At 41.1% G+C, this 144,179-nt stretch overlaps 2 protein-coding genes across 5 annotated transcripts; one reads left to right on the forward strand and one right to left on the reverse strand.

The window, feature by feature from the left end:
* Positions 1 to 55,231: 55,231 nt before the first annotated feature.
* LOC147902529 (Calcineurin-like metallo-phosphoesterase superfamily protein) lies at positions 55,232 to 98,209 on the forward strand. 4 transcript variants are annotated; one of them, XR_015540863.1, is made up of 10 exons: positions 55,232 to 55,503; positions 55,594 to 55,821; positions 55,990 to 56,111; positions 56,320 to 56,380; positions 82,451 to 82,591; positions 96,552 to 96,659; positions 96,757 to 96,985; positions 97,115 to 97,360; positions 97,476 to 97,617; positions 97,814 to 98,209. XR_015540863.1 is itself a non-coding variant. In XM_087373299.1 (9 exons), exons 1-9 carry the CDS (start codon positions 55,351 to 55,353, stop codon positions 97,553 to 97,555), a joined length of 1,368 nt encoding a protein of 455 aa, XP_087229425.1. In that variant the 5' UTR covers positions 55,232 to 55,350; the 3' UTR covers positions 97,556 to 98,209. The 4 variants fall into 4 exon arrangements, 3 of the variants coding, with proteins under 3 accessions (XP_087229425.1, XP_087229426.1, XP_087229427.1); XM_087373299.1 differs by having other exon boundaries at positions 97,476 to 98,209; XM_087373300.1 differs by lacking the exon at positions 82,451 to 82,591 and having other exon boundaries at positions 97,476 to 98,209.
* Positions 98,210 to 107,352: 9,143 nt separating this feature from the next.
* LOC147902530 (protein RTF1 homolog) lies at positions 107,353 to 109,320 on the reverse strand. The gene is made up of 2 exons (XM_087373887.1): positions 109,054 to 109,320; positions 107,353 to 109,002 (listed from the first exon to the last, which is right to left on the reverse strand). The coding sequence occupies exons 1-2, from the start codon at positions 109,318 to 109,320 to the stop codon at positions 107,353 to 107,355; spliced, it is 1,917 nt and encodes a 638-aa protein (XP_087230013.1).
* Positions 109,321 to 144,179: the final 34,859 nt, after the last annotated feature.

Raw genomic sequence — 144,179 nt, forward strand, 5'->3', positions numbered from 1 at the left:
GAAGGGAGAGGGGGAAGAGGAGCATGTACATGATGGGAGGTGGAATGTAGAGATGGAGAGATCAAGGGAAGCAAAAATGAGCGAATTACATCAAGGAATAGCCCCCTCCTTTTATAGCCAAGAGAGGGGGTCTCTCCCAATAAATGCATCCTCCCACATGCATGGTGTGTGTGGAGGAATCTCCCATGTGGGCTAGGTGGGTATGCACTCTCAATTGTGTGCGACAACCCTTTGCCTCATTTTTCCACATAAATCAAACCCGATATCCCAAGTCTAAGATACTCCCTTGGTCTCTTCTCAATTTTATAATATGTTTAAACATCTAGGAGGACAAGTGGACGGTTGGCACAAGGAATCTTGCCACCTCATCCTACTTTCCCCATTATTTAACTTGCATTCTTGTACTATCTACACCCCCCCCCACATGGGCCTATCCTACATGGAGGGAATAATCCAATATAATATCCATCTCCACCTATTTTATATTACTTCTCCCATGATCCTTGGCCCATGTCTCACTAAATGTAGGCATGGGACTGCCTAGGTAGAGGGGTGGCACATGGAGGAACCATGCCACCTTAACATATTTATGCCACCCATGGAGGGGTGGCACATGGAGGAACCTAGGTGGAGGGGTGCATCATCTCACATGACAAATCATCAGGAATGGTTCACAGAAATGAAGCCATTAGAAGGTCAGAAGAATGTCATCTACACAGCAGACAATACACTGAATCCAATTCAAGGGATAGATGTTATCCCTATGAACAATTTCACTAGTACGAAAGGATTAGTGAAAGATGTGCTCTATGTTCTGGAAGCTCAGCAAGAACCTCTTGTCAATAGGTCAAATGACAGAACACAATTATTGAGTGATCTTCAACGGTGATGAATGCACTATCAGAGATAAAATCCAAAAGATGTCAACTAGTAGCAAAAGGTGTCAAGGAAGGACGCTTATACAGAATGCTAGCTACAATACCAGATAAGCATGCCATGTCATCTCAACCACAACAGATGCCACTATATGCAAAATGGCACAAGAGATATGGTCATGTCAACTTCAAGTACTTGTTAGATCTCAGGAATCAAAATATGGCAATTGGGATTCCAAAGCTACAATTTCTTGGAAAAGTTTGCGAAGCATGCTGCTTCGGTAAACAAAATGAACCAACTTTGGTAGAAGTACCTCTTGTGCACGAGGTATTCTTGATTTGATACATATAGATGTATGGGGTTATGCCCAGACCCACAGCATCAATGGTTCACTTTACTACTTGACTTTCATCGATGACTACAGCAGATATTGTTGGGTCTACTTTCTGAAAGAGAAATCTGAAGTGTTTTCTAGATTTCAAGAATTCAAAGCCATGGTAGAAAACCAGGCAGGCAGAAAGATCAAGGTCATGATATCAGATAGAGGAGGTGAATACATGTCCTCAGCATTCATGAACTTTTGCAAAAATCACAGCATTCGAAGACAATTCACATGTGCAGATACTCCTCAGCAGAATGCAAGAGCTGAAAAGACAGTGCTAGAGCAATGCTTAGTGAAAAGCATCTTCCAAATCAGTATTGGACAGAAGCAATAGTTAATTGGCTTCCTACTGAACCAATATAGGATATGACTCCTTATGAAGCATTCACTGGACACAAGCCACACATTGGGCATCTACACATATTTGGTTACATAGCATGTGCCCACATACATGATGATCATCGTCGCAGGAAATTGGATGCGAAGTCACGCAAATGCATCATGGTTGGCTATAGTGAAGAAAGCAAAGCATATAAATTGTATGATCCCATCAACCGCAAAGTCATTATCTCCAGAGATGTAATATTTGATGAGGTATCAGAATGGAAAACCTCACCTACACAGGAGATGGAAGCATTGACTTCACAATCATCTATAGAACAGGTTGATGAAGAAGAGCAAGAATTGCCAACGACACCCCAAGCAGAGCCACAGCAGCTCAAATGGTCTACTAGGGAAAGCAGACCACCAGCGAGATTGACATATGCTCAGAAAGGCAAAGCAATTCAGGTGGAAACCACCAACTATGCTCTTATGACTACCATCATGGCTACAGAATAGCCAGTGTACTTCAAAGATGCAATAGACAAGCCAGAATGGCAAACTGCTATGAAAGAAGAAATGGATGCTTTGTATAAGAATAATACTTGGAAATTATGCAGCCTTCCACCAAGAAAGAAGGCCATAGCAAACAAATGGGTATACAAAGTGAAGTACAATCTAGATGGAAGTATTCAGAGATAGAAAGCTAGATTAGTTGCAAAAGGATTTGCACAACAATATGGTCAAGACTATGATGAGACTTATGCTCCAGTAGCAAAGATGGATTCCATATGGTTCTTGATATCACTAGCGACACTCAGTAGATGGAATGTGTATCAGCTTGATGTCAAGAATGCATTTCTCAATGGTTATCTAGACGAGGAAGTCTACATGCAACAACCAGTAGGTTATGTTGAACTAGGAAAGGAGAATAAGGATTACCATCTCAAGAAAAGCCTCTAAGGCTTAAAGCAAGCACCCAAAAGTTGGTACAGTAGAATCGATAAGTATTTTGCTAATCTAGGATACATGAAATCCAATGCAGATCATACTCTCTACTACAAAGTTCAAGGGGAAGACATTACTATTGCACTTTTGTACATAGATGATCTGATTGTGAAAGGAAGCAAGTATAGCTTCATCAGAAAACTAAAAGAAGACTTATCTGCAAAGTTCAACATGAAAGATCTTGGACTTATGCACTATTGTCTTGGAATTGAGTTCTGGAGAGATTCAAATAGCACCTTCATGAGTCAGCTCAAGTATGTTGATAGTCTTCTAAAGAAGTTTCATATGGCAGATTGCAAGATTGCAGCCACTCCCATGGAACAGAGTTTGAAACTTACTAAAGATTTAGAAAAGCCTACAGTCAATGACAGATACTACAGGCAACTCATTGGATCTCTTATATATCTGACAATCACATGGCCACATATTTATTATGCAGTAAGCTCACTAGCACAATTTATGGCAAATCCAAAACAGTCTCACTGGAATGCAGCCAAAATAGTCTTGAGATACATCAGAGGTACGAGATAGTTTGGGATAGAATACAGAGGAAGTCATCCACAGTTGCATGGATATTGTGACAGTGACTATGCCGAAGATCATGAGACCAGGAGATCGACACACGGATATGCATTTTTCCTTGGTCAAGGTGCTATGTCATGGTTGTCAGATAAACAGCCAACTGTTTCTTTGTCTTTAATTGAAGAAAAATATAGACCACTCACTACAGGTGCATGTGAGGCTATATGGCTCAGAAGATTATTGTCAGAAATAGATTACTTTGATGAGTCAAAGCCAACAATAATATACTGTGATAATCAATCGGCTCAAGCATTGGCCAAGAATCCAGTATATCACTCTAGGACAAAGCACATTGATGTCAAAGAGCACTTCATCAGAGAAAGAGTGTTACTTGGTGACATCACACTGCAGCATTGTGATAGCAAAGAAAATGTTGCAAACATCTTTACCAAACCACTCGATAAAGAGCTATTCGAGAAACACCGACTAGCTCTTAGTTTGATGCAGATGAAGGACATTCCCATTGAAGGGGTCTGATGGAATGTAATGCTCAGTCCTTTTTTGATTCCCCAGAATCATCATCTTGAGGGAAGGCCTACTTCATGATGTTGATCTTGAGGGAAGGTGTTGAGAGTTCATGCTCTACATCATGTGATCACGTGTGCATAGCACCATCATTTGATCATATGTGCATAGCACTAACCTTATAGAGTGCTATAAAGGAAATGGTTAGATCCCCTAACCCTATATCTAAATGGGTTTGTATGTATTCTATTTTTTCAACTAAATCTAGTGTACAATTAGTCATTTGTGGTGTGCTCTCTAGCTGTTCCCTCTCTCCTCATCTCCACTCTTCTCCTCTCCCTTCTTCATATTTTGTCATGGTATTCCATGCTGGGAGAGCTAGTTTCTTCAACACACCATGTGTGTTGGCTTCATCCAATAGTTGGTAAAAATGATCAAAGAAAAATACTCCTGAGACTAAGCTAACTGTGTTGCTAATCTACCTTGATATTGCAACTCTCCTATGGACCCATGTTACACATCCATGAATCCTAAAATGGATTTGGTATGCTCATAAGATGAAGGATATATATCTGAAAATAAAAATAAAGACATTGAGGTTCAAGAAATTCTCTGATTATGAAATATAAATTCTCAATGAAGTCACTTACAATTTGGTCTATGTTGTGGAAGATAAGTTGGATAATTCTCTCACAACACAATCTCTCTATGCATGTATACATGTTGAACCAATATTTCCTTTATTGATTTCATCTCCTCCTTGGTTCTAAAATATTTCACCCTGCCCTTCCAAGATGCCAAAAAGAGATTACTTGAATGTGGCTTCTTCCTTCTGTTTGGTTGCATGACACCACCCTTCCTTTTGATACAGTCGGTCTTTTCTAGGAGCCATCCACAGTAACCTTGTTGGAAACATTGATGGAAGATATAGAGGAAAGTGGTGGACGAGTGAGGGATCTCATGTCTATAGCTTCGTCCTCAACAATCTAATCAACACGACGTTTGGCACAAGACGGTTCTGATTATCGGTGCATGCCATTGAGACTAGTATCTAAACTTATACTCGAGCACCTGAAAACTCAATGGACATATCAAAGAGCACACATTATACTCTAGTCTTGCATAAGCACGATCTTCTTATTTAAAACTTTAAGAATATTATCAAAGAGAGAGATTGACAAAGCAATGACATCATTCTCATACCTTGTGCTTTAATACTGTGATCAACAAAGCTTTTCAATATTATTCTCAAAGAGCGAGGTCCGTCAATGGTTTGCCGTACCCATGAAAAACTTGCAAAAGTTATATTTTAGTCTGCAACATTCTGATAAACACATCGTTTTGCACAAGCATAGATTATATTTAAAGAGAGAGAGATTGACAAAAAAAGGAGTTTGCTATTGTACCTTGCTCCTAGAGGTACTTTGAGTTACTGATTTTCCATCGCTACCCAAAACTCGCGGAAGGCAACCCAATCTACAAGTTGAAGGAACGCACACGAGGAAGCAACCGAGAGAGAGAGAGAGAGAGAGAGAGAGAGAGAGAGAGAGAGAGAGAGAGAGAGAGAGAGAGAGAGAGAGAGAGAGAGAGTCATTTGGGAGGGGAGAGTAGTTTGGGAGGGAAAGCACATTTCACTTGGTGATGTATTTTGAATGAGACATTGTCAGATAGTAGAATCTTGTTAGTAGCTCGACCAAATTTTTTATGGTTATTGATAGTTGTACATGAATAAAATATTATTTATTGCCCTGACAATCCAGATACAATTCAAATTTCTTAAAATTTCCCCACGTTACGTTGGCTCTATGGCCATTGGTTGAGAGCTATTTTTCATTTTGGCCAAAAGGCCCCAAAATGAGCTCCCTTTTTTTCTAATGCAGGGACTGCTGAGGAGGAACCTATGCCTATGGATGACAATGATGTCCCTCCAGCACCCCCCTCACCCCCGCCTGAAGATGTCGAATGGCGGCCCAATCTGCAGTCCTTCCAAGACTAGCCCGACAACGCCCTCATTCATCAGTGGAAGGCTCAACTCGAAGGCTCTCACCTCCATCCCTACAAAATTATGGAAGTTCTCCCCCTCACTTAGTTCATTACCCACTCCTTCAATGATTGGCGGTGAATCCATCCTAACTACACACGTGGTGGGTACCACCTAGCCCTCGACCCACCCGTTCCCTCATCGACTCGAACGCCATCCTTCAATCCCGTTGGCACATCCCTTTTTTGAAGAAGGATCAATTTTTCTGCTACTATCGCAGTGCACATGTCAACCGGTAGATCCACCCCCTTTACATGCCCATGGAATGATGATGGACTTGGGCCCACCCAGGCCCACTTCCAAGAGCTCTAACAACAGGACCCAAATATTCTTTACAACTTCCCGAAGTATAATTTTTTCAAGGAAATGACTTAGGAGGGATTTTTCTTCTACCTCCAATCAGTCAAGGACACCTATGGCTCTATTCTCGACCCCATGGTGGTTGCAACGGTCCACTATAACTGTCTCATCCTCTTGCTCCTCCGTGATCTCCCGTCCCTCTTAGTTCCAGGACCTCCCCCTCCACATTCGAGTCCACAACATCCATGGCCATCACATTCGCACCTTTGAGGACACGCATGCCACCCACTTTTGAAAGTTTCGCTTGTAGTTCACGTGGATTGACCCCCACCAATTGGACCACTATGCAATCCTCTAGGCATTCCTCTCCACCCACCTACTCCAGTACAGTTGATCAGAGGGTGGCTCAGTAACAAAAAGGGGTGCTTGTTAACAGGAACAACCATGGATCACGATGACAGATCCGGCCATATGGGTTTTGAGCTTAGGGGGGTCACTCATCTTATGTAACCCTATCATGTGAGTTCAACAAAAGGATATTTTTAATTTCAAAAATATACATAATTTAACTTACATAAGGCGGGAGTATTTAAAATGATTTAAGAAGAAAATTACATATTTGTATAGAAAAAGGGTACATTTTATTAATGAAAATCTATGAATAAGGGATTTTACAAATAATCCTTGAATGCACATGATATAGAGAGTTTATACATAGTGACCCCCCTGAGGTTCTGAGCCGCAAGTGGCTCAACACCAAGCTAGGCCAATGGGGTTTGAGCCGCAAATGGCTCAACATCAACCTAATCTTGTGGGTTTTGAGCCTCAAATGGCTTAATACAGAGGTAGGCATCGAGATCATCCAAATTGGCAAGGATAACACAATAGCCATTTGGATCCCGTATATGGATAACACAAGAGCCATTCGAAGATGGCACCATATGGGCCCAAGTGGTTGTAACAAAAGAGATATGAGAGAGAGTGGTATAAGGAAAAGTGCTAGCCCTCCCTTCAAAAGGTGACTTGTATAAAAGGCCAAATTGTTGACTCTGGTCTTCATTGTTGTATGCACAAGTTTGGAATACAAGCTCCCTCTTGTAACAAGTAGAGACTTATTCCAGGAATCCACCTATTAGATTATAGGAACTCAAATATGACAAACAAATTTTCCTCATTTGGAACTTTGGAACTGGAACATAATCTCAGAAACTCAGAAATGCAAATAGAGGAATCATTCCCATTCTCGATACATGCAATACATGATTGAATCTCTCAAGAGAGAAGACTAAGGGAAGTTATGGGAAGTTGGAACCTCAAGGGGCAATTCACACCCCTTCACATCCCCCCATGTGACTATTCCCTACTAGCCTTGCTCTAGGTGTCTAGTTATCCCCTCACACTGGCACACCTGGTGGTTGGAATTTGAAAAATTACAAGACTCAAACCCACCAATTTATTTCTAAGTTCAATCTAATGTAAGTTAGTAGACCCCCTTCACGATGTAAACATCACATCAATCCAAGTCCATGCTGTTAGTAGAGTGAAGAGATTGTGCAGTACCAAGGTTCAAACCACTCCCATATATAGCTGTCCACTAATCTCCAAAAGAAAGAGATTATTATGCAGTAAAGTAAAACTAAGCTATACCAACGTTGGTGCAGTACCAAGGTTGAAACCACTCCCATATTTTGTTGTCCACCACTAATCTACAAAAGAAAGAGATTATCATGCAGTAAACTAAAGCTAAGCTATAGTGCATATCATGATTATGTGAATGTAAATATAGTGCTTTGTGGTAACATGCCAGGGCTAGGAACCCATAAGAGTCATACAAAATAAATAAATAGAACCATGCATAAATGAGTATGTTCACATTCCACTGGCACGGAATAGATATATCACTCCGATCGAGAAAATGGGAATATTCGATTAAATAATGGGAATTATGAATTTTGAATTTGGTTAATTTCCATGACTGGATTTTGACTTCGGACTAGCATCCACCACATCCAGACTTTGTGATTTTATGTCTAAATTATTCAGACTGTTTGAACAACATATGTTGAATTAAAGAACACAAAAATTACTATTTTTCTATCATTTACATTTTTTGTAGGTGCTCTTACTGAGACCAAACTGAAAAAACACCTTTCGAACTACATTCGGCTTTCGAACCACATCAACCTTCGGACTGCATCCTAAATACTTGTTGAATTTCTCATTTTTGTTTGTCATTCTTCCAAACTTTAACTTGTTGTATATTCTGACCTTGATCACTTTCCAAGTGTCTACATATTTGTGGTGTGAAGTCGAGGTGATTTTGGAACTCCTCTAGTCTCTTTTGGCTCCTTTTTGGGCTCTTTTGGATCCAGTTTGGTCTCTTTTGGATCCGGTTTGGGCTTTTCCACTTACCCTCATCTTTCACCTTTTGCATTTCTTCATCATCAACATTAACATCAGCATTCTCATTATTTGTATTTTGTATTTGATTTTTTTGATCGTGCTTTTGCTCTTGCATCTTGCTGGAACTACACCAAAACATTGAGCAAAAGCCTTGAATTAGAAAGCAGCATCAGCCCCATCTAGACAACAATGAGAGAGATTCAGCTTTGAAGCCTCTAAAAAACCTTTCTTGTTCTTGTATGGACTACATAGACAGAGATGGGAGGAAAATAAAGACAGCGTAGGATTCTCACTTTAGGTGTGGTCAACTTTAGTAGTGTACATCATTCTTCAGTGAACAAAATGCAAGAGCAAGTTAATGGGTGGATCCTCCTCGTGCATAGAGAAAGTTGAGTCAGAAATGTGTATTCTAATGGCAACTCCTTATATAAAAGATGACTCAAGGAAGAGGACCGTAGAGGATTAAGGAGCTCTGATACCATGAGAAAATATGAGATGATAGTGCCTAGGTGGATGCAACCTCACAAGGAGCTCCATGAAAGAGATAAGGAAACTCAATTCAGTCTACTGCAATGTACTTCAACAATACAAGAAGGCTTCTTATATGGAGAGATCCTTTAGAATAGTCAACACTTCTGGTATCCTCTGGTCCACATATCATCTAGTGGTAGCCCTTGCTCCACATCTCTTCTCATGTAGTCCATATCCTTGGGTGGCTATTTTAATTCATCTAATGCCATACTTTAGCTGATACCTTTGCCTCTAATTATGTGCTCATGGCACCATCTCTCAACAAGATGCCTTGTGGGTATTGTTGGAGCTTGCCACATGGGTTGATCTGAGAAAGCAAGGTTGCCACATGGATAGCACATGGGCTACTATGTGGATTACAAGCACACATAGAAAACAAGGTGGAACTAAACCTAGTTTCTTGGAGAGGTTAGGATTAAGTTTTGGAGCCACATCAACACATGAAGATCTACTCAAAACTACTACGAGAACACATCGATGGTCTAGCGGGATCACAACATAAGTAGAGCATAAATACAAACTGGAATATGGGCTGGAAAAGACCCATGTTGGAGTTGGGACCCTATGTGAAGTCATGGAGAAGGTGAAGCTTGAAAGAACATCATAGAGAAATCCCAAAAAAGGCAAAATGGCTAACACACATCTACGAATAGGAAGCACCTGTGTCTGGATCAGTATGACTGCTTGGAGTAGAGTTGAAGCATGTGCTAAATGGTTGCAATAGTTCCAATAGAAAGGTGGAGCAAAAGTATCTTTGGGAAACTCCAAGAGTGGTATAAGAGAAGACCCAAGATGAGGAAAGCAGCACCTGGGCCAATGCTAGGCTACTGCATGGGTAGGCAGTTCATTAACAAGATGACTAAGTTGAGTTTTATAGACTTGGAGGTTGGTAGGTTGGTTGGCTAGATCAGTTCTTAGCGATGATGAACAATTAACTATTTTAGGGTCCCCTTGGGCCATAAGAGGAATCCCTTCCATGGCTCATATCATCCAATTGAAGAGTATATTTTGGGATCATTTAGCATGGTTCAAGCTGCCATATAGGAGGATACAAAGGTAGCAAGTAAACTAGTTGATTGCAGTATACATAAATCTCACAAGTTCACGATTGGCTGCCCTCTTAGTGGCAAGGAGAAAGACGGGATCATGAAGGGAACTCATGCCTCATCATTGGTTGCATTTAAAGTAGCAAAGGAGGTCAAGCAACCATATTGCGGGGCACACATATGAGCTCTAGGAGAGCACCATCGGCCAAATGTTTTGGAGGTGCCGAGGTAAGAGGCATTAGGGAAAAAGGGAACTGTTTTTGGGGCCCTGTAAGAATTTCACTATTTTTTGATTTATTTCTCTCCTAAAAGACCTCAAAAATAGTAAAATACGGAAACGTGGCTCAGAATTGTCAGTAACGACTACAGAACTGTCAATTCAAAAAGGAATAAGATAATCTTTTGTCTGACTAACACGATTTTGTATTAAATATCCTCTTAGATTTTTTTTTGTTTACCAAAGATTCTGCATCTCTTTGGCTGACGTGTGCAGGCCTTTCATAAAGAGTCCATCACTGAACTTAGTGATTGCAAGTTTTCAAAATATTCACATGGATACCGCCACACTTCCACGATTCATGTTACAAAACGACTATGAGATTGAAAAACAAACTTCGCAACCTGAGAAGCACAAAAAATGGCCGATACTAGTGAGTCACTATCTGAGAAGAAGCGATTACACCATCTTCACATCGACTTAGAAGAACAATATGCTCCAGCACAAAAAAGACGAAAGGATACGGTGCTGAATGCTCAACAGCGGGAAAATATGAGAAGAGAAGGGCTTCAACATATTGACTTATGGTGCGATGGAAGCATATATCCAAAATGTCAAGTAAAAAACTCTACACCTCCATTTGTCAATCCCACCACATTACTGAGGTTTGCCGGCGATGGACAAAATGGACTTCTTGGTTATATTTCAGCGCAGTCTGCATTTGCGGAAACGTATAAAATGATGTACCTATAAGAAAAGGGGGCCAAGATGGAGGAGATAGCCATTCGTGCAAAATTGGAGCAGCAGTTGCAGAATGAAATTGAGGAGCATTCAAAGAGTAAAAAAGAGTTGACAACAGCAAGAAAGAAGAGAACCGTGCTTGGAGACAGACTACATAGCAGGAAGATTAAAAACATTGCAAATTTGAAGGCTGGGACTCGTGGATGCAAGCGACGAATTCAGGAAGCAAGGTTAGATTGAAATTTATCATTTTGTATACGCAAAAAGGCTCTCTTCCAGACTATATCTATTTCGTTGATTGTCGCAAAATAAGAATGGAGGTGCTGAATAATATAGTCATATTGTGTTGTTACTACAGGAAATTATTGGAGCCTGCAAAAGAAAATATGGACCCGAACCTTCTTCCTGTTAAACAAATGAAAGGATTGCTTTCTTGCGGTGTAGCAAAAGGTTTGATTGAGGAAAAAAAATACAAAACAGTCAAACGCAATGTTGTAGAGGACTTTGTATCCAATAATCAAGTTCATGGCACTATAATCCAAGAGGCTCTTGATGTTAGTGGAGTTAGCAGGAAGGGATATAGTTCGATGTTCCATGCGATATCCTCAACTTTGAAAGATCAAAGGATTAAACGAGTTTTACTGCCAAATCCAGCAACCGTGTGGAGGATAAGAGGTCATTTGAATGAAAGTATAGATGAATTTATTGGGCAATATATCCATATTGAAGAAATATTTCATGGTGTTAAAGGAACCACTGTGTATGATCCTTGGAACAATATATTTTTAGATCTGCAACAACTTCAAAAAAGAATGGTCGAGTTTTATGGAATAACATTTGAGGAGTGCAAAGGCATTTTGAAATTTGTTATCAAACTGGATGAGTGTGAGGTTGTAAAGGAAAAGAAAATGGAAAGAGTTACTATTACATTGATGAATGGAGCAATTGATACATCATTGACTGAAGCGAGTTCGAAGTATTTTAGTGTGCAGTCAGAGAAACACATATGGTGGTTAGGCTCATTCCAGGTATGATCATGGGTTGTTTTATACTTGATTTTGGTCATTGTTTTCAAATCTGATATAGTAATACTTTTGTTTTCTATAATCTCGCAGGTGAAGACCGAAGACCATGAAACACTAGATTGGGTGTTTCACCACACGGAAATACCAAGAATAATCAAAAGACAAGTGCAAGGCGAGAATCTCCATGTTGCAGGAAAAGGTGATTTTCAAGTAGAGTGGCACATGGCCGGGGATCTTAAAACACTTAAGTGCATGTATAACATTAGTAAAGGAGGCAACTCAAAGTCTCCTTGTCTTTACTGCAAAGAATCAGCTCAAGTAATGGATTCAAAATGGTGGAAGAGAGCACCTAATAGAGATAAAGTTGACCCTGACTTCAAGGCCATTCTGGACATTCCACTATGTAATGTTCACATCTGCACATTGCATGGTCTATGTCGAATTATTGAGAAATTGGTATTTTTATATATTGGATTTGCTTGGAAACTCCGTCCCGAAAAAAATAGAAAGGATGCTCTTCAAGCATTGGAAAAAGTGTTATCTGATATAGGTCTGCATGGAGGAGATGTTCAAATCACAAAGGATTTTAAAAAGTCTACCAATGGCAAGGAGGTACCAATCAAGCCCTCTATTGGTGGTGTTAAGGCAAGAAGATTCTTGTCTCGACCCAAACACAGTAAGCAAGTAAGGCAAGGTAGAGCAGTTTCAAAGATTAAATATGGATTGTGGAAGCAAGTCCATAATGCTGTGAAAGATCATGAGGCAAATGGGAAGCACGAAATAGGAAGGCAGAGGTGTGGAGGTCTCTTGATCAACTCTTCATGTTCTGTGACAAAGTAACATGGACAAAGAGTGATTACAAGAACTTTGAGGAGGCAATTAAACATTTTGGAAAGTCAATGAAAGACGCGTGGACAGCCTGCAATATAACTCACTACATGGTAAGGTTATGTCTTTTTCTTTTACTTAAGTGTGATCCTCTTTTTTTAAATTACTTACTATGCATTCTTATGTCTTACAGCATATCATATACAACCACCTTCCCTATTTTGTCAAAAAGTATGGATGCCCAACTATTTGGTCTACCCAAGGCATGGAGAAGTCTCACTACATGGCATGTAATGCATTTTTTAGACACACACAACACTATGGAGGGAGTCAGAAGGCGAATAGTCTAAAGGAAGTCTTCCAATGGTTTTACCGAGGCATACTACAGAGGCTGCATGCTAAAAGAAAAGTTGCTAGCTCCAAAATCAAGCTTGCTTTTCTTCTAGCCCAAAAGCAAAGACGAAGAGAAGCTGTAGACAATTCAATTGCAGCAGAGAGACATAGACAATGGAGGGAATCGAAGATATTTAGAAACCATAAATGGACAAGTAAACATGAATAGGACTCATTTGTAACTTATTGGTGTTATGTCCACATGTTTTCAAACTCATTCAATAGAAATTTTTTTAGTGGAACAAGTGACTCTTGGTGTTATGCATGAAAAGTATTTCAATGTGAAACATATGATCTGAACTTAATACAATTTGTTTACAATTTCAATATATTGTTCATTTAATATTTAACGACACCACTCTATGTAAATGTACAAATCATTTCATCATCAACTTATTGTTCATTTATACAAGATCATACCAGATATCAAAGACTTTGTACAAATCAGTTCAACTTTAATATAATGTTTGTGCTATATTCGATGACTAAATCCTATTTCTCCCAGGGCCTGCCGATCGGGACTCTCTTTTTGATCTTGATTGGAGTCTTTTTCTTCTTTATTGGCTTGATGTCGACTATCTCTTTATCCTTTTCTTCAACTCTCTCCACCTGTTCCTCTTCTTGGACTGTGTGGCCTGATGCAATCATGGGTGGCTCTCGAAACCTTATGAGCTGGTGTTTTCCATAGCCCTCCAGATATTTGGGCTCCTTAACACCACATGCTAATGCATAAGAAGTGTAAGACAAAAAGTAAGCGGCCCTAGAGGCCTGCTTATTCACATAATCTCCAAATATATCTATAGCAGACAACCTCTCTATCAAAATGATCTTTTTCTTTTGCCATGAAAGAACATGTCCACCTAAAGCCCTGGACAAACATTTTAGGAAGTAAACAATGGCTTCTCCATTGTTGCTCAACTGCCTATGGTAAATCAAGATCTTGGCACTGCCTAGATCATGAATATAATGAGCTAGGCCTGACATTTTGCGAAACCCAACCTGCCTGCTTCCACTTGATCTCTGGAGGAATGTGTCATCCTCAATTTGTAGCTGCAACATATCAAAGGATTGGAGTGAGACAATACACAACCTACAAAAACAAAGTTAAGCAGAAGTCAAAGCATATGATTTGAAGTACCTTCTCATTTTCATCAGCAACAAGCAGTTCATCTTTCCAAAGATTTATCCCTCTCCCTTCTTGTCCAGCCTCTTCTTTAGGCTTTTCTGTGTATAGTGCTGAGAGATTCATAGCTTCCTGTGTGAGCTGGAAGGCAGCTTCATCTGGCTCTTGGAACTTTTCAGCCTCTTTGAAACAAAATGAAAGGGCCTCTACAGGATCAAACATTGTTTCCAAAGCCAGTAGTGAATGGTCATCCTCTATGCCAACCTCCTTGTCAAGCCTTGAAGCCTGGGCAATAAGGGAAATGGCATAGTCCTCCCTCAAATCAAACATACACTCTATATCATGGAGGAAAACATAATCCTTTCCACCAATCAACACACCTGGAAGCATGGGCACTGCATGGTTGCTGCTCTGAACATCAAAATCTACTTTCACAAGTGCCAAATTTCAAACTCCAAGAGATCTGGGTCCCATCCACACGTGTGAAAAACGACTACATTCCACACGTGTGGGATTTAGTGATTCTTTAATTCTATTTGCACTTATTTGTGGTATCCTGTTTTAGACCTCTTGCCCTCCAGTCTCTGCTCTCTTGCCTCCCTACCTCCATACTCTGCAGCATCAGCATCTTGTCCAGTAGCACAGGTTCATCCTCAGCACAGATTACTCCTCAGCAGCACAGCACATCCACAGATAGATTCCAGGTCAGTAACAATGGGTTCTCCCCTTAGTCTCTGCAATCTTCTTGCCTAAAATAGAAAAAATACATCCTGCATGGAAATGCATAGACTCAAACCAAGACAAAGAAATCACTGTAGGAATGCAGATCTTCAAGTGTGATATTTGCATGTGATCTTCTTGCATAAACTCCATTCATACTGTATTTGGTTGGAGAAACATAGAAATCACTGTAGGAGTGCACCAGCATGTCATTTCAAAAATTTGCAGCAAAATGCAATGTGGACCTGTTTGAAATTCTAAACTGCTCATATCGCATTTTATTGCAAATTTCTCTATTTGGCTTCTTCCACCCCTGTGATTGCCTTTTCTTTGTTAGAACATGTTCTGGTTTTGTGACTTCCATAGCTGTAATCTTCTTGCATAAACTCCATTCATACTGTATTTGGTTGGAGAGACATAGAAATCACTGTAGGAGTGCACCAGCATGTCATTTCAAAAATTTGTAGCAAAATGCGATGTGGACCTGTTTGAAATTCCAAACTGCTCATATCGCATTTTATTGCAAATTTCTCTATTTGGCTTCTTCCACCCAAATGATTGCCTTTTCTTTGTTAGAACATGTTCTGGTTTTGTGACTTCCATAGCTGTAATCTTCTTGCATAAACTCCATTCATACTGTATTTGGTTGGAGAGACATAGAAATCACTGTAGGAGTGCACCAGCATGTCATTTCAAAAATTTGCAGCAAAATGCGATGTGGACCTGTTTGAAATTCCAAACTGCTTATATCGCATTTTATTGCAAATTTCTCTATTTGGCTTCTTCCACCCCTGTGATTGCCTTTTCTTTGTTAGAACATGTTCTCCATGTCTGTGATCTCTTTCCAATCCTTTGTATGTAGTTTTTCAGAGTGATGGCAAGAACCAAGTCAACTGCAAGGAAAGTTGGCAAAGGACCAAGTCTTGCAGCAACAGCAGCTGGGGCAGGTACCAAGAAGTTTAGTGTGCCTCCAAAGGGAAGAGCTGCACATGGCAGGAAGGGTAAGCCAATGAGCTTGCTCAAGCAAAAGGCCAAAAGATTGAATAAGGGTGCAGGTGTGCTAAGGGAGATAAGGAGGCAACAGAAAGCTATAGGCTTTGCAATACCCAAAGCACCCTTTCAAAGACTGGTGAGAGAAATTTGTGACAATTGGAACCTTGGGTTCAGGTGGAATAGAACTGCCATTCTTTCCTTACAGGAAATGGCAGAGGATTACCTGGAGAAATATTTTGAGGATGCAATGCTTGTAGTAGCCCATGCTCACAGGGTGACTTTGATGGCCAAAGACTTCAACACTTTGTCCAGAGTGAGATGGAGGTATGACAAGCTGGTTCATCCTGTGGAATGGCAGGGCATCAAAATGAGAGATATATTGCTAATTCCACCTACAAGGAAGTTGAAGGTTGATGAGGTAAAGGTTGTTGAGGTAACACACTCAAAGAACACCAGAGGGAAGGCTGCTCATGAGGACTCACTGAAGCAGCAAATAAAAGAAACAAAATCTGTTATAGATGTGGAGACTGGAAAGAAGGAGCTACAGATACATAGAAGGTTGAAGGAGCTGGGCCCTGATGTAGTTGTACATATTGAGGATGAAGTTTCAGTCAATGATTTTGATTTGACAAAACAATGCTTAGCAGCATTGGCTAATAAGAATGAGTATTGCTCAGATACTATCATTCTTGCAATGCTCTAGTAAGTGTCTATAAATTTTACATTTTTTGCAAATCAATCCTCCTTGTAACTCCTTTATAACCTACCCTAATTATTTTCTGATCCTATGCAGCATGATGAGAAGCTGGCTTCACCCCTCTGTATAGCATACAGTCCATATTGTTGATCCAGCCATTTCTTCTAAATTAAGAGATGCAAAGGAGACTCCCATGAGTATTTCCAGCTGGTCCAAACACTGCAATTTTGAAGTAATTGATGTTTTGCTACTTCCATACCATAGCAAGTATGTGGGTGACTACTTCTTTTAAGATTCTTCTTTAATATTGGGAACTCTTGTAGCCTTTCATTTTCTTATGCTTTTTTCCTTATGCAGTGACCACTGGAGTTTTGTGTCTATTGACATCCAGCAGAAGCAATGCTTTCTATTCAACTCTCTAAAAAACACACACAGAGAGCTGAAATTGTAAGTGCTGTGTGTGCTTTTTGAACTTAAAACTTCATTATTTTGATACCATACTAACTAAATTATACATATTGCAGTTGTATTAGAAGGCTATTAGATGCATTGGATCACTGTCCTCCAAATGTCTTTCTTTTGGATTCAATAGAGCCAATAAGTCTAGAGGTAAAAAGTCTATTAAATGCTAAGTCTTTGAACTTATTGAATAATTTTGTTTTGTGCTGATGCTCACAGTTTCTAACATTTTTTTCTAACTGTACAGACACCACAACAAAAGAATTCAAGTAGCTCTGGATGGAGGGTGCTGATCAATGCAAAATATATACTTTCAAGCTACTTTGAGAAGGAACAGCCAGACCTGGTAAGGAAAAATACTTTTCATTTAGCTTGAAGATAATTCATAATGATACAAAGTGTTCTAAATTATCCTCTGCCATTGCAGATGAAAGAGGATAGCTTCAGCCCCAACTATGTACATAATTTTAGAGCTCATACAATTTGGAGGTTTTTGAGCTATGCCTCCCCCAAACCTATTGTACCAGCTACTGTGGAGCTGGGTGAAAGCTCTAAAGTACAAGAAGGTGTCATACACCTTGATCCCACAAATGAAGCACCTAATGCTGAGGACCAGAAGCCACAGGAGCAATCACAGAGTGCTGAGGAGGAGCAGACACAGGAGCAAAGACCTGCTGCTGATGTTGAGGAGAAGGTGGAGAAGCAGCAAAGAGAGGCTTCTGGGGCAGTGGAGGAGACAGGATGGAGCACGGACAGGATGGAGCAGCAGAGAGAAGATCCTCTAGAAAATGCAGAGCAGCCTCTGGATGAAACTGTAGAGCAGCCTCTAGAAAATGCAGAGCAGCCTCTGGATGAAACTGTACATAAATAGAAAATGGATGTCAGAAATATGTTCTATAGATTCAGCTAAACAGTTCTGTACAAAATCTTACTTGATTGAATACAAAACCTTTCTTTATGGAGTCTGTGTTATCTCAATTTTAAAATTTTCTATGTCTTTGCATTTTATTGAGCTCTCTCTTCTTCTGAGTAACTGCAAAAAAGATATATGAATTAGAGTGGTAAATTAAACTAATAGCAATGCTTAATGAGACTAGGATAAATCAGATGGTGTACCTTTCTGTTGTTGTAGATAAATAAAAAGTCGTTTGAGATAGAACCTTCAGTCTCAAACAGAATGTCACTGCGCAATTGAGCTAGGGAGCAACATTCTCTTAATGAGATATTGACTAGCACATCACCATTCTCAACAACATCAATATCAATAAGTTTATTTTCTGCACCAAAAGACTCTTCATCTTGATCCATTGGGACAAGCTTTGTGCCTAGCATTCGACTACGCTTGTAATAAAAAGAGAAAATAAAATTTTGTGATGCAACCATGTACTTCAGTTGCATAGAAGGTTGGACCACCTCACAAAACACTGAACTACATGTCTTCTTATCCCAACCTTTATCCAAAAATTGTGGCATGCATGCCGAATTTGTTGCTTTAACTGTGAACATTGTTTTTGAAACCTTCACTGGAAAGGTATTAAACAAGTCTACAAAAACTGTGAGAGGCATGCACAAAGAAATTTTTACTATCCTAGTGGCAATATTGGGCCTCAGAGCTTTCTGTACTTCTGTAAAAAGCTTCGCCCTATATGCCTCTGTAACACTAGAATGTGGGTGAGGCCAATTCACCGAATTCCACGCCGGAAGGTCTTGTTTTATTAATACACCATGTGTGTTAGCTTTGTCCAGCAACTGATAAAAATGATCAGTAAAAAATATACCCAATTGAGCTAGCTCTGTTGCACATCGACCTTGGTATTGTTGTTCTCCTATCGATCCATGCAGAACATCTATAAATCCCAGAATACAATCGATGTTTTGCCATGTCTCATACGATGAAGGATATAAATCTAAAATAAAACAACACAAGAATGTCAATAAGCTAAGAGAGAAAGCCTCATCTTAAAAATCCATACACCTCATGAAGAAAAAAACCACAATAGAAAAATATACAATTAGGCCTGTGTTGCGGAAGATTTTTTGGATAGTCTCGCAAGACAAGTTCTTTATGCATGTACATGTGCTGAATCAAAACTTCTTTCACGGATATCTTCCCTTTGGTGATTTTAAAATCTCGTACTCTTCCCTTCCACGATGCCAAGAAAATGTTTTTTGTCTGGAGTCTTTTTCTTTTGCTAGGTTGCATGAGCACCCATGCTCCTTTCGAAACACTAAACCTTTCCCAAGTTCCTTCCGTTTTGACTGTACTTGAATTCTCTACCGACGAAATAGAAGAAGCAGGTCGACGGGGTAAGGATGTTTGGTATAATTCTGCCTTCGTAGCATTATCATCCACAGAGCGTCTTCCACAAGAACGGCCGTGGTTTTGGTTCACCATGGAGATTTTCTGAATCTGTAACAATAGCAAAGTAATGTAACTAAGATAACAATTTGAAGTTTCAAGAAAGAGAAAGTGGGCAAACAGACAGTTGATGAGAAACATCTTACTCTACGCCAAACAGGACACGCCAAACAGGATCAAGGGAGTAGTTTTGGAAAAGAAAGGCTATTGCACAATGAGGCAATGGTGTAGAATGGTAGACCTTTCGCACGAAAGGCGGCACAACATTTGAAAATTCAAAGGAAGGTGGAAGCGGGAAGGATCTTGTCAGATAAAATGTCAGTTTAGATTCTATCTTCTTGTCCAAAGATCTTCTGAGAATAAAAAACCAATCTCCTCATTAATGTAGCACGCTTGTACTTACATAAAGTATTGTTTCTTTTTTCTATTTTCTCTTATTTTCGTGAATTTTCAACGTTACGTTGGCCTTCTATTGATTGGTTGAGAGCTTATTTTTCCAAACCGTAAAAGGCCCCAAAATGAGCTCCCTTTTTTCCTAATGATAGCTTTGTGTAGGAAAGGACCTTGGGAAAGGATGACCTAGATTCAAGCTTGTGGAAATCAGCTCCTATGTCTAAAGGGCATGTGCCCTTGCAACAAGAAGGAGGGTGATCACATTCAAGCCTTGAGCATTTACTCATCAATTCCTTCCCGCCAAACTTAATGTCCTCAATAAGGTGAAATTCCTCCCTAAATCCTACGTTTGTTTGCCAAACACCCCTTCCAAAATTACCAAGCTTGAAAACCCTAGGATGCAAATAAGAAAGACCTAGGAGGCTCCATGACCTACATTTAATTCTAATAGCCCTCTTATCTAGTTTTCTTTATTTGTATCTTCTCCCCATACAAGCGGGGAAAATGGCATGCCCACATCTTGTCCTCCTAGTTCACACATGTTCTTCCAGCTACATTCACTCCTCAAGCCCCCACGCTTGCTCTCTATGTCTACTTCATTTTACGTTCTTTCTCTTCTTCATAGACCTCTCCATCTTTTTTATCTGACCATTTTTGTTTGCCTTAAATATACTTCTTCCACTTATCAATGCCAGATTAAAATCAAAAGATAGATTATTAGGCACGTAGCATTGTGGTCTAGCTTGTGGCTGAGCCATGTGTCTACTTTATAAGCCTTGGATTGGATTTACGCTTATCCAAGGGTTATAGAATTTGGTAACTACTTCCGAGTGAGTTCCCATCTAGTATTGTTGCCATCTTTGCTTTGCATCACCGATTGCTTTACAGTCATCTCCTCTTCCCTCTGCTCCCCCCTCTCTCGCCATTCCCGATGTCATTAGATAGCATGCAAGGTTTCCAATCAAGGAAAATCAAGGCAAGGTTGTGGGATGAAACCAAAATTTCTCAACAGACCTCTTCCCCATTGCTTTTGCTCCCATCATCCCATTCTTGATTCATGTACTTCTGCCCTCATGTTTCCATATCCCCTCTTTGCGAACTCCTGAGGTTTCATGCCAGTTTGCATGCCTGAACTTTTCTTGCATAGCAGAGTCTTTGGGCAGATATGACCTGCCACAAAACGATCGTCTTCTCCCCCTTATCTTAAATCTATTGGGCTAATCCTCATGATCGCAGGGGGAGTTTGTGACCAGAAGGATGACAAGAAATGTCCTCAGGCAATAGCTGGACGCCAGCATTTGGTGTTGTAAAGGCTTTCCCATGGCCATAACTGGGACACCATCACCCTCGGCTCAGCGGAGATCATCACGGAGTTCTTCTACAAGTGCTTCATGCATGGGAAGAATTTTGTCTCCGTTGCATGTTGTGGTGAATTGACAGGAAAAGAGACCCGATTAAATAGAAGTGACGGGGATTCTTGAGAATCGAGATGAAAATAATGAAGTCGGGCCTAATGTCTTCCCTTGATAGGTTATGCTGTGAACAAGTACGCTTACTGAAATAGTGTTGATAGTCGATTAACTTTTATACTGTAGCGCAAATTTCAAGTGATGCTCAATCGTTCGAGTACGCAAAAGTATGAAATTGGCTAATGCGGAGCAAATTGCGTTGGTAGATTACCAAACAGTCTAGGTTATTTTGTGATGCGAAACAAGAATTGTTTCCATTTTGTATTCCATGTATCGGACTTTGAGTTGTCGAGCTTTGCTGAAGTCTCAAGGTGGATGCTCCTTATGGTTGGTAGAGACGTCAGAGTCATGAAGCTCTCCTTTATGGTGAAAAGTTGATCAGCTTGCATTAACGTCATAACCTCAACCATTTTCTTATGAAATATGCGATGGTACTCACGAAATTAGTCCTCGGGCCGTCGGCGGGAATGGCATCGCAAAACTTTAGTACAGAAATTGATTGTCTTGACAGCCAGAGGCACGATGGAATAATTCATAGAATAAAATGAATAACTTGGCTTACACAGTTCAATGGATCGCAAGATAGAAAACGCATCATCTAGATCAGATTGTGGATGATGGCTGGGGAGAAGTTCGAGTGCAATTGCTTCTTCTCCCACTGCCTACTCGAGACATCTCCCTTTTTTTGGAGTAGGAGGCTCTGTAACACGACCACAGAAACTAGGAGATTCCACAGAAATGAAATTTCAAAGGCAATGCATATCTACTAATATCCCTCCAAAAAATCGAAGTTATCTACATATATATTAAAGCAACCTCTAGACGGGATCAAGAAAATTGTGACTCAATACAGTTTGAGGACATTTTCCAGTCATTTATGTTCTCCACTCCACTACAGATTTTGATCCCTAGATTTTTTCACATGCTTAATGGCAAAATATCGCATTATCATCTATCCTTTTCAAGGTCTTTAATGGGCCTTTTGTGCCATTTCTTCCTCTACAGATGCTGTTGGGAGCCAACGACCCGCTGATACTTTGCAAAATTTGTGGCTTACCACAACCAAGAGGTTCCATGAACGTGCAGAGCTGCTCACTCACTATGTAGTTGAGAAGGTATATTTTCATTTTCAAACAAGGGAAATATCCCTTTAACCACAGAAAGCAATCGACTTTTACAGTTGACTATTTAGAAACAAGCACCATGGTTGTCCACATTGCCTGATTCGCAGCTTCAATAACTTGTAAGGTTAGTGCGAAGGAGAGTAAGACATATCGCAATGGGGCAAATCTAAAATATTGATTCTAGGAAGTTCTCAAAACAGTGCACTTAGACAGATTTTGTCTCATCTTTTCAAAGACGTACGGTCGTGAGATGGAGTAGGAATAAGCTATTTATACGTGACTCTGTGAACCTACTTCTTGGTCTTAGTTGCCAAGATCCTATTCAGGTTGCAACGGTCGAGTTTGTGAGAGTTGAGATCACACAACATTTGAGCAAGCTTGAGAAAACTTATGAAAGGGGAAATGGGTTACGCATACCATGAAGCATAAAAATTTTGTGTTTTTATATGATATCCTAGACCCAAGGCTAAAGATCAAGTTTTAGAATGCCCCAACCCTCTTTATAAAGATCTGCGGCCAACAGAACATGGAATTTTTTTTTATCATAACTATTTGTCTAGTGAACTCTCTTTAGAAGTACTTACCCCCACTCATCCAAAAGAACCCTCCACTTGGTCCTCACATATTATGAAAAATATGTATAAATATTAAAATCTTGCATATTTTCAAGGTATATACTGTATATTTTGAGGGAGGGGGAACATGAGATTTTCATATTTTTCCCTTGCATATTTGAAAATTTTGAAGGAAATCCATGCATATTCTATATGGAACTTGTCCCCCCATACCCTAGATTTTGGACGAGGGTAGTAACATAATCCATCTTGAGTTGGCACCCCAAGATATATAAATGCTATGTGCTAAATACAAATCGATATGAACTCAAGGAAGGGTAGGCTCCTGACAAAATATGAAGAGGGGAGAGGAGAAGAGTGGAGATGAGGAGAGAGGGCACAGCTAGAGAGCACACCACAAATGACTAACTGTACACTAGATTTACTTGAAAAAATAGAATATATACAAACCCTTTTAGGGTTAGGGTTACGGGATCTAACCCTTTCCTTTATAGCACTCTATAAGGTTAGTGCTATGCACATATGATCACGTGATGGTGCTATGCACACATGATCACATGATTTTGAGCATGAACTCTCAACACCTTCCCTCAAGATCAACATCATGAAGTAGGCCTTCCCTCAAGATGATGATTCTAGGGAATTAAAGAAGGACTCAGGATTACATTCCCTCACACCCCTTTAATGGGAATGTCCTTCCTCTGCGTGAAACCAAGAGCTAGTCGGTGTTTCTCGAATAGCTCTTTATCGAGTGGTTTGGTAAAGAGATGTCTGCAACATTTTCTTTGCTATCACAATTCTGCAGTGTGATGTCACCAAGTAACACTCTTTCTCTGATAAAGTGCTCTCTGACATCAATGTACTTTGTCCTGGAGTGATATACTGGATTTTTGGCCAATGCTTGAGCCGATTGATTATCACAGTATATTATTGTTGGCTTTGACTTATCAAAGGAATCTGTTTCTGACAATAGTCTTCTGAGCCATATAGCAGCCTCACATGCACCTGTAGTGAGTGCTCTATATTCTGCTTCAATCGAAGACAAAGAAACAGTTGGCTGTTTGTTTGACAACCATGATATCGCACCTTGACCAAGGAAAAATGCATATCCCTGTGTCAATCTCCTAGTCTCATGATCTCCGGCATAGTCACTATCATAGTATCCATGCAACCGTGGATAACTTCCTCTGTATTCTATCCCAAACTATCTTGTACCTCTGATGTATCTTAAGACTCTTTTGGCTGCATTCCAGTGAGACTGTTTTGGATTTGCCATAAACTGTGCTAGTGAGCTTACTGCATAACAAATATCTAGCCGTGTGATTGTCAGATATATAAGAGATCCGATGAGCTACTTGTAGTATCTGTCATGGATGCGTCAATTTTACGAGCAAAAAGCTATGAGCAGGTTTATCCGAGCGTGTTTTTCAAGAGATTTAAAAAATAGTATTTCTTTAGGAAATATGATATTTTCACTTTTATTTTATACAGACTAGTCACTCATTCATTTTTACATAACATAAATCTTCTTATTCATAGACATTCATTTGTACCCTTGTTATTACCTTAAAAAAGTGTTGAAAAATAATACCTTTAAGAAACATTCCTCATAATCACTCTCAATGTAATAATATTATACATAAATAATTACTTATTAAATACATTTATATCATATGGCAATATCTTTCTATTGTTTTTATAGTATTAATAACAAGATATTTATGGACATGTTTTTAAAGAAGTTTAAATTACTATAAACAAGTGTTAACTTGGGCTTAAATATCACTTTCATAAAATGCATGTAATATTTGATACTATATATGCAAGATTTTCCAAAATATAACCCCATAGATGTGCTCAAATGGGGTTTTCCGATCAATTTGAGTGACTGAATGACTATATTTGGACATTGGATGTGAAAGTTATGTCACTTTTAAAAGTGTTGTCCAAGGTAGTTTCGCCAGTTGGAAGACTACTTCAAAGGGGTTTCGCTGGCGAAACTACCTTGATGGCTTGCTTCAATGAGTTTTCTTTGGAGAAGCCCTTTGATGAAGATTGGTTGAGAGAGATTTTTCAATGTCACCCCCTATTAAGTAAAAGTCGTAAGAAGGATCATAAGGGAACTTTCATGGAGAAGTCTACTCTACATGTGGGTTTCTTCAAAAGCCATCCCATTCTGTTCTCACCATTCCCAAAGATTCACGTAAAGATTCGTGTATAAAATAGGTATTGCTATAATACTTTGCATATTTCTAAGTGAAACTATGTTTACTTCTGATCCATTTTTGCCATATTTTTGCATAGTTGGAAGCTTTTTTTTTCCTTCGCTCGGACGCTCGGAAGATTTTGCTCAGAAAATGCTCGTCCCCTATTGACTGTAGGCTTTTTTGAATATTTATTAAGTTTCAAACTATGTTCCATGGGAGTGGCTGCAATCTTGCAATCTGCCATATGAAACTTCTTCAAGAGACTGTCAACATACTTGAGCTGACTCATGAATGTGCTATCTAAATCTCTCCAGAACTCAATTCCAAGACAATAGTGCATAAGTCCAAGATCTTTCATGTCGAACTCTGTAGATAAGTCTTGTTTCAATTTTTTGATGAAGCTATCCTTGCTTCCTATCACAATCAGATCATCTATGTACAAAAGTGCAATAGTAATGTCTTCCCCTTGAACTTTGTAGTAGAGAGTATGATCTGCATTGGATTTCATGTATCTCAGATCAGCAAAGTACTTGTCAATTCTACTGTACCAACTTCTAGGTGCTTGCTTTAAGCCATAGAGACTTTTCTTGAGATGGCAAACCTTATTCTCCTTTCTTGGTTCAACATAACCTGCTGGTTATTGCATGTAGAATTCCTCGTCTAGATAACCATTGAGAAATGCATTCTTGACATCGAGCTGATACACATTCCATTTGTTGAGTGTTGCTAGTGATATCAAAAACCGTATGGAATCCATCTTTGCTACTGGAGCATAAGTCTCATCACAGTCCAGACCATATTGTTGTGCAAATCCTTTTGCAACTAATCTGGCTTTATATCTCTAAATACTTCCATCTAGATTATACTTCACTTTGTATACCCATTTGTTGGCTATGGCCTTCTTTCCTGGTGGAAGGTCGCATAATTCCCAAGTGTTATTTTTATACAAAGCATCCATTTCTTCATTCATACATTAGGGAAAAAGGGAACTCATTTTGGGGCCCTATAAGAAATTCACTATTTTTTGATTTATTTCTCTCCTAAAAGACCTCAAAAATAGTAAAATAGAGAAATGTGACTCGAAACTGTCAGTAAGGACTACAGAACTGTCAATTCAAAAAGGAATAAGATAATCTTTTGTCTGACTAACATGATTTTGCATTAAATATCTCCTTAGATTTTTTTTTGTTTACCAAAGATTCCGCATCTCTTTTGCCGACGTGTGCAGGCCTTTCATAAAGAATCCATCACTGAACTTGGTGATTGCAAGTTTTTAAAATATTCACATGGATACTGCCACACTTCCATGATTCATGTTACAAAATGACTATGAGATTGAAAAACAAACTTCGCAACCTCAGAAGCACAAAAAATGGCCGACACTAGTGAGTCACTATCTCAGAAGAAGCGATTACACCATCTTCACATCGACTTAGAAGAACAATATGCTCCAGCATAAAAAAGATGAAAGGATACGGTGCTGAATGCTCAATAGCGGGAAAATATGAGAAGAGAAGGGCTTCAACATATTGACTTATGGTGCGATGAAGCATATATCCAAAATGTCAAGTAAAAAACTCTACACCTCCATTTGTCAATCCCACCACATTACTGACGTTTGCCGGCGATGGACAAAATGGACTTCTTGGTTATATTTTAGTGCAGTCTGCATTTGCGGAAACGTATAAAATGATGTACCTACAAGAAAAGGGGGCCAAGATGCAGGAGATAGCCATTCGTGCAAAATTGGAGCAGCAGTTACAAAATGAAATTGAGGAGCATTCAAAGAGTAAAAAAGAGTTGACAAGAGCAAGAAAGAAGAGAACCATGCTTGGAGACAGACTAAGCAACAGGAAGATTAAAAACATTGCAAATTTGAAGGCTAGGACTGGTGGATGCAAGCGACGAATTCAGGAAGCAAGGTTAGATTGAAATTTATCATTTTGTATACTCAAAAAGGCTCTCAAATGACTATATCTATTTCGTCGATTATCGCAAAACAAGAATGGAGGTGCTGAATGATATAGGCATATTGTGTTGTTAGTACAGGAAATTATTGGAGCCTGCAAAAGAAAATATAGACCTGAATCTTCTTCCTGTTAAACAAATGAAAGGATTGCTTTCTTGCAGTGTAGCAAAAGGTTTGATTGAGGAAAAAAAATACAAAACAGTCAATCGCAATGGGGACGAGCATTTTCTGAGCGAAATCTTCCGAGCGTCCGAGCGAAGGAAAAAAAATGCTTCCAACTATGCATAAATATGGCAAAAATCGATCAGAAGAAAACATAGTTTCACTTAGAAATATGCAAAGTATTATAGCAATGCCTATTTTATACAAAAATCTTTAGGTGAATCTCTAGGAATGGTGAGAGCATAATGGGATGGTTTTTGAAAAAACCCACATGTAGAGTAGACTTCTCTATGAAAATTCCCTTATGATCCTTCTTACAACTTTTACTTAATAGGGGGTGACATTGAAAACCCTCTCTCAACCTATCTTCATGAAAGAGTTTCTTCAAAGAAAACTCATTGAAGCAAGCCATCCAGGTAGTTTCGCCAACGAAACCCCTTTGAAGCAAGTCTCCCAAGGTAGTTTCGCTAGCGAAACTACCTTGGACAACACTTTTAAAAGTGACATAACTTTCATATCCAATGTCCAATTATAGTCATTTAGCCACTCAAATTGATCGGAACACCCCATTTGAGCACATCTATGAAGTTATATTTTGGAAAATCTTCCATATATAGTATTAAATATTACATGTATTGTATGAGAGTGATATATAAGCCCAAGTTAATACTTATTTATAGTAATTTAAACTTCTTTAGAAACATGTCCATAAATATGCTATAAAAACACTAAAAAGATATTGCCATATGATATAAATGTGTTAATAAGTAATTATATATGCATAGTATTATTACATTGAGAGTGATTATGAGGAATGTTTCTTAAAGGAATCAACACTTTTTTAAGGTAATAACAGGGGTAGAAAGGGATGTCTCTAGATAAGAAAATTATGTTGTGTAAAAATGAATGAGTGACTAGTCTGTATATTTTTATGATAAAGGGATCTAGTTCTAGTGAAAATAAACGTGTAAAAACCATGTTTCGTAAAGAAAAACATTTTTAAAAATCTCTTGAAAAACACGCTCGGATAAACTTGCTCATAGGTTTTTGCTCGTAAAATTGACGCATCCAATCGCAATGTTGTAGAGGACTTTGTATCCAATAATCAAGTTGATGGCACTATAATCCAAGAGGCTCTTGATGTTAGTGGAGTCAAAGGAAACTCCCATCAGTATTTCCAGCTGGTTCAAACACTGCAATTTTGAAGTAATTGATGTTTTGCTACTTCCATACCATAACAGGTATGTGGGTGACTACTTCTTTTAAGATTCTTCTTTAAGATTAAGAACTCTTGTAGCCTTTGATTTCCTAATGCTTTTTTCCTTATGCAGTGACCACTAGAGTTTTATTTCTATTGACATCCAACAGAAGCAATGCTTTATATTCAACTCTCTTAAAAACACACACAGAAAGCTGAAATTGTAAGTGTTGTGTGTGCTTTTTGAACTTAAAACTTCATTATTTTGATATCATACTAACTAAATTATATATATTGCAGTTGTATTAGAAGGCTTTTAGATGCATTGGATCACTGTCCTCTCAATGTCTCTCTTTTGGATTCAATAGAGCCAATAAATCTAGAGGTAAAAAGTCGTTCCCTCTACTGATGTCTATTTCATGCTATGTCTTTGAACTTATTGAATAATTTTGTTTTGTTCAGATGTTAACAGTTTCTAACATATCTTTCCAACTGTATAGACACCACAACACGATGATTCAAGTAGCTGTGGATGGAGAGTGCTGATCAATGCCAAATATCTACTTTCAAGCTATTTTGAGAAAGAACAGCCAGACCTTGTAAGAAAAAATAATTTTCATTTAGCTTGAAGATAATTCATAATGATACAAAGTGTTCTAAATTATCATATGCGCAGATGAAAGAAGATAGCTTCAGCTCAAACTATGTATATAATTTTAGAGCTCATACAATTTGGAGGTTTTTGAGCTATGCCTCCCCCAAACTTATTGTACCAGCTACTGTGGAGTTGGGTGAGAGCTCTAAAGTACAAGAAGGTGCCATACACCTTGATGCCACAGATGAAGCACCTAATGCTGAGGAGGAGAAGCCACAGGAGCAAGCACCTAGTGTTGAGGAGGAGAAGCCACAGGAGCAAGGACCTGCTACTGATGTTGTTGAGGAGAAGATGGAGCAGCAGCAAACAGATGCTCCTGGGGCAGTGGAGGAGACAATGGAGCAGCACCAACATACTATACAAGACAGGATAGAGCAGCAGAAAAAAGATTCTCCAAAAAATGATGATAGGGAGATCTTGGACCATGTAGAGCAGCCTCTGGATCAAGCTGTACATAAATAGAAAATGGATGTCAGAAATATGTTCTACATGTTTAACTAAACACTTCTGTACAAAATCTTACTTGATTGAATACAAAACCTTTGTTTATGGAGTCTGTGTTATCTCAATTTTTAAATTTTCAATGTCTTTGATTTTTATTGAGCTCTCTCTTCTTTTGAGCAACTGCAAAAAAGCAATATGAATCAGAGCGGTAAAGTAAACTAATAGCAATGCTTAATGAGACTAGGATAAATCAGATGGTGTACCTTTTTGTTGTTGTAGATAAATAAAAAGTCGTTTGAAATAGAACCTTCTGTCTCAAACAGAATGTCATTGCGTAATTGAGCTAGGGAGCAACATTCTCTTAATGAGATATTGACTAGCACATCACCATTCTCAACAACATCAATATCAAGAAGTTTATTTTCTACACCAAAAGAATCTTCATCTTGATCCATTGGGACTAGTTTTGTGCCTAGCATTCGACTGCGCTTGTAATAAAAAGAGAAAATGAAATTTTGTGATGCAACCATGTACTTCAGTTGCATAGAAGGTTGGACAACTCACAAAACACTGAACTACATGTCTTCTTCTCCCAACCTTTATCCAAAAATTGTGGCATGCATGCCGAACTTGTTGCTTTAACTGTGAACATTGTTTTTGAAATCTTCACTGGAAATGTATTAAACAAGTCCACAAAAACTGTGAGAGGCATGCATAAAGAAATTTTTATTATCCTTGTGGCAATATTGGGCCTCAGAGCTTTCTGTACTTCTTTGAAAAGCTTGGCCCTATATGCCTCTGTAACACTAGAATGTGGGTGAGGCCAATCCATTGAATTCCATGCCGGAAGGTCTTGTTTTATTAACACACCATGTGTGTTAGCATTGTCCAGCAACTGATAAAAATGATCAGTAAAAAATATACCCGATTGAGCTAGCTTTGTTGCACATCGACCTTGGTATTGTTGTTCTCCTATCGATCCATGCAGAACATCTATAAATCCCAGAATACAATCGATGTTTTAACATGTCTCATACGATGAAGGATATAAATCTGAAATAAACCAACACAAGAATGTCAATAAGCAAAGAGAGAAAGCTTCATCTTAAAAATCCATACACCTCGTAAAGAAACAAACCACAATAGAAAAATATACAATTAGGCCTGTGTTGCGGAAGATCTTTTGGATAGTCTCACAAGACAAGTTCTTTATGCATGTACACATGCTGAATCAGAACTTCTTTCACGGATATCTTCCCTCTGGTGATTTTAAAATCTCGTACTCTTCCCTTCCATGATGCCAAGAAAATGTTTTTTGTCTAGTGTCTTTTTCTTTTGCTAGGTTGCATGAGCACCCATGCTCCTTTTGAAAAACACTAAACCTTTCCCAAGTTCCTTCCATTTTGACTGTACTTGAATTCTCTACCGACGAAATAGAAGAAGCAAGTCGACGGGGTAGGGATGTGTGGTATAATTCTGCCTTCATAGCATTATCATCCACAGAGCATCTATATAAGATAACAAATTGAAGTTTCAAGAAAGAGAAAGTGGGCAGACAGACGGTTGAAAAGAAACATCTTACTCTACGCCAAACAGGATCAAGGGAGCAGTTTGGGAAAAGAAGAGGCTGTTGCACAATGAGGCAGTGGTGTAGAATGGTAGGCCTTTCGAAGGAACGGCGGCACAACATTTCAAAGTTCAAAGGAAGGTGGAAGCGGGAAGGCCCTTGTCAGATAAAATGTCAGTTTAGATTCTATCTTCTTGTCCAAAGACCTTGTGAGAATTAAAAACCAATCTCCACATTAATGTAGCACGCTTGTACCTACATAAAGTATTGTTTCTTTTTTCTATTTTCTCTTATTTTTGTGAATTTCCAACGTTACATTGGCCCTCTATTGATTGGTTGAGAGCTTATTTTTCCAAACCGTAAAAGGCCCCAAAATGAGCTCCCTTTTTTCCTAATGGCAGTTTGCCATTTTGGCTTGTCTATTGTCGAAGTACACTGGCTCTTCTGTAGCCATGATGGTAGTCATAAGAGCATAGTTGGTGGTTTCCACCTGATTTGCTTTGCCTTTCTAAGCATATGTCAATCTGGCTGGTGGTCTACTTTCCCTAGTAGACCATCTGAGCTGCTGTGGCTCTGCTTGGGGTGTTGCTAGCAATTCTTGCTCTTCTTCATCAACCTGTTCTATAGATGACTGTGAAGTCAATGCTTCTATCTTCTATGTAGGTGAGGTTTTCCATTCTGATTCCTCATCAAAGATTGCATCTCTAGAGATAATGACTTTGCGATTGATGGGATCATACAATTTGCATGCTTTGCTTTCTCCACTGTAGCCAACCATGATGCATTTGCATGACTTCGCATCCAATTTCCTGCGATGATCATCATGTATGTGGGCATATGCTATGCAACCAAATATGCGGAGATGCCTAATGTGTGGCTTGTGTCCAGTGAATGCTTCATAAGGAGTCACTGTTTGCTAAAGTCCCATTCTTCCTTTTAGCTCTTGCATTTTGCTGAGGAGTATCTGCACATGTGAATTGTCTTCGAATGCCGTGACTTCTACGAAAGTTCATGAATGCTGAAGACATGTATTCACCTCCTCTGTCTGATCTCATGACCTTGATCTTTCTGCCTATCTGGTTTTCTACCATGGCTTTGAATTCTTGAAATCTAGAAAACACTTCAGATTTCTCTTTCATAAAGTAGACCCAACAATATCTATTGTAGTCATCGATGAAAGTCAAGTAATAAAGTGAATCATTGATGCTGTGGGTCTAGGAATAACCCCATACATCTGTATGTATCAAATGAAGAATACCTCATGCACGAGAGGTACTTTTAACAAAGTTGGTTCGCTTTTGTTTACCGAAGCAGCATGCTTCGCAAACTTTTTTAAGAAACTGTAGCTTCGGAATCCCAATTGCCATATTCTAATTCTTGAGATCTAACAAGTACTTGAAGTTGACATGACCATATCTCTTGTGCCATTTTGCAGATAGTGGCATCTGTTGCGGTTGAGCTGACATGGCATGCTTATCTGGTACTGTAGCTAGCATTCTGTATAAGCATCCTTCCTTGACACCTTTTGCTACTAGCTGACATCTTTTGGATTTGTCTCTGATAGTGCCTTCATCACTATCGAAGATGACTTTGTAATTGTATTCCGTCATTTGACCTACTTTCCATGTTCATTTGCAAAATGAATGTGACTAGAATGTCCACCATGATGATTTCCTCTGCCTCGGGAATTCCCTCGATTACTATTGGATTGACCACCTTGGTCGTATTGCTTCTTGCGGCACTCTGTTTCATAGTGTCCAAACTTGTGACAGTAGTTGCACTGAATGTTTGACACATTGGTGGATGCATTTCCTCGTCCTTGGAATCTTCCTCAGTTGGAATGATTTCCTCTTTGCTGATTCTGATGTTGCCGAGGATGTTGCTGATCATGATGCTGATGTTGATGCTAACTTTGATTTTGTTGCTGATGATGATGACCACTTTTCTGGTATGATCTACCTCTGCCTTTGCCTCTGCCTCTGCTTCTTTCTGAAGTTGTGAATGCTTGATCATTAGAATGACCTTGACGTGCTTGAATGGCCTGAGTCTTGAGTTCTTCACCAAGTAGGACTGACTGAAGTTCTTCTAGTGTCGATATTTGCCGTTGGATGGCAATACTCTGGACTAGATTCTTGTATCCCTCTCCTAGTTCATTCAGGATTACTTGAACCATTTTTGCGGGGTTCATTGTCTCCCCTGCTGCTGCAAGTTGATTGTTGTAGTCTTTTATGTGGAGTACATAAGCATGACCGATTTCACTGCTGTTGCGGAAACTCTGGTTGATCTGGTTTCTCAGGGTGAGAATCCTGGATGTGTTCTTGGACTCGTAGAGAGCTGCGAACATATCCCATGCTTCTTTTGATGTCTTGACTGTGTTGAGTTGTCCTAGCATGACATCTTGCACATTCTGCTTGATCAGGTGATAGGCATACTTGTCTTTCTTATCCCATTCCGCTTGAGCTCGGGCAATGGCAGGATCCGCTACTAGTGTGGAAACTGTTTGTGTAGATTTAGATCCCGTTGGTGCTGTGACAACAGATGGAGTAGAGCTACTGGTAGCTGGATCGTCCAATGGTCTAGGTGTAGACCCATTGACATACTCCCGGTTGTCCTGAAGAACAAGAATGGTCTCCATTTGGTATTTCCATGTACCGTAATTGGAGTTGTCTAACTTAGCAGATGCCTCCAGATTGAGGTTGCTAGTCGACATGGTGCAAGAAATGTACTCAAAAGTGTCGTGAAGATCTCTGTATGAGTCAACTGCAAATACACTGTCTATGCCAAGTGAAATCTCTGAACCGTCGGTGAAGGTAGAATTGCAGTATATAAAATATGATCTGTATCACAAGGCTTGTGGCAATGATGCCGAGAATAGCCAAGAGGCTTTACAGGGCTGAAATGATGTACACGATGCCGTGAGATAGCCGAATAGGCTTTACAATGGTGGCATGTGTGTGTGAAATCAAATGCTATCTGCCCACTGAATCAATCTGCAATGCCTCTAAACTTTGAAGTCTGCTCACTGAACTGATGAACGTAAGGTTTCGGGTAATGTAATGATGTGAAATGACTAACTCCGAGTAGGTACTAGTCGAGAATTTCAGGCATGGCTTAGATTGGCAACTTGGGGAAATTCAAAGCCTCCCCTCTATGGCGATCTAGTCTACTCTGATCTAGATCTAAACCAACCATCGATTGATGAAAAAACAGCAAATAATTCCTTTTCTTTTGTTCTTTTTAAGTGCTGGGTCAGATGCGTCGATGTAGAGGCAAATGTGCGTGAAGGAAGTGGTTTTGTCGGGGAGGCTAAAATGTGAGTGTAACTTACACCGAAATGTGCACATGATGTGACGAGCGCATAGAGCACAAAAAAACGAGCGACTTTCCTTTTTGGAGCACCCTCAAATTCTTCCTGGATCAAGAGATATGACTTGATCTAGGTGGAGGGGCAAAAGGAGTGCAAATGTGCTCAATGATGATGTGTCACTGTGAGTCACATGCAGTGATGATGTGGCACTGTGCTGTCACTTTACAACTGATGACATGGCAGTTGTGGCTAAGGCTATCTGCCACGTGTCTCTATGTCACTTCACAGAATCTTTTGAAGATTTTGACGAAATCTATGAAGATTTCGTCGAGACCGCCGTTGGAGATCGTGCGTTGCTATGCATGGGCACTTTGAGGAGCCGCGCGCCTTGTTTTTGCAACTGCTGGGTGATGGTGGAGTAGCCCGTGGGTTGTTGGAGCCTTGCACAACGCTGGAGAGTCGAGGAGCTCGTTGATGGCGTGTGCTACTTGTTGGAGGCACAAGAGCTCAAAGCTACCTGAGCCAGCTGGTCGTAGGCGAGGCTTTTGGAGCAGAGAGTCGTTGTTGGGGAGTAGGTCGATGGAGCACAGGTCAGCGGTGGAGCCTTAGCTTCGATCATCAGAGTTGCTCGTTGAAGAGGCGGCTGAGGGTTGCTCGTATGGAGGCTTGTGGCTGGATGCACTTGTGGACAGGAGCCTTCGCGGAGCCTGGTCAAGATTTGAACGCTGCTATAGCAAGAGACTATGGAGAAGCACAGTCGTTGAATGATTTCGTTGGAGAGCAGCCCTTTACTTGTGGCGGCTACTAGATAGAGGAGGCGATGCGCTGGAAGACTTGTTGGAGGAGGCAATGCGCTGGAGGGAGCCCGTGGCTGTGTGCAGATGGAGGCACAGACCTGAAGTGTGGGCTTGCTGCAGAGATCGTGGGAGTCGGCCGAGTTTGCAGAGAAGAGGCTTGGCGATCAAAAGCAAACTCTTCTATTAAACCTACTCTTGCGACGTAGCTTTGTCATCAGTAGAGGCAGTTGGATCCGAGAGCCGCTTTGGCATGTGGAGACTGAAGTCGACTGAGGCCACGGGTGACTTGGCTGCTGCTGAGTCGTTGGAGATGGCGCAAGGAGCTGCAGGAGCCTCAGGTTTGCTGGCTGCTATAGCAGAGAATCGCAGAAGTCATTCATGGGAGGAGACGCCTTGTTGTAGTCATTGGATTAGATGCATACGAAGCATGCTGAATAGACCTCTACTAAGATGGCTCGATTGAGGCTCGTTGAAGGAGACGGATGAGCCATGAACCAGAAGGCTCTCCCTCAAAAGCTCAAATAACAATAAAATCTCTCTCTCTCTCTCTCTCTCTCTCAATGGAGAAGAACCTCTTTCACCGTAGATCTCTCAAAATGAATTGAAATCTCTCTCTCTCAACTAGAAAACTCTCTTAAGAATAAAATCTCTCAAGAACTCAAAGAAAGAATAATGGATGAAAATTTCCTCTCAATGACAGAAATTCCTCTCAACGGAAGTGAAAGGAAGGATCTCACAATCACTCAAGAGAACTCTCAATCTCACAATCTCTCTCACACTCTCAAGACTCGCAATGCCTCAGCAGAAGGCAAGGGAGCTCTGATACCATGACAAAATATGAAGAGGGGAGAGGAGAAGAGTGGAGATGAGGAGAGAGGGCACAGCTAGAGAGCACACCACAAATGACTAACTGTACACTAGATTTAGTTGAAAAAATAGAATATATACAAACCCTTTTAGGGTTAAGGTTAGGGTTAGGGGATCTAACCCTTTCCTTTATAGCACTCTATAAGATTAGTGCTATGCACATATGATCACGTGATAATGCTATGCACACATGATCACATGATGTTGAGCATGAACTCTCAATAGCTCCTTCATCTTATAATTTTTTAAGAGGAATTATCCCTACTCTCCTCCCACACAAATATGTAGTTATGTGCTAAATGCAAAGTACTATAAACAAAATGCAAAGTTGTGTGTGCCAAATTCAAATTACTATGAAAAAAAATCAAATTTCTTTATTTTCTAAAAACATCATGTGTGGTTATAACAAAATTCAAATAAAACATATTCTCTATCAATATAGCTATTTGCTTGGATCTAGTTATATCTTGGGCAATCCATTTTGCTTCGTTACATTTTGTATAACTCCTTAGGTTAGAGGATACAAACTGATTGATGAGCTTGACACGTACCGTGCGAAAAGTGTTCAGCAACATGGAGGCCGTGTAAAGAGAAGCACATGCTAATCTACACATTAAACTTGGGCATCAATGTTATGTGTCAAACTATAAACTACCCTTAAGTTTGTCGTTGTGATGTTTGTCTTTTGTTACATTGTACACTTATAGCTTTATACACTTATAGCTTTTTTAATAGCTCATCTGTAGAATTCTTGCTCTTTTCTACACGAATCAAGCAACCATGTCCTCAAATTTGATGTCCGACGAGACCCAAATGTGCGTCAAATATGGAGGCACCAGCACCCATCAAGACGAAGAGACTTCAATAGATGACGTTCATGCAAAAGAGGTTTACCGAAAGAGTCATAGGTACTGTGTACTGTCTTTTTATCTCACGTGCTAATCTACATCGTTGTTATGTGCTATAGTTAATTGCGTCGCTTATTTGGATACTAGAGCCTGGCTCCACGAATGCATCATAGAGCAAGCACAAAAAGAGAGGCAAACTCAAGTGGAACAAATTGAAAGAAAAGGATATGCAATCAACCCTCAAATTTGAAGGATGCCTTAGCCTTTCATTTTGAAGGATAGAAGTTATGTCTAGCACTTCTTGGAAGGGTGAAAATTTATTTTTCCCTTCATTTGAAATGTAAATTTATTTTCATACTTCTTCATTGAAGAACAAAAAGAGAACCATTTTCCTTTGCATGGTAAAATGTTTATCACCCTTCACAACATTAAACTAAAAAGTGCACAAAATCAACATGTGAAAATAAATCCAACAGTAAACTAATAAATTCCAACATTAAACTAATAAGTTCAAAAAATCACCATCATGTGAAAATATATACATCATATATATATAAAGTTTGATTGACAAGAGTCTGATGTACAAAAATTATTACAAAAGTTCATATCAAGAAGATATTTAAGTGCTCTACTAGGTTGCAATAAAGACATTTCTTTCTTCATGGTGCCTCCTTGCTTTCATATCTTTCCAAACATCAAAGATTAAGTTTCAATCCACTTCTTCTACATGCTGCGCTGAGGAGCTGAAAGTGAAACAAATATTAACATATCCAAAGTCTTCAATGATAAACAAGAACAATCATTACTTTTAATTTTGTTTTGCTTAGAGAAACCTATCTCACAACAGCTAGCAAAGCTTGCCGGTAATACCACCATAATCCGCCATAACTTTCTGAGTGCAGAAAACATTTGTAACCACTCAATTTTTGAGCTACATTTCTCCCATTCATCCAACAAACCTTTTGAAGGATATGCCTCAGCAATACTAAGAACGAGTCGCTGCAACTCACCTTCACAATGCTTGGATTGGATAAGTGGTGTACTCCCATTTCCAAAACTAATACAAAGCTGATCAAGGTATTGCTTAGCAATGTGTCCCCTAATCTCAAGATCTTTGGGATCTTTGGGATAGTTCTTTGGGGAAAAGAGTTTGGTTGCATTTAACAAATGATGATTTCATAATGATGATCATGAAATCGTTCATCAAAGTTAGAGACAAGTCTGCGAATGAAAGCTTGGCAAACCAAATATTTTCCTCCAGAGTAACTGGCCTGGTATTATCAAGCAAAGATGTATGCTGTGACACATGATGCTGCATTACTCCATCCTTGTTCTTATAAGATAAAATGCCATTTTGGGCTGCTTTTTGAAATCCACTTAAATGCTTGGAACCTTGAGCAAAATGAGCCATGCAAATATGGATTCTTCAAGATAGTTAACAGCACATCAATATCTCTCTCGATCATGGATATATCAAACATTGTCTCCTTGGAATTTTATATTCAGTAGATCTACTTTTAACACATCAGCTAAGAAGTGAATAATAAATAGATTCTAGTGCTTTCTTGTATATTGCTGGGTATTTTTGCTTCCAACATTCAAGTAGAACGGGCATTACCTTAACCAACCTAATTCACAAAAACCAAAATACTTATTTCAGTAAGTGAGCAGTAAGCTAACTATACCCATTTGCTCCAATAAATGTTGGCATTTATCTTTCTTGGCCCTTCCCATCTCCCTAACAATTCATGCATCCCCAATTACTATTGCATCATACAAGATACTTAAAATATGTATTATCATAGCCTTATAGAAGAGAAGAGAACAATAGATTATAGTGTAATTAGAAGGAGACCTCACCTGCTAAGAACAGCAAGAAAGACAAAAACTACAGCTTAATAATGCTATTCTTGGAGTCTCACATCAGTACTTGGGTAGTGTCTTACCTTGACAGTAGTCCGTCTAAGCGAGGCAAACCATACTGGCTTTGACATCAGCCTATTATGCGCTTGCATCCTTTAGAACTTAGAAGTGCAAACAATTTTGTTTCCACCACCGCATCTTTCACAAGGGATGGGATCTCCTGCATGAAAAATGGCACGAAGAGCATGAGACGTTTGACGCAGAACAAATACAAATATGTTAAAATGAAAGAGATTTCGAGTCATCCCTGTGTCTTGACTCTTCACCATGCTTCACCAAAACCTTCTCGAGACTCTCCACGACCAGTGGATTTACTATCCCCCCCACTTGCGCCAGGGCCAGAGTCTTGCTAATTCCTTTGACGCCTTCAATGGCCCTGCATTTTTGTAGTTTGGATTCTGGGTGCAAGGATGCTTCCCCTCCATCACCTCCAGCTCTCGAGTGCCACTGCCCTTACTGCCAGGCAGCATCCTACTCAAATCTTCCCCCTTGCTTCCCAAGGTCACAATGTGTGTGCATGCAGTCAAGGCACAGACGGTCGGGGACTACATTAGTCACTCTGGCTTCTTTGTCAATAGACTCTGCAGCCTAGAGACACCCTGCAAGTCGGTGAGCATGCGTATGCTCAAAACTACCATGCAGTAGGGGCTATACGTTTGGGAGTGAGCTTGGGAGCTCATAGAATTGGGTAGTGCACACAGACACAATCGTGTCTTTAGCATGCTCCAAGACCTCACCGTCGCCACCCTACTATGCCCAAAAGGTGGAACATTGTGAACGAACGATAGTAGTGATTTGTGAAGTTGACGATTCCATGAACAACGAGGACTCAGGAGCTTTGATCGTAGGCTAGCGCTTCTCCTCCTCCAATGTGGTGAGATAGGCTTTTATATTCCCTTTTTTGTCTGTTGTCCCTCTATTGTTTGGTGGCTTTCTCAGGTTCACAAAATTGGGGCACTGGGCGTAGTCTAATTGGGCGATGGAATCCTGCTCTCTCTCTCAGGTCCCTCAAAGACGAGGTCTCAGTCGACGGGTTCTGCAGTCGCACCATGCGGCCAAGGTTCCTCCTTGGCCCATTGGCTTACCTCCTTTTTCCCCGTTGTGATGCAGCAAGGCCGCCCTCCCCAAATTCCTTGTGCGTTTTGCTATCTTTGTCACTGCTTTTGTGACCCCGCTTTCGTTCTCCAGTAGCTGCTTATCCGATGCTTCCCCAGAGCTTTTCCAATTGCAGGAATGAGGCCTGAGATCGTGAGAACAAAGGAAACAGAGAGAGGGAGAGAGAAAGGAAGAAAACACTTGGATTGTAGTTCAGAAATGAGACGGGCAATAGCTACTGCTACGAAGAGAGCTCCATCAAAAGGAAACAACATGTTAGCCTCTCTTGGCTTTAGTGCTAAAATCTCTGATACTTGCGACTTTGTAGTTCACAGCCCAAATTACGGGCAGCTCTTGGCGGTTGTCAGAAGCTTGTTGAGCTTGCAACGAGAGGAACTCCATTGCTCAGGCAACAGACATTTGTTGTCATTTGTCCTTACCTTTGCAGAATATGCATTGAAAACAAAAGGTTACAACATCACTTTCTCGAAGAGCATTCGTAGGGGCTTGCAGTGCGTTCATGCCCCTTATGCCGAGCATCATCTCGGTTGTCCATCTATGGGAAAGCGCCGATCATTATGCCTCATCGATTCATCCATTCTTGGTCTGCTTCCCCTCTCCAACAAGCGAAGATCACCAGCGAAATGTCCCCCAAAGCATTGCAAGTTGCTTGAAAAACCTAAGATTCCCCCCTCTCTGATCGAGCAGATGCTAGACCGTGTAAACAATCTCTCAAATCATTCGTTGTTGAGAATAAGCCGAAGTTGGGCATATCTTGCTATAGACATGGGCACCGTTATATTCCACTTTCACCTGATGATCCCGATCGGTGATTCCCACGTCCTGCACAAAGCAAGAAGAGAAATATGTCTCATGGAAGTCGGCAAGGGTAGATCCAATGCCAATCACTTCATACCCAGGAAAGAAATTCCGAGCATAGTTGGTGAGAAGAAAAACAAACCGTGTGCACTCTGTAGCCCTGAAGCCGATTGTATCGCAGCTAGCGGGGCATTTAAATCATAAGGGACCAGGGAGTCTCGAGACTGTGTTGATGAAGCAAATAGGGAAGAAGAGAGCTGATGAGGAAAACTTGGAAAAGGATAGCAACATAGACGACTCCACAGCCTCACTCCTTCAAAGTTCAAAGTTCATCAGAGAAAGATACTCAGAGAGAAGGTCTACTGCCTAGGAAACGTTGGAACACACCGGCCAAGGCTATTAACTACCCACTTCTTACCATCATCAACTTGACACATGTGTGACACATGTCTCCTTCTAAAAAACAATTTGAAGGTCAGTTGGCCCTTCTTTTGAAGGTCTATAATGCCCTTCTTTTGAAACATAAAGAAAATATTTCCCTTCCATTATGAAGGATAACATAAACATGATAATTTCGTTTGAATGTTAAGAAAAATTCTCTCCTTCTATGTTGAAGGATAATTTCCTAAATCATTTGAGGGTAAACGAGCTCACCAAAAAAAACGTGTAAACAAGCTCACAAAAAAAAAAGCAGTCATGCAACCATCACTCAGCTCTATCAATTGGAAAAGCATACTTCAATCCAAATATTTCATATCGCTGCTCAAGGCAACATACTAGTACGCAAAGTTGATTTGCCTCTAGGGGCACCTGACCAATTATTGAGGAGCTTCAAACGTATGTACATCTCATGCTAGCCATGCTCACATGATGATGATGATCCAATCGTCAAATTTGAAGGGAGCCATAGCCTTTCATTTTGAAGGGTAAAAACTGTCTAGCACTTCTTGGAAGAAGGGTGAGAATTTATTTTTCCCTTCATTTGAAATGCAAATTTCTTTTCATACTTCTTCATTGAAGGGCAAAAAGAGAACCACTTTTCTTTTGCATGGTAAAATTTTTATCAACCTTCACAACATTAAACTAAAAAGTGCACAAAATCAACATCATGTCCAATAGTAAACTAATAAATTCCAACATTAAACTAATAAGTTAAAAAAATCACCACCCAAACCATCCTCCCCCCCGTTAATCCATTCTTGACCACCCTTGGACATGTGCACCCACCCCAGATCAGACCTAAATCTCATTAAAGTCTTTGTGGACCCTTGTGGGAGAATTTATCTTCTCCTTGGTTGTATTATTGCAGGTCTGCCCCCTCTTTCTCTTCCCCTCTACTCTGGTCCAACTGCATTGTGGGATCTTTTGGACAAATTTCTATTGTCCTCTAGCCTACTGCAGGCCTGCTCCCTCTCTCTTCTCCTCTACTCTAGTCCAACTATTTTGTCTCTCCATTTTTTAAAATTTTGGTTGCAGCACCTCCTAGAGATGGTCTTCTCTCTCCTGCTCTACCTTCGCCTTCTCTTTCCTCTCTTGATCTTCCCTCTCTGGCACTATGGCCTCTTGCTCAGCCCTTATCTACTGTAGGTGCTCTTTTCCTTCTACATGCACTTTTCATTTTGCTACAACAGCTCTTTGCCCTCCTATAGGTGCTTTTTCCCTTTTGCTTTTCCCTCTCATATAGTATACAACTGCTCTTTCCCCTCCTATAGCTATTGTTTTCCCAACATACATGATTTGGAACAAAGTGATACAAGATGGCAATGTTGTGAGCTCTAGTGTGTTCAAGAGGCATGGTCAAGAAGAAAGTGACACAAGCTAGCAATATTGTGAGCTCTAGTTTTGTTGTAGAGGCATGGTCAGGAACAAAGTGACCAAGGCTGGAAATAATTGTGAGCTCTAGTGTGTTCTGGAGGCATGGTCAGGAAGAATTAACCAAAGCGACCAAAACTGGCAATATTGTGAGTTCTACTGTATTCTAGAGGTATGGTCAAGAAGAAAGTGATAGAAATTGACAATATTGTGAGATCTAGTGTGTTCTAGAACCCAAAAAATGCATTGGATGACTTGAACTTACAGTTTGACTAACTAGATAGTCATGGAAGGTTTTGCTAAGGGTCCACATAAGCTTCCCGAGAGGAAGGATGTCTTGCCACATCTTGAACTTCAAGGAGAGGAAGGATCTCCTGCCAAGTTGCAACAAGTGTACAAGGGAAAGGACACATGCCTTGCTTCTAGGATACCATCACATTGTAAGTCATGCTTTCTATGTACCTTCCTTGCCTATCTTCTTTACAAGTGTGGGTATCAAGAGACTATTTTAACATAGGAGTGGAAAGTAGTGGAATATTTGATATTACTAACAATGTACTATCTCTAAGTTATGTGTAGGACTGCCCTTTAGTCATGGATAATGAAATGTACATTCCTTCAACTTTACTTGAAATGGTCAAAAGGTAGGCAAGCATCTAGAGAAATGCATGAAAAATTTATATTTTATCCCTCATGCAACATCAAACAATGAGTTTGACTAGTACAAGCTATCCATAAATTGTAGGTTGGACATTTGGCATTTGCATAGTTTTCTTCGTGACTTGGCAGACATTAAAAACATTGATGCATTTTATTTTGATGATTTTATTGTGTGGTTTCATGTCCAAAGTTTTTAAGTAATATGTCTAAAGTTTTCATGCCTAAAGTTTATAGTTGATACCTATTTGCCTTGCTTGCATCATGCAAAGGTCGATGAACTATGGAAGAGAGGAAAAGTTTTAGAGAATAATCATAATTAAAGGAGACAATGCTATGATGGTAAGCATCCTATGTATTGATTTATATTTCATGGTCTTTTAATGTAATGTGCTATGTTAGGTCTGCTAATGTAATGTTTGTTGAATTGATGCAAGAGGCATTTGAGATTAAGGAGTTATCTCCTCGACATGCCAACTTTCATAGCACATTTGGTTGAAATCACTCATTGGTGCACCATATTAGTCGAGCAGGAGGATATGTTGTGGTCTTCCACATCCAATTTTTGAAATGGCCTACTTAACTACTGAAGTGCATCAAATTATTGACAACTTGATCATTGTGATCCATCACATGGCTTCCCCTATTGCACTGTATCCAATTGGCAATGGTGTAATAAACTTTGTACTTGGCTACCCTAAGAGGAGAGCCTTAATGGTATTTGTATTAGGATCTTACTTGGGGATTTCAAAAGCCTCTTTTTCCTATGTATTAGAGGTAGCAAAGAGGAGGTACAGGCTATGAAGAGTCTTTGTATTTGAATGGTTAGATTATAATACAAATATGTACATTTTATCACATTCTCTTCCTCGCAAGATACCATGTCATAAGCAATAATTTTGATTCAATCATGGTTAAATTTTAAATGTGTTGTTAATGCAATATAAGGTAATGTTTCTTTAGATTGTAGAGTATTGAATATACCACCTCCAAGTTTGTTGTGTAGAGAGGTGAACCTTTTATATGTCCCCTTTCCTTCATTTGTAGCCAAAGTAATTACAAATTTATAACCCCCATAACTTGTGACTGATTTTTAAAGGTCTTCTACATTGAATTTCAACATTCGGGGAAAAATAGAGTCGTATACCTTTATTTCGAGTCAAATATCATAGAGCTACGCATGCTCTTCATTTTGAACAAAAAATATTTGCAATCGAAGTCATAGTGCAAAACTTATAGCTATTTTACTATTCTCTTCACATTCCATGCAATTAAGTTCTATTACTTATATATATATATATATATAATAAAATTAATTTAAGAAAATATTATGAATACTCCAAGTCAAAAAAATACTCCTCACCAAGTTTGGTCAATTTGGTGACCATTTTTGGCAAATGTAGGAGGAATTTGACCACGGCCTAGAAGGCAATTTGGTCAGGACATCATGGGGCTTCCAAAAATGCCAAAACCCACCATGGTGTGAATTTGTCCATTTGGAGGTGTCCAAATGGCCAAATTTGCGCCATGGAGGGTTTTGGCGTTTTTGGATGCCCCGTGATGTCCTGACCAACATTGCCTTCTGCACCGCACTCAAATTCCTCCCACATTTGTCAAAAATGGACATTGAAATAATTGAAGTTGTCAAATTGCTTCATCTACCCCTTCAAAGTCTATATTTCTTCATAGAAAATCATGAAATGCATCAATTCTTTACAGGGTATATAGTATCCAACCTAAAAATTAAAATAAAAGATACATGGACATAGCCAACCTCCATGGCCAAGAAAACATAGAAAATGAAATTTTTAGGTTCCTCTTCAAAATATATATTTCAAGGTGATTTAGTGAGATTAAATCAAAATTACATTGACATAGCCAACCTAAAAGGTGGCTCCAAATGCAAGATAAGCAAAGAAAATTAAAATTGAGAACGTGATGTAGTGGAAGATCAAAGTCTTTTGGATTAAATAAAAAATTGTATCGACATAGCCAACCTACAAGGTTCCTCCAAGGGCAAGAAATTATATAGAAATTATAGTGCCTAAGGGTCTTGCCAGAGCTACTCTACAAGGCACATAAGTTGTCATATTGACCAACCGTTATTTTCTAAGTTACTTTGTAAATATTTTCTTTTCTATGTTTATTTATGTTTAAGTTCATGCACCCCATGACTTTCTATAAAGAAACATGGATTTCAAACAAGGAGATGAAGGAATTTGACAATTTGGGCCATTTCAATGTCCATTTTTCGCAAAGGTAGAAGGAATTTGATCGTGGCACAGAAGACAAAGTTGGTTCAGACATCATGGGGTGTCAAAAAATGCCAAAACCTGCCACCTCCAAATGGCCAAATTCGTGCCATGGCGGGTTTTGGCATTTTTGGACACCCCAAGATGTCCCGACCAACATTGCCTTCTATGTTGTGGTCAAATTCCTCCTACATTTGCCAAAAATGGACGGTGTCAAATTCCTTCATCTACCCCTTCAAAATCTATATTTCTTCATAGAAAATCATAAAATTCATCAATCCTTTACAAAAACTCAAAATTTGGTTTTTTAACACTCCATCTAATCAATTTGGTTGCATGGTTAAATCCCTTTTACATATGTATTGGAATGGCCAAACTTGGCAAACAACATTTTATTGACTTGTAAGTTACATCAAATTGTGATATAACTTTTGTGTGGAATGTGATATTAAAAAAGATGCAATATCAAAAAAGACAAATAATTAAAATAGCCATAATAAAAGATTCACCATTTGGTCGTAGATACATTAGAAATTTTAGCTTTACATAGAAGAACATTATGAAAATAGGTGTTTGTATTTCAAACTGTATTACAAAGAGGCTTCATAGCCTATTTTTGTTCTTCTTCAGCTCTAATACACCAATAATAGGGTCTTAGAATCTTCAACTAACTCCTTACAAACATCTTCAACTAATTCTCCATGCCGTCTTATTCCAAATGGATAGGTTATCCATTCCTACTTACTACTGCACACATGAAAAAACATCATTTTAGAAACTTAAATTTAAATAGATGTAATGCATCATGTGAATTCTTCTTCTTCAATCAACTTTTGAGTTGGTTTAAAAAGAGAAACGTGTTGCACTTCATGACTTACATTAGCAACATCACGAGCTCCAGGCTTCATCTTTGCATCACCATTCCCTTCAAGTCCTGCATCACCTCCAAAACAACTTGCTCATGCATGGTTGTGTGCCTTTTGATACGAAGACTCCATATCATCCATGCCCACCATTCTCCTCTCATCCTCCATGAAGTTCCTGAAAGAACATCAAAGGGAGCCTTAGCAAAAACAATGCACGAGTGTGAATAATCCAAAGTAAGAAATTTCATTGAAACACTATAGAATTAACCTTTTAGCTCATATTCTCCCCTTTAGAGCGCCTCTAGTGGTTCAAGATGCTTCTTCTCTTGAAAACAAAGACCATGTATGTTCACATGGTAACATGAGAGATCTCCTCTAATGGTGCCTTCAATAGTCGCAGAATTTATAGAGACTGTGATAGGCCATGATAGAAGGTAGGTCATGTTTGAGGAAGGATGAGAAGGACCATGAATGATTACGAGGGAGGAGAAGCAAGTGGAGGACTAGGTGTGAGGATGAGGGAAAATAAATAGGCGTGAGTAGGAGGGAGGAGAGGCAATAGGAGCAGGCGTGAGTATGAGAAGCATGCATGAATAGGAGGAAGAAGGAGAAAAAGTAAGAGCAAGAGGAGAGGCAATAGGAGCAGGCATGAGCATGAGGAGCATGAATGAATAGGAGGAAGAAGGAGAAAAAGGAGGAGCATGCATGAGCATGAGGGCTGAGGATAATGTATGAGCATGAGAAAGGAGGAGGAGCAGGAAAAATCACAGGGGGGGACAAGGAGGAGGATGCATGTGGGAGGAGGGAGGATGCGGACGAGCACGAGGACAAGGAGGCATGTGGACAAAGGGAGGGGGGGGGGGGGAGGGAGGGGGGAGGGAGGAGGGAGGAGGGGGAGGGGAGGGGGGAGGGGGGAGGGAGGAAAAGGGGGTGGGGGGTGGGGAGGAGGAATGGAACATGTGGAAGAGAAGGAGGAGGGACAAGGGACGAGGATGGGGGGAGGAGGAGGGAGAGAGCCGGAATTCAAATTCAGCTTCAAATTTCAAAATTTTGACTTTGGAGGATGGGGGGAGGAGGGAGAGAGAGGGAATTCAAATTCAAATTTCAAAATTTTGACATTAGGAGAAGTGCCCCCTCCTTAGTGTAAGAGGTGGCCCCTCCTAGGTGTAAGAGGTGGGCTCAACTAGGCTTAACCACCTAGGTAGGGGGGGTTAGGACTCCCTTGGACCCCACAATAGGGCTTTAGGCCTAATCCATTTCTTATGAGGCCCTTTTAAGACCCCAATTCTCCCCTAATGGAACCTATCTCATAGCAAGCAAAGCTTGATGGTAATACCACCACAATCTGCCATAACTTTTTGAGTGCAAGAAACATTTGTAACCACTCAATTTCTGAGCTACGCTGCTCCCATGCATCCAAGAAACCCTTTGAAGGATATGCCTCAGCAATACTAAGAACAAGTCGCTGCAACTCACCTTCACAATGCTTGGATTAGATAAGTGGTGTACTCCCAATTCCAAACGTGATACAAAGTTGATCAAGGTATTGCTTGGAAATGTGACCCCTAATCTTAAGATCTTTGGGATAGATATTTGGTGAAAAGAGTTTGGCTGCATTGAACAAATGATGATCATGAAATCGTTCATCAAAGCTATATACAAGTATTCTAAATGAAAGCTTGAGCAAACCAAATATTTTCCTCAATAGTAACTGTCTTGGTAACATCAAGCAAAGATGTACGTTGTAACACATATGCTAAAACACATATTCAACATAGAAGGAGAGAATGTTTTAACATTCAAATGAAATTATCATGTTTAAGTTATCCTTCATAATGGAAGGGTAATATTTTTTTTATGTTTCAAAAGAAGGGCATGCTTATTATTATAGACTTTCAAAAGAAGGGCCAACTTATTATTGACCTTCAAAAAAAATTTTACAAGGACACATGTGTCAAGTTAATGATTGTAAGAAGTTGTTGGTAGTTAATAGCCCTAGCCAGTGTGTCCAAACTTTTCCTAGGCACTAGGTAATAGACCCTCTTGGAGTCTCTTTCTCTACTATGTGTGAACTTTGAACTTTAAAGGAGTGGGCCTGTGAGGTTGTGGAGTCTGGACAGTGTGGAGTCGTCTATGTTGCCATCCTTTTCCAAGTTTTCCTCATCAGCTAGCCTTTCGTTTTGAAGGATAAAAACTGTTTAGCACTTCTTGGAAAAGAGTGAGAATTTATTTTTCCCTTCATTTTAAATGCAATTTTATTTTCATAATTCTTCATTGAAGGACAAAAAGAGAACCACTTTTCTTTTGCATGGTAAAATTTTAATCAACCTTCATAACATTAAACTAAAAAGTGAACAAAATCAACATCATGTGAAAATAAGTCCAATAGTAAACTAATAAATACCAACATTAAACTAATATGTTCAAAAAATCATCATCATTTGAAAATATATACATCATATATATATATAAATTTTGATGTACAAAGAGTCCGATGTACAAAAATGATTACAAAAGTTCATATCAAGATGATATTAAAGTGCTCTACGAGGTTGCAGTAAATACATTTCTTTTTTCATGGTGCCTCAACTAGAACTTGGGGATGCCTTGCCTTCATATCTTTCCAAACATCAAAGATGAAGTTCCAATCCTCTTCTTCTACCTAATGAGGAGCTGAAACTGAAACAAACATAAACATATCCAAAGTCTTCAATTATAAACAAGACTGATCATTACTTTAATTTTGTTTTGCTTAGAGAAACCTCTCAGCGAGCAGAGCTTGCTGGTAATACCACCACAATCTGCCATAACTTTTTGAGTGCAGGAAACATTTATAACCACTCAATTTCTGAGCTACATTTCTCCCATGCATCCAACAAACCCTTTGAAGGATTGCCTTAGCAATACTAAGAATAAATCGTTGCAACTCACCTTCACAATGCTTGGATTGGATAAGTGGTGTACTCCCATTTCCAAACCTGATACAAAGTTGATCAAGGTATTTCTTGGCAATGTGTCCCCTAATCTCAAGATGTTTGGGATAGTTCTTTGGTGAAAAGAATTTGGCTACATTAAACAAATGATGGTCATGAAATCGTTCATGAAAGTTAGAGACAAGTCTTCGAATGAAAGCTTGAGCAAACCAAATATTTTTCTTCACAGTAACTGGCCTGATATTATCATAATGTTGTTAAGAGTACTTTGAAGGTGAATCATATATCTAAGGATCGTGTATTGTAGAATATGGACAAGATACATTATAGAGTGTGGAGAAGGACAAAGAGCAAAGGAGTTACAAGAAGGACTACACCAAGAACCTCTCCAATGACAATGTACCTCCCACTGGTAGCTTGGAAGAGGAGGAAAAGGACAAGACATGCCATCAAAGGGGGGAATTTCCCCACATCTTCAAATTAGGAATATTTATGTGTGTGTAGTCAATAAGGGTTCTTTGCCTTGGGATGTCCCCCTCAAATGATTGTTAGTCTTATGTTTTACCTTGCTGGATCTAAAGGTATTCCCATGCATAGTCATTGTCTCTCTCCCAATTATAAACCAAAAGACCAAAGTCAAAGTGAGATCATGTTGGGATGAGGATGCCCAAATGAGTCTACTGCTGATGCAACTAGAGTGAGTACCAGGTTGTGGATCATGTGTGTTGCCACTAGACGTGGGCAAGCCATGAGGTTTCCCATGGACTGCTGCTAGGGTTGAGGTCATTAGTTTGTGGGGGGGAATGAAGGACAAATTGAGGTAGTGGGATCATACCTAGGGTCCTAAGGTCTATGGTTGTGAGTGTGTGAACACATGGTGTGCCTGGTTAGGTGCTAATAGGTGTGATTGAGTGAATCTAAGTGTGTGGTGTGTGATTAGGAGAATCGTGGAACTGATTGAGAGATTTGTGGATCTAGATGCTCTACTGAGCTCACATATTATGTCACTACTGGATGTAGCTTGTGCCTATATATTGGGCATGTCTCTCATGAATAAACTCTCCCTTTTTCCTTCTCGCTACTCCAACATGAAGTACCCATAACTTCATTAAATTCATAGCTATCCAAGCACTTAGATTGTTCCCATCCACATTAGATCATGGGCTGAAGGCTGAAGTGGCTAATGAGGAGCACTCCATCAACAAACAATGTTGCCAAGCCACTCAAACTATTTTCAACAAAATCCATTCCACTAATCCTCTCAATCCCTTACAATACCTTAGAAAATGAAAATAAGTGATAGCTACTAGGCTACCACTTGATTCTCACACTCTTATCAAACATATATAAATGGGATATCAATACCAAATAAAAGATATCAAATTTTTGCATCACACTAGTCCCATGGAATCAATGCTTGCTACTCACACAGCTTGCTTTAATGTCCATGGAAAATACTTTTTCTACTTCCAAACATTTAGTCTTACATTCTTTCATGGCTGTGCTTATTGCCAATAGTATTTAGACTCCTTCCCTTAAATCTCAAAATTTTTTTAAAAAATTTCCCAAATTGTTGACCACTTTTATGCCCTTCTTATTTAACTTGAGGCATTGTTGGGCTTCTTGTGAGATGATGGTAACTCTAGAGCCTCCATCAATGAAGACCCACTTGATCATGTGATTTTTTAACCTAACATCAATCTTTGGCTTCTCTTCATTCCAGATCTGTTTTGGTCACTTCTCTTCATTCCAAATCTATTTTGGTCACTTTTATTCCAATGCTCAAAGCCTCTACCCCAATAGTTGCTTGCTTAATGGGTGATCCTAAGAGTAGTATGAGAACAATTCCCAATAGTTGCCTTTTGAAAAACCAATATCAAAACATGTACTCAATAGAACTCTAATAAGCTGAGCAATTGCAACTATTGGAACCCCTTAAAAATGCAATCCTCCTCCTCCTTATATACTCCTCATCCTTGATGATTGGCATGCACTCCAATCTGAGCATTTTGCATCTGATGTTCCTCTTCCACCATTGGTAGATCCTCTCAAGACTCGGGTTAAACGTCCATCAAGATGTGTGCCATGATTTCTTCAAGTGTATTCCAATCGGTGTGGTGCCTTCCTCTTATTCATCACCCTCATTCTAGATCATTCCAGATTACTCATATATTGGCAAATGTGTCACCTCATTTTGCATTCACTTCATTTAATTCTTCACTTTGGTGGACCCCTTCAGTAGAGGGGCTCAACAATTGCGAGAAAGGAAATTCTAACACAAGAGGGAACTTTATCATATAAAATGCTATAAGCATTGACTACATGACTTATTAGAGTTATTAATGGTGACTTTGGCTGAATTGCAAACTATGTGCAATAAAACTTTGAGACATGGGTGGAAGTTGAGGCAATGAACTAAGTAAGTACTCTCTCATACACAATAACTATGGATCCCCTATGGGTTGAGAGCATCAAATTTCTAGAAGATCCAGACATAGAACATAAAATCTATCACATATATAACAGTTGTTGAGGGTTGTAGATGTAGAGAAATATGAAGTGCAAGGAGAAAGTGGTGGAAGCTCAGAAACAAAGAGAGGTCTCTCAATGGAATGTGTGTGTGAGAGAGAGAGAACAAGATAGAACATGATCTTATCCAACTTCAAATATTGGACTTCATTCCACAACACACACTTCAACTTATGTGTGTAATTATACAAACAATTAGGATTGTGGGTCCTAGCTGTGACACACTCACATCTCATTGGCTCCTCACATGCTTAGCCAAAATACCACTCACCCATGCACGTTCTCTTACTTCAATTGCATGGAGATATTGTAGCATCCCTTCTCAATGACAACATGTGGCATACATGATGAGCATTGCATACACATCTTCACTCATTACAAGATTACAAGGCATATAGAAAGCACATGTGTTCCAAAATTCCAATGTTATTCTTCCCTTTCCATTTAGAGAAGTCCATTCTCTTGTCAAGTTCTTTAAATATATATATAAACATTTAAAATACATAAGGGATATCATTATCCCCTCTTTTTGACATGGCTATTACTCTTCTAATTAGAGGATTCAAGCTTCTCTCTTTCCTTGAGCTTGCACCATCTGAATCGGTCTTTTCTTGTGAATGTATGGCAATACAATTTTTTGCATTTTGAAAGACTACTTGCCAATGCTCAATGCTTGATCCATGAAATCCCAAGAGCAAAAGAAAAAAATTTGCCAATAAAAGGCTCTCAAAAGTAAAGGTAAAGTCAACTCAATTTTTGACAAGAAGGAAAGACCTTAGAGGTAGAGAGAGAGAGAGAGAGAGAGAGAGAGAGAGAGAGAGCTTATCCAACTATAACTATTGGACTGCATTGCGCACTAGACTCTTCAACTTGTGTATGTACTTATACAAAAAATAGATTAGGTCCTTATCCTCAAATCCACATGACTAAAAAGGCACATGTTCAACTACAGAAGGAAATGGATAAGCAAGCAAGCAAAATGAAAGATGGAAGTATGCAATATAAGCAATGGAAGCCTATAATATAAGCCCAACTTCGAGATTGGTCACATACATGTGGCACACCTCCTCCACACCTCTTCCACCATCAACTTATGTAGCTACCCAAAAAAATTATAAGAAAAGCAACCAATGGAAGTCCTATAAATCAACAAATGGAAACCAATATGGAAAGCAACAAAAGGACATCCTGGAAAGTAATCAATGGGGTTGTGCCTAAGTGGCTTCATCCTAGATAAGAAAGAGAAAATTAGGGACTCCTCGAGCTTGTATGGGAGTGAAAACCCTCAAGTTCCCTTAGGGTTATATAAATGCTCTTTTTATGTTCATAATACGCTAGTGTATAGTTAGTTCTTCTCTCTCTCTCTCTCTCTCTCTCTCTCTCTCTCTCTTTCTTTCTTTCTTTGTTGCATGTGTATGTGATGTGTGTGGTTTATACAAAGCTCCCCTACTCCTTCTAATTTGTCATTTCTTTCACAAATCATGAGGGCAACAACAGTGGGGCTGTGCCAAGTGGCTTCATGAGGAAAATTTGGGACAAGGTTGCCTACTAGAGCTTGCATGGGATTGAAGAGAACTAAAGTCCCTTTTCAGGGTTATATGAATGCTTTTTTTTTGTTATGTATAATTAGCTATACTTGTGTGACTCGCACTCTATCTTGTGTGTGAGTTTGTGGTTTATACACACTCCTCCAATCCAACTATGTCATTTCTTTCACAAAATTATGAGGGACAAAAATGATTATATTCCCATTCTTGTTATGGCGATATAATGATTATCCCCATTGTTGTGAGAATCTCTTTTGAACAAGGATATTTTTCATGAGATAAGGCATTCTTTTTAAAAAGGAAAAAATTTGTAGTTCATGTGTAAAGCACATTATGAAAGTTGTTCTATGGGATGTTATAAAGGGATGAGCACTATGTATGGGCCATATGGCATCGTGCTTGGTGTTATTTATGTTTTTCATTCCCGTACACCAAGGTGGGAGGGTGTGGGTTTTTTCTTTTGGAAAGTAATTATTAAGATGTAGTTTGTTGGAAAGAGACCATCTTACAAAAGGAAAGCACACAATCCCCACAATCATCTCATTAAGATAGTCTCATTAAGAGCTTATGGTTAACTTGGCACGCCAAAATCTTTTACATGAGCAATTTCATTAACAGTGCCTCCTTAAAGGTAGTGCTATTATAGTGGAGATTCTCCTTAAAGGTAGTGCTATTATAGTGGGCATTATTAGTAGTGCCTCCTTAAAGGTAGTTCTATTATAGTGGAGTGCCTCCTTAAAGGTAGTACTATTATAGTGGAGATTTGGATTCCCCTTGTGAATTTCCACGGGTAATTTTGTAAAAGAGTTGTTGCTTTTTATGGAGTCATTCTACGAAGCTTTAAACTTCAAGCTTTTAATAGCGTATCCACTAAAAGAATAGTTAGCATCACTTATCACTATTAGGATTAACATCCACTAAAAGAATAGTTAGCATCGCTTATCATTATATAAGGAGGCACTACCTGAGTACTCACTTTTGTTTTTAAAAAACAATAACAAGTGGAATTCGCATCCAACTCTCTACTCAATATTCACAGAAAACATTTCCTCAACAAATCTCAAAACTTGAGTTTTTCAAAATTTCGAAGGCTTTTATTGAGAATTTGCAGATTTCTTGGCTAGAATATAACTAAATTGCCTAAAATTTTGCAAGTTTTAAGAGAGAGAAAGGAGGCAGCCCGTGAGATAGTGAGGGAGAGAGATTGCAGGGATAGAGAGAGAGAGAGAGAGAGAGAGAGAGAGGGAGAGAGAGAGAGAAGGCAGCATTGAGCGCTAAGGGGAGAGAGAAAGGAGACCGAGGAGAGGGCGTTTGAGCAGAGGAAGAGATGGGGAGGGAGCTGAACGGAGAGAGAGGGAGAGAGAGAGAGAGAGAGAGAGAGAGAGAGAGAGAGAGAGAGAGAGAGGATTCGAACAGAGGAAAGGGGGGCATGCTGAGCGGAGGAGGGAGGGAGAGGTCGTATTATAGAAGACGCTCGTGAAGGCTCCAGTCGTCGCCTTAATTTGTTTGAATCAACCTTGTTAATCATTCGTGGTGGCATCGCAGCAAGCTGACGACTCACCAATCCTAGTAAGAATTCTTGAACATGGTGGGGACCGATAGGAGTCCTCAGAGGAGGCACAATAATAATTGGTGAAAAGGAACAAAACTTGGGGGCCTCGAAAAAAAAAGAAAAAAGGAAGGAATATATTTTCCAACTCTGACGTGGCGAGAGTTGAGTTTAGACACGTGGCGGTACGAGGATTCGCTGCTTGGCATCACAAACAAAGGCGCTACACTCGCTAGTCGCTAGCTTGGACGCTTCGGCGGATCAGAAAAATCATCCATGGGGAATTGCTTGATTTGGAGGTTCGGATTTCTCTTGGCTTGGAGCTTACTCCTTTCTTCCGAAGCGATTTCTCATGGAATCACTCTTCACACTGATTCTCCATTAACGAGGATTGCTTTTGGTTCTTGCGCTAACGAGAGTGCTCCTCAGGTCATTCCCTACCTTGCTCCTTTCATTTGCAGCCTTCTTGCTGAGAGCAATAGCGATACATCTAACGCAATTTTGGGTTTTCCTGAGCAGCCCATTTGGAACGGAGTGCTTAATTATGATCCACAACTTTTCATCTGGCTTGGAGATAATATCTACGCCGACAAGAAACGCCCCATTCGGTTTACAGGAAAAGAGAGAACATATGGACCTTGGAAGAATGCTCCTCGTTTCCTGCAGGCTTCAGCTGAGGACATCGAACGAAAATACGGTGAAGCCAAGAACAAGCCTGGCTACAAGGAGCTACGTACAAAGGCACAAGTAGGATTGTATTTGGGATGTTGTCTTTTGGATGTTTGAAACAGCTTATCGTAACCGTAGCGCCTTTTGATAAGCGTTTAGCTTTTCGTTCATATCTGTTAAACAGTCTGGAAAACGTATCATTGTACCTGGGATAACGTAAACAACATGATTCTATGAATTTTTCAGGTCATAGGTACCTGGGACGATCATGATTATGGATTAGATGATTCAGGGAAGGAATTAGCTGGGAAAAACGTTAGTCAAAAGCTCCTGCTGGACTTTTTGGATGAACCTGTTAGTAGTCCAAGGCAAGATTTTTATTATGTCACAATTTATACTTGCAGCTTCTTTTTTAGTTAGCAGGAGTACAGAGGTAATGGAAACACTTTCAACTCAATCTTCTGGACCCCCATAGCGTTATTCCGTTGATTAATCATATTTTCCTACCGGGTCGTGTTGAATAGGCCATAAAATTTCTATAATTATTGTTCTTTGCTATCTGTCTGGATGTGTCAGGCGAACACAGGAAGGTGTATACGTTTCTTATACATTTGGACCAGCGGGTAAGGAAATCAAGGTCTGTCAGCTCTCTTTTATCTATTCTGTTGTTGTGCAATAAAGACAGGCAAGTCAAGGATTTTGGTTACTTTTTCTCCATTATTAACTAAGGTTTAGCTGGGAACCTTTTGTGGAATCAGTTTCTGCTTGTGTTTATTGATATAGGGCCTTTACGAGTGCTCTTGCAGCTTCTTAGCATGGCTAGTTGGACGTTTCTTAGTGTGATACTTACAATTTTTAGAATAGCTTTTAAAACCATTTCTCTCTCTCTCTCTCTCTCTCTCTCTCTCCTCTCCTCTCCTCTCTCTCTCTCTCTCTCTATATATATATATATATATATATACATATATATATATTTATATAGTCTTCCACCAAACAACAAAGCAAGCTAATTGAGCCTTGGTTCCTTGGCTGGGAATACCAGCTCCAAGTGATTGAGAATACATTTTATACAATGGTCAGATGAAATTATATTTGACTCACGATTAGACTTTGTGTCCACAATCCTGCAAGCAGACTTCAAGTAAGGCCAGTTCAGATTTTAGACATTCTTGGCATGCTAATTATCTCCAATATGCTTGGGTCTTAAAGCAAAAATGCCTTAGATACTCTTCCAACCAACGGTTAACCCTCTCTGTTTGCCCATCAGTTTGAGGGTGATCTGCTGTACTTGGGGTAAGAAGTGTTCCCATAGAACTGAAAAGCTCTTGCCAAAAATGCCCCATGAACTTAGCATCACGATCACTCACAATCTCCTGAGGAAGTCCATATAATTTAAATACATTCTCCATGAATTGCTTAGCCACCTTGGAAGCTGTAAATCGGGTCTTAGTAGGAATGAAGTGGGCAGCTTTAGTAAGTCTATCAACAACCACAAAGATGCTGTTCCAACCCTTAGAGGTCACTGGTAGACCTGTAATAAAGTCCATGCTGATATGTGTCCATTTACCTTGAGGTATAGGTAGAGGTTGTAGTAGACCAGTTGGCCTCAAATTCAACTCCTTGTTTTGTTGACAGGGCTTACAGCTTTGAACATAAGCAAGAATATCCTTCCATAGCCCCTTCCAGTAAAAACTCTGTTCTACCTTATCATACGTCTTGTTGAGGCCTATATGCCCAACCATAGGAGATGAGTGAAATTCCTGCAAGATTAGCAGCTTATGGGAGGAATTTTCAGTAAGAAATATTCTATCATTATACCACAAGAGCCCATTGTGCAACTTGAAATTGGCATATTGCTGACAGTCAAGATCTTGCAAGTCTTGGAATATAGCAGCTGCTTGAGGATCATTGAGATACTCTTCTTGAATGCCATGGATCCAATCCCTATAAACCTCAGTAATAGATGATAAAGTACAAGCCCATATCCTGGAAAGAGAATCTGCCACAATATTTTCTTTGCCCATCTTGTAATCTATGTCAAAGTCGTAGTTTTGCACAATGGATAGCCATCTCCTTTGCTTGGGTGATAGAGAAGCCTGAGATAGAAAATATCTGAGAGTCTTATGATCAGTCTTGACCTTGTAATGGTTGCCATAAATGTAGTGGTGCCACTTTTTGATTGCATGAAGTATTGCCAACATCTCTTGGTCATAAATGTGGAAACTTGACTCCTTGTCATCCAATTTTCGACTTTCAAAGGCAATAACTCCATGACTCTGCTTCAGGACAGCTCCAATGCCCCTTCCACTAGCATCAGCCTCAATTATAAAAGGTTGAGAGAAATCAGGACATACCAAGATAGGTGCTGAAGTTAATGCCTCCTTTAATACTTAAAAGCTCTTATTGGCACTGTCAGACCATTGGGAAGCATTCTTTTTTAGAAGATCAGTGAGAGGAGCTGCCAATTTGGCAAAATGCCTTATAAACCTTCTATAAAAGATCCCATGATCCAAAGTGGATGGGCATAACCTCACTGTTTGAAGTGTCTTTGCATTAATGAAGTTATGAGTGCTCCCACTGTCAACCAAAATGTGGACTGGTTTGTTATTGATTGTTCCTTTTAACCTAAGGGTTTGAGAGCCCTTGCAGCCCATAAAAACATCAGGAGATATGCTGTACACAACCGATTGTGTATCCCAATACACTTCATCATCATAAACAGCATCATTTCCATCAGAATTTTTGATCTCATCTTCATAACCTTCAACAACTTCAATGTTCCATTGTCTAGATCTATTTGAGCACCTTGGCAAACTATCATCCATAAGCATGGTGTCAAACATGGATAACCCACCTGGATCAAAGGGAAAGGTGGTCCCCTTTTTGGAACTATGATCCTCATTCACACAGTCCTGATATTCATGAAATTCAGATTTTGCTGCAGAAGTATTAGGAGATAAATCCTCATGAATCTCTAGAATCAAGCTCAACTTTGCTCCTGTTTTTGCTTTGCACACATTCCTATGTTCAGGGGTCCACTTCTCACCACAAAGGTAGCACAAATTCTTCTTCTTCTTGTCATCAATAATTGCTTGAGATAACTGCTTAACCAACTTGTTTCTTTTATCACCCAGATCATCATTTGGAGTGGGTTTCAAGGATGACTTTACACCTGTAGCCTTGTAAGCCGTAGGTTGTCCCATGCCACTGCCATATATTGTGTTGAACCTAGAAATAGAAGAAGTTGTAGCAAGTGCAGAAAGTTTGTTTTCATCATTGGAAACCCCTTTGACTATAGGCTTAGTTTCAAAGTGACCAATACCCAAAGTCTTCTCCTTTCCATTGTATTTGGGTTCATAAAGCTCTGCCAACTGCATGGCCTCTTTAAGAGAATTGGGCTTTTGAGCTGCAACATCTGAAGCAATACTAGGGTGCAGACCATGGATGAACTTGAGCATTCTAACTCTTTCATCAATACCATGAACAAACAAAGCCAATTTCCAAAACTGTTTGATATAATTTTTCACTGATCCTTGCTGAGTAAGATCATACCACTTACAAATATATTGATCTCTAGTAAAAGGAGATATAAAAGTTTTAAGCATTTCAGCCTTGAATTCATTCCAAGTATTAAAAGTTAACCCTTCTTGTTGTAGATGCCTCCACCAAAAGTGGGCATAATCTTCCAGATGAAGAGCAGCAAATCTGATTTTACCTTGATCACCCTTTGGATATAGAAGGAAGTAGTCATCCATCTTGCTGAGCCATTCCTCCAATTCCTCAGGAGAGGTAGAATCACCTTTGAACTTAGGAAGTATAATCTTGTCTTTCATATCTTTGTCTTGATGAACAGGTCCTTTTGGTTCAATAGATTTAACTGCTTGTATATATTGCTGGAATGTCATTGCTACCCTAAGGTCTGCTGGTAGCAACTTATATTCATGGAATTTTTTACACAACTCTTCAGCTGCTGAACTGTTATTATTAGGAGTCTTACCATGTGCTGAATCCTTATCCATATGAGTTGTAACTACACTAGAGTGGTAGGTCCTTCGGACAGAAGCCATAAAACCAACCGGTTCAGTTAAATGTATGTGATCATCATTATCATCATCTGAACCTGAGTCTCCATCAATTTGGGGATCCACACGTCTCTTCCCATCATAAATTTGGTTTCTCTTGAATTGGTCAAACCTTTTATTAAAAGTGGCAAACATGTTCTGCATCCTTTGGTCAATCTTCTGATTATTGGTCTTGATCTCATTGGTTAACTCCTTGAATATCTGTAGCATTGGGTCCATACAACCCCTTATAATCTGCTCCTGTTTAAGGGATGTTTGTACTTGAGGAGTTGCTGCCGAATCCCCTTGAATATTCCCAACATGAGGATCATTGGGGCTCAGAAACTTCAGCCTGATTATCAATTGCTTCCTTCTCTGAGATAGAATCAAGGATACTCATTGGCTGCTTACTAGCTTGACCAGTAGACCTCTTTATAGGCATCTTTAATGACTTGAATCTAGATTAAATGCACTGTCTTAAGCCCTGATAAAAAACCAGTACCAAAAGCCCCAAATGCTAGTTTTGCCCTAATTTCGCTGGTCAAATTTATGAGAGAAAACTTGAAATTTCCCACTTGTTTAGGCGATCCTTATGCTAAGACTGAGCCAAAGGGCCAATCAGGAGTAGAATTTCATAACATTACACCTGGATGGCTAGAAATTACTAGAACCTTTGGCAAATAACAATTCTGCGCTAGCTGTTGCACTGAATTTTCAAAATTCTCAGTAACAAAAAACCAGATCACTATCAAACTTTATCAGTTGCATCCATGGAGCTTAGCGACCATATGCACTAAAGCTGACCCAAAATGGAGTTATAAATCTAAATTTCCGCAGCATTTCTTCTATTCCAGCCAGTCAAATTTGCTCATAGCTCCTCCATTTGAGCTCATATCTCCACGAACGTTTAGGAGCAGCACCTAGAGGCTATGGCAACCAGAACAAGCTAACTATGACAAGGTTTGGTGCATTCAATTAGTAGATCATTGACTGGCTGTCCATTCCACCTGTGACTGGAATTAGAGTGCAATATGGGGTCAAACCTCAGCAATTTCGTGATTCCAGCACATAGGGACGACCAGGAAATCAAGGGCTTTCCATTGATGCAAAAAGCCCCAAAATCTGATGCACTTCGAAAATCAGGGTTTCCCAGAGCTTGCCACGTTACAGCTTACAACAGAGAGCACTTCTGGTGCTGAATTTTTGCACAGAGGTAGGCCCTAGGCTCAAGAGTAGATGCTCCAAATTTCAAAGTAATTGGACAAGAAATTTCCACAAAATCCCATGAAAAGTGCTCTAATACCAATGCAACAGGACTGCTCCTAACTGACAGTAAACACCCCTAAATTTGGTAGAATATGCAGGAAAGTTAAGAGTAGTGAAGTACCTTATGTTTTAGGAAAAAGGTAGGAGTGGAAGGTCATGGGTTGGACCTACAACAGAGACTTGTGAGGGGCTGCACAAGGACAGGAGGAAGTCAATCCTTTTTAGAATTCAGCTGAGTATTGAACTCTTGCTATATATTCTATTTCAGTAATGAAGTATAAGTCATGAATGAATTGCCAAGTACAACTAGAGCCCTTATATAGGTATGGCCCAAGGCAGTACAAAGCAGTATTGCTTATGGGATTACCTCCTAGGATGCCGCGTGGCAACTTATGGTATCCCCTAAAAAAAGAAAAAAACACTTACAAGCCAATAAAGGCCTTTCTACTAACTTTTAGCCTAAGTTTAGCCTAAGTAAAAAGTAACCCTCTATTACAATATCTCTTCTAGTGTTGTGCATTCTGCCCTCCAAGTTACTCTATTTTTACAATACAAGTTTGGGCATTTTTGGTTATTGGATGCTTGATGCAAGCTTAGAGATGACTTACTGACATAAAATTCTCAGTTGAAAATGCCTAGTTCTTGTTCCTCTTCAAATGCTTCATATGTGAAAGCAAAGAAGAAGAAACAAGTACCTAGATATGTCAATAGGAAGGTGACAAAACTTGTGAAGGAAAGGTCACATAAACCATATTATTATTTTGATGCAAAAAGATTAGGATTTTCTGATTTTATGGCTTGCAATATGCACTATTATGGTTGAGACTCATAGCCATTTGTAAGAGGGCAGACATTGCCTAAACCTAAAGGTAAGACCCTCTCATGGCCACCTTTAAGATGGACAAATTCAATGGCCAAGGCTTCCACACTTGGTAAATGAAAATCAAATTTGTGCTTATGAAGGAGAATTTGTGGGATTTGGTCACGTCAGGGAATCAATTATCACAAGAAGGTGAATCCACCATAACCAAAGGTAAAGGGAAGGCAAATGACTCTACTTCAACAACATCAGCAGATGCTAAAAGGTTAGAGAAAGCCTATGCATCATTGCATTAGGTTTGGGAGATGATTATGTGCATCGTATTTCAAATTTGGAATCTCCTTCTAAGGCTTGGCATAAGTTAGATGTGCTATTTGGTGCTAGCTCTCATACTTCTAAGTTGAATTTGAAAATGAAGTTCTTTGAATTTAAGATGGATGGAGACACTTATGACACAATTGGTCTCAATTCACTCTCCAGTCACTGAAGATGATGCAATGGTTGTGCTCTTGAAGAGTATGCCTCAGGATTTTGACTATGTTGTGACTACTTTGAAGAATCTTCCCCAGCCAACACTAGAGGGCATCATCAGTGCTCTACAAGAAGAAGAGAGAAAGAGAACTTCAAGGAAGGAAGAAGATCAAATTCAAGCACTTGCAGTGAAGTTCTCATCAAAGGGTACAAAGCATGCAAGCATTGTGGAAAGACAAATTATCTTGAAAAAGATTGCTATAAGATCAATCCTTGCACTTATTGTGGCAAAAACAATCACTCCGAGAAGTTTTGCAATGAAAAGAAGAAAGGCAAGGCAAATTTGGTTGAAGAAAGAACTCCATCAGCAAATGAAGTCTCAAGTTTTGTGGTAGCATCAGCAAATGAAGAGGAAGATAAAGATTGGACCTTTTAAAGTCCAACATCTTTGAACTTTTTTCATCACTTGGCATGTAATCAATTTTAAGGTACTCTGCCTGGAGTAGTACTCCAAAAACAACATTATGGTTATGTGTGTTTTAGTCCTTATAGTCTTTGTAAATCACCTCTAGTCACCATATGATGTAGGCCATGTGATATGTCTTTGCTTCCATGATACCTCTTGTAGACAAGAGAAACTAGGTCCATACAAAGGCCTAAGATTAATCCTTGTACATGCAAGAGAGAGAACCATTTAGGGGAGTTTAGTTTATCCCATTTTGTAAACCTTGATTCTTGGGCACCTTTTGCTAGCATGAGATCCTAGCCATAGATTTATCCTTGACCACCATGAGATGGCATGTGAAACTATGTGACTAGATATATCCTTGACATAGCATGAGGCAAAACCTTGAGGGGGGGTATGTTGGGATATGTGTGATTAAGGGCTTGCTCTAGTAGCAGTCATATGATCGTGTGTGTGTGTGTGGAGGAGCGACCTCTGCCCGTATAGCCCCATCAATGACTCCATACAGCCTCCCCCTTCCGTCCGTACATCTATACGGCCCCTGTACGCTGTCCGTACGTCCGTATAGGACCCGGTTGCAGTTCCGTACAAAATTTTCCACCTTGCCTCCGTACAATTCTGTCTGCAGTTCCGTATGGCCTTCGTACAGTCCCGTCTATAGTTTCGTACAGGTTCTGAGCAGGCCCCGTTCACAGCTCTGTACTCGTCCGTATGCTACATCTTCCTACTGTTGCTGTCAGCCCTCGTGGTTTCCTGGCTGTCTAAGCTTCTTGCTTTCAAAGGCTACTGGCCTTCCCTCTTGAAGGAGGACTGCTCCTACCGCAATGCCACTTGCATCGGTTTCCAGGAACAACGGTTTCTGGGGATCAACTATTTTTAACACCGGTCCTGTGACCACAGCTTGTTTTATGGTGTTAAAACTTTCTTGTTGATTCTGTCCCCATATAAAAGGTACTTTATCTGAGGTCAGATCAGTCAATGGCGATACTATTTCGGAATATCCTTTGATATGCCTTCTATAAAACTGGACAAACCCCAAGAATGATCGCAACGCGGTCAGACTCTGAGGGATTGGCCAAGTTAGTATCGCAGCCAGTTTCTTCGGATCCATTTCTACCCCCTCTGGAGTAATTATGAATCCTAAATATTCAAGCCTAACCATACACAGTATAGTTTTCTTTTTATTTGCATAAAGACTGGCTTTCCTCAAAGTACTGAACACTATTCTCAGGTGTTCACGATGATCAGTAATACTTTTACTGAACACTAGAATATCGTCAATAAAATGTACTACAAACTTTCCGATATACGGACGTAGTAAATCATTCATAAGCATGACGAATGTAGCCGGAGCATTGGTAAGTCCGAAGGGCATTACCAAAAACTCATAATGACTAAACCTGCTTCTGAAAGCGGTTTTATGCACATCCTCGGCTCTAATCCGGATCTGATGGTAGCCACACTTAAAATCTATCTTGCTGAAAATCACGGCTCCATGTAATGCATCTAGCAAATCATCAATCCGAGCCATCGGATACATGTGCTTAACAGTGATATTATTCAATGCTTTGTAATATATACAGAGGCGAAACGTATCATCCTTTTTCTTCTTTAACATCACTGGCGAAGCAAAAGGTGAGAAACTTGGTTGAATCTGCCCCAACTTGAGGTATTCTTTCAGTTGTCTATGCACCTCCGCCTCTTCAGTAAAACTCATTCTATAGGGAGGTCTATTCACAGGTTCTGCCTCCGGAATCAGTTCTATCTTATGCTGAACATTCCGCTCTGGAGGTAACCCATAAGGTAGTTCATCCCTAAAACATTCAGAGAACTCCTCTGTTATAAGATTAGCCAGCTTGGCCATCTCACCACTTTGCGTAACATCAGTGCTAGCTGAAGAATCATCAACCGGCTCTACCGATGCTGTGCAAAGGAATAAAAACTCTTCTTGAGCTTTTTGGATTTCCATCACGGAAACCAACGGTCCCTGAGGTATATCTTTCTCACCTCGCAAGACATAAAGCACATCATTCATCTTGAATTGATATACGTGCTTTTTCCAATCAATGGCTGGATTCTTCCTAGAATGCCACGCCATACCCAGGGCTATATCTGCATGAGCAAGCTTGGTCATTTCAAAATCAAGCTTCTCAGCATAGTCCTGAATACGAAGCTCCAACTGGGTAACCCTTTGGTCCCATACTTCAGTTGAACTTCCATCTGCCATCCTGACTGTATACGCATAGTCAGATGGACTTGTCTTTAATTTCAGCCTCTTCACGAGCTTGGAGTTAATCACATTGTGAGTTGACGCCGAGTCAAACAACACAATGACATCATGATTGGCCACTTGCCCTTTCATTTTAATTAACTCCGTATCATCAAAGGCTGTATACCCCGTTGCTGCGGGCTTAGATAGCGGGCTTAGATAGGATGTTATCAGGTGCACTCGTTACTAACTTAGCAACAGACACACATAACAAACAAGGTACTAACCTCTGAGAAGATCCCGCTAGCTGAATCTGCATCTCTTCCGCTCTGGGACTTCCCTCCATCTCCACGTCGCATTCTGAGATCACCATCTCAGCCATCCGACGATCTTTGTTATGTGGACAATCCTTCCACTGATGAGGCTGAAGGCAACCAAAACATAAGCCTTCTCTCCTCGCTTTTTCCCTTTGTTCTGGGTTGGGAGACTTAGACTAAGCCTGGGCTGCCATTGGGGTTACTTTCCTCTTCACTCCAATGGTGGTACTTGGTTTAGGAGTTTCAGCTGGTTTCGCATGCTTGGCTTGACCACTCGGCTGAGAACCACTCCCTCTACTAATCCATTTCTTCTTAAACCCAGATTTCTTTTGATACCCATACTGGGTTCCGACCTGTGCAAACCCACTTGGCCTGCTGCCCTTGGCATCTTCATAGTTCAAGGCTATAGCTATTGCATCATCTAATGTGTTCGCGTACTTAGCCCGAACTTCCATTTTTATTCGATCATTCAATCCAAATATGAAATCTTTCACTTGGATTGATTGAGGCAGGGGTTCATCAACCTTCATTACGCTCTCTTGAAACTTATCAGTGTATTCTGCCACCGATAAATTTCTATGACGAAGGTTCCTATATTGATCCCAAGATCGGGATGCTTCGTCAGGAGGTAAGAAGTATTTCCTGAATTCTCTTTTAAACCCCTCCCAGGTAGTGGATGCTATACCATCTTTTTGTTGTGTAATCCACCACCGATCCGTTGCCTCACTAAACATGTGGGTGGCCTCACGGATCTTCTTGATGTCATTTCTGATTTCACAAATGGCGAACGCCTTGTCCCATTTGTGTAACCAGGTCTCAATGACATCGGAACTATGGTCGTTCATCTGACCAGAATACTTTTCTGGCCTGTAATTGGCAATATTTGGCACTTTAGCCTTCCTAGGCTCAACCATATGGACACTAGACTCCGGTTCCATTGGAGCCTTTCCCTTCTCATCTCGAGAAGGTCTGGCAGACATACTGTGTATCGCTCTCCTAAGTTCAGACTGCCCTGCATTGGCCTGTAACTGCTACGCTAATAGTTGTTGCAAGGCATCCTCAAGCAATGCAATTCTGCTAGATAAGGTATGAGCCACTGGGCGCGACACCTGCTGGGCCGGCCGGACTCCTGACTCACTAGGGTCTCTCCTAGAAGCCCCTTCTTCTGCTTCCATTCAGTTCAATGGGTGTTTTGTTTTGTTTTGTTTTGTTTTGTTTTTTTTTTAAATAAACACCGCTAGAAAACTGTATTTACAACTGACACAATTCAGGGTACTGGCACTCTGACACAATTCCCTATACTAGGGAATTCCTGCAATCCCACATGCACACTGACTAGGCATTTGACACAGGCATATATTCCAAATATAGCGCTTTTCCCTATACTAGGGAAGCTCCTGCACACTAACTCTGACTGAAGCACATAGGCATAATCTCAAGCATAATCTGTCCTTGCTATAGCATTGAACCCTCATGCATACTAATTATTAACGAGACCCTCTTCATGCAAGCGGAGCATCAACACAGACTAAGATTGGAAAAAAAAACACAGAATTGACGAAGGCCAAAGAAAGCTCCCTGGTCGTTAACGATTTTGTCACAGCCTTCAGAATCGCTTTGTTCAGACCGTAACTGGCGAAATGTTCATCTGCAAAGTCTACCCACATTTCCGCTCTATCACTAACGAGACGATCTTTCTCTCCCTTGAATTTCGTCAGTCACGGGCTATCTGCGTCAAAGGGTCTCCCTGTTCACGAGCTACTATTAAGCCCACGAATAGTCCTAACACACAGCAAAATCCTGATAGCGGTGCGGGAGGACCACCAATAGCGATTCGTCACCCTTGTACTCGAACGCTTCCAATTACGCTGCCATCATGCTGTTCGTCGTCACGGGCAGCCCCCTCCAAATTCGTCGTCACCCATTGCAGGTCAGTGTCGATCCCGTCCGTCCGTCGCGTGGAGGTCACGAGTAGCCGAATCGCTCCATGCTCCTAGTACCTGACCACTTCAGATTACCTGCGCTTCAAAGCCTTCGCCTAACACCCCGCAATCTCCTTGAGGCAGTACGAGATGACCACTGAATATCCACATCATTCGTCGGGGGTCACGCATAACAAAGTCGTCACACCTACGCTCTGGTCTTTCGACAACCGTTCGTCTTTTGACTTCATAGCTCCACGCCTTTTCTTGAACTCTGGTCTTCCGTCACCCAGATCGTCTCTCTAATCCTTGCCTTGAGCTCTGATACCAAATGTTAGACACGACATCTATTTCCTATTGCAGATCGCGGGAGCAGCACCAATTCTTTCCTCCCAGCCAACCTTGCTGAAGCACACGAGCTGACAGAGAATTTCAGTCAGAAAAACATACGTGAATACTTCATTCTCTTCTCTCTCTAGCTTCAACAAGCCCCATCTCCCTAGAGGGATCTAGATGCCACATGTCATCATCATAGAGCCTTCTTAATGCAACATGTCACCCCTCTCTTGGGATGCTTTAAAATTCTTTGCCCCTAGGCACATTCCTTGCATTAGGCCCTTAGCCTTAGATCCACCTAGTCTGGTGCTATCAACCCTCACCTAGGACCTTGACATTAATTCCCTCTCGATCATTTACATGAAGCGCAAACAAATAATTTCAAACATAGATCCTTTAAGGGAAATGTCGACTGATTCTTCCAAGGTCATGCTACCTCGGCTAGAGCGTAACAACTAGAACCCTGGGCAGTTGCTATGTCAAAAAAGTTCACTATGCACAGGGGGCTCTTTTGAAGTGGTCATGGCAGATGAAGAGCACAAGCAGATTTTATTGGAACACTCCCCTCTTTTCTATGGGCAGTAGATGGTTCATGTGTTGCCCTGGTCTCCTACCAGAGATTATCGGGCGTTGATCGGACACAAATGCCCTATCTGGGTGGAAGTTGTGGATTTCACTCAATGCCTGGCTTCTCTTTTGCCAAAAATTGCAGCCTCTCTTGGCAAAGTGGTTTGTCCACCACGGCCTAATGGCAATTCAAATAGATTTTGTATTTTGTGGGACACACCTTGAACTCTTATTCGGTTACAGTGAATAATGTTTCGATGGGCAATGCCTTCTATAAATTGAAATGAGGTCTCTTTGCACGTGCTTGCTTTGAATGCAAGAAGTTCGGACATATGGCTTTGCCATTATGCCCTTCACATACTCCCAAAATGCCATTGCAGGCTGATTTGTCACCGCCTCCGAGCAAGACTTCTACTGCCTCTTCTTGATGAAGACTAAGGGGGTGAAACAGTTCTTTGCTGTCCAGGACAAAGGAAAAGCACCGGTTGCTTGAAATGGTGATGTTCCTCCTTCTGTGCCTTCGGCCTCTCATCCTCAGGCAAAGGGAAAAACTTTGAATGATGCTTGGCAAACCCCAAGAAAAGTCTTCTCACCTAGGAGACCTTTGCCCTCCCGGACTTGGAATGGTGCCTTCTCTTAGGGCAAAACACTGGCTGAACATGCAAGGTTCCTCTAGAGCAGCCACTACTAGGAGAGTTACTTTTTTCAGAGTTTGGAGGGATCTCCTTTCTTCTTTGAGTTTCCTTCAGGGTTGAGATGGCATTGTCAGCCTCTGCCTTGGTTATTTATTAGCTCAGTTTGAGCTATTTTTTCCTCATGCATTGCATGATGTACTCCCGCATTTGAGCTTGCTCTCGCGGTTTTCATTCATACTTAATGAAGTAATTTTCTTGAAAAGAAAAAAATCACCAGCTGAAAATTCTGGTATTGGTTTGACTTGGGCTAAGGTGACTGCCAATCGTAACCTCTTTCCAAAAGAGGAACTTGCTGCCTTTTTTTCTTCTCCTCAGGCTGAGTTTTTTTCTCAGGGCCGAGGCCCGGATATTAAGGTTGCTCTTCCAAGCAATTCTTTAAAAGTTTGCATTACAAAAGACAAGCTGCCAATATTTATCGGATCCGGATGCCTCATGGTTCTTGGTCCTCATCTTGCTCGAAGCTTGCTGCTTTTTGTGTGCAGCACTTTTCACATGTGGACATTCTTTCTCCTCAGGTTGTGTCTGCCCGTCAGCTTCTTTTGTAGCATGTCCATTCCATCCTCTCTGATGCTCAGGCTTTGGAATTGGAAATTCCTTTCATTGTCAGATGCTGTTAAATCCTGTGGCAGATGGAAATCTCCAGGATGGGGGGATGGTATCACTGTGGAATTTTTCTTGCCTTCTAGGATATCTTCAAGCAGACTTTGCTGCAAATGGTTAATTCAGCCTGGGAAAATCAGCAAATGCCTATGTCATGGAAAAAAGGACTTGTCAAGCTCCTTCCAAAAAAGCAGCTATGTGATTTGCTCACTGATTGGAGACCAATAACACTCATGCCAGTCATTTACAAGATCATAGCCAAAATGGTTGTTGATCGTATTAAAGGTTATTTGCATGATGGGCTGTATCCTTCGCAATATGGCTTCGTTCCCCGTAGGCATATCACAGATAATATTGCCAATGCTTATATTGGGATTGAATATGCCAAATACACGCATCAGGATGTTCTGCTCTTACAGGTGGATATTGCAAAAGCCTTTGATACAGTTTAATGGGAATTCATCTCACAAACAATGCGAGCTTTGGGGTTTGGAACAAAAATGCAGCAGATTATTTACTGGCTTTACAGGGACAACAATGTAGCTTGCATTCTTTCTGGAGATCTCTCCGATGAGTGGACTCTTCGTTGTTCGGTCCGTCAAGGATGTCCCCTTAGTGCTTTATTGTATGCCATTGCTACCCATCCTATGCTGCAATATATTGATCATCTCGTGGCTATAGGCTCCCTTCATGGTTTGGAATTGGATGCAAATCGCAACATGATTGCTCAAGCCTATGCTGATGATTCTTTCTTTACCCTGAAGAATACGCAGAATGATCTTTCATGCTTTGATGCAGGTTCTCTCTGTTTGTAGTTTGGTAGCTGGTCTTCATGTAAATTTTCAAAAGTCCAAGCTGCTCTCATTGCATTCTAAATACTGGCATAGTCTTTTGTGGCCCGGGAAAATCATTCCACCACTCAGATTGTTCGTCATCTTGGTTACCCTTTGGGATGGAGTCTCACTTGTCATCAACAAACTGATTGGGTGATGGTCAAGCTTTGGAAAAAGCTAGAATATTGGAAATTGGCAACCTGGCCTTTGCATGTTCAGCTTCAGATAGTGCAGTCCATCCTTGTGGCATATATTCAATTTTACTTGCCTTTGATCCTGTTCACTAAGGCAGATCTTGCTTCTTTCATGTCTGCCATTATGAAAATCTTCTAGCGTTCCAAACATGGCAGAAAAAGTATCAAACTGCTTTCAGTGCATCAACTTTGTTCTCCTAAGATGCATGGTGGTTTGAACATCATGAATATCCAGGTGCACATCCTTGCTCACAAGGGGAAAATGTTGCTGCAATTTCTGCAAGGTGATCAGCCTTGGGCTCTTATGATTAGATCTCTAGTCACACATATCAGTATTTCTGCCTTTGGTCATTGGCAAATCAATTACTGGGATTTCTTATTTGGTCACATTGATGGCACTTTGCCTGGCTGCCCTTTGGTCTCTAGTTTGCTTCTTGATTGAAAGCACATCCTCTCTCATCTGGAATGGCATGGTCGACAGTCTTTGCTGGGTAATTCTTTGCGAGCTGAAAGCATTCACTGGTCGATAGTTTTTCAGTCTCCACTGGGTTTACAGGGACCTCGTCGTTCCTACTTTGTTTCTTTTAAGGGCATCAATTCTGTTGCTGATGTTATTCAGGATGATGGCTCTATGCTACCTTTTTCTTTAGCAGCTACACAATATGGCTTGGGCTCTCATTATTGTGCTTTGTGGCAACAAATTGCTTATATACTTTCGCCTTTTGTTCCGATTCCTCCTTTGTAACTTTAGGCCAGGTTGGAGGATTGGACGTTGACTTCACCAAGGTCCTCTTCTTGCCCTTTGAGGCTATCTCAGATTACGGTGCCTGCATTGTATAAAATCCTTTTGCCTCAACCTTGGGTTTTAGAGAAAGGCAATTCTATTTGGTGAATGCATCGCCCAACCAATGGGTGGAGAAAGAGATTGAAGCAGCTTTGGGCTTACAAAACTCCTCTTCAGCAACAGGTTTTCTTCTGGCGAGTGCTTGTGGGCATTTTTCCATCTGGATAGATGTTGGCCCGTAGACACATTACTCCTGCTCGTTGCCACAAATGCTTGAGTTCTCAAGAGATTGTGCCTCATTTATCCTGGTTTTGTCAATGTTCTCGTGAGTTCATTGATCTTCTTCGGCAGCGCCTGTGAGCGAGATTCCCGACTAGTCCTTTTGGGAAGTCTTTCTGGCTCTTTGGTTTTCATCCACCCAGACCGGAGTTTCATCTTTTCTCTGTTTGGGTTCGCTATTGGGCACTCTGGACTTTATGGACAGATAGGAACTATAAAGTCTCTGGTGATCCCATATTTTCCTTGTTTGGCTTTTTTAAGCGTTCTCTGCAGCAATCCTTCTTTGATTGCTTGCAGATGCGCTGCATAGATCATGATGTATATCTAGCATACACTGACATTTTCAGTTGATGTGATTTCGGTTGACTCGTTTTGAGGTTGCTACTCTTGTAGTATAATCAATCAAAAGTTCACTTAAAAAAAAAAAAAATGTGTGTGTGTGTGTCTGTGTGAAGCACACTTAGTGCTATGAGGTGCCTGGAGTCTGGAACATGACACAGGTGATGATGTAATGCAAGGCCCCCACTTGGGGAGGTGCCTTTGATGTAGGAGTCCCTATCATGTAGGAGTTATCTCCTTTGATGTAGGAGAGGTGCCTATGATCTAGGCCACCTTCTCTCCCACTCCATAAATGAGAGGTTTCTCTCTCACAAAGGATGGAATACACTCTTTGGTTCCCACTCACTCTTTCCATGATGCACTTCTACTCTCCCACTCCCCAACACGTCTTTCCTTATCAAAGAGTTGAAGGTGGTAATTGTGTGTGTATTGTCAGTCTACAATACAATACCTCCTGATAGTTTCAGATGACAAATCAGATATAACAACGTACTATGTAATAAAAATTCAAGATTTTGCAAGAAAGAATGTATTCCATTGAAAGATATTCACTTAGATTCCACATTTTAGTATACCTCCAAGGAGAGGGTTCGTTACCTGCATCCATTTAAAACACAAGATGTCAAAATCCTTACGCGTCTTATCAATGTTGAGAGCTATTCCAAGAAAAAGTGTAGGTTCAAGATTCATGAAGCAACCAATTTTCAGAGTTATACTACTGACTGTTTTCAATGAACTACCCAAAGGAAGAAACTTCAAGGAATGGATTATCGGGCAGATGCCACTTTACAATGGGAGTTCTCCACGCTGTTTGTCAACTGATATCATGTATAACCTCATGGGGTAGTCCACACCCCATGTATACAAGCTACCAATCAGACCACCAATAGCATTTACTAAGTTTAGATCAGCTGCTGTAAATTCTCCAAGGATCTATATGTATTTTAGTTTAGACAAGAGGAAAAAACATCAATGGCATCAAGTAATCTGCTGAGAGTATGGTCAATAGCATCAATGATCTAAATATAATTTGCTGAAAAAGCATCATCAGCATTTACAGTATAATCTGCTGAAAGTACAATATGATGTCATGCCACAAGTACAATCAGTATTTACACTATAATCTGCTGAAAGTACAATATGATCTCAGGCCAAAAGTACAATATTGCTACAAGGTGCAATCAGGCCATAAGTACGATCAGGTTACAACAACTAGGCCACAAGTATATCAGTGAGCATTCCAAACCTATAGCAGGTGAGGGCAGCACATGTGTCAGTGAGCACGGTGACCAACTAAATATAGTTGAGCTTATACCAGCTTAAATATAGTTTATCTTAGACCTGATGAAAAGCTTCATAGCATTAACAAATCTTTTGAAAGTACAGTCAATGTTCTAGAACCAAGGATCTAAGTACAATCTGCTGTAAAGATTCCGTAGTATTTACTGAAGAAGAAAGCATAAAAAACAGTCTGCTGAAAGCACAATATGATCTCAGGCCACAGTACAATGTGTTTAAGATGTACAATCAGGTCATAAGCACAATTAGGGGATAATAATTCAGGCCATCAGGCCATACAATCCACGAGGTGCTGATAATCTGAAAAAGAGAAACAAACTGGCTGTTAGAAAAACCAGCCTGTTTCCAGAGAACCCAGCTCATGGCCTAGGAATCTCTGGAACAGCAAACACCTCACATGGTCATGACATAAAAGATACCTTCAAACACCTCGCATGGTCATGACATAAAAGATACCCAGCAAACACCTTGCATGGTCATGACATAAAAGATACCTGCAGGCCAAGCCTTCCAAAAACGTTCCTTCCTTTTGGAGGTCGCTCTAGAACCTACAGTCCTGCACTTCCAGATGGTGTGTAGGTTGTAGATGATATCTTGCCCTATGGCAACGAAAACTGTAATGGGCACCAGGGAGTGATGCTAGACTCCCAAACACTATTCATGTGGCAAAGGTCGCAGGCAGACAGGAGGCATCGCATCCTATGCCTCTATTTTTAACACCTACTAGCCCTGAATTCTATAGATTGGAGAGGCTGGATCAATAGAGAAGCCATGAACCACCTCCATCATCCATGCAGCCATCCTGCAAATGAAGTCTTGCTGCATCCTTTGTATGCTGGTCACAATCTGGAGGGCACCCAACCGTATCCTCTCTGCGCTGCTTGACAGCCCTAGAGACAATGTGCAATCATCTCCAAAACTCTGTTTACATAATCTACTCACCTCCATGCGCCACCATAAAAAAGAAATAGGAGGTCTTCCATGGCCTGCGGCTGGTCCAAAGACGTGACCAAAAGTGGGATATAACCTCCAAGGGAACTTCCTGCTCAACCCAATGTCGCTCTCTTGAGGAAGTCGAGGCCACTACTTCAAGCTTAAGACGTCAGCCTGTGTGACTCATGTACGAGAAGAAGGGAACTGCTGCCACCTTGTCTGAGTGTCCTACGTGTACAAGTCAAAACCACTCCCCTGAATCCCACCGAATCCCTTGAAGAGGCCAGCCGTACCATAACCAAAGGCACCGCCATGCCTGCACCTATCATCCCAAGACTAGAACTAGGTCGATGGTAGTATAGAAGCTTGCGCCTCACACTCTCCAGCATGGGGGTGATCAATTGCTCTTTTGAAATATCAATGCCCACTTGACAGCCTAGGTATCTCGCCATGTGTTGTCGTCCAGAATGCATTGGAAGCCAAGTGCAGCCTCTAATCCAGTATCTCATGAACCTCCTCAGTCGTTGTGAGGAAGACAATTGATTTGGTCCTATCGATCTTGGCACCCGAGGCCAAATAATAGGTTTGTAGGGGTCCCCGGACTGCTCTAGGCCCTCCGTCATGCCTCCACAAAGAGCGTTGTGTCGTCTACATACTCCGAGACTAGAAGATTCTCCTCGTAATAAATCACGAGGCACTCCTTGAGAGACTTGTTGGCTGCGAGCGTATTAAGTAGCCCAAAGCCTTTGCTATGAGGAGGAAAAGGAACAGGAGCAAGCGGCCAACCTTGACAAACTGAGCGGAAAAGAGAGAAGGCCTCCCCCGTGTGACACTTATGAGCATCTGGCTGGCACTCCCTGCACATATAACTGAATCCCCTCGAATCCATATGTCCAAAAAGCCTAGCCTCTACATGGCACCCTCTAGAAAAAGACCACTCCACCCTGTTATAATAAGCGTTCTCAAAATCCAAAAGAAGTATCATGATAGGTTGAGACTTCTCTCGGGCCTAATCAATTGCCTCCCAAAAGGTAAAGATATTGGCTAAGATATTGTGTTCCTGAACAAATCCTATCTACGTATACCACAAACTCAAAGCCTTTGCTAAGATTTGGTAAGCAGTGTCCAATACAGTGGTTGGTCTCCGCCAGCGAATGTCAGACTTGTTTCCCCCTCTTTGGGATCAAACAAATCCAACCATGGCTCAATTTGAGTCAAAAATCGCTTAAAAAGCCAACCGAAGGCAGGTGTGGGTGTGCTCCCAAAAGCACCCAAAGAAGGATGGTGTCAATCCATCCTCCCCAGGGCACTTATGAGGCAAGAGGGCCTTGAGGGACTCTAAAAGCTCCTCGTCAATGAAAGGCACCTCCACCTACTTACTCAGCTCGAAGACACCAATGTCGGGAGATTGTCTCCTGGACTAGAACAACTGTCGATAGAATTATGTGTTCATCTCTAGGATCTCTTGCGATTCGGAGTGCATCTACCCGCTCGCATCTTGTAGGTGCTAGAGCTATGTCCTTGTTGAACGGGGATTGGTGGTCTAAAAGAACTGTGTGGTCATCTTGTCTCCCTGCTGTACCCACCATGCCTAGGAAGAGTGACAAGAGAACATAGCTTGACGGATCTCGGTGGATGAAGGTTAAGCCGCGCGCTCTCGTAATGGTCTGCAAGCCAATGTGAGGCTTGATCCTATTCTCTTAGTCGCTCTATGGAAGCTAGATCCCGTCTCAGTGCTCTCTCGTGCCTTTGAAGAACGTCTTGCTAACAAAGAGCCTAGGAGTGAAGCTCCTCACTGCTCCTCTAAATGGTGTCTGCCACCTAGATGGCCCAACCATCCTCGGGATGGCTCTTAGGCTACTGCCAAATCTCTATCATGGCCTATTGCACCTCCTCCTCCTGAAGTAAAGCATCGGGGATACGGACCACCTTCTATGGGCTTCCTCAATAGGGCTGCTCTAGGTGAAGCACGATCGGGGATCTGGCATCATCGTACCTATCAAAATACCTATGGTTCCCCTTTGTGCATCACCCAACTCAATCACCCATATAAAACCTATCAAGATGCTCTAGCAGGCCGTCATGCCTAGCCAAAAGAGAAGCGAAGGTGGTCGGGAAGTCTGGAGAACTCTGCCTCTCTCCACGGATCACAACCATTGATCACAAAGATGAATTCCTTCCATCTACTCCCCTTAGATGCAAGCATCCCTGAGAAAGAGACATTGATTTACCTATCCTTGAATGCTAGGTTGTTGAAGTCACCTCCAACAATCCAAGAGTCAATGTCTAGGAGGCTCTCAGTAAGGCTCCTTCAGAAAGTAGGGCACTATTGTTTGCAAGCAGGGGCGTACACGTTGAAGATTTTGAATCCTGGAGCACCCATCTGTAAACCAATCCATACTACCCATCTTGTGAAAAGCTGGCCCTGATCAAACACATATGTGGCCAATGCTCCTGAATCAAGAGAAAATCCACTACACATCCTACCATAGCCATCTGCAACTCCTAGAAGTATCATCTGATACGTTCCAACTCCGTCTGATTGGCCAGCCTCATGTGCCGCCGTGCTTATGTTTCTCATTGATCGTGAGGAAGACAACTGGATAATAATTATACTCTCCAGTTTATGTTGTCAATTCAGCCTCAAATAGAGGTCGAATTGTCACCATGGTCCAACTCATGGGAAGGAGGTGGGGGGAGGGTGTGGAGAACAAGGCCCTCCTATGGGTGGGAGCTTGAATGACAACTCGGATCTATGACTTCGAAGGGGCTTTGGAAGGGGAGTAGTCTCTAGCCCGTGCAAAGGCATGACTTGCTCAATGCCTACATTCAAGGCCCACTGCAGCATGAAGAAGACGTCTACACCAAGCTGGCTAGCGCACTGTGGTAACATCTAGTGTGTCACCTACTTGAGTTGAACCTCCAGCCCCAAAGAGATTATAGCTACTGATCTGTCGAGAAAACCAACGGCAAGATAGCAATGTCCCCATGGAATACAACTCTCCCCCTTAGGGCCCAAGCCACTCCTCCATCTTGTGAAACGTCTAGTCCCTCATCATGAGATCAAAGAGCATAGGGGTCCACTTCTTCTTTCTAGTGGAAGTGAAGTTGAAACCCAAAAAGGACTAGAGGAACCAGCTGTCCCAATGGAACCCCCCTTGGTGGGGCTATAGGATCAAAACTGACACCTCATAGGCATGGGGGTAAGCTTTCAGGAATCAAGGTAGTTCCAAGGTCTCACCCTTTAGAACTCACGCAGAAGGGGTTTTCATAGGCGAGGCCTTAGACTTGGAAGCTGAGTAAGGGGCCATCTACCTCAGACTACTCCGTAGAAGCTGTGTCTTGCGCCGGGGGACGACAGGAGGAGCTGTGTCTTGGTCGCGGAGGAGGAGGAGGAGGAGGAGGAGAAGAGGAGGGTGGAGGGTGGTGGTGAGAGTAACTGCCGCAAGAGCAAGAGGGGTGGAGGGGGGGCGAGGGTGCAGAGGAAGGCATAGGGGAAGAGGGAGCGGAGGGAGATCAGGGGACGGGAGTCGGTGAGGCAAGCTCTTATGTGGCTTGCTACTCTACAAAAGGTTGAGAACTCCAGGCCACTGCCTCTACTGGGGTCTGCTGGGAGATTGAAGAAGATCTTGCCCTCAAGAGTCTAAGGCCCCGTCCTGAGAGAGATCCATCTATCTACTCCCCCTAAGCCGAGAGAACTATTGCTCGATCTGGCATCATCCACTGTCCAAGTCTGGCTCACCACCTTCAATTCTTTGAGGCTCTCCTCCCATGCTTCTTTCTCTCCGGCCTGGTTTAGGCTCCTTCAGAAGCCTCCATCTAGGGGGTTTGGAACTCCTGCCACTACCAGGTCAGACACTAGGGCTCTATCCGCTTGAAACTCCCTCTTTTGCCCTAGCCAAGTTTGAGGAGGGGGACCCGAGCCTGCCCCTGGGGACATGCCTATGCCAAATGACCTATCTGTGTGCAACGAAGCCACTGACCTGGAAGCCAAAAAACCTCACCCTCTCTCAGAGCTCTCCCCACTCAAGAGGCTAGAGGAAGATCTACTCTGGCAGAGTCTCGGGGTCCTTCAGCTTGAGACGAGGGATCCCATCATCACCCCATAGTCACAACCAGGGCTACTAAAGTCGGTGGGGACACTATGCCAAAACAGCCCCTGATGGAGGTAAGGATAGGTCAGTACTCCTTTGGGAGCCCCAAGAAGGAGAGCATCACTGGGAAATGTGGCACATGATGCATCGAGTCCATGTCATCAACTGTGAACTCACGATACCAAGGGATGCAGTGAATAGATGTGGGCCATGGAAAATGGGGCTTTGCTCTACCAGGGCCAGGGTGGTCTCGAAGAAACTCAACTCGAGAAGATCCTGTAGATGGCGATCTCATGAATGTGGTATCACCTAGTGCTAAACTTGCCTAGATCCAATCTTGCACCTCACTCCTGTTCCAACAATCCTACCCACCAAAGCTCTGTCTTGAAGTTACTGAACTACATTCTTCAGTTGTTGCCAATTGGTTGTCCTTTGGAGAGAAAGTAGAACCTTAATGGGGAGTCCATGAAGCGAACCTCTTGCCAAACCAACGGTCACCATCAAGATTCCTTCTTTAAAGATCACAAACAAAAATGTTTTTCTGCAAAGGGGGAAGGGGGGGGGCAGAAAAGCCGAAAGAAAAGGCCGAAGAGGACCAAGATCCTCCCAAAAAGGCCGGTGAGAGTACTCGGGTAGAAGAGACTGCTTAAGCCTTTGACAAAGGCTGATCTGCTCACTGGAAAAGGGTCTGGCAGGGCCAAAGGGGTCGCAGCAAAGCTGTGGCCTTCCAACCATGCCCAAACAAGCCAAGAAAAACCGCATGACTTGGCTCAGCGGAGCTCGAAGCAGTGGGGGCTTCTTCCAAACTGAAAGAGCAGTAAGGAAAAGCACCAAAAAACCCAAATCCACTCTCAAACCAAAGAAGAGTTCCCAGAACTAGTCTCGTCCTATCAGAAGCTTCAAAACCAGCATGTCAGCCAAAAAAGAGCATGGCGCTGCTTCCAAAACCAAAATACAGCACCAAAACAACACCACAACACCCTAGTCCAATCTCGAACCAATACAAAGACCCTAGAAGCAGTGGTGACTTGTAGGAAGCTTCAGAAGTAGCAAATCTGCTTGATAAGAACTCCCACGAATAGTGCGACTCGAACACCCAAGAAGCCTCTAGGGACCACACACGAGCTGTTGGGCAGCCAAAAGACTGCAATGGCACTGCAAAGAATGAGAACTAACAGAAAGAGGCGGAGGAAACTCGGGGAAAGGCGAGGGAGAAGGCAAAGGGAAAGGAGGCTGGAATCGGGGGCGGGTTGAGGGGAGAAGGCTAACACGGAGGAGAGGACAAGTGCTCACGCAGGCAAGGAGAAGCTCAACAACTCACTTTTCAGTTTGACATGAAAGAGATGGGAGATCTCTAGGCATATAATCAGTGAGTCATCCAAATCTATGTTGGAACAAAACTCAGCCCGATTTTTATCCACCTCAACCACCATATTTCACTTTTGTGACTTTTCATGTCTTCTCCACTTCAATCCCTTCCATTGATACTATCTTCACTTTTACAATCCACCCTCTTTCACTTCAACCCATTCCATAACACTATCATTTTTCTTCGTCTTCATCCTCCTCAACAAGGTAACAAATACTCGCTTCTCCTAGTGCAACTGAGATTCCACTGGAGGACTATCTCCATTGCAATGAGAGATTGTGTTATGTCTAGTTATGGACATAATGTGGCTATTGTCACAAAGGCAAAGAAACCTAGGATTACATATCTTGACCTTGGGGCAATTAGGAAATGTAGTACCTTGGATAATGTAGGGCAATTTTAGTCTTCCCTCTGTAAAATGAGATCTCTATGAATACTTGAAAAACCAACTATACAAATTAGTTAAGCATGGGTTGGTGAAAGAGGAAGAAAGGCTAGAAAAAAAGAAATGGTTGTCAAGTAGCTTATTTTCAAATAATCCATCTCACTGCTTAGGGAATCTCTGAAACAGGGGCTAGCAACCAGGGAGAAAGACTATACATCCAACAAATTCCGCACTTCCTAAATATGTAGAAGACACTTGCAAACTGAGGCTTGTAGAAATGCACCCACCTTTCAGTAGTCATCCGACATGCCAATTTCCCCCGCTGACGTATGGTGCACAGAGTGTAGATGATGTATTGCCAGATGGCAAATAGGGTGGCTGCCTAGGGGACCGGGTGGCCTCCCATTACAAACTTGTAGCGGGCAACCCCCAGATGTTCCAAGCAGTGATGATGGATAGCGTCTCCCCTAAGCGATCCTCTAGCAATGGCATAGGGCACTCTTGAGAAGGCGGTGTTGCATATCCAGAAGAACCACGGCCAGATCGATGGAGAAGACGTGGCCCGCCTCCATCAATCAAGCAACAATCCCCTAAGTGAAGTCCCACTGGATCCTTTGTGTCCTAACAACATTCCAAAGGGCCCCCATCCAAATTTTCCCATCCAAATTTTCTTTGTTTTGCAGGGAAGCCCCAAAGACAATGCATGATCGTCTCCATATCCCTAACTGCTTTACCATCTACGCACATCTGCTCCAGCCATGGATTGATGGGAAAACATCCATGGACCACCATCTGTGGCATGTAGTTGGTCCATAAACGTGACTAGAATTTGGAGATAGCCCCCTGGGAAACCTGCTACTCAATTCAATGCCATTCTCTCGTAGGATTCTAGGTTGCAGTGCCCTAGCTGAAGGCGATGACCAATGATGAGAAGAAGGGAACCTCCTCCACCCTCTTTAAGTGACCTACACATGAAGGCCAAAACCACTCTCGCGGATCCGCCCTGGGGGGACTGGAATTATGTCAATGGTCTAGTCCTTGCCCTTATATCCTTTTACCTTGATCCTCTACCACTCAAACATACCCAGGTCCCCATCCATCTCCGGGTCTCCAACTATCTTGGGTAGAAGACCTCCCCCCGCTTTGTAATAGCCGGAATGGAAGGATCTCAGGGATCCATGTGAAACATGGGATCCTGAGGGGCGCCTTGGTCCTAAAAAACCACCCATACCATCAGGGAGGGGGTAAGGATGATTCAGCATTTTGTGTAGGCTTGAGATTTTTCTCATTCTCTTACTCAATATATGACACAACACACCCCTTAGAACATGAGGAGGGTAATATGGCATAGGACACCCCTTTGGCTCATGACAATGGTACTACTCAAACCAAACCATTGGCTATCCTCTAGATGATATCAAAGCAATTTTGAGATGGATCTTTCTTGGGATCTACATGATACTTCAAAATATTTCCAAGATTCTCTCTCGAATTTGCCTTCCATGGATACAATTACAGCAAACCCCATGCTGACACTACTATGAGTTTATTAGATATTAGGATAATGATATTGTTGCCTTCAAGGTAGCAGCTCTCACCAAATACAATTTCGTCACTCAATCATGGTCCTTTCACTGTTATATATATATATATATATATATATATTGGAGATTCCAATCACTCAATAACCCATAGGTGTGTATTTGGTGTACATGGAAAAGTATGATTGATTGGATAATACATGTTGAAGGCTACGACTTATGGTGTTTTCTCATCGTTTGCCAAATACTTTGTTCATCAAAGATCTCACCTTATGTGACCACATTAGTGTCATTAGAATTTACATGTAGGGCAAGAAGACTTCAACATTGCCAAATTTTATCTAATCACATTCGTGTCTCATTGTTTACTTTCTCACCTTATGTGGTCACATTAGTTAGACAAAGGGTAAAGAAGACTTCATCATTTGCCACATTTGTATGTGATCGCATTGGTGTCTTTGTTCATTATAGATCTTGTTAGGAAATGGAGTCAATTTGAGTGACTTTTAGTGTGTTTCTATTGAGTTCTAGAGTAGTACTATACTACTTTATATCCTAGAGTGCCATGTGTCACTATGGGACTTATCCCATATACATTTGACACTTAGAGTGTGTGTGCCTATCCTATAAAGACATTGTACTTTCTCATGTCAAATTATCGAGCCTCAAGGCTTTCTTCATCATGTAAGTACTTTGCTTTGTTGTACATTTCTTTCTAGCATTCTTTCATTTCCATTATGTTTGCCTAGTCTTGCTTTTCTACTTTCCTTTCCATTCCATGTCTTGCATCTTCAGATCTCACCTTTGGTGATCACGTTAGTGTCATTAAAATTTTTACACAAAAAGTCTTTCTTGTGCCTCTATTGGTAGTTAGTACTAGCTTCCTTTTTGTGGATTATCTTGTAATACAAGATTTATTATTTCTAGGTTATCCTATTGGACACAAGATACCATAGGGATCCCATTTTTAGTAATGGTGACATGCTAGGAGAAAGGCAATGGGCTTGGCTGGAGCAGCAACTTAGGGGCAACAAAGCACAAATTACCCTAATTGGGTCCTCCATACAGGTGAGCCCATGTTTTATGTGTTTGATTTGTATAAAGAATATAGGGGTTTCAATCTTTATGATATTTTTTCCAACAAGAATTCTCAGTTTTAAAGAGGTAAGAATAGGCAAAGATCTTTCAATTACAAAACTGTTAATTTTTTGGAGAGAATGTTCCTTCCGTTTGTAATCATAGAGGCATTGCCTATGTAGCTGGTACAAGGATGGGAAAAGCTATGCCATTCCTTTTCAGCAAAAGGATGATTTAGTGTTTATGAAGAGTCTACAGGGTACTATGTGTAATATTTTCTCTAATGTCTTTACACTCGTCAAAGTCGTTCTTACACAGAAGCGTGATTTCTAGTCAAATAACTTAATTAACTTAGAATTTTAGAGCTTTTATAAATTCCTCATAAAAATACCACAATTTTAAATGCATTCACACCACATAACAACAGAGACAAGTACACCGGCACCCAACTGGGTGAGAATGAGGCCTCTCCCCCCAACTAGGTAAACCCAGTTGTATTTTTTATATATTCAATGATGCTTAGCCTCATTACAATGGTAGTACAATTTTTGGACAAAACCCCCTCTGGGAAATCCAGAGTTCTAGACCAAGACTCAAATATAGGACTATTACAATGATCTTTCTTTTCAAAGTGGGACTTAGATGTACATATGAGTGACAATCATCCAAGATAGTAACACTGCCAGCCCCTGGCCCAGTACTAGGTGGAGAAAGCCACATAAAATGGTCTTGGTCCTCCTTATGCCTTAAACATGAGAAACTCAGATTCTACCCGTTAGGGTTAGTATAGAAACCTTAGACTTTGTAAAACATAGCCCACAACAAAAGTAGCTTGTGTTTTCAACCTAAACGACGTTAAAACCTTTTGAAAACGAAGGGAACATGTTCAGTATAAATAAAACCAGTTTTAGAAAGCCCTATGAGTGAAAAACGAGATCTGAAAAACACTTTTTGGTAGCCTAAAAGACGAAAAAACGGAACTGAATACGAGAAAAACAGCACGTAAAAGAAAGTGTAGTGGTTGATAAAAGTGAAATACGAGAAGAATACTTGCCCCGTGACTTGTCTTGGGCACTAGAAAGGAAGAAAGGTAGGTTGAAGCAGAAATTCCAGCAATCGTGAAGTTGGACAATAGGAGGATGGCTACGAAAAGGGCGAATTTGTAAAGAGAGCAACAGGGAGAGGGTGTAACTTTGCAGAGAGAGCAATCAATAGGAAAACCAGAAGGGTGGACAAGGCAGCAAAAGTAGAGCGCTAGGGCAGCACTTTCAGCAGTGTAGCAACATGGAAGAGCCCTGGCAACGGGCTTGGATAAGGTGTCTAGCAAGGGAGAGAGGAGATGGAAGCGAACTGGAGCAATAGCTGTGAGGGTTAAAGGTCACTGTGCCTTTACCCTGGTTATGTATAATACTCAAACACATATATAAATGAATAAAAAGAAGATTAGGGTGGTTCTGCACCCACCAAAACTTGTGGCTCTCTGTCTCTCTCTCTCTCCTTCTTACGTTCTTGCTTCCGTTGAGAGCACTCTCAACTGGTATTAGAGCCCGGGTGATCTAGCTGAGCGTGCGTGAATGCTTGAAGCTCAGCAGCTCTGTGGGAAGCTTTGTGAGCGACTTTACTTGCATCCGAGTGTGCAGAGACCTTGGAGGAACCTTTGGAAAAGTCACTTTGGTTTTGCGAAGTGGTTTTGAGAGCCTGTTAAGAGTTTTCAAAGAAAAAGTCGTTTTTTGAGCTTTTTCCTGTTCCGTTCGATGACAGAGACTCCGTATTGACTTGTAGAGGCAACTATTGCTTGCTTTTGGTGTCCACTTCACTTCAGGAGCTTGGAAACACCTTCTTGAATCTGGAATCATTTCATTGGATTTCTGACTCACTGTGTCAGTTTCTGCGTTTTTTGTTGTACACTCATTCGTGGTGTGCATTGGGTTGCAGTGGATGATTTATAGGCCATTTGGATGCATTGCGGTCCTTATTGGATGCGCTGATAGGCCCAAATTGCCTTGTGGGATGCTATTTTTATGGACGCTTTGCACATGGATGCTATTTTATGATGAGGGACAGCTTTGATACATTGCAGGTGATGCACTGATAGTGCTATGCTCTCTTGGATGAGATATTATTGATGCATATGCCAGTGGACGGTGTTTATGCTTGAGTCATTTGGCACTTATTGGCATTTTCTTTTGGGCCAGATTTGCTCATATAGATGCATAGTATATGCACATGAGTCAGATGCATCTTTTGAAGCTTTGAGCTTTGAGTTCTGGTGATATTTCACTTTATTGTGGCATACACATTTGGGTGCACCTGGTATTTGGTGTGATTCTCTCTTGTAGGCACTAGCATTTGGGATTTTGTTTCATTTGCATCATGGCATCCTCTTCCATGTCTGAAAAGGAGTTTTTCAGCATTAAAAAGTTTGATGGGACAAACTTTTCTTTGTGGAAAGAACAAATAAGGGATGTGCTTATTCAAAAGAAGCAGATTAAACCCTTAGCAGGGGTTGAAGCTAAGCCTGCAAATATGTCTGAGGATGATTGGAATGAGTTGGATGCATTAGCAAAGTCTACTATTAGACTTCATCTTGCAGAGTCAGTTTATTTCACAGTAGTAAATGAGCAGACTACGGAAGATTTGTGGAAGAAATTGTGTTCGGAGTAGGAAACTCCTTTGGCTTTCACAAAAAGAGTATGTTACAAAAGTATTGCAGCGTTTCAATATGGAGGGGGGGGAGGCAGTGAGTACTCCATTGCCTCCATATGTGAAACTGAGTCATACAGATAGTCCCAAATCAGATGAGGAGAGGGTCATGATGGCCAAGGTTCCTTATGCATCAGCAGTTGGGAGTCTTATGTATGCTATGATAGCTACTAGACCAGACATTGCATTTGCAGTGGGAGTTGTTAGCCGGTATATGGCTAATCCAGGAAAGAGGCATTGGGAGGCAGTTAAGTGCATCATGAGGTACATGAAGGGTACCAAGGAGATGTGCATCTGCTTTGGTAGAGGAGACATGCATATACTTGGGTACACAGATTCAGACTATGCAGAGCATGTGGATAGTAGGAGATCCACTTCTGGTTATGTGTTCACCTTTGCAGGTGGTGCAGTGTCGTGGATGTCTCGTGCACAGAAGTGCGTTGCTTTGTCTACCACAGAGGCTGAGAATGTTACAGCCACAGAGGGTTGCAAGGAGGCTATATGGCTTGATCGGCTAGTGGGAGATTTGGGGATTCATACAGGTGTACCGACATTGCATAGTGATTCCATGAGTGCTATTCAGCTAGCACGGAATCCAGCCTTTCATGCAAAGACCAAACACATTGAGGTCAGGTACCATTTCATCAGGGAGGTACTCGAGGACAAGCGCATAGAGCTTGTCAAGGTTCATACAGATGATAACCCTGCAGATATGCTGACGAAGAGTCTACCTAGTCAGCGGTTTGAGTATTGTCGTGTATTGATGGGCATTGGATAGTATGCCCACTGGTTGTTCTCCCTTAAAGGCACATTGTCCTTTAAGTGGGAGGTTGTGGGGGTTAAAGGTCACTGCGCCTTTACCCCGGTTATGTATAATACTCAAACACATATATAAATGAATGAAAAAGAAGATTAGGGTGGTTCTGCACCCACCAAAACTTGTGGCTCTCTGTCTCTCTCTCTCTCCTTCTTACGTTCTTGCTTCCGTTGAGAGCACTCTCAATAGCAGCAGCTTGGAAGGCTATGGCGGCAAGGTCGAAGTTGTTGTGCAACAAGAGGAAGAGGAGACGGCCTAGCTGTGGAGGATTCTAAATTAAGTTGTGTGGGTAGGCTAGGCCACTAGTTTATAGGAGAGCTAGGGCTAAAAATAGACTAGCTTAGCTAAAAGCAAAAGAACTAAAAGTAGAAAAACTAAACTAGCTTTTTGGAAAAGTAGAAAAGCTAAAGTAGTTTTCTGGAAAAGAAACTAGACAACTTGTATCTAACTCTAGACAACTTAGAATTCTACCAAACTGAGACCAACTTTTAGCTCTTGAAAGGATCTCGAAACTAGATACTCAAGGAATGGGTTTTGAGATCTCTCCCAACTCACTAAGCTATGCGATCTAGATTCGTCCTCCTTGACTAAGCATCATAGCCCAACACACCAAGGCTCACTCCCAAGACCATTGAATGTGTCAGGCAGGAATGTTTGGGTATTGAGAACCCTTGTGGATGTGCAAAGCATCATCAATCTCGTACGGCATGCTGGTAATTCAATACCAGGTGGAGGGTGATCTGGTAAGGTAGTCAATTGACTCATAACTTCACTGGTGTGAAGTCCACTCCATGCACTAGCTTCCGACATCCTATCACTGGATGTGACTATGATGGATACTAAAGATCCATGGCCATGCTGAAGATGGCAAAGAGAGAGACCGTACTGAAGACTGTAATAAAAGATCATACTGAAGATGGTAAACATAGGCATGTTGGAGATGGCAAACCAAGATCGTACTGAAGACTACCGGTAGATCACACTGAAGTTGATAGAGCCATGCTTAAGGTGACTGGTCGCGTTGAAGGTGACAGATCGCACTAAAGGTGATGGATCGCACTGAAGGCGATAAGAGCTCTGATGTCCAGAAAGGGTCACACTAAAGGTGACAAGTGATAGCAATGCATGGTGATCAGCCATGAAAAGAGAGTACTCTGAATTGCCGATGAAGATGTGCACATGGTAGTAGAAGATGCCCGGCTGAGATGTGAAGTCTTGTCACAAGATTTCACAGAGAAGAATACACACATGTGGTCAGTAAAAATGAGATCTCAAGAAAGTAAAAAATATGATCCAATATATGGCAGTGAGAAAGAGCCATGTTACAACACTTCAATCTATGTGCCATTGGGCAATGCTACGTCTCCTATTTTAAGGTGTGAGTTTTCTAGCACACATCTCAAAGCATCAGAAACTGAGAGGAACATCTCTATATTGGCATTTGCAGGCCATTTTATGCCTTATTATGCAGTCACATTCAGATCTGAGTACTTTGCAAGCTGCTTACATTTGTCCTAGTAAAGAAATTTGGAGGGGTTTAGTGATATTTTTATACAAGCCAATATTTGCATCCCAAGATTTGTTCAAGTCTGGAGATGTGTAAGTAATATATTGGGTCTTCTACTGCTCCTCCATATAGTGAGTGGTTGGACAGCACTAGATGGGTTTTTACTTCTATAGATCTCAAGATGCTTTCTTCACCGCTTATGTCTGCCGTTATCAGAGTATGGCACAGTTTTTGGGGTTCCTTGGGGAGGATTGTCCTTGCTATGCAGGATGAGATTGATACACAACCAATTATGTCCATGGTAGACCTTTGGGTTATATGTAGTTGTCAAAGTGGGAGAGAGGTACTGCCTCTTTCATGGGCTCTTAAAAGAATTTCAAAGATCTCCCCTGAAGAACACAAAATGTAGATCACCTTATTGGGATTGACAAAAGAATTTATTAGATAGATGCCACTATCCCTTTGAACTGGGCCAGTGGAAATGGGGGATATCATAGACCCCATTAGGTGGTTGACGGCTTTCTCTGGCCACCATTGTTCCTTTTTGCATGTCATTGGACCTTTGTGGGATAGAGGTGGAGATACCATGGTTTTCACGGTGCCGTGAGAGGGCAAATTGGTTTTTTTTAAAGATGAGGATGAAATCTTGGATGAACATTTTAAGCTAATAAGAGTTGTGGGCCATGTGGAGCAATGCTTTCATGCTACTAGCCGGTACATTGATCCCGTTTGGACAACATTTCCCTTGGTATTTGGCATAAAGTTTCTTAAGTGGGACCTGAGTGAATGGGAGTTGATTGATGAACAAGAGCCAGATCCAGAGGCCCTCAGTGGAAGAGCTTTCCGATCATTCTAGACTCGCACAGATCCTCTTGGAGAAGGTGTTGGAAATCCCTTAGGAACAAGAAAGTCGCTCCTCGCTTTTGGCTTTTCATTCATGGAGGGATTGCAGTAAATTAGTAGAGGAGCACTTTCGGAGCTGACCCCTTTGGCTTTCGGTGCTTAACTAGTGTGTAAGTGGCTGGATTCTTTTCAGCATTGCCTTGTTGGGTTGGGGTTGTAGGACTCTTGTGCAGGTTTTTTGTTCTTCCACCTTCTTTATGACTTGGGTCTCAGTGGCCTGGTTCTCTTTGACGAGGCCTTAGGTTTTTTTTTGAGAGAGAGGTCTCCTCTCAGGCAACATCTTGTATAGCTCTCTCTAGTTGACACTATTCCTGCCTCTCAGTACAAGCCTCCTGCTTCTTTGGTGGACACAAGTTTGGGATCTTTGCCTAACACATTTGAGGTTTAGATGTGCTAAGGCTAGAGACAGCACCCAGGTCTACCCAGCCCTTTGGTTAGCATCTGGACATATATTGTACACAGCTTGATGGCCATTTGGTCTAGGATGCAGGGGACTTCAATGTTTGCTTCCGGCCAAGAGGACACTTTTCCTTTTAGAGTGGTGAGGTAATCCTTTCTTCTCTAATTCTATTATTGGCTTGGGGTGGCACTCTCAGCCATAGTCTTTGTTTCTTCAAGATTTACTTTTTTTTAACTCTTTCATGATGCTTTAACAATTGTTTCTCATGCTATACATGATGTATTTGTGTTGCGAGTGCTTTGCTCTCAGCCATTTCTTTCATCCTTAATAGAAGTCTTTTTTGTGAAGGGGGAAGGGGGGCAACAATAGCACCTGAAAAGTGTACTCGTTGGAGAAAGTGATCTTTACAGCCTTGAGCTGGTTGAATGACCATGTTAGTATTGCCCCTTAAGGAAGCATACCTATGAGGGTGCAGCCTGAGATAAACCCAATGTCCCTCCTCAAATTCCACATGCCTCCTCTTCTTATCTGCATTTTCCTTCATCCTAGCTTGTGCTTTGAGAAGGTTATCCTTGGCCAGCTGTAGGATGGCTTGCATTCTATCCACTTCATCCTTTGCATGCTGATTTAACAAAATCTGATGTTTGATGGTATTATGCTTAACACAACCATGTATCCCAAGACTTTTGTGTCTCAAAGCAAAAGTGTCTCAAGTATTCCTCTACCCACTTATTTACTCTCTCTGACTGGCCATCTATTTTGGGATGATATGCTGTACTAGGGGTCAAGTTTGTTCCAATTTGAGAGAAGAATTCTTTCCAAAAACCCATCATGAATTTTGCATCCCTATCACTCACAATCTTCTGTGGAAGGCCATGCAACTTGAAGATATACTTCACAAACTGATTGGCCACTTGTGAAGAAGAATAAGTGGTCTTGGTAGGAATAAAGTGAGTTGTCTTGGTCATTCTATCCACCACCACCAGAATACTATTCCATCCCTTCGCTGTTGTGGGCAGTCCTGTGATAAAATCCATGCTGATGTGTGTCCACTTACCCTCAGGAATGGGTAGGGGATTTAATAGGCCAGCAGGATGAGTGTTCTCAGTTCTATTTTGCTGGTATTGCTCACAGCTCTTTACATACTGCATTACATCTTTCCACAGACCCTTTCCAATAGAAGCTTTGTTTACCCTTTCATAGGTCTTACCTAGCCCAATATGTCCTACCATAGGTGAGCTATGAAACTCAGCCAAGATCTGATTTTTGAATGAGGAATGAGGGACCAAATAAACTCTATCCAAGTCCATTCCTTAAGCATATTGTGGATAATCCAAACATTGAGGGTCCTGAAGTGCAATGAAAATATCAGCAGATTCCGGATGCTCCATATATTCCTCTTGGATGTCATGAATCCAATCCTTGTAGAGGGTAGTTGACTACATAACATTGACAAGACCAAAGCCTAGACAAAGCATCAGCTACCACATTATCTTTGCCCTTCTTATACTCAATGTCAAAGTCATAGCCTTGCACAAATGCTAACCATCTCCTTTGCCTTGGGGTAAGAGTACTTTGTGATAGGAAATACCTCAAGGATCTATGATCAGTTTTGACCTTGAAGTGGCTGCCATATAGGTAATGGTGCCATTTCTTTATAGCATGAACAATGGCAAGCATCTCCTTATCATGTGTAGGAAAAATAAATTCCTTGTCACTCAGCTTCCTACTCTTACAGGCAATAACTCCATGACCCTGTTTTAGAACAGCCCCTATGCCCCTGCCACTAGCATCAGCTTCAATAAAGAAAGGCTTTGAAAATGTCAAGATAGGTGCTGAAGTGAGAGCTTCCTTGAGATCATTGAAAGCTGCTTGGGCAGATGAACTCCATGAGAAGGCTCCCTTCTTGAGCGAATCTGTTAGAACTGCAGCTCTCTTGGCATAGTGCCTAATAAATCTTCTGTGTAGAAAGAAGTCAGACCAAGAAAACCCCTTAACTGAGTGAGATTTGAGGGTGTTGGCCATTGCTTTACCACCTGGACTTTTGCTGGATCCATTGAGCTACCCTCAGGTGAGATGATGTGACCCAAGTACTCCACCCTTTGCACCATGAAAGAGCACTTACAAGGTTTGGCATATAGCTGGTGCAGCCTGAGAATCTCCAAAACCTTAGCAACATGCTGCAAATGCTCTTCCTTACTCTTGCTGTATATGAGTATATTATCAAAGAACACAAGTGCAAACTTGCAGAGATAAGGACCCAAAATTTGGTTCATCAAGTACTGAAAGGTAGCTGGGGCATTAGTGAGCCCAAAGGGCATCACTTTGAACTCATAATGTCCTCCTTCAGTTCTAAAGGCAGTTTTACTCTCATCTCCCTCCTTGATCCTTATCTGATGGTACCCTGACCTGAGGTCTATCTTTGAGAAGTATGTGGCTCGGTTAAGCGCATCCAATAGGTCATCCACTCTAGGGATAGGAAACCTGTTTTTAATTGTCATTTTGTTTAACTCCCTATAGTCAATGCACATTCTGAAAGTCCCATCTTTCTTCTTAAGCAATAGAACAGGAGAAGCAAATGGGGATTGACTATGGGTTGTAAAGCCCTTATCCATTAATTCCTGAATTTGTTTAACCACTTCATCTTTTTCTGCCCTTGACAGCCTGCAGGGAGCTTTCTTGACAGGTTTAGCCCCTTCCTCCAAATAAATGGCATGATCCACTTCCCTTTTTGGTGGTAGACCAGGTGGGGGTTCCCTAAATGAGTCCTTATATTGCTGTAGCAAATCCAGCATGTCAACATCTTCAACTTTGAAGTCCTTGCCAGATTTTTGAGTGCTTTCAGCTTCAAGCTTAAGTGCAAATAGACTCACCTCTTTGTTCAAGAGTCTTCTAAGTCGTTTAACAGTTAATTTCTGAGGATGAATTCCAAATAAACAAACTTCCTGAGCCCCTTCTTGGAAAGTCATGGTCATCCCTTTGAGATCCATGGTGAATTGACCTAGTGTTCCAAGCCAATCACAGCCAAGAAAGATATCTATAGGATTAAGATTTAATGCAAATAAATCCACAGTACAACAGTATTCTGAAGAGAGCTTAATATCCACATCTTTGCAAATCCTTTGGCTGGTAGTGTAGGCTCCATCAACCAATTCCACCTTCAAGCTATGAGGTAGTTCACCACTTGGGAGCTTAAATGATTGAATAGACCTGGAATTTATGAAGCTGTGAGTACTTCCTGTGTCCACAAGTACATAGACATCTCTGCCCTTAACTTGCCCTTTGACTCTAAAAGTAGTAGGTCCACTTATCCCACTTAGAGCATTGCTGGAAATGACATACAATTCTGACTGAGTATCCCATGCCACTTCTTCATCACTAACAGTTCCATTGCCTTCAGCTTCTCTGCTGGGTTCACAGCAAGCAAAAGGATCCTCAAGATGATAGGACATCCTTGCTGTAGTTGCATCTGAAACTGACTGAGCAGCAAATGGTAGTAAATTCCATGTCCTAGAGCTGTCCATGGCTCTCAACTCACCAAGATTGAGACCCCCAGGATTGAAGACAAAGTTCTCATCCTCTATCTCATCATCTCTTGGAGCTTCTTGACCACAATCATGGTAACTCTTCAGGCTCCTCATACTCCTCCTCAGATTCTGAACCTCAATGATCATGCTCAGCTTACTTGAGGCTTACTTTGCCTTGCATGATTTGTTGTGATCAACACTCCACTTTTCTCCACACCTAAAGCATAGTCCCTTCTTTCTCCTCTCATCCATTAGTGATTGGGGAAACTGTTTTTGAACCTCCCTCCTGCCCTTGTCTTGATATCTTCCATCAGCTTTGGACTCTTTGGCAACAGGAGTAGTCTTTGAAGCATTGAGGGTAGGATATTTGGGAATTGTTCTACCTGGTACACCATAAGCTGAGGCTGATTGAGAAGGCTTATACCCCATTTGAAGTTTTTGTTCACCCATAGACTTCCTCACACCATAATCCATAGTACTTGGCTTCTGGAAAGTACCTATCCCAATGACCTGCTCCCTTGGATTATACTTGGGCTCACACAATTCTGCAAGTTGCATGGCTTCATCCAATGACTTGGGTCTAGAGGCCATCACATCAGAAGCAATAGAGGATTGAAACCTAATCATTCTCTGTTTTTCATCTATCCCTCTCACAAACAGGAAAAAGCTTCCAAAACCGTTTTATAACTGATCGATTTTGAACCAAATCATACCATTGACACGAGTATTGATTTACAACTAAAGGAGAGAGAAATGTGACAACCATTTCCTATTTGAACTCCTCCCATGTGGCCATAGGTAGTCTAAGTCCCCCTTCCACTTCTTGTAAGTAGTGCCTCCACCATGTGTGGGCATAGTCCTCTAAATGTAGGACTGCGAATTGAAGTTTGGCAGTGTCAGTTCTAGGGCTCAACTTGAAGTAATCTTCCAACTTGCTTAGCCACTCATAAAGCTCATTTGGTGAGGTAGACTCTCCCTTAAATTTCTGCAGCACTATTTTGTCCTTGTAGTCCTTGCCCATACTAGAACCTTGCTCCATTTCTTTTTGAATATCAACCTGAGTAGACTTCACAAACTGAGTGAAAGACATAGCCTCTTTAACTTCTGAATCTAACTGATTATAAGCCATCAACTGTTGTGTCAAAATTTCACCTCTCTTAAGTGACACTTGGTACACTTTGGATGAACTGGTTCCACCTTCTGGAATTGGCACATGAGCTGGACTTGTTTCTGTAGTACCTTACAGATTTGCATTCCATGGGGGCACATGATAGGAAGGTTGTTGTGGATGAGTTTTTCTAGCCTCTGCGATAAATCCGCCTTTTCCTGAGTTCAAACCACCCTGATTTGGTTCCATAACCTTCTTGGGAACATCCTCCATTAGGATTTCCTTCCCTCTAGGTTCAGCTCTATTCCTCACTTGATTCACATCACTCCTCATATTTCTTAGCTGAGTGAAAGCATAGTCAAACTTAGTCTTGGATTCTCTTTCCACATCATCAAATTTCTGCTCCAGCATTACATTGAGCTGCCCAACTTGACCAGATAGCTTTTGCTGCTGATCCATAAGATGCTGCATCATTTTATTTTGCTTCTCCATAATACTTTGCTGTTGCTGCAGCATTGTAGCCAGAAAACCTTCAAGATCCACTCCAGGCCTGGAAAGAGGAGACTTGAGAGGTGATTGGGAGGTAGACCTTCTTGCCAATCCCTCATCTTCTGGCTCTTGCTCACTAATATGGACTTCATCCCCAAGTTCCAGGGCTCCAACATGCTCTTTTGCCTGGCTCATTAACTGAGTGAGCTTCATCATACTCCATCTCAGATCTTAGATCTTGAGATATTTTCCCCCTTCTGGAATTAGATGCAAATTTCTTTGGTGCCATAAGATTTCTTTGGCTAGGCAAGATAGAATAGAGTAGATTGGCCTGCAAAATCAGAAACCCCCAAAAATTTTCGAAGTATCTGATCGGATAATACAACTGCGCCACCTGTAAGCTGAATTTCGAGCAGATGTCAAGGTAAACGATCTTCAATGGAGTCCATACTTAGTTCATGTGCTCCAGAGGCTGAGGCGACTCCTTGGTAGCAGAGGTATCACTATTTGCAGTAGGGAAACCCTAATTCGAAGCAGAAATGCAGGTACAGCCAGTCAAAAACGCTGATAACTCCCCCACGTGGACTCCAATGTCTACCAAAATTTAGGAGCAGCCTGTAGAGCCTAGGTCGACCAGCTTGGTGCAAGAAGCTTCAACTTCTGAGCAGTACTTGGCTAGATCGCAATTTAGGTCAAATTCGCCTGCGCCAGTCAGATTTTTGAGCAATTTCTGGGTCAGACCTGCACCATTTCGTGTTTCTTGCACATAGGAGTGATCAGGGAAGCAAGGGCTATCCAATGATGCTAAAATCCCCAAAGTCTGAGCACTCTGAAATTTAGGGTCTCTGCACAGTCCGACATGTGGCAGCAGCTGACTGGGACACCTGACGGCGGTGAATTTTTGCACAGCAGAAGTAGGGATAGGCCTCAAGATGGCATGCTCCAAGTTCAGCAAGTTTGGACATGATTTTCCCCACAATTTGCCATGAAAAGGGCTCTGATACCAAATGTAACAAGGTCAACTACTAGACTACTAAACTGCCACTTAAACTAGTAAACAGAACAGAAGAGATAGACAGGTAGGGTTAGAGACACTCTCACATGAGAGGGCATGGACTTGCAGCTCCATGGGGCTGGCTAGCCATTGCTAGGGGATCCTTCTTGGGATTGAGTCAATCACCAAAGGGAGTAGACTCCAATTTGTATTATGACCAAAAGGTGCAGCTGAAACGCCTTTTTATATTATTGGAAAGTGGGCCAGCAACACATCTGCCGTGGAGTGAGTGGCAATGACCTCTCAAACCGAGTCTATGGGGGGTTTTTTTGTCTATGCAAGGAGGGCAGCACTGAATCTATACTAGTCCCCTTAGCTATGGGAAAACCCCTGTCTAAATGTGCTCCCGCTCCCTCAAAGACCTATGAGCCGGACTGTGTGAACCATGCCATAGATCCTCGAGTGATGTATAGGGTGCCTCTCATCATCCTACTGAGAAAATGTGCAATGCCCTGCCTGATTCTCTAATACTAGGCCTCTTTGCAACCCAAATACAGTGTCAAATGGACTCCAAGGTTGAAAGGCATCTCTTGCATGTGGGATCTTCTCCAAAGTCTGTCTTTAGGTGCCGGGAGTCCACTGTGTTGGAAGAGCTAGAAGAACATGGAAATCTGCCTCTTTCTAAAGTCCTCTCCAAAATCAGGTGTGTAGGAACAAAATGACACCAAAGGATTCCTAGTGTTCTTTTTGGTGGGTCTACTTTGGTATTCTTGACTATGTAGTCCAAGAAACAGAATGTCTCGTAGGTTGCATCAGTTTACTCCCACTCTCCCATATCCCATGGAACATGCCGGACGGGGCATCTACCATAAAGCTAGAGACACCATGGATGGCCCATGATGAGTGAAGGGTGAGGGTCTATCTACCATTTGTCATCACGAAATCTGACCACTCTGATCGTGTGAAGTATAGCACGGCATCTTCTGATAGTTTGACAAGTCTCCAATCCTCTAGAAGAGTTTCCAACTTTTCTACCCTTCATGCAAAGAAGCATTGGCGAGATGAAAGGTTAAATTTTCTGTTTTTTCTTCAGATTTCATGCAATATCGTGGACCTGATGGAGCATATCCTTGGTTTATATCATTCCATACGGTCCACAGGTGTAAAGCCCTGGTCCTTAACCTCTGAACTTGAGGGACCATGGCATGCAGGCCTTTAAAAAATTATCATTGATCCGAGGTCAGGAATCATTATGTAAACTTTTGCACAAGTTTCTTCTGTTTCATTTTCATCCAATAAAAGTCAAAAGTTAGTGCACATCTCTACGCTGTATATTTATTGGTGCAAGCCAAACAGATCTTAAATGCAGCTCGAGGAAATTAGGTCTTTCAATGTGAAAGTAATAGCGCCAAACAATCTGTTTTTGGTATCTCAAAGGGTTTTGTTAATTAATAAATTGCAAACTATGTTCACCATTTTATTTTTGTAATCTTTTGAATGCAGGTGTTGCCCAATTTCTCTGCAACAGTACAGCCTCTATTTTATATTGAATCTTGGTCTCATTTTCCAAAAGAACGAAATCGCCTTTTCAATCTTCTTGTTGAGACAAATGTATGCCATCTATTTTGTTTTTAAGTTTTCATTCATGTTTAATTGCAAATATCTATCCATGGATTTTGTTTGCATTTAATGAATTTTTTTTTGGCAGGCTAGCGGTGTATTATTTATAAGTGGGGATGTCCATTTTTGTGAAATTACACGGTATGATTGTGGCATAGGGTATCCACTATATGAAATAACATCAAGTGGATTAACTCATGCTGTGGAGCATGTGGTGTCACCACCATGGTCATTCCTTATTAGACTTGCAGCATGGCTTATCCCAACTACTATGAGAGTTTATGATCCACATTGCAGATATAGGTCATGCACATATGGTATAACATCTTTAAAGTAGGATACGTTTTTTTCCATGCTTGCAGGCATTTTTAAACATGTAAGGACTCAATTAGAAGGATACCTTGAAAGAAAGGAGGAAATGCCCCTTACAGTTATATTGCTTGCAGGGAAACAGAATTTTGGCACGATAGGGATTGACTGGGATAGCAAGCCAGTTTTCATCACTGTCCAAGTTCGAGATGTTAATGGGAGGCACGTAGCTGGAACAAATATATCATTATTGCAACTGCAACCTGGACCTTCAAACATGAATCCCTCTCCAAAAGAGATGAGAAGACACTGCACTTTGGAAGTTGACCTACCTTGGTTTTCCAAGTATTTTTTGGCAACGGTCTTCATTGGGACCCTTTGCAGTATGTATATCAATGTTTTGACAAGTACAGTTAAAATAATAGAGTGCTAGTACAATCTCTCAAGGGCCTGTGTGTTAAAAGGTTTCTTTACTGAGCAAGTTATCTGTGTGTGCAGCAACATCATTGGCCTCTCTATTGTGTATGTACTACCTCGGGATATTGGTGAGGAAGATTGTTAAGACAAAGCTTGAATGAACATGCGAATGTATCCTTTGGATAAAAATTCCAATGATACATGATTCCCTTTCTATTAAATGGTTTGTACTCATGATACTTCTCCATGTGGCTTGATAATATGGTCTTTGCATAGATGAATTCATAAAGGTTGCAAGAAAGGGGAAATCCACCTCTTTTTATGCACTATCCTGGATGTTGTTCAAAGGAAATGCTTCATAAACTAATGGCTGTTCAAAGTATTGAACCTTACATACCTTGGGTTTTGCTACAACGTAGGGTATTTGGATTACCCCCCCCAAAAAAAAAGAGGAAAGACTTCTATTGAGCATCAAAGAAACTCCAAGAGCAAAGATCGACGGAGGAGTACATCATGCAAGGATTGGGTAAACAAACCTGGCCATTTGAACTAATTTTTGAATGTTCCACATTGAGAAGACAATTTGAACTGAAGAGTGATGGGCTTTGAAGACAGCACAAGATAAATTTTAACTGAAAGTCGGGCAATAATTTTCCTCGCTTATATATCAGTGCAGAACAGTCCCATTGTAGCAATTGGTGGCTCCTGAGCTTAATGTTCAAGAATGGATTAAAAAGAATGAAAAAGTTTTTAAAGAGTAACCATTACAATTAGAATTTTAGAGAATGGACTGTGTAATGTGGCATACAGATCTTTTTTCCTGGCTAAAGATTATTGGATTGTTCATTACCTTCAGTACCAGCTAGCAGTCTCCTTTACGTTGAATTTAAAGAGGTGAAGAAACATCTGTGGCATCTTGATGATGTTTACATTGACTCCATTTCTAAATGTAGTGATAATTTGATTTCTTGGTCGTGACTAGTGATTAATAATGACTAGTGGAAGATGTGTTGAAGATGCCGTGGCAGCAAGGATGATGGGCATAAATCGTAATTTTGATGTCCTTCGAGCTGGGCAAGTAGATTATGATCATTACAATGCCACAAAGTTATGCTAATATGCTCATTGCTTTAAAGAGTAGACATCTACTGCCTGTGTACCATGGGAGGCTACTCTTTAAATATTCTCTAGATCATCAATGTGAAATTCTCTTTGCTTTTTATGCCATATTTTGAAAGAGCGCAAGTAAGAAATGGGTGGAATGGGACATAATTGTTGTTTCCCTATTAAAAGTAGAATGAACAAAGGAGAAATTCTCTCTAAGGATTGGTGTTGAAGAGTCCGCAAAAGTGGCTATCAATATATAAAGAACCTTTAGGCTCCCATAGAAGTCATCTCTTTAAGAATAGGACCAATGTTATATGTTGAAGGATGGGCATTGGGCTTTGTGCTGCCGGACAACGATTTCTTCCAAAAGAAAGGGCGTGGGAGAGGTTGCTTTGGGAATTGTTTCCCATTGTGGTACGATGAGTACCTAAGTTCACCAAATCTGGAACCGGAGTCCACCACGGCGCGCTTGCCTGCCCTAAATATTTCAGCTTTCTGGAAGTAACTTACTAATTGATTGGATTCAACGCTGCAGACCCAACCTTGAGAAATAAGTAATTTATTGAAAGTTAAAGAACTCCCGAAATTTTGTCGGGGTTACATTGACTCACTCTCCCGTGGACAACCTACTTTGAATACTTTCCTCCTGTCTATAACTTGCCTCATTCGGAGGAAGGGAGGGTAGGGGGGGATGGTACGCAGAAGGAATGCCCTGATAGTCTCGAGGTTTTACATGCGTATATTGAAGACTGTATGGTCAAGCTGCATCGGTGTCAAATCAGGACTAAACAAAAAGTTAAGCATGATCTCCACACCATCAACCTGGTTCGTTATAAACAGCTTGCGGAGCAAACGATGTACAAGGCGACCTTGAGCATGTTGGAGGTTCCTCCCTCTGGACTGGTATACGATGCATCCCGATACTCCCAAAAGCTAGCACATGGGGGGCGAAATTTGGCAAAAGTGGGGTGCCCTCAAGGAATATGGATGAAAGTATCATGTTCTTTTGGCTCCACAATGAAAACGGATAGCGAAAGTTTCATAAAAAGTGAGTTTTTAAAACCATTTTTCCCCCAAAAAACAGCCAAAAAGTGCAGTAGACTACAGTAGACCTCGATGTATGAAACTTTTGAAGAAAAAAAACCATTGGTAGCTACTAGAAGTCAATCTACTGAAATATCTAAACTTGAAAATATCCCCCCTTTGAGTAATTAGTACCTTTACTAAACTAAACCTGAACAAACTGAGATTTTCAAATGAAATCCTGAGTATCCACAAAAGCATCATATTGTAAAAGAGGAATAAATTAAAATGGAGCCCTTCTTTGCTAGTGGTGGAATCACAGCGCTTACTCAGCTTCCATCAGCATTTATTAGCTCTCAATTCATGCTTTAGACGACTAAACTGAAACTTGGAAAGCACATCAGATTCACCGACTTAAAATTCACATTCCCGTAACGAACCGTAGGAACATGAAGTGAGGGAGAGAGTTGGACTGCAGCATGAGCATACACAGCAAACGTGAGAGAGGACACCAACGTGAACTATCTAATTGACCCCTTTTTTTTTTGGGCCATTGAGAGCTCATCAAAATTGGATGAGCCTAAGCCTAAATAAATGAAATAACTCTAGACTAGCCTACATGTCCATACAGGTAACATAAATGTCCTACATACCCCCCCCCAATGGTATGGATGTGATACTTAGGAAATATCTCAGAAGTACGAGTACAACTGGTGACCTGTTTTTGTCCAATATGCCACTGAGCCAAAAATACGGAAGTGCCCAACTTTGGGAGGTTTACCATAGAGTGCTTGAAAAGGCGTGATGCTTCCCAAAGCTTTGGTCGGTTGTAATCACAGCTTCTCCTCAAAAAGATTTGGACAAATTCCTCTAAGAAAGCATGCAGCGGGTCATCTCCAAGAGAGACCTATTTTTCCTCTCCGCCACAGGATTTTGATCAGGAGTGTATGGAGTTATAAACTTATGCTTGATGCCATGCTGTCTCAAATAGTCATTGAAGGCATCTAACTTATGCTCTCCTCCATTATCTGAAAGCAATGTTTTGATGTCTTACCTTTCAAAGTGAATCCGCATACTTTTTCTAACATTGAGAAGAGATATGACCGGACAACCCACAATAATGACAATTACCTTAAAAAGTTTTCTATTTGAATTTTCCTTAGCTAGCTTTGAGGCATTTCCCCCCTTTGGCTGCCATTTACTAGGCACCTTTTGTGGCTGCTATTGTGAAGCCTTGGCTGGCTTATGATGCATTTTCTTCCCCTTTCCTTTGTCTTGGATAGTATAAGCCTGTTTGAAGCATTTGAAGTTGTGCATTCGCTGCTCCTTGCAATAACAGCCCTACCACATCATCAAAAGATACACGTGCAACACACAGTGTAATATTCAGCGAGGTAACAAATGTGTGATAGCAAGGAGCAAGACTATTCAGTGTGATTGAAATCATTTTCTTATCCCCAATGCTCTCATCAATAGCTGCAAATTGATCATGCATATCATTCAATTCAGTAATATTATCAAGAATGGTCTGATTGTCTTGCATTTTTGCCTCCTTGAGTTCCATGAACAAGAAATGGGCTTGATTCTTTACATTGTACATATTGGCAAGTTTTTATCCCAAGCATCCTTTGCCAATATACATGATTTTAGATTTTGCATTACCGATTTCTTCACTGAATTCACTATCACTAGTGAGAGAACTGCCCCCTTAACTCTAACTTAAACTAATTTGACTTAAAATGAATCAAGGTTTATCATCTCAAGGAATTCAAACTAGTTCCAATGGGTAGCAAACATCTTGGTGAGGCTCTCGCAATTACTACTAGAATGTCCTCTAGGTGCCTAAAATATAAGAGTAAGAAGACCATATGCAACATGATGCTTAATGAATTGAAACTTTAGGTCTACGTTCTCAACAAGAAGAATGATGTTTATTTTATGCAATTAAAAAACAACCTTTTGATTGTCACAATTGATTTGAAGATGTATTTCCACAGGGGAAAAACAATTGCTTACAACAAACTGTGTAGTGTGTAGCCATACACCATATGTAGTGGTAGTAGCCAATGCCATATACTTTGCTTCTATAGATGACAACACAATTGTGTCCTATTTCTTTGAATAATACTAGATGACTAGACCTCATACGAGCATGAACATTGAAGACATGACCAAAGTTGACTTATGGGTGTTAATGTCTCCCCCATAGTCATCATCTAACTATCCTTGTGAATGAGTGGATCAGGGTAAAAAACAAGGAGGGAACAAGATTATGATAGTGTAGGTCAATGGGTGAATCTTACCCTGTGTAGAGTTATTAATATTAGCCTTGCTACCACTTTTAGGGCGAATCCATCAAATTTGAGGCTCCAAAAATTAGCCCACCTTTAATTTTGTGCTAATTTATCAAATTTAAAGCTCTAAATATTAGACCAGCCAACTTGGAAAAGCCTCTAAATTAGCCCTTGGGCTAAATTCACCGCCAATTTTTTCCTTGGAGTGGATTTTTCATGTAAGAATAGACTATACCAACATCTTGTGCGTAGAGGATCCATTGCATCTCAAGGTTTTGAATGAGATGAGAAGCTTACTAGGTAGCATATGAAATGTCTAGCCTAATAAAGGTGACTAGATAACAGATGTGGTCGACTGCCTATTTATCGGATATGCTTCTCATAGCTTCATAGTGCAAAGAGACGTTATCTTTGAGCTACAGTTAACTCTGTGTCAACATGAACTCAAGTAGCACAGAATGGGGGTGTGGAATAGTGGAAAAGCTCCACTTGTACTTATATAAGGCTCTTACATGCAAGTTCTTCTACATGCATGCTCTACATGCAAGTTCTACATGCAATTCGTACATGCAAGTTCTACATGCATTCTACATGCAAGTCCTACATACAACTTCTACATGCGCATCATAGATACAAGTTCTACATGTAGAGGGAGAAAGTATTACAATTCTTACATGCAGAGAGAGAAGATCTCCAACTTGTATAAATACCTCATGATGGAATGAAGCCCACACTCTTTGGGGCATTGTGTTGAGTTCTATTTTGGTGTTCTATGCAATTATCTCCATACCCCCTCTCCTCCAACCTTGCAACTCTCCTCCTCTCCCTTTCCTCCTCCCTTCTCCTCTCTCTCTTCCCCACTCTGATGCTCTTACACCTTCTTTCTCTCCCACTCCTATGTTTTCCCTAAACCCTTACCCTCCTAGATTAGTTCCTTTGACCTCTATTATCTATGAGGGAGACAACTTCTCTACCACGTACTCTATTATGAACCCTAGATCCCCCTTCTAACTTTGATCCCCCTTCTAACCTTGAACTCCCTTCTAAAACCTGGAACCTCCTTCCAAACCTTGGAACCTCCTTCTAACCCTAAAGCCCTTCTAAACCCTAGATTCTCCTTCTAGCCTTGTACTTCGTTATGAATCCTAAAACCTTTTCTAAACCTTTCAACCCCCAATGGAAGCGAAAGCCTTCATTACCCCAACCATGTGATGAATGTTCCTTTCACACATGCATGCTTAATATTTGGTTCCCACATTTGATCCTAAGTCTCTCACCGAAATATGACCCAAGGTTCTAAGCTACACTTATACTACAAACGATGACAGTGATATATCTGTAGGTGACAAAAAGCCTCGGAACCTTGCACACCTTGCTCATCCTGTGGAAGCCATGGGATAAAGCCAACACCTACGTCCATCCATGTCACCACATGTTTATTCGACTGCATCTAAAAAATTGAAGGATGTCATGTACATATCGTTGCTGGTGCAACTTCATGTTACTTATGTGTTGATCTCTCTAAACATAAATACTCATTTTTTATCATCCCAAATTCAAAAGAAATTCAAGTTTTGTTTTATTGGAGGAAATCCAAGTTATTACAAGCTAGGGATCATAAACATATAGGCCAATGATGCAAATAGAATTTAGAGCATGCTTGATGTTACTATAAGGCATAATGTGATAAAAATTTGTCGAGTTTAGGCAGAAGTGAATCCTTTGGTACCAAAATGAGTGGATACTTCTTCCATCCATAGAGGCTCTACAACAAATGACAAACTTTCAATTGAATTTAGAGCATGCTTGATGCTACTATAAGGCATAATGTGATAAAAATTTGTTGAGTTTAGGCAGAAGTGAATCCTTTGGTACCAAAATGAGTGGATACTTCTTCCATCCATAGAGGCTCTACAACAAATGACAAACTTTCAATTCCTAGTTGGGTATCCATGTGAAACATGTTGTTCTCCATCAAATCATAGTCTCCATCAAAAGGGTATAGCTGAAAAAAGGATCCACGCACGATGTCTATTGCATTCTCACTCCAAACTAATTCTAGGTAGAAGTGATGATCACTACCACGTATGTGCAAGGGCTTGTCAAGGATTAAAGTGCCAACATTGCATAAGATTTAGATGGGTAACAACTTAAACCTATCCCATCTTTGTGATTGGCTCCATGGTGGTATGCACTATGTCCTTAGTGATCACTACCATGTATGTGCAATGCATGGCCAACTTGTGTGTGTGCGTGCGTGCATGTGTGTGTCCGTGTGTGCGTACGTGCGTGTGTGTGTGTATGTGTGTGTAAAAGAATTAAAATGTCAACACTGCACAAGATTTAGATGAATAACAACCCTAACCTAGCCCATCTTCGTGTGATGTTCCATGGTGGTATGCACAATGTCCCTAAGGACAGATATCGTAAGCACACTCCCAAGGATAAAAAAGGCATCTTGTCACCTGTTTGGAGTCAAAGCATGCAAACTCTTTAGTAATATGAGACGTGTCATCATACACTCTTACAATTGAAATAAAATACACCTCCACCCATAGATGCAAGATGTAAACTTTTAGCATTTCATGCATAGGAGGTTGATGGACTACTCACAAATCATGTTGTGCTACTAAGCCCACAATTACTACCACCAAATCTCCCTCTAGGTCAACAACCGCCACCTTTCAAACTAGTGCACTATATTTGAAGCTCTCCACTCTAATATCACAAATAAGTCTCTAATCAAGTTGTTCATATAGAGAACATGCAACATGGAAGACATCTAAATGTACAAGTTGGAGTATCTCATTCATTCAAGTCCCCTGAAAGCTAGAGAATGCGGCCTTGTGGAGCTTGCCAACGTCCAAGGTGTCATAGACTTCATCTGCAACTTCCAAGGTGTCATAAACTTGAGTCTACAACATGGAGTTTCATGAGCTTATGTAGGCCCAAAAATTTCAAGTGACTTAGTCGATCATGCAATTGTTTCTATTTGATTGGGAGGAGCCTAGGGCAACATGAACACAGAGAATGCCTTGGACAAGGAGGGAAAGACAATGGACCTATGGAAAAAGAAAAAGAAGTGGATTTTTCTTCATGATGCAGCATTTTGATTTCACAACTCTCTCTTTAAAACTATATACTAGTGCCTTGAGGTGTAGATGTAGCTATGACAACTAAGGGAAGATTTTGGAATAGGCTTAAAACAAAATGCAAATAAGAAACCAAAATTTCAGCCCCATTAAGAAGTCCAATTAGAAGTTTACTATAGTACCAATGAAATTCAATTCACTATCAGCTCCAAGGTAGCTTAAAGTGGACTTGAAGAATGATTGAACTCTCAATAGACTAATGTTTTGGTTGTACTTGTATTAAGAAACCATGTCACATTAGGTTATTACGATGAGGCAGCATTTGAGGTGGTGGTGTACAACAATTGCAACATTGGATCAGAGGTTGAGAGGCAAGTTTCTTTAATTATTTTGGAATGACTTCGAGATCCCTGATGTTGACCAAAAGATTTGTCATTTTGTTGAATATGTCCTATTGAGAATTATTTTCTTTGAGGGATGACAAGATTATTGAGGGGAAAACCATGTATTGTTTTGTTCATTAATGAGCTACCTGGATCTTCAACCTGAACTTGTTCATCTTGAGATTTCTAAAGAGAGTAGTTGGTCAGATTACCCATAATTTTCCCTTTGGTCTCTACAATCATTTGGGTAACCTTTTGGCAAGTGTTACTACGAGGTAACCTTTTGGACTCTTTGTTCATAGGTTAAAATTTGTTATTAGAGAAATTTATAAGGGACTAGAATTTTGGCTTTCTTTTTCTTAATAGGATAAATTTGTTATAGCAGACAAGTATGAGGGATTTCCCTACCACATGTTGCATCTCATTATGTAACATGATATTGGAACCAAGGGGGGTGATAGGTGTACAGCTACGAAAAACACCTACAAAACAATCGAATTAAAAAATCAAAATAATAGACATATTGTAGTATGTCTCTAAACTAGGGCTAACCTAAGATGATGGATCTAATGACAAGGATGTTGTGATGGAATGGATTAGGGGACCTATACACCTAATTCCTCCATTAGCCTTTAGATTGCTCATCTAAACTTCCCTTCTGTCTATTCTAAAGGTTCCTTAATCTTAACAAATTATTCCATACATATAACCTAGGCTAGCGACTCACAAGACAAGTAAGTCAAAAGGCCATTTTCTCAATTAGAAATTGAATTCATTCTTTAGGTGGAAAGGTGGAGTATCCCAATTAAGCTAAGGTTAAAAGCATAGCTACAAAATTTTTGTAGATGGGGAACTCGAAATGAAAATATCCATTACGCTCTTACATGATCTTAACACTAGGCTACATGGAGATATAATTGTGAAAGAGGATTAAGGGTTTTAAATTTTAACTCTCATACATAAGACAAGAGGCTGGTCTTGCCCTCATAAATAGAGGGACATCCTAATTTATCACTCTCATATTTACCCCTCTCCTTGACTTTCCACCCATCCCCTCCTCCCTTTTCCACTAATTAATTGTTGGGTTATGAACAATGGCAAAGCGACAATATGAAACTCACTCAATTTTTGTTAATCAGAGTAGCAGCAAGGGGTGTGTGTCATGTGGGTGGGGGTTATGTGTGTCTATGAGTGATTGCGTAGGCACACTTGCACATTGGTGTGTGTCTTCTGTGCCATGAGAGAGAGAGAGAGAGAGAGAGAGAGAGAACTGGAAGAGAGAGAAGTGAGAGACAGACAAAGAAGTGAGAGAGGGAGAACTTAGAGAGAGAGAGAGAGAGAGAGAGAGAGAGAGAGAGAGAGAGATTTTTTCATTTTTAGACGCTCTTCCCATCCTCACTTGTCTTAACTAAAATTATTAAAGTCAACAAGTCACCCTGTAACCATACGACGTGGGTTCAACACAAGGGGTAAACATTTTTATAAATGGAAAGGAATATGGGTAGGGCTAAATATTACCCTTTGAATGGATGTTGTATGTAGGTTTAAGGCAAAGCATGTAACCAAAATAACTCGTGATTCCCTCTTAAACCCCAAAGTATTGGTAAATTGGTAATTGGTGGCATGAGATAAGTTAAGATGCATAAAGAGAACAAATATATCCTCCATATAAGAGCTAAAATTTCTTTATATCAATAAATTGTAGATGTCTCCATCCTTTGGCATGGTTATTATTTGAGAGAACATCTTGCCCCAAGCTCCAAGAAACAAATATTCCCAATCATCCCTCCATAAATCCATTCAAAAAGTGAATAAATGTAGGTATGTAAAGAAAAGGCTACACAAATGGGTTCAATAAAATTGTACGTCCATAGAAGTCAACATAATTTCAACAAAGTGTTAAAAGGGACTATCATTGCCTAATTGTTTCAAACCACATCTATTTACCTTGAAATATTTTATAGAGAATGTATGTCCATGCCATTTATAACAATACAACTCAACTCAAGAGAAAAGTATGTCCACATGGTTATAAAAATACATCAAGAGAAAACTTAACTCAAAGTATGTTCATCCGCCGTTTGTAATCCTCTATAGTGAGGGTTTGGGTGTGACTGTGTGTCTCACTATGGGTTCCCAAAAGCACCCCATAGGCAGCCTCGATACATTGCTTTCTCGCAAGGAAAGCTAGTGCAGCACCAGCAGTGCCGCCACCATATTTTTGAAGTCGACCTAGGTCAAGGGGCAAGTGAAATTTGTGCAATTGGGTGAGACGCTTGCTGAATGAGGGTGGAGGATGTGTATCCACAAGCTTGCCAGATTCAACCATAACTTCTTGCACACCACTACTAGAGTCAACAACACTTGGCAAAGATGTTATGTCAGACTTGGGGGCAAGTGGCACACTCTTTGCATAGTAGTTTTGTGAGCGTGTCCAGCGACGAGAGAAGGGATCATAGCCAACATCACCAGCACGAAGATTGCCCCCTTGCCGACGTTGGGAGGCAGTTTGGTAGTTTTCAAAGCGGTTTTTACGGTTCATCTCAACTAATGCAAGTGCCTTGGCATCACGTGCCCCTCGATGCTGGGTAGCAAGAGTCTCTAGGCGACGGAGTTGTGCTTGCAAATCCTCAATCTCAAGGGGGTCTGCATCCTCCTCCTGCCGTGCGAGTGCTAGATCACGAAGGATGCGGTCCCTCTCTGCTGCAAGGTTCGAGGGTCGGGTGGCAATGAGCTTCTTCTCTTGAAGCATACGCTTCACGGTGGCAGCCGAGTACACAAAGGTTCCGGCCTTGAGGATCTCCTGGCGCTTGAGGGCCACAAATAGGCCGGACACGGGGCGGTGGACCTGAGCTTGCCACTCTTCGAACTCCTCCTTGAGGGGAGGCTGGTCGGAGACGCGGACCATGCTGGAGATAGACACGTCCTGGCCCCAGGCGAGGCTGAGGAACTTGTGGGTCATGCGGTGCTCGAGCTTGTAGATGCGGGAGAGGTCGGAGGAGTCGACGGCGCGGACCTGGCAGAGGTGGTAGCCAGTGAGGGAGTTGTCACCGACACCGAGCCGAACGAAGCAACCAACGATGAGGTCTTCAAAGTAGGGTTCAGAGAGCCAAGTAGCAAGCTTGGATCTTCTGATGGTGATACCAAGGAGATCTTCAAAGGAGGCGGCTTCATGGGCAACATTGTCTTCTGAATCATCGTCTTCACGTTCACCACCAACAGGAGCTTCATCAACACCACCTTCAAAGCCGCCATAGCCAGTTTCTGAGCCTTGCTCATCATCATCTTCTTCTTCTTCTTCCTGCAAAGAGCTTCCTTCTTCTGATGAAGAGCTTGGTGGTAGCTTCTCCTTTCTCCTCCTCCTCTCCATTCCCTGCATGTCCTGCTGCCTCGTCTGCCTCAACGCCACCAGCTCATTCAACGCCTCCTCCTTCTCCTTCCTCCCATTGCTGCTCGCCCCCCTCGTCTTGCTCCATGTCGCCCTCCCCCTCGTCGCCCTGCTGCCCCCAGCTCCCTTCCTGTTCTCCTTCTTCTTCTCCCACTCACCTCCCTCCACCTCCGTAGCCTTCTTCTTCCTCATCATCAGGAAGTTGTCCCTCCTCTCCCCCCTCTCTAGTAGTAGCATCTCCCTCTCCAGCTCCGTCATCGCCTCCAGCTTTGCTCTGTCCTCTTCGTCTTTGTACAGGTCGCTCCCGAACGAAAGCTCGCTCTCCGAACCCCCACCTCCTTTTTGTCCTTCCTCTTGATCTTCGTCGTCGACTTCTTCGATGTCATCTTGGCCCTCCTCATCTCGTTCTGCCTCGAAGCGCTTCTTCAGAGGAATCCGCCTTCTGCGGCCTGCGTCATCCAAATCATGTTCTTCTTCGTCTTGGTTCCTGCCGGATCGAGAAGAACTGTCATCCTCGTCCGAGCTTGAATCCACAGCATGTCTCAGTCGGCGCTTTGGAGGAGGGCGAGCATATCTACTACGACCCGTTGTTCGCCCAGCCGCCTCCAGCAGCATCTCGTCCAGAGAAGGATCCACCATCGTGAACACCTGGCGGTTGAATTTCTCCTGCCACCAAAAAGAAAAGCTGTCGTGATATAAGGGAACGAAAATAGAAACGAAAGATGCCTCGTTTTATGAATCCGAAACGTGAGGAAGAAGAAACGAAACGTCAGTAAAACTGTGCCAGAAATGCTTCGAGAAAGGGCATATAAAGAGGGAGGGTGAGGGTCCAAACCGGCTGCTGGGATGAGGAAGCAGCGCAGCTTGGATGAGCAGTGAAGCTTCGTGGAGAAAGAAAAGGACGGAGAGCAGAAAGCAAGATGTCAACATGCAACCAAAGATGAAGGCTTCTTCGTAACCGTTCGCATGCCATGATACTCCACCTTTCGACACGTGTCCTTGCCTCCACGTTAGATAGTTTTCGCACATTCCCACATGGAATATTCTTGCCACCACGTCTCCGGAAAATCTCTCTCTGCATTATTCTCCCCTCTTTGGAGAAGGGTATAGTGAGGAAGGAGTCCTCTCGGGATGGATTTCAAAGAAGGTTCGTAGGCATTGCCATAGTGAGAGTGGTTGCTCGCTTGCCCCAAGGCGGGTAGGGTATAGTGACCAGTTTGCTAAAAATCAAAAAAAAAATTTTCCCGTTCGGTTGTGGGTATGTGATCTCGATCGTTACCTCCTCCTTTTTGGCCTCTGCCCCTAGGGCATGAGGCATTGGCCTAGTTCTAAGAAGCTAAATTTCCATTTACCCCCCCCCCCCCCCCTCTCTCTCTCTCTCTCTCTCTCTCTCTCCTTCTGCTGTTGCTTCTTCTTCTCAACTTTTAATTTGCCCGAGCAAGCCTCTTGAATGTATCTAACTTGTTTTTCTCTTTGTATTTCAAGGTGTGACGACCCTCCTGAGTCGCCAAGTCATGTACCTGTCATGTGGCAGTCCACCCACATGGAATTTGCTTAACAGTCCTCCAACTCAACTGCGTAGACACCTAGGATCCCTGCTGGCACCCTGGCAGATGCTCCATTCAGACGCTCCAACATGTTCTTGATCTGATTCTGTTGTTGTAAAGATTGTTGTTAAAAGGCCGTTGAGCTAGGAGTGTAAGAAAACAATACAACGTCTGTGCTCAACAGATAACAGGATCTCGTATGTAAGAGAGAGAAGCTGATAGTATGGAGAATCCAAAAATTGATTACTGTAAAATTGATACAATAGATGGCGTTGCCTCCCAACTGTGCGCTCCTATGTGAGAAGCTTTGATGGCGTGCTGGAAACAGTAGAGGACGGAGGCTAGATGCCAAGGAATCAGGGTTGCTGTAGCCAGTAATAATGATGGGCTTCACGGGCTTGCTCTTATATAGCCACCAGTCGTAGTCGATTAGACCCAATTGGGAGACTGACCAGTCAGCCCAAAATAGCCGACTGGAGGTCGGTCCCGAAATAGGCCACCGACCACACGTTAGATTCGTGGCGCAGAATAGAGCCATTCGGAATCATCTGGGGCTCCAAATGGGGCCCCGCAACCCGAGAGTGGGCTGCCCCGGGAAATGCTCCGTCTACCCTTAGTGCGGTCAGTCATGGGATGCCTTCCCGCACTTGCATGTAGCCTAGTTGGCAGTGTGCCAACTCTATCTGAAGCCGTCCAGCCATCAGGCCACACATGGCCCCCATCTAGTATCCAAACCAGGACCTACTGAATAACCGAGCTACTCAAATGCCTTCTCCTCATATGGGGGGGCTTACAAGTAGAGTTAGCTGGTTCCCACGTAGTTACACGAGAGTGGAGCATTGATATCTAACACCCCCCCTCAATGTCCACCCGTAAGTGAACTACTTTTTCGGCCCAATGCCAAGTCGATGAAGATGCCTCTCTAGCAAGTCTCTTCCAAGAGCCTTCGTGAAGATGTCTGCAGCGTTCTCTGTAGTTGGGCAGTACACCAAGTCGACCTCTCCATCCATGATGAGTTCGTGTACAAAGTGATATTGAATCTCAATGTGTTTTGTGCGAGCGTGGTACACCGAGTTCTTGGCAATTGCCATGCAACTCTGATTGTCACATGATAACTGCGTAGGCTTGTTCTGCACTGCACCCATGTCCCCTAAAATCCTCCTTAACCACATTGCCTCACAAAAAGCAAAACATGCTGATTTGTACTCAGCCTCGGTAGAAGAAAGAGCAATTGTAGGTTGCTTCTTGCTGACCCATGACACAGCTCTAGATCCAAGTGAGAAACAGTAACTTGTCACTGATCTCGTGCTGTCCACATCTCCTGCCCAATCCGAGTCACAGAATCCGGTCAAGATGTTGCCCTTGGTATAGGTGATGCCATAATCAAGTTAACTTTCTTTGATCTAGTCGAGAAAGCCGAATCTTCTCCAGTCCTTGTCTTTTGACGCATCTCCTCCTCCAGAAGCATCGCGCTGAAATCCTCAAAGTTGAGGGGTGGATTTTTATTCTGCGTATTCAGCGCCGTAACAAGACCGTTGTACTTTGGTAGGAGAATCCGTATGCACCTTCGTGCTAGATTCTCGTTGGTGATGGTGATGCCAATCGCAGTCATCTGATCGCGCAGATTCTTCACCCTAGTGATGAACTTCTCTGACGTTTCAGACTTAGACAATTTCTCGTTTGCGAGTTGAGTCTCCAGATTCTGAATTCGCAGTCTCATACTGATTTTTCAAGACCGTCCATGCCTCCTCCGCTGTGGTGACATGTTGAATTAACGCCATGACAGAATCAATTACACTGCAGACAATAAAACATAGTGCATCTGCATTTCTTCTTGTCCACGCAAGAATCTGATCCGTAGTTGGTACTATTTGTTGTCCTGCATTGCTGGATCCAGTCTCGCAACCGGCTTCACGTCCACCCCAGTAGCAGTATCCCAAAGCTCGTATGCGCTTAGCATGGTCTTCATCTTGAACTTCCAGAGTGGATAGTTAGTGCTGTCCAACTTTTCGCTTTCGCCGAACGGTGGGATTCGCAGTCTTGCGGGCTGGGCCATCTCTCACAATCTGCTTGCAAACAAAAACACACTACCAAATCTTCTTGCTAGAGCCCAAGCTCTGATACCATGTAAGAAAACAATACAACATCTGTGCTCAATAGATAACAGGATCTTGTATGCAAGAGAGAAAAGCTGATAGTATGGAGAATCCAAAAATTGATTATTGTAAAATTGATACAATAGATGGTGCTGCCTCCTAGCCGTGCGCTCCTGTGTGAGAAGCTTCGATGATGTGCTGGAAACAGTAGAGGATGGAGGCTGGATGCTAAGGAATTAGGGTTGCTGTAGCCAGTGATAATGATGGGCTTCACGGGCTTGCTCTTATATAGGCACCAGTCATAGTCGGTTAGACCCAATTGGGTGACCGACCTAGTCAGCCCAAAACGGCCGACTGGAGGTCGGTCCCGAAATAGGCCACCGACCTCATCTTAGAACCGTGGCGCAGAATAGAGCAACTGACCTACAGTTATTGATCGGCCCAGAGCCATCCGAGATCATCTGGGACTCCAAACGGGCCCTGCAACTCGAGTGGGCTGCCCCAGGAAATGCTCCGTCTACCCTCAGTGCGGTCAGTCATGGGATGCCTTCCCGCACTTGCATGTAGCCTAGTTGGCAGTGTGCCAACTCTATCTGAAGCTGTCCAGCCATCAGGCCACACATGGCCCTCATCTGGTATCCAAACCAGGACCTACCGGATAACCGAGCTACTCAAATGTCTTCTCCTCATATGGGGGGGCTGACAAGTAGAGTTAGCTGGTTCCCGCGTAGTTACACGAGAGTGGAGCATTGATATCTAACAGCCTTCCAACTCAACTGCATATCCTTGCTGGCACCCTGCCAGCGCAGATGCTCCATTGAGACGCTCCAACATGTTGTTGATCTGATTCTGCTGTTGTAAAGATTGTTGTTAAAAGGTTGTTGAGCTAGAAGAAGAAGGGGTCTTTTTCATGTGCTCAATTCCTGGTTGAGGTTGTCTTTCTCTGTGTTGCGATTGAGTCTCTGTCATGTTCTACCTTTGCATATGTACGCTTGTTCCGTATTTTTGGTGGAGACGCCGCCAGGATGGAGTATGAACATGCTCAAGAAGAGAAATAGACATCACCCTCTCCCCATATCACAACTAAAGTGTTGGCCACACTGCTTTCTGAGCTCGTTCAGTCCAATGTCCATGTGGCCAACTTAGCTGCACATTTGATGTCCTGTCAAGTGTAGAATGATGGTCATGATTCCAAAGTTCATCCAAAGTTCTATAATGGATCATCTGAAGATGATATTTATATGTGGCTGGATCACTTTTCAAACTTGGCCGAGTATCATCGATGGACTGATACCCAGAAGGTTGAAGAAATAAAACCGTCCTTTCAAGGTCTAGCTGCAACTTGGTACCATCAGCTAGACGAGAACATAAAGCAGTCTTGGCCGTATCTACAGCATGCATTGACAACTACATTCAGTAATACGGATACTGTGAAGGATGCATTGACCCAGCTTCAAGATTTGAAGCAGCTGACAGATACTGTCCCAGTTCGGCGTTAAGCTTACTCACCTTTTGCTGCGAGTAGATCCGAATATGATTGAGGATTTGAAGTTGTTCTTTTTATGGCCAAGACTTCATCTAGATATTTCAGTTTTCGCGCTCAGGATCAAGGTCCTAAAACTCTCAATGAGGCACTCCTTATAGCACAAAGGATTGAGTTCACGTCTACAAGAAATGGTACAAAAGCTCCACCTCTACCTCGTTTACTTCTTGTTCCAAGTTATAACGTTGCTCCCACACCTATGGAGATAGATCATACTCAAAATGTGCAAAACTTTCAAAAAAATATGTCAAGACCTAGACCATACGTTTCTAATGATAAGAAACTCCCTGACCGTGATGTGAATGGCAAGCCAAGATGTTTTCATTGTAACAGGTATGGGCATGTTAAAACATACTATCGTCTGTTGAACCAAGTACAGAATGTTCAAACAACTAGTACCATCGACTATGAAGTGTCGGGAAAAGAAGATTTGGAGAGGTAAAGGAGGATTTAGGTAGTTCACTTACATCCTCCTTCTTCATTCGTGTTAGATCATAAAATTCCTCTTTACTCTCTTCCGAATTATCGTGTCACATTTGGAGATAATGTAACATAGGTTAGTTCATCTTCAGGAGCTCATATAGAGTTAGAGTTTTCAGGCCAAAAATTTGTTGTACCAACCACAGTTCTTCCACGTCAAATCTTTCCAGTCACCCTAGGTTGCGATTGGTTGTCAAGTCATAATGCAGTTATTGATTTCAAAAACAAATGTGTTAATCTTGATGAAGAAACGACCGTCCCTTGGATTTACTCTCAGATCGTTACTTCTCACTCGTGCTCTCGGCTCTGGTTCAAGCAGATGTACTACGACAATCTGAAGTTCAACAGATTCTATCAAAATTTCCGAATGCAATTGCAGGTACTATACCAACCACTACAACATCAAAAATTTCTCATGATATTCCTACAGGGGATGTTCGACCAGTTACAACAGCTCAAAGGAGAAGATCAAGCCGTGAAGTTCAAATTTTGAGGGAACATGTAAACACAATGCTACGGGATAAATTCAAAAAGCCCGTGGACGTGTAAGCCTCATTTGGTGAAGAAAGATGACAGTTCATATCGTTTCTGTGTTGATTTCAGACCCTTGAATGCGGTTACAATTCGAGATGAATATCCGCTCCCCCGTCTGGACGATATACTTGATTCTCTGGCTCATTCCAAGTTCTTCACTACTCTGGATCTCAAGTCAGGGTACTGGCAGATACCAGTCAAACAAGAAGACTGAGAAAAGACTGCATTCCAAACACCTTTCGGGTTCTACTAATGTGATGCCATTTGGGTTGAAAAATGCTCCTGGGACCTTTCAAAGATTGATGAACTTTATTCTCCATGATCTGATTGTGGAGGGCAGCGTTCTAGTGTATCTCGATGACGTTCTCATTCACACCAAGACCTGGGATGATCATAAGGTAGTGTTGACAAAAGTACTTAATTTACTACACAGTTTATCTTGAAGCTGAATTCCAAAAAATGCAAATGGGCACAAGCTGAATTGAAATATTTGGGATTCATAATCTCAAGTGATGGCATTCGTCCTGACCCTAAGAAGGTGACAGCACTACAAAATTTTCCCCCTCCAAAAAATGTTAAACAACCACAGAGATTCCTGGGTATGGCAGGTTTTAGCTCCAGATTTATGCCAGAATTGGCAGCTAGTGCTGCTCCTCTTTGCAATCTACTTTGTAAGAATGTTAAGTACAATTGGTCAACTGATTGTCAGCATGCTTTTGAGCAAGTCCGAAATCTTCTTAAGGAGGATGCATTACTGCGACATCCAGATTTACAGCAACCATTTGTGGTACGCACCGATGCATCAGAAGGTCTAGGTGCAGTTTTACTGCAGAAGGATGAAAATGGAGAACTGTGACCTATTGTCTACATTAGCAGGTCACTCACAGGACCCGAATCAAGATACGCAGCAATTGAATTGGAATGCTTGGCTGTTGTGTGGGCCATTTCTAAGTTGCACGCCTATTTGCATGGATATCGATTCGAGATTCAAACTGATCATGCGGCTTTGACAGGGTTAATGAAGAGAAAACGCCTGCAAGGACGATTGGCACGTTCTTCTTTTGCAAGATTACTCATTTACAATCTCCTATAGACCCGGCAAGTATAATGCTGTTGCTGATGCATTGTCTCGTTTAGGGATAAGTGCAGCTCAAGTGTCCAATGCTCAGCTGGTCGCTGCTCGAACGCCTTTACCTATTCCATTGAATCACCCGTCCCTTCCTTCCATTCAAGAGTTAAAGGATGCTCAAAAGAATGATCCAAAAATTTCAAATATCATGTTGCAGATACAAACTCCTAAACCGCCACTGCATCTACGTCTGATAGATAATCTTCTTTACTATCACAAAGCCCCTTTCCAACCACGCCTTTTTGTGCCAGCAGAGTTCAGGAATTCCTATTCGAATGCATTTCTTGATGGCATTTTTGGTGGTCATTTGGGATTTCTCAAGGTTCTTACAAAGCTGCAATCTAAATTTTATTGGCCAAAGATGAGACACTCTCTACACTTGTATTTACAGTCTTGCCCTGTTTGTCAATCGTATAAGAATCCAACTACAAAACCGGCTGGAGATATGCAGTCCATAAAGGTTTCTCGACCATTTGAGTTGGTCGCATATGACATTATGGGCCCTTTGCCGATTTCTTCCCAAGGATACAAGTACATAATTGTGTTGACAGATTACCTGACTCGCTGGACAATAGCACAGCCCCTCAAAACTGCAACAGCTTCAGAAGTTGCAAACTTTCTTCTCCAAAATCTGATTCTTCCACACGGCTGTCCAGAGCAATTGCTTTCTGATCAAGGAAGTAATTTAAAGTCCGAGGTGATAAGAATTTCGGCCCATCGGTTAAGCGTAAAGCAGCAATTTGCCAGCCCTTATCATCCTGATTGCAATGGCTTGACAGAAAGATTAAATCGTACTATCAAACTCATGCTGGCAATGTACATTCACCTTGGGCATTCCAATTGGGACATTTCTCTTCCATATGTGGTAGCTGCTTATTACAACACTTTCATTCATGAATCCACACGGGTAAGTCCTTTTGAGGCGTTATTTGGAAGATCTCCAAATTTCCCACCAGAGATTGGCACAATTGCACGTGACAACATTAAGCATAAAGATGCAAAGGAGTGGGCTGATTTCCTGTCAGGTGCATTGTCCTTCATTCGGCAAAATGCAGCGTCACATCTCCAAAAAGCTCAAAGCCGCCAGCAATTTCTTTACAATAAAAGGCATAGACCTGCGACATATTTTCCAGGAGACCTAGCAATGATTCATTATCCCACCAAGAAAAAGGGTTGAATGAAAAATTCCTGGAGAAGCGGATCGGACCATATCAAATTGTCAAGCGAGTAGGCAAAACGACATATGCTGTTCAAAGATGTATTGCTGGGCAAAATCAGATAAGGACGACTGCCCATATTCAAAGGATCAAGCCCTATCATTCCATAGCTTTTATTTTTTCAGGAGGGGAAAGATGAGTCACGTAGCCGCCATGTGGCAGTCCAACCATTAGGGGAGAATTGGGGTCTCAAAAGGGCCTCATAAGGAATGGATTAGGGAATGCTTAGTGGGCTAATGCAAGGGGCTTGGAGGGTCCCAAAGAGGCCTAACCAGCCCAACCTAGGTGGGTTAAGCCCACATTTGAGCCCACCTCTCCCCCCATCAATGAGGGGAGGGGGCCACTTTTTGAAATTTGAATTTCAAATTTCGAATCTCCCTCCCTGTCTCTCTCTCTCTCTCTCCCTCCCTCCCTCCCTCTCTCTCCCTCCCTCCCTCCCTCCCTCCCTCCCTCCCTCCTCCTCCTCCCTCTCCCTCTTCCTCCCTCCCCCTCCCTCCTCCTCTCCCCTCCTCCGTCTTGCTCCTTCTCCTCCCTCCTCCCTCTCCCCTCCTCCTCCTCCTCCTTTTGGCTCCTCCTCCCTCCTTCCTCTCCCCTCTTTCTCTAGCCGCCCAGGATCCCTCTCCTCTGCTCCTCCCTCCTACAGAATCTCTCCCTTCCTCCTCCCTCTTGTAGCATCTCTCCCCTCCTCCTCCCTTCTACACCTGTCGCCCTACTCTTCTCCTCCTCTTCCTCTAGTCCTCATCTGCTTCTCCTTCTCCCTCTTCCTTGCTACTCTGTCCCTCTCACTGCTCCATCTCTGCCAGCTCTCCCCTACATTTTAGCTTGCATCACTGATACCTCTCTTTAAGTACTCATGGCACCATTCGAGGACATATCCAACAAGTACCATGTGAACCTACAAGTGGAGGCAGAATATGCAAGCACACGTTCTTTGGGATATAGTGGAACTCCTCAAAGCGTGCTCCACAGTCTTCGATTGCAAAGGGAAGAAGCATCTTGATCTTTGGGTGGATGAAAACTTGTATCCTTTAGACCCTGCCACCCAAAAGAGTCCTCCTTTTCATACAGTGCATGATGTTGTTCGGTTTGTTAGCAAGGGATATGCTGGATTGCTCGGTTATTGCAATCGATTGAACCATTCTCAGACATTGGCTATGCAAGCAAGCGAGGTGCAGAGAGCCCAAGTAGAAGAACTTGCACATTTGGGAAATATTACTATTGTGGCAATGCATAATAGTATGCAGGATCTCCAATTGCAAAGCAAAGAACTCAGTGACAAAGCACATGCACTGAACTTGGAGCAACATGAATTGGAAGAATCAACCCAGAAGCTTGCTGAAAGCAAACAAGATTTGGAAGATCTATCTATGGCTAAGTTCAACGTGCTGTGGAGAAGGAACGAGAGAAGTTGATAGAATGAGTACAAAAGTTGAAGGGAATACCTTTGGGACTGAAGGAGAGGAAAAGACAATTACAATCTATGGATGCATTGTCAACCAATAGTGGTGCCCAAAAGAGGAGAATACGGGCTGCAAGGTTAGTTTCTCAAATTTTCAATGAAATTTCTTACCCCAAAATATTTGTGGTATTGCATTCTTTCCACTAAGACTCATTTGTACTCTAGGAATTTCATGGAGGATGTGATGGGAACAATGGAAATGGATGATAGTGATCCTTCATATGTTCTAAGAAGTTTAATAAAGCCAAGTGATGTTATGGAAGTGTTGAAGGATCCTAGACAAAAAGGGCTACGTAAACAAGTTGCTAGAGAGGTAATGAAGGATTTCAAGGGCCTCGTCCAAGCAAAGGAGATGCTTGGAGTTTGTGATGCTACTGGTGTAAGTCGTGAAGCTTACAACTCTGTTTTTAAAATTTTCAAGTCTGCTATGGAGGAAAAGTATAAGATATTTATAATGCCATTGCCAACACCGTGGTCTGTAAGGCTTGCACGTCAAGAAACAAACCAATGGCTAGAGAAAAGCTTGGAGGATACCATTGTGTAAGTGGCACAATGACTTGGAAGAGTAAAAAGAAATCTGGCGTCCAAATGTTTGAGATGAATGCTTTCAATAATGTTTACATGGATATAGAGAATTTGTAGAGAGCCATGGTCGAATTCTATGGAATGAGAGAAGAAAGTAAGAGAAATTCCCTCTTCACATTCAACTTTATTTCTTCTGATTTCTATATCCTTATTGAATTTCTCTTTCATTGTGTAGATGGCAAGCTAGTATTTGTTATAAAAATAGATGAAGCTCAGTTGGTAAAAGAGCACAAGCTAGAGAGGGTGAGCATTTGTATTATGAATGACACCTTGCGTTTTGCTCAAGGGGATGAGGAAGTTGAGCAGGGTTTCTGAGTCTAATCTGAGAAGGACATATGGTGGCTTGCAGCCTTTGAGACCCCAAAGGAGTGCCACAAGACATTGAAGTGGGTTTTGGAAAGAACTGGCATCCCGTCGATTATTCGAAGACAAGAAGGCAGGGCAAACATTAAATGTGGATGGGCATGGAACGTTTCAAGTTGAATGGCATCTAGCTGGTGATTTGAAGACCCTCAAGTGCTTGTATGGTTGTGATACAGGTGCAGATGCAAAATGGACATGCTTGTATTGCACCCACTCTCAGAAGATGCAAAAGGGAAGCCTACAGTGGGAAAATGGCATCCTTTCTTGCAACCAAAGTGCAACCCCTGATCGTCACAAAAAGGATCCTAAGTGGGACCCCATTCTACCAATTCCATTGGAGTGGGTACACGTGTGTACTTTGCATGCTGAACTGCGTATACTTGATAAGTTACTCTATCTCCATCTAGTTTATGCTTGGAATTTGAGGCCACAGCAAGTATCTGCACAATGCATTGCAAAAGCTAAAGAACTACTCTCACTAATGGGACTTCACGGAGGCAATGTGAAGCTTAAGCAGGACAAGAAACAATCAGGAAAGACACAAAATCTTCCTGCTAAAGTGTCCATGGGTGGAGGAAAGGCAAGGAGGTTCTTGTCCAACCACAATGCTGATAAAGAAAAACATACATTGGCTCAAAGCACCCTAGGTTGGGAGAATTGGAAAGATTTGTGTGAGTGCACCACAAATCAAGCTTCACATCCGCGAATTGCTAGTTTGAGAGCAAAACTGTGGACAAAGCTTGATGCATTTATAAAGTTGCTTAGACAAGGTCAAATAGATGAGCTTTATTATGAGAGATTCAGGACAGCATTGGGAGAATTCATATCATTGATGGTAGAAGCATGGGGGGAGTCACATATTACACATTACATGGTAATCCTCCTTAGGTTAAAGTTTTGTGCTTTAAACTTGAGTCAGTTTATGTTTCTAATACAATGTTTTTCTTTACAGCATATTCTTTACGCACATGCACCATGGTTTGTGGAGCAATGGGGCCCTCTGTCCATTTGGAATACTCAAGGGATGGAGAAATCACACTACAGATCCAAGGCAACATTCTTCAAGAATACAAGGCATGGGGGTGGTATCGCGCGAAGCAATGCACTATGCGAAATGTTCGATTGGTTTTATAGATGTCTAGAGGCCAGGACTCTCAAGCACGATAAGGTAGAGGTCTCAAGTCTCGCAAAAGCGGTTCAACATGTCAAGAAGACAAGGAGATGTGCTGCTTGGAAGTCCTCAACAGGGAGCCAAGGGGTTGCGCTTTGGTTGCAACGTAGAGTCAGACAGGGGAGGCGTTGGGTCCCAAGAGAGTCCCAAATGTAAAATGTTTGATGAATAAAGTTAACACTATTTTGAGTCAATCATAGATTTCAAAATTCACAAATTTTTTTGGAAATTGCAGAATTGTATGTGCGACATGGCAGGGTGGAGGGGTGAGTGGGTTGGGAGGGAGGGTGGTGAAGATTAAGTATTACCGGACTGGCGACAAAATACTGGGGGGGGAGGAGGTGCACTCAAAAAACCCTAATTTAGAAGAAAAACCCTAAAGTGCTTTAAAAAAGACTATATAAAGCACTTCAAAACCCTCCTCCCTCATTTCTATGGCACGAGTGAAACAAACTGCTAGACCCACTGGATGTCATTTAGACGCTACCCGTTGTTCTCCTCACAACGCCATGGCCTCCGAACACGGCCTCCGAACACACTGCAAGCCCAAGTGGTTAAGAGGGCAATGATCACCAAGGATCTGAAGGTGGTTCTCATCATCAAGAGTCCAAGCAACGCGTCGCCACCATCCGACTCTCATGGGGGATCCCAGGGATCTCAGCACCATGAGGAATCTCAGCACGATGAAGGATCCAAGCACGATGAGGGGTCCTCTCAGTCCTTCCACACACCTAATCTTGGAAGTAGAGAGGTCTCCTGAGAGGGGAAAAATAGTCCAGTCAATCCTGATCAACTGCCCCTCCCTCCTCCGTGGGGTCCTGGCGTGGAGCATCTAGACCAACAAGGGGAGCAAGAAAGGCAAACAGAGGAGATGGAGAGATTACAGGGGCCACAACAAGAGGAAGTATTTGGCGGGCTCGCAGATATAATGAACCTTGGCCCCAATCCTCCAACCAAGCAGACCGCACGGAAGAGCACCATCAACCCTCTGTGCCTCGAGATGATTAGATATGAGGAGCCTCTAGTACGAGCTGAGCAAGAGCCTCAGCCTGATGTCTCATAGCCTTGTGAAAAGGAAAAGAGACAAAGGACAAAGCAGACCCCTAGGTACGAGAGGCCACCTCGAATGACCCAGCAGACACAGGAAGAGGAGTCTAAAGAGGTGGTTGCAAGGGAGAAGAGACGAAAGAAGTTCAAAGCGAACAAGCAGCCATGGAGCCATGTCCAAAGGCCAGTGCAGGGTCCCCCAACGATTAAGAGGTGCAAAAAATCAAGAGTGAAGGCACTTCAGGAGATCCGCAAGTTCCAAACCACTGTGGACAATCTCATTCCCCGTGCACCCTTCTAGCGTGTTGTACATGAAATAGCATAGCATTACAAGAGTGATGTGCGTTTCACTTCAGGCGCTATGGGAGCAATTCAGGAGGCAACGGAGTAGATGATAGTAGGTCTTTTTGAAGACGCAAACTTATGTGCTATCCATGCCAAAAGAGTAACAGTGACGGACAAGGACCTTGCATTCGCCAAGCGCATCCACTCCAATCCCTCCCTTAGGCCCTAGATGTTGTTTAGGTTCATTTGGTGTAACTTGAATCATTTTGTAAATCTCTGCCCTTTGAGGCCAATGAATGAAAGAAATTTTTATGTTCTATTACTGTTCCCATGTTATTATACATGTTATGTGATGCTTTCCATCAGTTTATGCAAGTTCAATGTGAATTTGAGTGGTCAAATGATGTTTTTTCACCGTGGTGCAGAAGGCAAATGTGTCTTGGTCAAATAGGCCCCATACGCGCCATAGCGGGTTTTGCCATTTTTGGGCTCGCTGCGCGATGCCAAACACATTTGCCTTCTGCCGCATGGTGAGATTCTTACTGGATTGCTCAGAAATGACCATTATATCGCAAATATATATCTAATCACATGCTTTTGAACAGAATAGTGAATAAAAATATTAATGCCAACAACAATTAAAGTTACAAAATACAATGACAGTATAAAATAAAAATTTTGTCAGAACACAAAATGGGGCACTGTATAAAAAGTATAGCTGTATTCATATAAAATAAATTTTCTATACAATAAGGCTTCAGAGCCTTTCTCTCTTCTCTAAAACACTAAGAACATCAGGCTTTGAATTCCCAAATACACTCCTAGCTCTAAACCTAGTCGATAGAGAGTCAATGCTATTGTCATTGCTGGCCAAGGACATGGTTGCTGTCGTCAATGCCATACCTTGAAAATTGGTTCCAAAGGCATTGAGGGCAGCCATGTGGTTCACCAAATTTTCTATACAATAAGGCTTCAGAGCCTTTCTCTCTTCTCTAAAACACTAAGAACATCAGGCTTTGAATTCCCAAATACACTCCTAGCTCTAAACCTAGTCGATAGAGAGTCAATGCTATTGTCATTGCTGGCCAAGGACATGGTTGCTGTCGTCAATGCCATACCTTGAAAATTGGTTCCAAAGGCATTGAGGGCAGCCATGTGGTTCACCAAAATGACCTTGTCAGCATTGCGATCGATGTCAGCATGACCAATCACTCTTGACAAGGACTTGCACTTCAGGAGGTCATCAGTGCCATGTGGAGAAAACTTTTTATGGATAACCACAAAGCGCCCTTTTTCTTGGCCAAGGTAATGTGCCAGTGAGTGATCTCGGCCGAAGCTATTGCGAACAAGGCGTTGCCAAGATGAGAATAGGTCAACCTCAAATGCCTCCTGCAAGAGTCCAACATTACATTAGAATTCCAGTAAAGCAAAAGTATACCAAGAGAGAAGAAATTCAAAGCTCATAGTTTCTTACCACTATGGAGTCATCATGCTCAATCCCTTCCTCTTTGCCAATGAGGATGGATCCAGAGGCCTCCTACTGTTTAGAGTGAGATGTGGAGGCTTCTTCTGGAACATCAGGTAGGTCAGAGTAGATTGATGTCTTTGCATCTTTGATTTGCGCCAGTGTTAAAGCAAGAACCTCTTCTATTGAATCATCTGCTCCCAAAAACCCAGGTTCTTGCATAGTCGTGTCCACCTCGTATCCACACAGGATACCAAGTGCTTCATCCTTCCGCAGACCACCAAACATAACCTCTATGTCATGGAGAAAGAGGTATTGTTCTCCATCGATAAGAAGGGGAGCAAGAAACCATATCATTGTTACGGGGTCAACAGAGTGGTGCCCAAGGTGGATGGAATTTGAGAAGTAGAATGGGGTTCAGGAGGTCGCTGGAGCACTTCCAGGGCCAATGCATCTTCCCGCTCCTCAGCTTCTTTATCTATGGGCTCTTCATTGTAGATGTTGGGCTCATCTACAGAAATAAGAGGATCGGAAAGGGCAGGGGCAGGGTTAGGGCTTGAAGTCGAGGCCTCCTCTTCCATTTGTACCTCCTGGAGAAGGAAAATAAAGGTCATTTCCCAGGATAGGTACCTATTTACTGTGTTTTCGATGACTCCACATGCTAGGAGGTCATCAGTGTCTACCTCCCTAAACCCTAGGGGTATAAGTTGGGCTCGAAAGCGATCTAAACGCTTCACGAACTTGGGTTCTTGATCGAACAAGTACTTCAAATAATCAATTGGGACCCATCTTTTTGAAGACTCATCAAGTTGATATGCAAAACTCGCGATGTAGTCTTGCATGTACTTGATGAGGTCTTCAAAATCATTTCGGGCTCCCAAGTAGGTGCCTAGGACATCTATGCTCTTATCAAAGACTAGAAATAACTCCTCCTCTCTATCAATTAATGGAGTACGGGAGATGAAATCATGGAAGGCGGACCTAGCAAAATCCATGGTAGTTTGGTAGCTAGGAGAACTATGGCTATGATAGTGAAACTTTGAAACTAAAGTAACTTTATAACCTATATATACCCAAATGTTCTAAATATAAAAAATAAAAAGAATTATAAAAATTTGGGGAAAAACTTGACATTGACATGAAACAAAACCATTCAAAACGTCAAAATTAATTGCACCACTATAAATTGAAAAATGTCAAAATACACAATTGTTCCACCCCACATTTTCTAGACAATCTTCAATATTGTAGGAGGGATAAAAGTGACACTATGCACGAGCTTCTCTGCACGCTTTCCTACCTTTTCACCATTTAAGGTAAAGTGAAAGGACTCAGACATGCCATCCTCCATGACCAATATGTGTTCCCGCACGTCCCTGAGAGTCCACTGTGACGTGACAGTCACATTCTTAACATCTCCTAAATGAGAACCAATACATAAACTTACCCCTGCATTATCATCATCGTTAGAGTCAAGGGGGAGCCAATTGTCACTTGTTTTCTTCCAGCACCAATATTTAAAAAAAAAAAAAAAAAACATTTGGCGGGAGATATGGTACTTGACAACCACATTGTCCTTACATACATGGCATTGAAACAGATCACCCTTTTCTTCACCTGACCTGCTTCCCCAATTCACCCCAAGCAATTCCTCAAGGGCATTCTCATGTAGGCACTTGCATGAACACATGGTTTTTGTTCTGTGCATCTGGATATTATGAAAACAAGAAGCAAAAATGTGCATAGGCATAAACCAAGACAACCTTACCCATTTAGAGCCAAATGTAAACTTCATGGCCATGCCCACATCCTTTGCAATCTTTTCCTTGTATGATTGCATTGTTCTTGTGTCCACCATGCTGCAATCCATGTCTTCAAGTTGTGTTGTAATGCATTGAAGATGGCCATAGCCTGATGCCGTCCTTGGAGTAATGTACTTGGCATTATACCAATAGATATTTCTCTGTTTCAAAGTAGAGGACTTCTCTCCAGCATGCATTTGCCTTCCTAAATCCTCATGAATGGCAGTAAACTTACCTAAGAAGCACTCAATTGGTTCCCACTCCTCAAAGTCTGAAGGAAATACATCTGCTATGCACAAGTGCTATTTCAAAATACAATTTCAAACTGACTCATTACACTGGTTCTATTTCAAAATACAATTTCAAGCTGACTCATTACACTTCAAAATCTTACACAAAATGCAGACTTACAATGTGATGGTATTGTCGATTGATTGCTTGACGGAGGAAGGTGCATGTCCTTCCCCATATAGATGTGTTGCACCTTCGCAAGCAATCCTTTCTTCCCAAGCTTGAACTTCATGATGCGGCCCTTCCATTCATGCAAGAGATCACCTCTTTTGCTCTTGGGAAGCTTATGTGGACCCTTGGCAGATCCTCTCATGACTATCCAATCATTTAAGCTGTAGGTGCAAGGCACCCATTCACCCAGTGCATTTTTGCTTCTGTGGGACACAGAGTACATGTATGGTCTCCTCATCATGCTTGTACAGAGGTCACAATAGCAATAATGGACTAGAAAGTGCAGCTTGGAGGGAGAGAGCAGCTCCGATAGAGGGAGAGAGAGGGAGAAGGTATAGAGGGTGCAATTGAAACTTGAGAGAAGCTCCAAGAGATGCTGTAGCTAGGAATGGAGGGAGAAAGAGTAGAGGGGGATGAGCAGCTGCTCCAGGAGGTGTTGTAGCTAGGAATGGAGGGAGAAAAACTAGAGGGGGATGAGCAGCCACTACAGGAGGTACTGTAGGTAGGAATGGAGGAAGAAAGAGCAAAGGGGGATGAGCAGCTGCTGCTGTAGGAGGTGCTGTAGCTAGGAGTGGAGAGAGAATGAGCAGCTGCCACAGGAGGTGCTGGAGAGGGAGAAACACAATGGACCAGAGTAGGAGGGGGCAGAGAAGATGCCAAATGCGTTCCCACATTTGAAAAATGGAGCGAGAATGGAGCTGGACTAGAGAAGAGGAGGGGGCAGGCCTGTAACAAGCTGAGAGGGGAAAAAATTTCACCCAGAAGGGCCCACCGCCTCTTGAATGGCTTGTAGATTTGTTTGGGGGAGGTGCATATGGGAGAAGGGTCAAGCATGGGTTGAGGGGGGGGGGGGGGATGGTGTGAGTGGTTCCCAGTGTAAGAGGAGTAGCCAATAGGGGTTGGTTGTAGGTCTGCCGACCCTCCACCTCAACATGGCATTGCCCCATAAAAAGGAGCACTCCCATTGGTACACCTCAAATACCTCACTAATCCCTTGAAATTAGGAAACACTAATTGGGGGCCCTTTGGAGACCCCAATTCTCCCCTAATGCACGTGGAATTTGCTTAACAACCCTCCAGCTCAACTGCGTAGACACCTAGGATCCCTGCTGGCACCTTGCCAGCGTAGACGCTCCATTGAGATGCTCCAACATGTTCTTGATCTGATTGTGCTGTTGTAAAGAGCGTTGTTAAAAAGCCGTTAAGCTAGAAGAAGAAGAGGTCTTTTTTGTGTGGTCAATTCTTGGTTGAGGTTGTCTTTCTCTGTGTTGTGATTGAGTCTCTGTCACATTCTACCTTTGCATACGTATGCTTGTTACGAAGGTAGGCCACTTGAACATCGGAGGTTCTTCGTGATTGGTTGTGGGCATGTGATCTCCACCCACTTGAACATCGTTCAACTTGTTCTCTCTCTTCTCCACCGTTTTCTCCCTCTTTTTCTCATCATATTTGAATGTAAATTCTATTTGTTATTGTCCTTTCCCAAGGGGTGCTTTCCCAAGGGGTGGGGTACAGTGACTGGTGCATGTTTGGGGAAAGCTAAAATTACATATTTATTTTAATTCGGATAAAATGCCATTTTGTACATCTCTCATGGGGTTGCCTCCTTCCTCGCATGGACGTGTACGTGTGATTGGCTGGGATGGCTAGTTTGTTGCCACTCGGCTGGTCATTATCCTTGAGAAGCGCCCTTTTTGTGCGGCATGTGTCCTACTTGTATTGCCCACGCTATGCAAGGTGATGTGCATCTTTGTTACTTTAACAATACGTGTCCTCTTTTTATTGTGCATGCTCTACAAGTTCGATTGTCCCAGACATGCTTGCACAGCAAGTCGCTGGCTCCTTGCATGCTATTGGTTTTCTTCTCGCTTCGTGTGCATTGGCGGTTATATCTTCGTGCTTGCAGGACGAGAACGCCGGAGAACTCCTATGCAAACCAAGGGCTTCGTCTTTGCAGCAGGAGAATGGCCTAGAAAGTGTAAAGCTCCAGCTTTTCCTCCGACGTCTTTTCCTGCTCCCGATCCCGAGAGACTAATTTCTCACCTCCACAGGCCTTTCATCTGATGAACGACTTCCCACGATGTCTTCTCGCCCTGAGCTCATGAAGATGGATGAGCTTATTGAAGTAATGGAGTTCAATGAGAGCAACCCACATAATACCAACATCATTAAGTGCATCGTACATTGAACCCACATAATACCAACATCATTAAGTGCATCGTACAACTGATTCCTTCAACAATCTATGATCCATTGATGAAACAATTATACAACTCCATTCAAAAGTCATCAAACATATCCACGACACCATGGGTCTTGATTGCAAAAGTGCTGAATAGGCAATCATGTTTGAACAACAAGCAAAAGCATATGTTGCTACAGTTGCATCGTCGAGGTTGATGGTTAGAGACCGCTTTAGCAGGTTTTCTAGTGAGTTGTGTGTTCATTTCATTATATGGAAAAAAGATAGGGACAATTTTTGTGAGATAGAAAGGATAAGCCAAGATAGAGAAATTCCACTCTATACAATCCTTTAAATGAAACCACAAACCCGCCAACAATACGTCCACTACACTGAAACATGAACAAACAAAACTAGGATGTGACTGTAACCATGATACTCTGCCCAAAGAAAAGAACTACATTGAGAGATTTGATGACTATGACATGGAAAGAACAAACATGTTCAATGAATAACACTAACACAACACTGACATCATCAACTGCTTGACCTCATTAACTCCAAAGAAAGATATGACTTATTAAATTTGGATATCCTATTTGACTCTAGACATAAGATTGTCCACGAGGTCATGTACAAGCCCGTGGTTATTATTTGCAAGAGCTGATCATATCCATACTGAAGAAGACATTACAAGACACGACATCACAACATATGTCACAACTGCCTCTACTTCTAATGCAAATTTTTGCGACCCTCTTACAAGGTTGTCAAATTACTTATTACAAGTGTTTACATGATACTTCGATTGATGGGTCACAATTCACAATAGTGAAAAATATTGCCACTATCAAAAATAAGGAAACACACACTATACTTATAGATGATACATGCCATCTACCACCTTTGATGCCGCTTTTCAAACGAAGGAACAACTGAAACTACAATACATGGAGTGCAAATGAACAAGCAAAATTACGAAACTTGATTAATGCCCATCTAGAACTTTCAACAAAGCATATTGCATGTTCTTTCATTAACAAAATCCGAGGAACCAAAACATTCTATGGCAGGTGTGGTGAACAAAGTATATAAACTGCAAAAGAAGGATACCATAATAGAAGGGCCACATCCCACTTCTAAAGAGACAAGACAACAAATAGAAGGATGGATTCTGTATTGACAATTACAAACATTACTCAACGAAATGATGGTGACTCAATCAGACAATAGAGACCAAAAAGGAAGAGGCAAAGCATATGCCACTGCGATGTTTACCAGAAAAAATAAAAGACTGTCCTAAATTCACATCCATTTGTTGTGGAACATTAACATTCACCCAAAGGATTAAGAAGGTAAGTACATCCATAGCCGAATTTCTCAAAGACCATAACCTGCTACCACCACCTTTTCTATCATCATAAAGGGTGCTTTGCGTATCCTACAAAAACCAAGAACGAAAGAATAAGTTCCATCCCTCAATGTGATAAACATGACTATGGCAACAGAGACGACACATGTGCCCATGTTAAACAACATAGAAGCTAGATTGCTATCAATAAGGATTCCATTTTGCCAAATAAGAGAACTAACATATGATTGACAATGTGGAATATGTGGAAGTGTAGTTAGTGTCCTCAGAGATGTTGAAAGAGCTCAATCCGTCCTCCCATGATTTATTAGTGACAATGCAACTGTAATGGTAGCTATCAAAAGAAAGCTACAATACAATCACAACTACATGAGCGGACTTGTCCGACCAACATTAACATTGTGAGCACTTCAAGAGTTAGTGAGTTCCCTTCTACAAAATGTCCAACATCAAACTTAACACTACCTAGGCTGAACACAAAGAACAATAGAAGACCCTATACCAAATGAAGACAATGAGGTAATAACCACAATGATAGTAGAGGATGACAATGAAATATATACCTTAGTGCATTGTATAGCTAGTAGTCACCAAGTTGTGGACTTTGAGGATAAGACCATTGTCGTCATACCATCCGAAGAATTCGCTCCTCTAAGCATTTTCAAAGATGCCCATTGTGAGGAGTTGCCATTCCCAAGTATCTTCTATGGTCAAGCAAGAACATGTAATATCCCAACATCTACACCTTATTAGACCATAGCACAATGGGAATTAACAAATAAATAGTAGAAGGTTTGCATTAAGCATTGAGAACCTGTTGTTTACAACAATGAAGATATTAGTTTGGCAAGTTCTATCTTCGACATGGGTACGAATGAGGAAAGCGAAACTTAACGGAAGAGAAGTCCACGCAAGAGAAGCAATAGCAGACACAAACATTGAGAGATTACTAAAATCCAACATTAGATTTCAAGATCTACTGTGTCTTCAAACTTCTCAAGACTATAAGCATAAACTAAAGAAAAACCTATTTGCAATGGTGCGACAACTAGGATCTCCCACATTCTTCATAACGTTCTCTGTAGCTGAGAGATTGTGGGAACCTCTAGTTTCATGCTTATAAGAGCTCAAAGGCAATGGATCACAAGTTGTAAGGGCAAGAACACCATTAAAGATTTGCGACATGATTTGGTCAGACCCTGTCACTACTGCTCAATATTATGTGCACAGATTCAATGTGATGAAACATTTGCTACTGAAGGAATCCACGATTGTGGGAAACGTACTGGGCTATTTCTTTGTGACTATATTTCAAAACCGTGGTAGCTAGCATGACCATGGCTTTGCTATGGATTAAAGATGCATCGACACCACAAGAGTCATCAAGTAACGAAGACATTGTAGCGTTCATAGATCAATATATTCCAACAGACTCTTCATTGCTGTAGACAACAAAGATTTAGACTTTCAAACACACAAGCATAGAGAAACATGCAAGAAAGGAAGAAAGGCATGTAGATTCATATTCCTGCGGCACCAATGTGTACAATGCAAATTCTATCCCCACTTAATGCGGAAGAAAGCAATGTGAAACACAAGAACACTCAAGAGAAAATAGAATCTACACTAAATGATTCCACAATCATGGCAATGGACTTTGATACATTATTACATCATGTCAACATATCAGAACAATAATATATTATAACTCTAAGGTTCAAAATAAACGGGCCAACAATTTTCTTAGGAAGAGATCCAAAAGACATTTTCACAAACAACTTCAATGCTACAATAACAATGCTTTGGGGAGCAAACACTGACATATAATTCATTCTAAATGCACATGGTGTAGCCGCTTATTGCACTTCATAATTGCAATGGAAGATAGAGCAACCAAAGAAGCAGTTAAGCAAGCATTAAATGAGAGTATAATGTCCAAGGCACCAGCTAATTCATGAATGTGTATGTAAAATAAGAAATGCAATATTGAACACTCAACACATAAGTTTTCAACAGGCTATCTACCTTTCCCTATCCCTACCTTTAACAAGCAGTACTAGAAGACACACTTATATAAACACTAGCCCACCACATGAGCACATAATGTTACTAAAGCGAAGGTGGGACCAGAGAAGATGGACCCCGAAAGCACACATATCTTCTTTGATGACATTATCACTAAGTATCAAAGAACACCACTACACCTACACCAGATTTGTCTTGCACAATTTGCGAGTGAGTACTAAGTGACATGAGAAGAAGGCAACAAGAAAGAGAAGAAAATCAAAGATTATAAGGTTTAATAACTGCAGTAGGAATAAGGACCATGAAAACCACTACAAATAAGAATACCTTCTATACTTACCTTTCTACGAAAGCGAACCCTCTTTAATAGAAGAGCTTCCAACATGGCTTGACTTGTACAATGTGAACAAGAAAAAGTTCAAACAGAGTAGAGCCACATTTAATAAAATGTTACTATCAACAATAAAGTCACCATCAAATAGTAGCACAATATTAACATCATCTGAAATGACAAGACAAAATAAACATCAAGGCAAATATGATATTGGTATGGAAATGGAAGGTTCAAATAAGAAGAGGAACATCGAGCAACGTCAACCCAAGATGCAAGGCATGATGCAAAACACATAATATCATGAACTCTTTGGAAACTTAAACAACGAGCAACGTATAATAGTGCAAAGCATTATGTTGAAAAAAGAAAGTATGCAACAAGAAATTCATTCATTTTTTATTCGAAAATGCAAGAATAGGCAAAACTAACTTATACTCGACATGTGATAATGCAAGCGTTGCTACGACATTACTCCTAAAAAGAGAACACAAACATTGAACTCCCACCAATACTTCTACTTGCATACATAGGTGAAGAAACTTTCAACATTGGTGGAACAACAACTCACTCTACACTCAACACTCAACACTCAACAAAAAGGCCAAATAGGGTTGAGGCAACAAATGGGGAGAACTCTGTGATCCTTGTGGATGGTACCCCACTTGCTCTTTGTAGTTAACACTATCTAGAGACTGAATAATAAGGGTATTCATATATTATGGGATGCTCATGGATCCGTGTGGTATTCTAGGGACCAAAGAGAGCTTAGGCTTAAACTCACAGGAACTGAACCTAATTTTTTGGATGGGATTATGCAATCAATGCCAGCCAATTGGCCTTCTAACACTGTTGGTGACTTTAAAGAGTGGTAGATTGGATGGGATCTAAAGGGAAGCTATTCCAAAATTTTCCCATTGTTACTCCAATTTGATGATAGATTCTATTCCCTTTTTAAGATATCCTCTCCTTTGGGATGATCTGATTCTCCTAGTCTATGGAGAAAAAGGTGTTGTACATAGGCTACTTGTGCATGGCAAGCTTAGTAAATTTCTAGACACGGCTTGCCCTTTTTGTAGAGGAGCAATCTGATCGATGCCTCATCTTTTGGGGAAAATCACTTTTTTAATTCTATCCTCCATCAAATAAGATCTACTATCACAGAAGCAATGCTCTACTCTCATTAGCTTAAGTGTAGAGGCTATCAGGGAAATGTTTAGTACTTTGCTTCATGATTATAGTCTAGTTTTTGAAGGTAATTGGAGTGACTTATCTGGGGGCTCCCTAATTGGAATAGTTAAAGTTTTAGTTAACCTGGGGGATAAATTCTAGTCTTAAGTCATGAGGTTTTTCAATGGAAGACGAGTGGAAGACCTATTTGGGGTACCCCCCATCCTTTGTAAATGAATTCTTTTTCCTCAATTTAACCAACCGTTAATACAAGTTGGAATTTTTATAAAAGAGAAGGACTTAGCTCGATGCAGATGGATCAATGGTCAATGTCATCATGCATGTGGATGCTACTTGACTCTAAGGGCCCAAGGGAGATGTTTTTAGGATTTTGCAAGTTGCTACCTTTGGCAATAAAGTTAGTGAGTAGCTAAATTGTGGGGCAAGACTAGATCTAGATGTATAAGGGAAAGGGGCTAGGGAGGCCATATTCGATTTAATGTTTACCTATGATAGGAGTTTTTTGAAAAATGGCTGACCTACACCTTGGGGACTTCACCCTACAAAATTTTAGTGTACTACATGCATTCAAAAGGAGGGGTATTTTAACTCAAATTTTTGGGAAATTTAATAGGGTTACAATAGTAGGAGAGGGTTTTTAATTCAACTTTAGAAAAAAAATCACTTAGTTAATAAGTAAAGAGGGTTGGTTTTTATTAGGGCAATACTTTTAGTTGAGTGATTCTTTAAATACCCCTTGAATGCACGTGATGCATAGGGTTTCTTAGTAGTGAACCCCTCGAGACCTACACCCTTTCCTCACATCATGGAAGCCATGCCTCATAATAGTATATGCACTTTTTGGTGCATTTTTTGGTGATGGTGATATTTCAAACCATTTTGTGAGTCACATTCACCTTTTGACTTGAAAATGCTTGCTATACCACTTTTCCAAGTCATAGGGTGGCCACTGGGACCATGATGTTGCAAAGGAGTAATTTTTATTGAGAATCTCAACAAGAATTACTCCTTTTTAACATCATGGTCCCATGCTCACCCTCTCAAGTGAGCTATTGTTAAAAAGAATGGGTGTCATAATCATGTATCTTGTTGGTTCCTCTGGAACGATGGGACATGGGTCAACTTACTTCATCATATCAATGCAATGTAAAATTTTGTGTTTCACTACCAGAGAGCGACCATCTACTTTGATCTACTTTATTGATTTGAAAACTCATGAATAACGAGATCAAGCAATTTTTCTTAACAAGTTTTGAGAATGTAATAGTTCATCAATGAATTTTGGATTTTTCACCACATGAAATTTGTTCTTGAGAGTTAAAATGATAGCATACTCTCTCTATTCAATGCTCCTTAACATTCATTCTGATGCAAGGATCTGCCAATACACCATAGGGAAAAAGTTTGAGAGTGTATTATTTTATGTGTTGTTGATGTTGAATTGTTCGACAAGCTAATTGGCTTCTCCTTTTACTTACTTTATTCAACTATGATCATAATAAGTAGATTCATATCATCAACCTACCAAACTTTGTTTGGCATAGGCAATGAGTTCAATCTAGAAGATTGCATTTGGGAAGAATGGGTTGATATATGTATTACTTGTTCCCCTTTTTGAGTAGTATACATGGTAGTTGCTAGATCAATAAATATATTTTCTTGCACTTCCTTAGACAATCATTCCATTATTATAAATTGACATGAAAAGCATTCCAATATCAAAATTTCAAGAGATCTAAAGCTAGAGGAAAATGTCAACTTGTATGAAAATTCCTTGATCATACTTGAAGGCTTTTTTAGAAAGTATACTAAACTTGGTTATCTATACTTGGATTATAGAGTTAAGTGCCTCCTTCATTTTGTTGGTCATTGAGAATGCTACTATAAAAGAGTATATTTCTATTCTTTATGTGCAACTATTTTAGGTACTCAGAATTTTTATGGAACTAAAAAAAGACATTCCATTGGAGAAAGTAGTGAAGCATCACAAGCATAGTTGCCATCAGAATATCCATTGGAATAGCCATTGGTATAGACAATGTTATTTATGTGACCATATGCCACAACCACTAGTGCCCATTTTGATGTTAATACCAATGTCTATACCAACCCTGAGACACTTGAAAGTTTTATCGAAAATGGTTTTGCATACAGATATAGCTTTGTACTTTGATAGGAAAAAAGATAAAAATTTTGAGAAGCTTCACACTAGATTGGTCAAAATAGCTAAATCTATTCATGAAGAAATAAAAAAACGAGATGTAAGTGTGAAAACACAAGTTAATTGGATAAGGAAAATAAGATTTTTGTATAATGAATTATTTAAGAAGTGGTATACTCAACCAAGTCTTGCATTCCATAAAAGTATATATCTAGTTCTACATTGATGTCCACTATGAGGGAAAGACATAAGTCACATGCCTTACTCTAAAGAGACAAGTGGAAAATCTCAAAATGAGAGATGGTGACCTAGTGATTGACTAGTTGAATACTTAAGGATAGAAAGAAAAATAATGGATTTGAAATGAACTACTTAGATTTTATTTTATTGATAGTCTATAGTCTACAACCATTCCTTTGAGAGCATCAAGGTAGTAGTGATTCAAGAGGACTATTGATCTAAGATATCAAAGAAAAAGATTAAAGCAAGGTCATGATGGGGGTACATTGGTGGAAAGATGTGTCATAGGATTGTATATAAGGCAAGAAGCTTCATAAGGATGCACAATATAGTGGGAGTTCTTGGTTGAGGCCTAGATATAAAAAGAACAATCAAAGTCAACAAATACAACTCTATGCCAAAACAAAAGTTACTTGCAAATTAACAAAATGTGTTACAATTGTGGTAGAATAGGCCGCATTACCAAAGATTGCACTAGCAAGCCTAAGACTCGGCAAGGCAATGGTAGCAACAAGCTAGAGAACATAAAATAGAAACAATATGCTCATTACATTCAGTTTCTCTTTGATGATGAGAAAGTGATATTATCTAGTCAGAAATATCCCATTAGACATGGAATATATTTCAATTCGGTAGTCACACTTCCTAACAAAGAGCATGCCAGGTTACACATTTGACTCTCAATTATGGCACTAGAGTTATGGACACCTTAAGTTTAGATCCATGCACTTTATTGGATATAGGATCAATGGGGTCCCATCTATTTTAGTACAGAGGTTTGTGTGAATGATGCTTTTAGGGGAAGTAACATAAAGAGAATTTTTTTAAGAATGTAGCCACTAGAGCCAGGAAGCCATTGGAGCTAGCATATAGAGACATTCTAGGGTGTATGATCAATATGCCATCACTTGGTGATAGCAAAGTACTCTCACTTTTTGTTTAATGACTAGACTATAAAGTTAGTTGTATACTTCATTAAGCAATGGTTTGAATTTAGAAATATTTTAAGAGTTCAAGTCTATGACGTAACCTTAATCCATATGTTGAATCAAATGCCTTTGATTTACAAGAATCGAGGGTAATATGTTTCCAAAGCATTTAATATTGAGTTTTAACACAAAGGGAAATATGAATAGAATTTTCCTTTGCTAAGACACAATAGGAAAACATAGAAGTTGAAAGAAAGAACCTCACCATGGTTGAGTGTGCAATGAGCATGATGTAGCAAAATGGATGATTGAAAAGTATTGGATATAAGTAGGTTCCATAATGGTTAGAAGTAGTTTGCATAGTGGTTAGAAGTAGTTTCCATAGTGGTTAGAAGTAGTTACATAGTGGTTAGAAGTAGTTTCCATAGTGGTTAGAAATAGTTTGCATAGTGGTTTATTTAGTGAACTGAGAAACTGATCCCCTACCAATGCTATATGACATGACACTAGAGTAAGAATGTATTGGACTTAAGACAAGTGTCCACATCATGTCAATGTCTTTGGATCAACTACTTATTCCCATATGTCAAGGGAAAAGAGAGGTAAGTATTAGAGTTAAGACATTTTCCCACATCATCTCAACTAAAGGGATGATTGAAAAGTATTGGTGGATAGAAGCAGTTTGCATAGCAGCTTATTTATTAAACCATTCCCCTACTAATGCTTTGCATGACATGACACTAAAGGAACCCTATACTAGATAGAAGCAGTTTGCATAGTGGCTTATTTATTACACCAATACCCTACTAATGCTCTATATGACATGACACCAACGGAACCATGTATTAGACTTAAGATAGGCATTCACAGCATCTCAAGGTCTTTGGATAAACTAACTATGCCCATTTGTCAAAGGAAAAGAGAGGTAGAAGGTCAACATAACCGAGTATAAAAAATGAATTTTCCTTAACTTTGTTACCCCTCCAAAATGCATCTCATGTAATCTATTGTCCTCTTTTCTTCTCACTTCTTAGATTGGGTTTTAATGTAGTTTCCCAATTCACTATTTATTCCCTAGAAACAATGCAATGTTAACCTGATGAAAGTTGATAGTATTTTTATTATTCTGTTGGGGCTCTAGAGTCATGAGTGATTCACTCCTTTATTGAGGAATGGTAGCTCAGGTAGCTCAATCCATGAGCTATCACTTATATGAAAACACTCTTCTATGTTTGAAAAGGTCTTTCCAGACCCATGTGTACATCTTCCCCCATGCCCCCAATTGGCCTCAAGTTACTTAGCCAAGTCAACTATGTGTTGGCAACCTAAGTGCTACCACCGATGGAACAATCGATGTGACCCCAAGTAGGGAGGAAGAGCAAGAAGGGCTAGTGGCCACACCATGGAGTAATTTTTGTGCATTCCTTGGGCTAGGTCCACAAGGAAGCTCTCTAGAATTGACTAGTCACACAGTCCTAGGATAATTATGGAGTCCCAAGCTAGAATGGGCTTGATCTTGTGCTTGTTTTGCCAAATTTTCAAGTCTGAGTTGAGTAGGCTAAACAAGGTTTAACCCTTGCTTCCTTTGAGTGATAGTTGTTCCTCAAGCCAAGGTGGGAGCTTGTGTATCACTCATCAGTTGTGTTAATACTAGCACCTTCTCATCTACAACTATCTGTATTAGTCCTAGGACTATCTTTATAATACAAATATTACTTTGGCTTGTTATTGAGTTTCCTACAACACCTGTTTCTTTGCGCACGATTCATCACTTGTCTTCATATGGTTTTACCCACACAGCACCAAACCCATGATAGTATGATGTCTAGCTCTTGCATCCAAGAACCAAGTAGGTTATGCATAACAAGAATATCCTAGAGTGTAAGAGAGGCCATTGTTTACCATATCTTTATCTAAGCATTGTGTACTCATACCGAGCATAGAGCATTGGGCATTGTGTCAAGAAAGGGTGAGGAGAAATACCATTAACATTTGGCAATATGGCTGGGGATTAATGTGCTAAAAAATGAGTGGGGAATTGAGTGTGAATTTAGAATCACAGTCATTAGAATTGAATATATAGACATTGGGTGAGGAGAAAAGGCCGTCAATATTTGAAAATCCTGCTGGGAACTGACTACTGAAAGAATGAGTGGGAAATTTCATTGATTGAGCATAGTAATTGTTAGAATTGAGTGTACAAAATTTGAGAGCAATAGTTAATGCTCATAGGCAATGACCTACAATAGTTTCTTGGATTAGCATATTATAAGATATCTCCAAGTGTTTTATGGATGATTTTAGAACTTTGATGATCTAATTGACAACCGATGTATTGACATAAGCTTGCTTTTAGGTAGCCTACAGCATCATCCAAGTCTTAACAGATGTTTAACACACACTTAGAGAGGCACCAAAGGTATATGGCCAGGTAAGAAGAAAAAGTGCCCAAGGTTGGAGGACTTGGAAAAATCTAGCCATGCATGCTAGAGTGGCATCGAAATGAGGAGAGCAATGGAAAATTGACCTTGAGTTCTGAGCTATTTTGAAAGAAGTAATAAGCTTGATCAAGGCTAATGCCATCAGTCATGTTTCAAGGACCAATGGCTAGTCCTAAGGACTCATCACAGGACAAGGACACCGATTAGCAAGGACTGCAAATAATAAAAAGCTCGATCAAGGCTAGCTAATTCCATCACTTTAGTCTCAAGGACTAGTGGCCAGTCCTAAGGACTCATCTCAAAGACCAAGGAAACTAGTCGTGAGGACTCCATACCAAGGACACCAATTAGCAAGGAGTAGAAATAGGTAGCATCCAAGGTTTCTAGAAAATGAAAGGGAAAAGCCCCCACACTAGATTTGCCACCAAAGCAAACTTAGTCATATAGATGGATGAGTTAGACAAAGACTCTAAAGCAAGTCCCAACTCGTGATGATTAGTACCACTCAGTGCCTGGTTTGGAGATGACTTAAGCATGGGAAACCTTTTGCAAAATGAAGGTCAGCCTAAAAATCATTGAATTATTGAAGCTTGCTCCATATTCTTGAGAATTCTTCTTGTAGTTAGTAGCTCCAAGCTAATGAAGAGCCACCCAAGGTTGTAGATCCTCATCTTACTATTCTAGTCATCAATGTCAAGATTAGAAAGCAGAGTTTAAATGGTGTGATTGTGCATGGTGGATTAGAAGTGAATATTATCTCGGAAGTCTTGGCTATATGGTTCAAACTCAAGAGCATGAAGCCCTCTCCTTTTCAAGTATGCATGGCTGGTTAACAACCTATAGAGCCCAGAGGAATGCTTTCACATGTGATCATCACCATTGGAGGCATGCATTATAATATAATTTTGATTGTCATCTCCATGGAAATGAATGCCTATCCAATTCAAATTGATCTAGTTGGTTGAAAAGAACCAAGGTATTAGACAATCGGGGTTTTGAGGTCATGACTATCAAAACTAGGGATACTGTGGTAAAAATCCCCACCAATCCAAGCAAGGTTATGAATAGTTGTCAACCCAAGGACTTGTACGTCAAAGATCAATTTTCACAAGATGTTGAGTCTTTGCTAATGGAAATGCAAATTTTTACCTATGGGAGAAATGGATAGCTTCCAAGTCATTGTTGCTAATTTTAAGAAAACAATGAAAGATGGGAAGGTGGTAGAATAGCAACACTTGTACCCTAGTCACTTCTCTAAGGACATGACTACTGAACAAAAGCTAGTCAAGCCCAAGATAACAATCACTTATTTGATTCTAAACACTTGGTTCCAAAATTGATACAAGAACTTAACTTATGTATGACCAATGGTCTACATATAGAGGATCAACTTTAGGTAGTCAAACATCTTTTCTTATAATATAAATATGTGTTTTTATGGATTTATATAGATTTTCAAGAAGTGCCACCCGAGATTTGCAAGCATGGGATTTTTTTGATACTAGATGCCAAGCCATTTTGTCTGCAAAGATATAGATATAGAATCAACCCAAACTATGCCAAACAAGTCAAAGACTAGCTAATATAAGTAGGATTTATCTATGCAATTGATTGGAGAGATTGGTTGTTTCCAATCATGGTAGTGCCCAAGAAGAATAGAAATCCCAAGTTTTTCTAGATTACATAAAGCTTAATGCCTCCCTTTCAATGACAGTATACTTGACCATGTTGCAAGACAAAAGATTTACTCATTTATGGATGGCTATAGTGGGTACAATTAGATTTCTTTGGCACCCAAGGATTACTAGGAAATTTCTTTTATCATAGAATGGGATGTATATTCCTACAAAGTAATGCCATTTGGTCTGCAAAATGCACCACCAAATTTATAGAGGTTCATGATTGAGACTTTTCAAGATTACATGATTGTGCTTATTGCCATCTGCTTGGATGATTTTTGTGTATACTCGGTAGTATTTGTGCATTAAGCTATCTTGAAAAGTTTTTTCCGCGTGTAGGTGGGTAGGAGTCTCATTGAAATTTTCTATGTGAAGAGTCATGTATTGCTTGGTGATGTGATTTCCAACGAAAGCATTTAGACCAAGCTGAGTAAGATCTACACAATCAAGTAAATTCTTGAGTCATAGATTCTGACATAACTTCAATCCTTTGTTGGATTCATCAACTTGTATAGGTACCAAGTTCCAATGGACCGAGTTGTCTGTAGCATTTCATGAACTCAAGAAATGATCAATTGAGACATCGATTCTTAGACAAACCCAATGGGATGTGATCTTGCATGTCTGCGTGGATGCTTTTAGCTATACAATTGGAATTATCTTGGCACATATAGATGGCAAGCTAGGTTACCTAGTCTATTATTTCAGCCAATTAATGACACCACTCAAGTGCAACTACAACACTACCTAATGTGAACCCTTAAATTTGTCTACATTGTCCAAACATTTAGGCTGCATAACCCATTTTTCTTGTATGTTGACCACCAAGCTTTGCTCTATTTAATCAACAAGACAGTCATTCAGGGACAGTTGGTAAGGTGGATGCTATTGTTATAAGAGTTTGATTTCCATATCATTCACAAGCTAGGGGAGTCCCATGCAAGTGCAAACTTCTTGTCACATTTTCCCACCCCAAATCAAAACTAGGGAGTCCCAACTGAGCTCGCAGCTGCACAATTGTTTGTTGTGGAAGTTTTTGAGATAGTATGATGGAATGCTCTAGTACCTATTGCAAGGCACATCTATTGTGCACATGCCTTGAGATAAGCACAAGAAGTTGGGTTTAAAAGACTGGAAATATAGTCTGGTTGGTGGCCAACAATATCACTAAGGAGTAGATGGAGTCTTGTGACATTGGGTTCTACCACATGAACAAACAATGATGCTCACTGAGGCACATACTAGGCCTACTGGAGGTCACTTCAGTGGTGAGTTGGTAGCTCTTTTTTTTTGGTAAGTAGCTATATGGTGGAGTACACTGTTCTGAGATGTATGTGCTCAGTGTGTCAAATGTCAAGTCTGTTAGGTTGCTTTCACATCACTACATGCCATTCAAACAAGCCAACCCGTGGACAACATTGTAGTGGTGGGGCTTGGATTACATTAGGCCTTATAAGAGATTTTCTCAATTCACATAGAATAAATACATAATTATGGATATGGATTATGCTACCATGTGGGTGGACACTCACAAAAAACACCTATATGCTTCTCATAGACAACACTGTGCAATTACAACAATTTGTTAGTTTTGATCCCTTATTACTCCTGGAAGCCTTTTATCTTGGTACCTAAATTGAAATTGAAATTTTCCTATGAAAAAGTATACATGAAGTCCCTCAACAATTGACATTAGCCAACTTTTCTATGAATCACACCTAAGAACTTAGCACATTTTGCAATTGATAGCAAAATTTTAGCACATTATTTTTTGGACACTAATGACTAGAAAGTGTTCCCCTAAGTTGTGGTTGAACACTCTAGAGTTGGTTATGCATAACTTTGAGTCATCTAGCTCAAGCTATTATACTAGGTCTATGACTTTTACTTAGAATGATGCAAGTTATTATGGAAAGTGTAGGTCTTTCTTAGAAATGTTCGTGCACACTATTTGGTGCATTATAATATCCAAATGTGACAAAATTTGGCAAGGTTTATGCAATTTTCCATAAGGGCAATGTTCTAACTTGGAAAAGGTCTTCCACAATGTGAATTTGTCCAAAAAACACAACAAATCTGCTAGGTTCACATTCATGCAAAAGATAAGAAGGAGCAAAAAGAAAGCTTTTTCCTTATTTTCCTTTGGAAAAGCAATTGCCATAGATAGACAATGCGGCTTTTTGAGCCAAACCAATTTTTATTGAAGTGTTATTTTACACCAAAATGTCATATAGTGATGAAATAACCTTTAACAAATTTCAAAATTCTTGAGCCCATAGCCCTTATAGGCCTTTTTTTAGTAGAAATGGAACAAAGCAATTGAATCTTTTCTAAAACTGAGAAAAGGGCTGAAGAAAGAGGTGGAATGCACTACAACAAGTGAAGAAAACCTAATATAAGATACATGAACATTAAAATCCTCACAAGTTCAAAACTATACTCAATAAAAGAATGATGGAGTTGTTTAATTTTTTGAAATTATATTGCTAGTGATAGAAGGGCAAGTTGTATAAGGAAAGTTTAATAGCTTGAACACTTGTAAATATGACAAGACCTACATTTCACACTTTCACATGGTCCCTACATTTCTCATGGAGTGGTTCATATGGAGGGAGGGTGTCAGAAGTGATTCCTATGGAGTGAGGGGTGTGAGGAGTGACCAATAGAGGATTGTGTTTAATACCTTTGCCACTAAGGCACTTGGATAAGATAAAGAACTAAGGATGTGTGTGATATTAGCTATAGACCATGGTGTCCTTGGTCTTAAAAGTGGCATGCCTAGAATAATTTGAGCTACCTCTAGAAGTGGACAAAAGTTGGAGAGAGAGAGAGAGAAGCGGTCTTTTCTCCTCGCCCCTTGGTTGTGCATAGTGCCTTGTGCTTGGTGCTTCATATGATTACACAGTGCTTGGTTACACCTCAGGTTAAAGATGCCCTCTCTTGCACTCCAAGGTATGCTTGTTATGCAAAACCTACTAACCTTCTTGCCTTTAAGATCCATTTCCACCTGGATTGGGCTGCTCATTTGCCACCTTGGGGTGGGCCTCCTTGTTAGTGGACTAAGTGGCAAGATTCTCTCCAAGACCTTCTTGCACTTGAGGGGCATGCTGATATTATGCTCAAGCTCCTTCCACTTTATTTCTTGGCCTAGATGTAAATATATTATCATTGATTTCATCTCTTGGCTAGTCATTTTCCTCAAGGAGAGGCTTGATCAAAGTGCGTGTAGCTCTTTGGTATGATCCAGTTGAGCTTGGTTAGTAATCTTTGAGTAGTTCTCAAAGCCAACACTTGGTTGGCATCATCAGAGACAAGAACCTATTCTTTGGGACTAGGAGGTGGTACATGTGTAGTTGGATTGGAGGGAGGCAAGGGTGTAAGTGTCTGTGTCTTAGGGGGGGTAGACATGTGGAGGGAGAGGACAAACTACTAAGGCTGTGCCTTAGCACAAATTAAGAAATTCTTGACTTATGGAACAGGTTGGATATATCCCCCAACCTGTTGCTTGGATTGAGCAAATATCCAACCTGTTGCACAAATCAAGAAAATTCTTGATTTGTGCAATTTTTTGATTTGTGCAACAGGTTGGATATATCCCCCAACCTGTTGAGCAACAGGTTGGGGGATATATCCAACCTGTTGCACAAATCAAAAACATTCATTAAATTTTGGTTGTATTTTAGGGTTAGGATTTAGGGTTTAGGGTTAGGGTTTAGGATTTAGGATTTAGGGTTTAGGGTTAGGGTTTAGGGTTAGGGTTAA

This window comes from Dipteris shenzhenensis, chromosome 4, assembly GCF_047967505.1.
Source record: "Dipteris shenzhenensis isolate YYH24624 ecotype China chromosome 4, Dip_SZ_1.0, whole genome shotgun sequence".
Classification (NCBI taxonomy): Eukaryota; Viridiplantae; Streptophyta; class Polypodiopsida; order Gleicheniales; family Dipteridaceae; genus Dipteris; species Dipteris shenzhenensis.

Coding starts and splice junctions, on each gene's coding strand:
- LOC147902529 (XM_087373299.1), top strand. CDS start 55,351: ATGGGGAATTGCTTGATTTGGAGGTTCGGATTTCTCTTGGCTTGGAGC. Junction 55,504..55,593: donor CTAACGAGAGTGCTCCTCAG/GTCATTCCCTAC, acceptor TTTCCTGAGCAG/CCCATTTGGAACGGAGTGCT. Junction 55,822..55,989: donor AGCTACGTACAAAGGCACAA/GTAGGATTGTAT, acceptor TGAATTTTTCAG/GTCATAGGTACCTGGGACGA.
- LOC147902530 (XM_087373887.1), bottom strand. CDS start 109,320: ATGGTGGATCCTTCTCTGGACGAGATGCTGCTGGAGGCGGCTGGGCGA. Junction 109,003..109,053: donor GCCAAGATGACATCGAAGAA/GTCGACGACGAA, acceptor GGGGGTTCGGAG/AGCGAGCTTTCGTTCGGGAG.